This window comes from Gymnoscopelus microlampas (assembly GCF_963454915.1).
Source record: "Gymnoscopelus microlampas genome assembly, chromosome: 5".
NCBI classification, from domain to species: Eukaryota; Metazoa; Chordata; class Actinopteri; order Myctophiformes; family Myctophidae; genus Gymnoscopelus; species Gymnoscopelus microlampas.
This window is the reverse complement of record NC_139942.1, coordinates 47,928,171-48,072,349: the sequence shown is the minus strand read 5'-3', so window position 1 is coordinate 48,072,349 and position 144,179 is coordinate 47,928,171. Positions and strand designations below refer to the sequence as shown.

The 144,179-nt window shown below is 42.8% G+C and overlaps 6 protein-coding genes across 6 annotated transcripts in view; 3 read left to right on the top strand and 3 right to left on the bottom strand.

Moving 5' to 3' along the window:
• LOC311045143 (phospholipid scramblase family member 5) overlaps nucleotides 1-2,977 on the bottom strand; it is a gene marked incomplete at both ends in the record, with an annotated part of 5,758 nt that extends 2,781 nt beyond the window's left edge. Inside the window, 3 exons of the mRNA XM_084056953.1 lie at nucleotides 382-459; nucleotides 624-1,002; nucleotides 2,954-2,977. Coding sequence (XP_083913079.1) covers nucleotides 382-459; nucleotides 624-1,002; nucleotides 2,954-2,977 — 481 coding nt within the window. The remainder of the gene's footprint in view (nucleotides 1-381; nucleotides 460-623; nucleotides 1,003-2,953) is intronic.
• A 3,151-nt stretch (nucleotides 2,978-6,128) lies between these two features.
• Nucleotides 6,129-15,577, bottom strand: chrng (cholinergic receptor, nicotinic, gamma; the record flags this gene model as incomplete). Its single annotated transcript, XM_084056952.1, has 12 exons — nucleotides 6,129-6,418; nucleotides 6,524-6,657; nucleotides 7,599-7,875; nucleotides 8,091-8,205; nucleotides 8,334-8,448; nucleotides 9,046-9,246; nucleotides 9,784-9,881; nucleotides 10,778-10,933; nucleotides 11,559-11,683; nucleotides 12,384-12,428; nucleotides 14,334-14,470; nucleotides 15,565-15,577. The coding sequence occupies 12 exons, from the start codon at nucleotides 15,575-15,577 to the stop codon at nucleotides 6,197-6,199; spliced, it is 1,638 nt and encodes a 545-aa protein (XP_083913078.1). The 3' UTR covers nucleotides 6,129-6,196.
• An 18,378-nt stretch (nucleotides 15,578-33,955) lies between these two features.
• Nucleotides 33,956-69,685, top strand: LOC311045400 (serotransferrin-like). The gene is made up of 20 exons (XM_084057248.1): nucleotides 33,956-34,065; nucleotides 34,910-35,187; nucleotides 35,753-35,921; nucleotides 54,841-55,034; nucleotides 55,576-55,733; nucleotides 56,263-56,365; nucleotides 56,724-56,921; nucleotides 58,035-58,191; nucleotides 59,186-59,241; nucleotides 59,853-60,022; nucleotides 60,619-60,763; nucleotides 60,908-61,074; nucleotides 61,463-61,559; nucleotides 63,953-63,976; nucleotides 64,701-64,865; nucleotides 65,831-65,972; nucleotides 66,420-66,487; nucleotides 66,870-67,060; nucleotides 68,128-68,311; nucleotides 69,509-69,685. The coding sequence occupies exons 4-20, from the start codon at nucleotides 54,998-55,000 to the stop codon at nucleotides 69,553-69,555; spliced, it is 2,109 nt and encodes a 702-aa protein (XP_083913374.1). The 5' UTR covers nucleotides 33,956-34,065; nucleotides 34,910-35,187; nucleotides 35,753-35,921; nucleotides 54,841-54,997; the 3' UTR covers nucleotides 69,556-69,685.
• Nucleotides 69,686-79,174: 9,489 nt separating this feature from the next.
• Nucleotides 79,175-94,424, top strand: LOC311045401 (serotransferrin-like). Its single transcript, XM_084057249.1, has 16 exons — nucleotides 79,175-79,258; nucleotides 79,740-79,842; nucleotides 80,644-80,841; nucleotides 82,181-82,337; nucleotides 83,420-83,475; nucleotides 83,607-83,776; nucleotides 84,684-84,837; nucleotides 86,036-86,202; nucleotides 87,192-87,288; nucleotides 88,161-88,184; nucleotides 89,236-89,400; nucleotides 91,219-91,363; nucleotides 91,633-91,700; nucleotides 92,055-92,239; nucleotides 92,925-93,108; nucleotides 94,084-94,424. The coding sequence occupies exons 2-16, from the start codon at nucleotides 79,794-79,796 to the stop codon at nucleotides 94,128-94,130; spliced, it is 1,866 nt and encodes a 621-aa protein (XP_083913375.1). The 5' UTR covers nucleotides 79,175-79,258; nucleotides 79,740-79,793; the 3' UTR covers nucleotides 94,131-94,424.
• A 5,963-nt stretch (nucleotides 94,425-100,387) lies between these two features.
• LOC311045141 (inorganic pyrophosphatase-like) lies at nucleotides 100,388-101,269 on the bottom strand (the record flags this gene model as incomplete). Its single annotated transcript, XM_084056951.1, has 1 exon — nucleotides 100,388-101,269. The coding sequence occupies one exon, from the start codon at nucleotides 101,267-101,269 to the stop codon at nucleotides 100,388-100,390; it is 882 nt and encodes a 293-aa protein (XP_083913077.1).
• A 21,771-nt stretch (nucleotides 101,270-123,040) lies between these two features.
• LOC311046499 (chymotrypsin B-like) lies at nucleotides 123,041-128,071 on the top strand. The gene is made up of 8 exons (XM_084058843.1): nucleotides 123,041-123,168; nucleotides 123,819-123,896; nucleotides 124,400-124,515; nucleotides 125,265-125,347; nucleotides 125,562-125,637; nucleotides 126,307-126,487; nucleotides 127,006-127,139; nucleotides 127,463-128,071. The coding sequence occupies exons 1-8, from the start codon at nucleotides 123,126-123,128 to the stop codon at nucleotides 127,625-127,627; spliced, it is 876 nt and encodes a 291-aa protein (XP_083914969.1). The 5' UTR covers nucleotides 123,041-123,125; the 3' UTR covers nucleotides 127,628-128,071.
• Nucleotides 128,072-144,179: the final 16,108 nt, after the last annotated feature.

Here is a 144,179-nt window from a genome sequence, read left to right as displayed (position 1 = left end):
CATCCCTCCCCCACCTTCTGAGAGCCTCTGAATGACACGTCCCTGAACGACACAGGATGAACCACTGATTTACACAGAGATTTACACACTGATTTACACAGAGATTTACACACTGATTTACACAGAGATTTACACACTGATGTACACACTGATTTACACAGAGATTTACACACTGATGTACACACTGATTTACACAGAGATTTACACACTGATTTACACAGAGATTTACACACTGATTTACACAGAGATTTACACACTGATGTACACACTGATTTACACAGAGATTTACACACTGATGTACACACTGATTTACACAGAGATTTACACACTGATGTACACACTGATTTACACAGAGATTTAGACACTGATAGGGAACAATACCTTCCACGGCCACAAATAGCTGCTCTCTGCTGCCCCCTGTGGCGATGCTGTAGATCCTCCTGGGAACACACTGTAGACCTGCAACAGGTGAAAGGAAACTAAAGGAACATTCGATTTCACCTCCAAAATGATCATTTGTTTCGGTCTGACTTGTTTGTTTTTTGTTGCATTGCTTCACGGCGAATGACGATTCCCAAAACAAAGCACTTACTCGATTGCACTGACATTACTGTATTACTAACCTTGTAAGTCTGTCCTCGCTGTGATGTGAAGCTGGCTGACTGTGTCCAGCATTGCAACGGAGTCACTAACACCCCCCCCACCCCCACCACCACCAGACGGTGACCACTGCTCCCCCATCCCTGACCGGCTCGTCTGTCCCAGAGGAGGCTGCCCACCATGACCGTTCTCCAGCGTACTCCTCCCGAGGAGGTCCAGGTGTGATTCCTGATGGCCAGGCCCTCCTCCTCGGTGGGGCTGGGGGTCTTCAGGTGAGTCCTGGTGGTCACAGGTAGTAGCAGGCCCACCTGGGCGGCGGAAAGCTCTGAAGAGCATCTGGATGTGTTTCTCTCTCTCCAGTCGACCGAAGGGCAGCGGTTGACTGGTCACCGCTGACCTGGGCTAAGATTAATAAAACAAAAACATGAGTTTTTTTTCTTTTTTACGACATAGTATGGCTTTGGTTTTCATTATTAGACAATATACCTGTGTAGCCGACCACTTTTTTTTTAAATGATATAATATTGAGCATAGCTTTTGTTTACCGGCTATGGTTCCACAGATAGAAAGCCCATTCATTCAGCCCATAGAGATTTACGAAAATATCTACATGAATCATTTTAAGCCTGGAACCAAGCCACCCAGGCTCCTGGTGAATCATGACCTTAAAACATTTGCAAAAAATAACTTTTTTTGCGGTCCCATAGATCCATATTACGATGATACATATGGTGATCGCTCAGCTTGTTCAATAGACTATTTGCTGGAACTATCTGACATGCTTACCGTACTGTGCGTTCTCTTGTATTTAGCTTTGTCCTGCACTATGCAATATTTGAAAAACGCTAAAAAGTTACAACTTGTAACTTTGCCTTTTTTTTGCCGTTTTCAAGACCCATGTTACGATGATACATATGATCGCTCGGCTTGTTCAATAGTCTAATTGTTTGGAACTATCTGACATGCTTACTGTGTGTTCTCTTGTGTTTTCCTTTGTCTTGCACTTAGCAAGCACTGCTGAGGGTGTGTAGTCAGGGACGTGCACAGATAGACTCTAGGTGTTGCTCGAGCGCCTGCCCTTTGCCCTCTTGACCAGAAGTGCCCTTTTTTTCAGTTTACAGCAGGGGTCTTCAACAGGGGGTCCTCAGAGTTACTACAGGGGGTCCGCCAAATCTTTATGTGATATGATTTTTCTTTTTACCATAACCACTCGAAACCTAGCATCCATTTTCTGAGGAGAACTTTAGCCAAAAATAGCAGATCTACAAGCTCACAACGCCTCGCGCTGCGAGGCGTTGTGGGCTTGTAGATCGGCTATTCTTGGTAAAGAGGTATAGGTGTAGAGGGAAAAAAGAGCAGACCAAGTAAACAAAAAAAAGTATAATTTACTTGAGCAGCTTGACCTGACCCCCAAAATGTCTGTGCACGCCACTGTGTAGTGTTGTACATTGTTTAATTTGTCCATTTCTGATGGTGTTGCTTTGAGCGTGACGTCTTGCCCTGTAATCTGTATCTTAACTGCTGTGCTGCCTTTGGTGACTGAATTTACCCCTACTGTATAGTGAGAACAACACAGTAGTATATTATCATGTCATACATTTTATAGTATGATTTTCTTTTTATAACATAGTATTACTTTTCTTTTCTTGTCTTTTGAGAGGCTGTGCTGTTCCTTACAACCAACCCAAGTCATACACAAATGTCAACAAATAGAATTTAAAAAAGCAATACTAGCCTATACTGTTATCGAACATTTCATGTGTCAAAATATGTCATCCTATACTACTTTATCCAATCAAACAAAAGGCATTCTCTACTACAGTGGTTCTCAAACGTTTTATCTTTGAATAGCCAAAGTATAAAATATGGTTAAAGTGGTTAAAATGATTGTGACGCTATATTTACTAATTTTGCCGGGGACCCCCTGGTACCCCCCCAAGGACCCCTGGGGGTCCCCGGACCCTACTTTGAGAACCAATGCTCTACTATGACGGTCGAGGATCACTGTAGATAACACTAATGGCCATGGAGTGGAGCACAAGTGACTGAACCCTGAGTGAAAGTCACAGTGTTGACGTTCCTGAAAACAAATGCAGTGCAATTTTACAAAACACATGCCATACTCTTATAATAAAGTTTATATTATATTACCAAAACAACATATCATGCTATACTGTTCTACATAACATTTTTATGTATTACATTACAAAAGTCATACTATTACACTAATGACATTTTAGACAATTTTACAAAAGAAAAGTCACTATACAGTACACATTTTCTTAAAGATTATATTTCTGGCCAATGAATAGAACAGCCAAAAAGCCAAAGGACAATGAAACTAGTCTCATACCATCTGCGGTCCACTTCCAGGCATCTACCAGAATGTGAGAACACAACCCTGAAGGAGTCAGTGAGAGAGGGGCACCGGGGCGAGCGACTGCAAAGTCTTGGTGATCCGGAGGGGTTAAGCATGCGCTTCTCTTGCTGTCTCTCTCTCCATGTGTTTGTGTTTGTGTGTGTGTGTGAGAGGCTTGGAGTGGCAATGTTTGGCTTGGTGTGCGTACGTCGTGTGTACAGACGGACCCCTTTGTGCAGTGGCGTGTTTGTCTGGAGACCCTCACACTCACTCACTCACTCACTCCCACCCTGTGGAGTACTTACTTGTACTCAAGTAAGTACTGTACTTGAGTACACTTTTGAGGATTTTTTACTTTACTGGAGTGTTTCCAATTTTCAATGCTTTTACTTCTACCTCACTACATCTCAGATCGAGGCAAATATCGTACTTTTACTACAATACAATTATTTGACAACTTTAGTTACTAGTTACTTTATAGATTTTGATTATCATTACAAAACATACATTAACCACTTTTGCCCTATATACGTTTCGGCCATTTGAAAATAGCCGATCTACAAGCTCACACATTGTGAGCTTGTAGATCTGCTATTTTCAAAAGATTTTTATACAGTTTGAAAACTATGAAATGGGACCTTCTGCATAATTTTGAATTCCGGACTTTTACTCGTAACATAGTATTTCTACATTGCAGTATTGAGACTTTTACTTGAGTAAAAAAAAAATGAGTACTTTTTCCACCACTCACTCCCACCCCAGATCTCTCCCCGACTCTGTCTCAGTTTCCATCCCAACCAGCCCGGATCTGCCTTTTGTTGGCAGCAGAAAAGCACCATTCAGCCATGTAATTGAAATCCTGTTTCTATTCCAGAGATGGGGTGGGGGCTAGAGTGAGGGTGAGGGGGGGTAGTTATGTGTTTTTTTGGGGGGTGGGGGTGTAGGGTCTCCATCCATGTGCCCACCAGAAGATGGGAAGCAGACGCGGCACTATTGAGTTTTCCACATGTCACACATAGTCACTATCAATGGTACAGAAAAGAATGTGGACAAAATGTACATTTTATTCATGAAAAGCAGAACTTTAGGAACGTTACAGTAAATCTGCCCTCTGTCATCTAAGATGTTTCTTATTGGCTTACTCATTGCTTTGCTTTGGTCAGACAGACAACCAGGACCAAGCAGATAGCCCTACAGGTTCAGAACTTTTTGAGCACTATCCTTGATCGTTATTTTTGCTATAAATTCCAAGATGTTATGTGTTTAACCCCTTAACTCATTGAGTGCCCAAATTATTATTATCTATTTCTGGCCATTACAATTTTTTTTTTCTTTTTTTTTTTTCAAAGTAAAAAAAAATGCTTAGGAAGCGAGATACAGCCTTTTTAAGTTATAAGTTAAACAAGGAGTGGATGGAGCTGCAAATCTTCAGATGATGATATCTTGGGTTCTTTGGGTTTATTATTATTATTTTTTTCTATTTTTTTCAAAAACACGTGAAACACGTTAACGGCACTCAACACCACAGCGCTAAAATACGTGAAACACGTTAATGGCACTCAATGAGTTAAGCCCTATACGCTTTGCTGTAGGACGAATAGCGAAAATAGCTGACAACGCAACACATTGTGAGCTTGTAGATTGGCTATTTTTGCTATTTTCTTTGAAAATGTTTATAATGTTTTGTATTTTCTTTTTGATTATTATAATTTTTGGGTATTTTTCTTTTCTTTTTCTTTGCCAAAATTTAGGGACGCCAGGGTCCATGTTTAAATAAGTTGAAAGAAAGAAAGAAAGAGAAGTTATCAAATAATCAAACCTTATAGCAAAAAAAGTCATGTATAGTTCTGGAAAACACTGCACTGAATGAGAGGGTAGATATACCTGCTCACTGATAGAAAGGAAGGTGTGTTTGTCCTTTTGTCCTTTTGTTACACAGACTTGTGTAAACACAGTCATATACTGTACCATCAAGACCACTATCCAGCATTATGAACTGTCAATGCTGTCTACAGGACGTCCTTTATCATGATAGTCCACACATCCACATGTCCAATGTAGCCACCCGTGAGTAAAACTTCAGTGAGCAAAACACCAGACAATCCTGGTCCTCAGGGTAGGGGGGGGGCGGGGGGGGGCAGCATTCCTTCACCAGGCATCCGTCAGCCCGCCGTAGACAAATCGTCATTGCTCACGGGGTGGCATGACACTATTGATGTGTTGGTATACAGCAGGGGTGATGCAACTTTGATGATGGAGAGGGACACTATATTTACACACTCACTCCAGAGGGCCACAGTGGCGTGCACAGACATTTTGAGGGGCAGGTGCTCAAGTAAATTATACTTTTTTTTGTTTACTTGTTCTGCTCTTTTTTCCCTCTACACCTATACCTCTTTGCCAAAAATAGCCGATCTACAAGCCTCGCGCTGCGAGGCGTTGTGGGCTTGTAGATCTGCTATTTTTGGCTAAAGTTCTCCTCAGAAAAGGGATGCTAGGTTTCGAGTGGTTATGGTAAAAAGAAAAATCATATCACATAAAGATTTGGCCGACCCCCTGTTGTAACTCTGAGGACCCCCTGTTGAAGACCCCTGCTGTAAACTGATTTTTTTTTCCTTTTTTTTTTCTTCAAAAGGACACTTCTGGTCAAGAGGGCAAAGGGCAGGTGCTCCAGCACCACCTAGAGTCTATCTGTGCACGTCCCTGGAGGGCCACATTGCATATACTGTAGGGCCATTCTATGTCACACAAAAGTAGCAAAAATAGCAGATCAAAAATATTTTTTTTAATTGGAATCCTGAAAAGTAACATATGTATTTAATTTCAAATGCATTTAGGTATACTTATGTTAACTTTATGAACACAATACAAATATATTGGACATAAAAAAGACAATAGAATTTTAACACTAGTCATTAAGCTACTACTAATATAGTAGTAGTATTTAAAGCGGGTCATGTTTGCAATTGTAACAGCTGAAATCAATAATATATCAGTATTCCGATATTAACTTGCGGGCCGCATTAAGTGAAGGTGGGGGCCGCATGTGGCCTCCGGGCCGCCAGTTGCCCATGTATGGTATACAGTATGTACGGTACTCCATATGCAGTATTTCCAGCATCTTGTGTTCTCTCCTCTGTCTCTCTCTCTCAGGACGCCAGCTGTCACTGTGAGCCTCATCAAGGGAGGTCCTGAGATGTCCAGGGGACAGAAGAACCCTTTTTTTAACTTGCCGGCTCAGCCCAGTCGGGTGAAATTCTGAGCCAGGTCGCCGAGATCGGTGACATTGTCCAGGGGGGGCAGGTATAACCTGGGGTCCCCGTAGAAGGGCGTGGACGGGGCCTGGTTGAAGTGGCCCATCAGGAAGATCCCGGTGGTCCCGAAGAAGTACACGGTGGCCATGACGATGAAGCACACCCTGTCGATGACCCGGGCGACCAGGAACCACTCTTCATTCTCCTGCAGAGGTGAGGGGAAAGTAGGTCAGCAGTGATGGTGTTACGATAGTTAAATGAAACACTCATGGTAAAAAAAAGATAGAGTTTTATAAATGTGTTTTCTTACACTCTGGAAGTTGTTCTGTTTTCTGGCGGTCTCTGCGATGTGTTTGCAGGAATCGACGCATTGTCTCACTTCTGGAGAAACCTCTGCCAGGCTGGCTTCAAGCTTCTGGGCTGAACCGTTTTCTAGGCCGTTATCTGGGGGGGGGGGGGGGGGATACAAAATACATTGTATTTTCAGATATAAGGCCAATTCATGCTCGGTTTCACACCGACAGTGTCATGCGGCGAAAATAACCAACATACAAGCTCACCACGCACCACAGATTAGACGCATCGTGCTCGCCATCGTGTAACAGAACATAAATTAGGCGGTACAGTGACTTAACACTTACCAACACTATACATTCTCACTTCCAACATGTAATACAGTGAAGAGTTGGGCAAAATTTTGCGTAAGACGTTTTATCATGATAGGGCTTCCCTGTCGTGCTGCTTTTCAACATTCCCGGTTGTACCGCTTCACGTGACAATGGAATGCTGACATGCGCTCTCACTTTCAACTCGCAATAGGTTGATGCCAGTAAAAACATTGAAAACAAGGAGCCGTGCCCTCAGAAGCGGACTTGAGCCCTGTGTGAGGCACGCCTGAGCCAGGCGCTAGCCGAGCGAGTGTCCGCACCGATCGGTGCGATGCCCGCTTCCGCCGACTCAGCGCCGTTCGAGTTGCATACCGATAGGCTTGGAATCATAAATCGCGCCGTCCTCGTCAACAGGCGACAACATGCGTCAAGCGTCTGCCCCTTGGTCAGACGTTGCCCAGCTTATCGCTGTAGGACGACCTGGGTGTGAGAATGCGTTGACCGACAACAACAAACACAAGTAGGACTGCAACTATTTATTGTTTTCTTAGCGATTATTGTATGGAATCCTTTTGTGATTCATCGAATAATTGAGAAGCCCGTTTTTAAAATATATATATTTTATATCAACTAATCGATTAACCACGTTTCACGTCGCACGAACGTGATTATTATATGAAATTATCGATTATCGAAGATTTCTTTTCATATGATTAAATCGATTAATTGTTGAACCCCTTGAACGCAAGCGCACGCAAAGTCACTCAAAATACTTACGTATCTTGTCCAACACCGACTTCATGAGTCCGTCTCTCTCTCGGAGTCTGGCGAACATGAGTTCGGTGCGGGCGGTCTTCATCACGTACTCCTCTGCCTTGACGATGAGCCCCAGGGAGGTGCGTCTCCTGCAGGGGTAGAGCGTGGCCTCGTTGGTCAGAGCCTCGCCGTCTCCCGTCCCTGAGCTGCTGCTGCCCGCCTCTGAGCCGCGGTCGTCGCTTGGCTTCCAGGGCTGCATCTCCATCCGCAGCAGTCGAGGCACAACGTTTAGAAGGAGCTGGTGGGACAGCGTTGGGAGTCCAAGGGTTAATCCACTGTACACGTTTTTGCTCTCGCAGGAGGATTAGAACAGTGGTTCTCAAACTTGTTCATGTCAAGGACCCCCAAATTGATATACATTTTGTGCCAGGGACCGCCAGAAGAGAAGATTTGTGTAAATTATTCAAAAATGTTCAATACTTTCAAGATCTTTAATTCCAATTTCCGTCTCACCCTTCGTATTCTATTGGTCATCTTGTGGGTGTTGGGGGTCCTTAGGGACACGTTGAGCACTATGACACAGTTCATGACCACCATGGTGGTCGCCGTCATCACAAACATCAGATATCTGAAGACGGGAAGAAAGGAGAATGCTTTTAAAAGGGATGAACAGAATGAAGTACTATACTTATGTTGAGCGACATATCACATCATCAACGCATATATCAGGCTTCAGAGTGATGCATGTGGTCTTACTTTCCAATGAGAGGCACAGCCCTGGACGTCTCTGGAACCTTCTTGGCAAACAGGAAGAGGAACACAGTCTGTCCCAGCAGAGTAGCGACGGACATGGTGCACTTCTGACCACCGGCTGACATGCCAAAAACACACACAATTTCATCAATAATGATGTATTATTAGGATACTGAAACACATTAAACCTGGCGTCACCCTATTCTGGGCATGTTGTTATTGTAAAAAATTCTCATTCGCCTAGTAGACCTTTGTGTTTGATTTATACACAATTATGCCGGTGTCGCACATCGAGAATAGAATATTCTCATCATATGACGTGTCAGGCTTAACCTGAAGCCGATTCTACATGTCTCCTAAATCTCAACAGTATTCTGAAAAACGTATGTTTCTATATCAGTGGTGCTCAATCTTTTTCATGTCAAGGACCCCCAAAATGATTTGTATTTGGCCGCGGACCCCCATCAAAATATTTTGTTCCAGGGACCCCCCAGAAGCAAAGATTTGAGTTAAAATGTTCGCTTTAAAAATCTATATATTCAAAGATTTGCACACATTTTCACGATTTTTGAATAGCCCAAAGTGTAAAATAATGCTTTTTAGCTCAAGTCTAAAAATGACACAGTTCCAGGTCTTAATGGGTTAAGTGGATTTTATTGGAAGTGGAAGAATTAAGGGGGGGAGGGGAGGGGAGGGGGGTAAAAGAGTAACATACCTTTGGCGGGCAGGAAGTAGACGAGCAGGCCGAGCGAGGAGAAGAGCACGCAGGGAGCGATGATGTTGATGATGTAGAAGAGAGGTTTCCTCTGGATGATGAGGTAGAACACCAGCTCCTGGTACTCCAGGTCGTCTTTGGTGTACTCGTGGTTGATCACCTTCTTGGCTGGTCTGTGTTTAATGGCCCACTCTCCGTTTTCTACATGAAACAACATGATTTTTTTTATTAACCCTGTAAGGCCCTTAAACTCACACAATAACACCCTTTTGTCCCTTTTTTGTGAGTTGAGTTCTCCGTTCTTCTCATGTTCAACCATAAGTCCAAACAACAAGACATTCGCAGGACAGGTCCATGGGATACGCATGGAAAAAGCTTGAGGAAATCCAAGAAATTGGTAATAAATTTGCCAAATTATTAGAATATCACTTATATTATCAATTATTTTGTTAAACACTTTAATTTCTCCACCAAAGGCCTCCTACAACAGCAGGTATTTTATGAGTATTTTATGTTGTTGCATACACAGTCAAATTCATTTACCGTTAACTCCAAGAGTGTACAAAAGTGTACATTTGTATACTCTTGGAGTTACAACGGGGTACATTTACATTGAGGATCTTACTGTGTACTAAATAGATTTTAAAACTCCTTTTTAAAAGGTCACACAACGATCACACAGTTTGTGAGCAGTCTGACTTGGCTTCACGGCTCTATTATAGTCCATCATCACTGTACCTGTGAAGGCCTCGGGGTCGATGTCCACCCACTCCCAGGTCAGGTTGTCCTCTTCTTTGAGGACCAGTTCGATCTCATTGGCGCTATAACTCTGGGAACTACACACACACACACACACGGAGAACACAGCCATCGCTTATTATCCACAACACCATGGTCTGCCTCAACTTCCACGAATACAAACCGTCCATTACGTTTTACAAGACAACTGGCTGAAAAGGGTGATTTTTATGTGAGCGGAGTATTGTCCCTGAACCTGGCTGGAGGGGACAGATTGTAGTCTTGGTAGAATACATTTAAATACTTAACATTGACTCTTACCCCCCAATATGTCTGCAGCAACTATACCACGCCCCCCACCCCCCGTGGTGACGACTCGTTGCCAAGCACTATAAGACGAATAGAGAAAATAGCCAATCTACAAGCTCACAATGCGTCACATCGCTGTTTGTCCTAAAATGACATGCCCGAAGGGTGAAATGATGATGCTAATGTTTGAAGTGAGCCTCAGGTGGTTAAAGTAGCAACATGATACAATATGCATACTATAGCGAATGAAGCAATGGAGATTATGTTCATGTCTATGAAGATATTGATTGGTCAATACTCAAATGGCCTGGCATCCTTCAATCTCACTTTGGACACAAACAATTCTGTTCTCAGCAGAAAAGTGGGGTCCTGGGACCCTCAGGGTTCCTTGAGGGGGTTCCAAATGGACCCTTACGGGTCTTTAACTCTGAGAGTGTACAAATGATTCCATTTGTACACTTTCAGAGTAAAATTGGAAATACTCCAGTAAAGTAAAAGTACCTCAAAATTGTACTTAAGTAAATGTACTTTGTTACTTTCCACCACTGCATACATACATTTTCCTTTCCCATCTATAATAGCCTGAGAGAATCCCAAATAGGTCTCACCGATTTGAAGAGGGAGTATTTCTTCACCTCTCTTCATGTAAATTCTAAGTACCAGCATTATCCATAATTCTACCCACCGGAAATTCATGGTGCAGTTCTGCCAGTCAAAGGGGAAGTAGTTGACCTTCATGGGACAGGCACTGCGGTAGATGGCAGGAGGCAGCCAGTACACACAGCCGTCAGAGGACACCAGCGCGTTGCAGTACAGCGCCACCTCAAACTGGCCATCCACACTGCTCACAGGACACAAGATAGATAGATAGACCTTATTTATCCCATGGGAGAAATGCAATTGGGCGACACCTGTCAGCAGGGAGTGTTGGGTGGGAGGAGTAGGACGAAGGCTCCACGTACTCCTCCCTGGCAGGTGAGTCAGTAGGAGGGAACAGCTGTGACAACACACAGAAATGTGTGTGGGGAGGAATTAATTGGCATATCAACTGACTTGGGAGAAAAGAGGGTAAAAAGCTATTTTTTTTTAAAAGATAGAGAGAGGGATAGCTACCAGGTCTCTGCAAATGTTGTTTAGTCGCAAGCTGATAAAGCAGTGTTTTTGACAGGTCGGTGAAGCAGATGCCATCAATCTGGATGGAGGCGACATCTACACAGCTGGAGTGTACAACTACAACCTGCACCCCATTATCACTGAGGTCTATGTTCCGGGTAAGATTGTATTTGTAACTGTTCATAAAAGATCACTTTAACCACTTTTCCCTACAGTATATATATTTGTCGTAGGGTGAACCCCAACAGTGGAAATAGTCACTCTACAAGCTCCTAACGTGTCAAGCCGGGGGTCAAACTGGGGGTCCTGGTTGAGAAGCATAGCTGTATTTTATTAAATAGTGATTGACTGACTTGTTCTCCAGGATGACATCAGGCAGCCAGATGCTCTTGGAGGGGATGCGGAGCTGGGAGGTGATGTTCCCATACAGCTCTGAACGGGGGGGCTGGTCCCATCGCAACCTGTAGTCACACCATTGCTGCATACACACACACGTAGGATCCAAAATATGAGAACATATTTTTCCAGTAAATATATTTCTGTGATGTTACAGGAATTTAGGCTATCAAATGTTTATCTGAATAACTGAATAACTAAATCAGTGGTTCTCAAACTTTTTCGTGCCAAGGACCCCCAAATAGACACTTATTAGACCGCAGACCCCCATTTGAAAAGATATGCCAGGGACCCCCCATAATAGAAGATGTTTACGGCTCTCTAGCAGTGATTTCAACCATTTTAGTTACAAGGACCCCCCAGTTTGACATTCATTAGCCTACGGACCCCCATTTAATGGCATGTATGTCTCTGGGACCCCAATTCATATTGTAAAATCAATGTTAATTTAACTCTGAGAGTGTACAAATGGAACCAAATGGACCCGTTAGGGTCCATTTGGTTCCATTTGTACACTCTCAGAGTTACAGACCCATAAGGGTCCATTTGGTCCCTGTCCATCATTTAGCTGGGGACCGCCTGGAACCCCCTCAAGTACCCCTGGGGGTCCTCGGACCCCACTTTGAGAACCAATGAACTAAATAATTACAAATATAATAGCAAAAACAATAATACTGTTCATCATCACCATTGCAAGCGGCCAGTTACACACTGTAAGGAATAAAATAATGGTTTTAACATTGAAGAACATCAGAATAAGCATGCGTTTGGTGTAACATTACCATTTCTATCCACACATTGGTTGTCAGGGCTTCCTCCTTTTCATTCTGAAAACAAATGGGGATTTTTTTTTCTCAGTACATTTATATGAAAACAATTCTTACTCATACACTCTAACACTAAGACAAACATATACATTCAGAGTGTCAGACACATACACTCTAAACCCTTAAAGGGCAAGACCACTTTGGTAGAGGTTTGGGTTGTGTAGTTACCTTGCCATGATGTAACTCCAATGGTGGGCAAGAATTCAAAAATAATTGCTCCATTGATTAGATATTGATAATTCAAAATATGCTCCTCATTGACTTACATTGTACGGTAAAACAGCTCTCAAAGTCACTCTTTTAGCACATAAACGAACGCAAACAAAGTTGATTCAGACAATATAGAACATCATCAAACCCAGTACTGTTTGTTTTTTTATATAAAAATGTCAACTTCCTGTTGATTTAGCCATTTTTAATAAGTAGAAAACCTGGACTGGATCCGCGGATCCAGATCTTAAATAGTAAAATCAACAGGAAGTTGACATTTTTATTAAAAAAACAAACAGTACTGGGTTTGGTGAGGCTCTATATTGTCTGAATCAGCTATGTTTGGGTTCATTTATGGGCTAAAAGAGTGACTTTGAGAGCTGTTTTACCGTACAATGTAAGTCAATGAGGAGCATATTTTGAATTATCAATTTCTAATCAATGGAGCAATTATTTTTGATTTCTTGTCCACCTTTGGAGTTACATCATGGCAAGGTAACTACACAACCCAAACCTCTACCAAAGTGGTCTTACCCTTTAACGTATGCTCTGTTGTATGACAGTGTCGCAAGCCATCAAATTAAGGTAATTTCAGAAAAACCTAGATGGTGGCAAAAAAGTGACCACTTAAAAATAGCAAACATAGCAGATCTACCTGCTCACAATGCATCCCAATGGGACCCTTTGTGAGCTTGTACATCTGCTATTTTAAAAATACAAAATGCATTTTTGTAAACTTTTTAGTTTGCCTATAATGACATGGTTGTCACAAGCCACAACGGGTCCAAGCCACAAGCTCAACGCGTCGTTTCAAGCTTGTAGATCTGTAGACTGAAAGAACGAGCCCAATCGATGGTCTTGAAGGGCGGAGCCAAACCCAGGCGCTGGATTCCAGCGCCTGGGTTTGGAGCACTCTGATTGGTTAGGAGATAACAAGGTCCTAAGACCAGCGTTCCTGCAAGGTTCTCCCAGGCTTTTTTTCTTTTGAAACAAAAAAAAAGGCATGGGTTTCCGAGGCTAGTAGATCTGCTACTTTTGATGCTTTTGTGTGACTCTGTAGTATGATCAAACAAGGAGTTACGGAAAGTACGAAAAAAAAACAGATATACATATGGAGATAAGAGGTTTCTGCCCGACAGCGACGATATGTCTCATGTAAATGTACGGTGTGGATTCAGCAGCGATCTAGTGTCAGATTAATTAAAAAAAAACAAAAAACAGAAGTGCAGAAAATGTAGAAAAAATAACTAATACTGAGGTTCAATGTGAATGCTAGGTGGGGCAATTGCCATCACTGGGACCCCAAATGCGACGCCCCCTACCACCAATTCACAATTACAATTTCAAGCATTTTTTAAAAGAATTTCATAAATCAAAGAAATCAAAGAAATTCCTTTAATAAGGAAAAACTACTGTAAGAAATAGTGAGAATAGCAGATCTACAAGCTCACAACGTGTCGCGATGCGACGCGTTGTGAGCTTGTACATTTTCACTAGTTTGGGTCTCATGGAGACACCAAATTTCTCTTTTGGGTTTTGAGCTAAAGCATTTGGGAACCACTGGTCTAACCCACAGTCAGACAGCATGTTTAGTTTTTGTGTTTAGATAGACCGTCCGACAGGCTATCACCATGCATTTACTGTGCAATGTGTGCACGGCACGGCATGCTGTCTCTCACACGTGTCTTCTCTCACCAGGGAGATGAGGTTGGTGAGGGTCATCTTGATCTGCACATGTGTGATGTCTCCACTCTTCTCCACCGGCCTCACCTTCTTGTTGTAGCCCTTCATCAGGTCTTTGAAGAGCTCTCCCTCCAGGTTCAATGCACACGCTACACACACACACACACACACACAACACACAACACACACCACACACCACACACCACACACCCGCACGCACGCACGCACGCACACAACACAAGGAAAGGAAGAATTACTATCTCCAAAAGAAAGCCCTTTATGAGAGCTGATGTCTAAAGGGAACATCATCTAATATTTCTGAAATATTCCCACAAATCAAATGTTTCCTAAACATTTAGCATTTGAACGCAACTTCATAATTCATGTTATCTAAAGTCATTCTCTCTCTCTTTCTCTCTCTAATGTGAAGTGGTTAATGTTAGACTAAACCAGTGGTTCTCAAACATTTTCATGTCAAGAACCCCCAAATTGACATGTATTTGGCTGCGAATTTTCAAAAATAGCAGATCTACAAGCTCATAGCGTGGCACTCGGTGCCGCGCTATGAACTTGTATATCTGCTATTTTTGAATAGCCAAAGTATAAAATATGGTTAAAGTGGTTAAAATGATTGTGAAGCTATATTAACAAATTTTGCTGGGGACCCCCTGGTATCCCCCCAAGGACCCCTGGGGGTCCCCGGACCCCACTTTGAGAACCAATGGACTAAACAATGTCCTACCCAGGCACACAGAAGACAGTTCAGAGACTAGAATAGAATTTGCTTCATATGATTGGTCCAACAGTAGAAAATGACTGGACCATGATTCAACAGGGCATCGTTCCATTACAAGAGTTATTAAGCCAAACATCATGGCATTCCCCACGCTACAGACTGGCTTGGTTTGAACAAACACAATGTGTCATTAGGCTACATGCTGTTTTGATGGGGCCATATTGGATTCCTACATTCACTCTACCACGTTGAATCCGTCAAAAAACACTTTCAACCCTGGTGTCCCTATTTCTGGCCACGTCAGCATAGATGGAAATGTTCCAGAAGAAGTGTAAAATAGCACATCTACAAGCTCACAGTGCGTCGCATAGAGACACGTTGTCAGCTTGTAGATCTGCTGTTTTCACTGCATGACAACATTAGTTACAACAAAGTATAATCCAGGCTTACGCGGGTTAACATTTCGCCCCAAACACAGCAGTGGATAGAATAGATAGTCACTCCTACCTGTAGCAGACATCATGGCAATAAGTACCAAGAGAGAGAGAGATCCACAATCCATCTTTAGATGAGACTAAACTAATCCGGTTTAACACTGTATGTATGTGTACACTGTGTCTGTGTCTCTAGATGAGACTAAACTAATCTGGTTTAACACTGTAGGTACACTGGGAGTTAAGGGGCTTCCTGGCATGGGGCCTGTGTGTGTGTGTGTGTGTGTGTGTGTGTGTGTGTGTGTGTGTGTGTGTGTGTGTGTGTGTGTGTGTGTGTGTGTGTGTGTGTGTGTGTGTGTGTGTGTGTGTGTGTGTGTGTGTGTGTGTGTGTGTGTGTGTGTGTTTCTGGGTAGTGGTATGGGGTCAGGGGTTGGGCTGAGAGGGAGGAGGGGATAGATGCGTGTGTGTGTTGGGGGGCTGGGGGTAGGGGGGGTTAATAGACGGACGGATGGATGGATGGATGGATAGATGGAAGTAATGGAAGGCTGTGGTTGGAGAGTGAGTGATGATTGTTAACTGAGAGATGGAGAGAACCTCCCACTCTCCCACTTTCCCGTCCCTAGCTCTCGCATAGTCAGCTGTCACAACAATGCCCCCCCACACACACACACACACACACACACACACACATGTAGTTGGAGAGAAAACACGATACACAAGTTTAGTATTTAGGTACAACATTGGCAAAGTGATAAGATACATGAGGACCGCGAGGGATCAATAAAGCTGGCAGTACAGCAGTTAAGATGCAGTTTACAGGGCAAGGAAAGTACCGTAGATACAGGTACAGGTAATCAAGACATCACCCAAAAAAGAAGCACTATAATTAATGAGTACAAATATTATATATAATATAAACAGTATACTATACACACAACAGTATACATCCTCAACAATCTTGCGTTATGCTGGAACAAAATAAATAATAAGAACACACACAGTATTAAACATGACAGATCCTTACTGCCTTTACTGTTATAATGAGCTGTTAATGAGCTTAGCTAATTAGTCTACTGAACGAGCCGAGCAGCCATCGTGGGCCTCCATATCAATCTTCATGGCTATCGGCACAAAAGACAGTCTTAAGGTGAACTACTCCTTTAAGTCTTATCGTATTTCCCCTTTGGGGGGGGGGGGGTAGATGGAATCTATCGTTTCCCCTCCTGCTCAAACAAACCCCACAATCTCCATGTGGAGAAAGTGCACGTAGTTCATTAACTCTCTCCGGGGCTGTAAAAAGCTATTGTCCCGCGAGCATTCCAGGCGCACTCAACAAAACCAAAAATACCTCTGGCGGGTCGGGGGGGGATTTTAAGAGGGCAAACTTAGCACGTCTGTGACTCATAATATAATTTCCAACAGCGGTCCCCTTGGGGGCCCACCGCAAGCTGCACTGTTCTCCTTTATCTGTAGGATAACTGGATAGGATCTACAAGCTCAGGATCCATCCCGTTTGCCATGCGTCCTGAGCTTGTAGATTGGCTATTTCCGCTGCGTGATGCCGAAGGATCATTGGGCTCTGTATAGAGCAGTGGTTCTCAAAGTGGGGTCTAAGGACCCCGGGGGTCCTTGAGGTGGTTCCAGGGGGTCCCCAGCCAAATGATTGATAGTTGGGAAACCAAATGAACCCTTAAATGGGGGTTCGTGGTCTAATGCATATCACAACTGGGGGTCCTTGAAATTAAAATAGTTGAGAATCACTTATATAGCTGTAAAAAAAAAAAGACGGGACGCCTGGGGGACAGAGAGAGAGAGAGAAGGAGGGGGAGAGAGAGAGAGGGAGAGTGAGGGAGGTGAGGTGAGGGAGAGCGAGTGCATTTAGCGGCGACGCCGCGGCTGCTGCCGCTGCCGGAGAATGCACTCGCTCCTTCTGGGTGAGGTACAGTAGGTCTGCTGCTGCAAATGTGAGGCAGGACAACAGGTGAGGGCAATCAGACCAAAGTGTACCCCTCCCCTATAGCCTCTTTGATGGTTGATGCAAGCCTGGTCAGATTGAATGACATGCGTGTCACACTGTGTGTGGTGGGGTGTGGTGGGGTGTGGGGGGGGGGGGGGGGGTGGGGGGGTCATGGCAGAAACTCATCACAGAAATACTTTGTGTTCCCGTCAGAGTCGACCACAATGCTTGGCCCGCCTCACCTCGACTCACCCTTATAGTCCCTGTGTGTGTGTGTGTGTGTGTGTGTGTGTGTGTGTGTGTGTGTGTGTGTGTGTGTGTGTGTGTGTGTGTGTGTGTGTGTGTGTGTGTGTGTGTGTGTGTGTGTGTGTGTGTGTGTGTGTGTGTGTGTGTGTGTGTGTGTGCGCGCGCGCCACACACAGAAGTTCTAATTTTAAGTACTTTTTTAAGTAAAAGTATCAATATCACAATGTAGAAATACTCTGTTACAAGTCAAAGTCCGGTATTAAAAATGTACTTGAATAAAGGTACAAAAGTATGTAAATATACATACTTACATTATACTTATAATGCTTATGTACTAAATGTCCTATTTCACAAGTTCAAAATATATAAATATATTTTGAAAACAGCCAAATTATATAAATGGCTGAAGATGCTAATGTATGTTTTGTAATAATAATCTAAATCTACAAAGTAACCACTAACTAAAGTTCTCAAATAATTGTAGTGGAGTAAAATGTAGGCTACAATATTTGCCTCTGAGATGTAGTGGAGTAGAAGTAAAAGTATGAAAAATGTGAAATACTCCAGAAAAGTAAAAATACCTCAAAACTGTACTCGCAAGAAACAAGCAACCAGTACAGTACTCAAGTAAATGTATTTAGTTACTGTCCGCGTGTGTGTGTGTGTGTGTGTGTGTGTGTGTGTGTGTGGTCAGCTGTCGTGCTCTTTTATCCCATGGATATCTGTGATTCGGGGCCAGTAGGGTTGGGCAGCAACAGGCTATGTGTGTTTTGTCCACAGAGATTTAGAGGGCATTCTGGGATTGTGATCCCCTGTTTGCATTGGTCGGGCCAGGGTCAGTCTGCCCTGCCAGCCTCCACTACGCTCACTACACCAGTGTGAACCACACTGTTGCCATGTCCGCTTATTATAAGCCAGCGGTTCTCAAACTTTGTCATATCAAGGACCCCCAAATTGAGATAGCTTCTTTTGGGCTTGTTTTCATAGACCTGGTTGCTTCTCTTGCGAAATCTGGCAACGCCGGTGCGAACTCACAGGGAACTGGCAGTGTTGCCAGATTTTGCGAGTGAAACAAGCGACCAGGTCTATGAAAACAAGCCCAAAAGAAGTGGCCAGTTTTACCACTGAGTCCTATTACATCAGCTATTTGAAAATAGCAGATATATGCTTTTTTCAAAAAGAATCTTGAAAGACATTTTAAAATGTTGTGAATATTTTAACAACGCCAATCTTGTATGGGGATCCATCCCTGGCACAACATGTTTTCAGATGGGGGGGGGGGGGGGGGTCCACGGACAAATGTATTCACAAATACATATTGATTTCTTTAGGTGGTCCTGGATATGAACATTTTTAAGAAGCACTGGTTTAAACAACATTAGGAAACAAGCCCAAATAAGCAACTACACTTTAGAAACAAGCCCAAGAAAATGCAACCCTCAACTAACTGCCAATATTTACAAGCTACAGAAAAACAGCCCAAAGTCGCTTATAATAAGCAGACTTGGCAACTGGGAACTGGTCTACAGCCAGTACTGCTGAGCAGGACTTGTACTGTTTACAGTAATAGAGTGACGCACACAGGGCACCATGTGGGGGGAAAGGGGGGAGGGGCGTGGGGGGATATTTTCTTAACCACTTAAAAGGTACGGCAACAGATGAAGATGTTTACAGTAGTTCAGTGGTTCTCAAAGTGGGGTTCAGAGACTGCCCCTGGGTCCTTGAGGGAGTTCCAGGGGGTCCTCAGCTTAATGTATTAAAATAGCATCAAAATCAGCCACAAGCTATATATACGGTACACATTGGCTATTTGAAAATGCCGATGTACAAGCTCACAATGCATTGTCATGGGACACATTGTGAGCTTGTAGATCTGCTATTTTCAAAGAAACTTTGAAAAAAATTGGGATCGGCATCAGACCCAAAAATCGGGCACCGGTCGGCCTCTATGCTAGAGTGACGCCCCCTGGAGGGCCCAGTGATAGCAGCAGTTGTTTGCATGTAAAGCAGTGGTTCTCAAACGTTTCAAGGTGCGACCTCCCAAAAATAATCATATTTGAACTGGGGACCCCCAAAATAATAATATTTGAACTGGGGACCCCCCAAAATAATCATATTTGAACTGGGGACCCCCCAAAATAATCATATTTGAACTCCACCCTGAAAAGCACTTGTAATTGTAGGAGTTGAGGCAATACATTTTGTTTGACTTGGTTGCACAGATAGATCTACATGCTCACACTCGTCTATTTTCGAAAATTTTGCCTCTTTTTTTATGTAATATTTGACATTTTTGATATTATAGTTTGTTGAATACTTTTGACACAGTCATTATTTTGTATTTATTTTTCATTTTAAAATGGTCTTAAAAGTCCTTAAACTGTCACTTTAGAAATGTGCAGATACCCTGTAATACACTTATACTGTATGTTGGTCTGTTTACAGTTGAGTGAGAAAACTATGTTGCACAATGCAAATTAAGCTAATCATCTGGGGACCCGACCCACAGTTTGAGAACCACTGATGTACAGTACAGACCCATAGAGAGAGAGAGTTACGACACACTTTGATCCCGCCGCAAAGCGGGCCGCTGTGGGCTTATTGGGACTATAGTTCCAAACATTGGAACTTCCTCATTGAGATTTCCACATTCCATTCTTACAATGGGAGTCAACGCTAGTGTCGTCACTCTCATATTAGACCACGCTGGTACAGTACAATGGTCTTGAGTCACAATGGCCTTTGACGCACCGGTCCGGCGGTATGTAAAGGTCGAGCCAGATTGGACTCCGATTACAGTTTCCCATCCAGTAATAAGGAGGAGGGAGTGCGAGAAGAAGGCGGTCCTCAGCGGCCGCCGTGCGCCAGAACAGCTGCAGTGGCTGATGGGAACGCTAATGGGCCTGGATCTGTCAGCGTAGACAGCAGGGTCGACCTGGGTTCACGGAATCAGTGCTAGGAGAAGTACTCAGATTTTTAAAATCTATTTTACAAGCTCACAATGCGTTGCAATACCATGCCTTGTGGGGGGTCGGGACTCCCGGGGTGGGGGGGGGGGGCAAATTATTTGCTTACGGTGTAACCAACGTACAGTAGGCTATAGGTGTATACAGGCTATCTTCACATTTCTAAAGTGACAATTTAAAGACTTTTAAGACCTTTTCAATGCCTCTAAAATAAAAAATGATATCAAATATAAGACCATTGCTGTGTCAAAGACTCAAACTAAATGTAATGACTCAACTCCCACAATTCCAAGTGCTTGTCAGGGTGGGAGGTCCCCACTTCAATTATGATTATTTTGGGGGGTTGCAGACTGAAAAGTTTGGGAACACCTGCTATAGAAGAAGTACTCTGAATTCAACGTGATGAATTTTGTGAGCTTGTAGATCTGCTATTTTCGAACAGCCAAAGTAAAATTGTAAGTACACTACTTGAGTAAATGTAGGCTACTTATTTACTTTCCACCACTGCGTGCAACCTGACCAGTGAGAAATCAAACTTGATGAGAGCAGAAAATGCACTGCTTGGCAAAGACACCACATGCTGTAGACAGGCAGCAATGCACTATGGGATTAGCAGCATTATATCTGTCGGCTTGATCTTGTGATGTTAAAAGTTGAACTCCGGGCCCGGACGGTTGGCGTAACCGTCTGGGCACCTAGGCAATCCAGCCTAACAGTGTGTTGCGGGTTCGACCCCCCGTCGATCCCGACGACCTTTGCTGCGTGTCAGTAGGCCTAGTCGTCCAACTGCCTCCAAACGTGGCACAAATATAGCTCACGTGTCTGGGCTTTGAACTGGCAACCTTTTTCTCCGTTCATTTTGCATATAATTTGTATACTTTTCATACATATACACCACCCAGACCTTCCCTTGTCATGTAAGCCCTGCCCTGTTTAGTCAATCCTTTCCGTGTCCGGGCCGGGTGAGCTTCCCCGTGTTGAGTCAAATTAAGCTGCAGGCTCCACTCCTGCTGGTGCCCTTTCGTCAATTCCCTGTTTTGCCCTATTGAGACTGCTGTCCTCCCCCCTTGAGCTCCTCACTCCTTCCTCTCTCCTCTGTGGACAGTGATTGAGATCATCTGGGATTCCCACCCAGCTATGATCTGCTCATTCAGCTATGAATTGAGTCCTTAGATAAGTTCCCTCTGCCCTATGTTCCCTCAAAACACTAACCCTAACCCCAAGCCTACTCCTAAACTGAGGGAACATAGGGCGGCTGAGGGAACATAGGCATAACCCCGTTGAGAGTTTGTGTTTGCTTGTTTGTTATGTCTGCCTTTGTCCTGAGAGTTTGTTCCTACGTTCGTGTGGAGAACTTTGGTTACCTTTAATGCCCTGTGAGGTGTACCTCTGTTGTGAGTTTTATTAGTATGTCTATGTTTACAATGACTCTTTGGTTCCTGAGTGTTTCTGGAAGCGGGTCCTACAGGCTCCTGAGCCTTGTCGCGACACAAATATATGTGTTGTTTTCTATGATTTTTCTTTTCTTCCACCTTCTCCTTTCTAATTGGCCCCCATGGCAGCCCCCACTTTGAAAACCACTGCGTTAGTGAATGAATGCAGTTGTGTTCTTGCCACATTTAAATTCAACGCCACTGACAAACATCCGATAAAGTTTATTCCAATTTTATTCTTTCCCGCCCTTTTTCATTTTCATTTTTTTTTTACAAAAATACAAATAATTCTCTATACAAATAAATATTGTAATAAAGATGGCAATTCAGGTAATTATGTACAGTCTGTGCGCTTCACAAGAGGCTCAACCTTTGCAAAAAAACAACAAAAAAACAAGAAACCAGACATGATATGAATAACTTATACTTCTTTTTGTACACATGCTCATAAGTTAAGAACAGACTGGTGTGTTTAACTCAGTCACACTCCCTCCAGCCACAAACAAAACACACACTCTGTGGCTTTCATGGGTGGTCTGTCATCTGTCGTCTTGATACATTCATGCTTGTGTGTTCTTTCGCTGTGAGACAAAAGTCAGGCTCTCACATGAAGTGTCTCGCATATAAATGTGTTCCTTCCACGAGGGGGCGCCAGCCATAAAAGTCTAGTCAGAGCGTCTCCCTTCTGAAACCACTTGTGACTCCAGGAGGGTACAAATTACGAGTCCATTTGGTTGTCTCTCTGAGTCTGACCACAGTGCGTCTCCCACCCGAAAGCACTAGTAACTCTGAGAGGGCACAAATGTAACCACATGGATTATATACACGGCCATTTGCTTACGCTTGCACCCTCTCAGAGTTAAATTAACAAGCGTACAATCCCAAAACACGGAAGTTCCACCGCCTTCCTCTGACCGCTCTCTCTCTCTCTCTTGCTCGCGCTGTCTCCCGTTATCGCAAACCACCGGACGTCATGGTCGAAGGCTTTCCTCTGCGGTGTTTTCGCTCTCTGCGTTGATTCTGGTGGGGAGGGGGCGGAAGTTACGTTTTGAGCCCGTCCAGCGCCAGCGCGATGATGCGCGGCATGCTGCGGTAGAAGGACTCGTTCTCCAGGCCCACCAGGCTGTAGAAGGTCAAAGGTCGTCCCCCCACCGTGGCCCGGACGCGCGCCTCGTACAGACCGCGGTCGTTCTTGGAGCTGAGATCCACCAGCACCTGTTAGCAGCACAGAGGGAGAGGACATGACTACATGACTCAGCATCTTTGCTCGTTTTCCCTACATTTCATACTGTACTAGATTTCTTACATGATTTGTTTCAAAACATAAAAAAAATTACTTAAAAAATTGATTTCAAAATTTATTTCTGATCCTGGGAAATCCATTTTCTTTTTCAAATCTCTTTCATTACTTTTGCGCCGAAATTAACAGACTTTTTTGTTGTTTTCTTATAGATTTTAGTGATTTTCTAATACAAATAACTAAGAAACTCTCAAAACCCTTTAAGGAGGTACATTTTCTTAAATATATGAAATATGGAAACCTCATATTGTACAAGACTGTTACTTTTCAGGATTCAAATAAAAAAAATAGCAAAAGTACCAAGTAAATTAAGTAGCAAAAGTAACAAGCTCAAAACACGTCACTTCGCGCCGGGTTTCGAGCTTGTAGATCTGGTACTTTGATACTTTTGTGCTGTAGTGTGATCAAGTTAATTTACAAAAAAAAAACACAAAAAGTTAGAATATGGAGATAAGAGGTTTCTGCCCGACAGCGACGATATCTTGTTTCATTCATTGGAAAGCCCAGTTAAACTCTCATCCTCTCTGTCTTCATAATATTTGTAAGGATTTCGTACCTCTTGGAAGGTCATATGAAGGTTCTTCGTCGGGATGCCCAGGACCCAGCGGTACGAGTCTCGGACCTGGCTGACGCGCTGTGAGGACTCCGTCACGACGGCACAAACTACAACAACAAGGAAGAGAATGCACTTCAGTGAGTAAGATCGTCTACCTTAGATTGACTGGTGAAGGGGGCATGAAACTGGCCTTGGACAATTTTTCTTTTCCGGTGCAGGTTAAAAACTACAGAAGGGTAAAAAAGCAAAGATTTGAGTTACAAATGTTTGCTTAAAAATATATATTCAAAGGTTTGCACAAATGCTCACGATTTTACAAAAATAGCAGATATACAAGCTATGAGCTTGTATATCTGCTATTTTTGAAGTATAAAAGGTTAAAACTAGAAAAAGTGCTCCTCGGAGCACAAGTCTCCGCCAGGTCAGCTAGGTTATTATGGCCTCCTGGTGGCGCTATAATAGGCCAATGTGAAAAGGGTGCCATTTATTCTTAGGCCTTGCACGGCAATAGGACACTGCATTCATGAGTTGAGGCATTTTGTTCCAAAAATGTGGTTTGCTAAATTAGACCAGCTGGTGGCGCTATAACAGGCCAATGTGAAAAGGGTGGCATTTCTTCCTCGGCCTAGTGGGAATGTGTGTGCAAAATTTCACAGAAATCGCACACTGTGTTCATGATTTGAGGAATTTTGTTCAAAACGGACCTATCCTGCAAACTTTAGAAGCCAATGTTAGCCAAGTAGGATAGAACATGAAGTATCGGACACATCCATCTTGATCACATGACTATAGAGAGACTGTGTACCGATTTGTGTGATTTTTGAACAGAATCTGAAGGAGTAAGAGCAAAAAAATTTGTTTTTCAAAACTCAGCCTCCTGGTGGCGCTCTAAAAGGCATATGTGAAAAATGCATGGCAAAGGTTTTTCCTTGGCCTCTAAGGAGTGTGCATGCAAAGTTGCACGCAGATCGGTGCAGTTATAGCTAAAAACGTGAATGGGCCTGTTATAGCGCCACCATGAGGCTGATTTGAAAGTTTTCAAGTGACAATTCGTCCTGGGCCAAGTGGGAATGTACGTGGAAAATTGCACGGAAAGTGCATGCTGCGTTCATGATTTGAGGCATTTTGTTCAAAATGAACCAATCCTGCTAACTTTGGAAGCCAATCTTAGCCAATCAGGATGGAATATGGAAAATCGGACAGATCCGTGTTGATCACATGGCTATAGAGATACTGTGTACCGATTTGTGTGTTATTTGGAGAAAATCTGTAGGAGTAACATTAAATAATGTGTTTTGCAAAAGTCGGCCTCATGGTGGCGCTATGACAGGCTGATCTGAAAAATGTGGGGCAGAGGTTCTGCTGTGGCATCCAGGGAGTGTGTGTGTGCAGTTTCACAGCGATCGGGCCAACGGTGGCGGAGATTAGCTGGTCGCAGACAGAAGGACGGACGGACGGACGGACGGACACACGGACGGACGGACGGACGGAGGGTAAAACATACTCTCTCGCCATGCCTATCGGCCTGGCGGAGACAATTATTGTGATGCTATATTAAAATATTTTCTGGGGACCCCCTGGAACCCTCCCAAGGACCGCTGGGGGTCCCCGGACCCCACTTTGAGAACCAATGGCATAGACAGTAGTCAACAACATTGACAATGCTTGCACATTGGCGTGCCTATAAATCGAACAGACACATTCAGTCACAACAGTCACTTTTTCATTAGCTGCAGCTGCATGCTTACAGGCCAACCTGCCATGTTTTTTACACTGCTGTAGTTTGAAGGCCACCAGTCCACTATTGAAAGTGGTCAATTGACAATTGTCATCTGATGAGTGCTGGGTGTAGCTCATATTCCGTACCTTTCCCATTGGATCCAGGTATCTGCCTCTTGCGAAGAAGAGGACTCCTCCTGCGTCTCTTGTGCAGCTTGAAGGCCGGGCGAGGGAACAACAGACCCAGTGCGGGCGTAGGGGTGGAGGAGGTCATAAGGCGGTCACCTGCCGGGCCTTCTGGCTCTGGCTGAACGACGCCTGCGGACGCCGGGACGGGGATCGACGGGGAAGGATCCTCTGACACCGAGGGTGTTCCGCCCAAAGGCCCGTTCCCTTCGGACGACGTTTCACTTTTCCGCGTCTCATCGTCAGCATCGCCTGCTGAAGTTCCTTCCTGTTTGTTCATTTTCTGTATTTCACCGATGAGGATGGTCAGGAACGAGTTGGGAGCGTGGAATTCCTCGAAGGAGGCAAAGGAGGACGAATCGGTGGGGTTTGGTGTTCCCGAGGCGGTTGGAGGGTCCTGCAGGAAGGAGAGGGTGTCCAGGTGCAGCATGGGAGGAGCAGGTTTGGATTCCAGTTTGGAGCGTAGTGATGAAATAGCAGACTGGTACTGTCCCTCCAGCTGGTGTAAGGAGGGCTCTGCTGCCTGCAGAGGAGACACACACAGGTTGAGGGTTTTAGACATCAGTGCGGAACCAGTGGTGGAAGAAGTACTCCGATTTAGGACTCAAGTAACGGTAGCGATACCACAATGTACATTAAAATGTATTAATTAAGTCAAAGTACAAAAGTATTGGCATCAAAATATACTTAAAGGAGTAGTACAATTTCTTATTTTCTATCAATTACACACCCCATGAAGCCTTGAATTTATGGAGATTTTTTAGTTTTTATCGCATTCCTGAGACAATAATTTGATCACTGGCGGAGACTCAAAGAGTCTCCTACTGACCGATGACCCGGTCAACAAATTATTGGCTCAGGAATGCGAAAAAAAACTAAACAATGTCCATGAATTCAAGGCTTCATGGCATGTGTAATTGATATAAAATAAGTACTTTTTTGGGTGAGCTACTCCTTTAAGTTAAAAGTAACAATAGTTAGTAGGCTACTCATTGTGCAAAATGCTACAATTCACAAGTTTTTTCAAAGGTTTTCAAAATTTCTTTGCAAACTTTTGATAATAGCAGATCTACAAGCTCACAGCGGGTTGCATCGTGACCCGTTGTGACCTTGTAGATCTGTTATTTTAGAATAGACAAAGCATAAGATAGGCCCTAATTGCTTAATGTAATACTGTATCTTGCCTATATGTACAGTAGGCCTATTTGTATGTTTTGTGATAATAATCTAACTAACTAAAGTTATCAAATAGTTGTAGTGGACTAAAAAATATTTGACTTCAATCAAGTAGAGTAGAGTAGAAGTATAAAGTACTGAAAGAAGGACATCCACAAGTATAGTAAAAGTACCTCAAAATTGTACTTAAGTGCTGTACTTGAGTGCTTCGTGCATTTCCAGGACGGCCACCTACCTGTATAAAGAGGTTTTCCTCTTGTTTGAGTGGTGTGGGAGTGGGGGTGCTGTGTGCTGGTTGTTGGTCCAGGTTGTCAGCCAGGCCTGTCAGGTACTTCTCCCAGTCCTCCACCAGGGGGCCCACCTCTTTGAACAGGGCGGGTAGAGCTGGAGGAGGCCTCCGCTCCTCTGACCCAGCAGTGCCGCCAAGCTGTTCTGCAGGGAATAACACCACTTTACAATGACGGTGGACCACAACATCACACATAAGCTCTGTGCATAACTGTAGTCCACTGTTTCCTCCAGGAAAAAATCCTATCAGTACAGGACTGCACAACGTGGAATAATCTCCCATTGGCCATAAGAAATTGTCCTTCTTTCCCATCCTTCAAGTACAATCTAAATCCATGGTTCTCAAAGTGGGGTCCGGGGACCCCCAGGGGTCCTTGAGGGAGTACCAGGGGGTCCCCAGCTAAATGATGGATAGTTAGGAACCAAATGGACCCTTATGGGTCTGTAACTCCATTTGTACACTCTCAGAGTTAAATTAACATAGATTTTACAATAGAAATTGGGTTCCCAGAGATATAAATGCCATTAAATGGGGGTCCGTGGCCCTAATGCATGTCAAACTGGGGGTCCTTGAAATTAAAACGGTTGAGAATCGAGCCATAAAACTCTTCTTTCAAATGGGGGTCCGCGGGCTAATAAGTGTCAAGTTGGGGGGTCCTTGACATGAAAAAGTTTGAGAACCACTGATCTAAAGAAATGGTTGCTTGATAACCAGACTTGCAACCATTATTAAACAACACTGCACTTTAGTTAGGCTTTGCCACTTGTGGTAGGTGTGCTTGTACATCCTTTAATTTTTTTTAGCTTGAAACTGTGTTTTGTAATGTATTGTATTATTTATGAAGTGTTACTGTAACTTTAACTGGATACAATTGGCTTTAAAATGTACTTTCTGTTTACTAAGGCGCTTTAGAGACGGGGGAGACCCCTGTTACTGAACAAACTCTCTCTATATATACAGTAGCAATTCTATCAGAATGGCTGGTGTACCTGCTGTGTGTGTGTGGCCCAGGCCCCCCAGGTCCCTGCGGTCTCGGGTGTGGGCGAAGGCGGTGCTGTAGATGTGTTCCACCAGCTGGGGGAGGGTCTGCGTGAAGAAGGTCAGGTCCACCTTGTCCCTGATGTAGTCCTCAGCCCTCTGCAGCAGGTCCAACAAGGTCTGCAGGAAGGAACGCAGCTCTGGAGCACAGAGGAGAAAGACCCACGTTAGAAACGTTTGTGAAGGAGGTATGTTCCTTAATGAGTACAATTAATGCTGCAATCCTGAACTAATTTTAATGAATAAAACATAATAAATCTGTATGATAGATTATGTAGAATACACTATATACTAGTTCAAAAGGATCTTGTGGGGTTACTGAACAAACACACTATAGCAGGGGTCTTCAACCCTTTTCAGGCCAAGGACCCCCTAGCTGAGAGAGAGATGAAGCAGCGACCCCCTCTGTATTGTATAAAATTGTGTTTCAGATTCATCTTTTTTTTTTTTTACTTGGTCTGCTCTTTTTTCCCTCTACACCTATACCTCTTTGCCAGAAATACGCCTTGCAGTGCGAGGCCTTGTGAGCTTGTAGATCTGCATTTTTTGGCTGAAGTTCTCCTCAGAAAAGGGATGCTAGGGTTCAAGTGGTTAATGTAAAAAAGAAAAATCCTATCACACAAAGATTTGGAGGCCCCCCTGTAGTAACTCTGAGGACCCCCTAGCGGTCCCGGAACCCCTGTTGAAGACCGCTGCTCTATATAGGTTAAAGATGGATTACTATCTTTAACCTTTAAACAAAACTTATCACTTGAACCCCCTTTCAGTCAGGTTGTGCCAAATTCCAGTCAAGCTATGACTGTCCATCTGATCAAAATGACACATGTAATGGGTGCTGGGTAATGTAATGGGTAGTGTAATGGGTATTGTAATGGGTACGGGGTAATGTAATGGTACGTACGGCACTTCTTGAAGCGGGTGAGGCACTTCTCCTCGGCCATGTGGTTGCAGGAAGAGACGGACTGGCCTGGCGGGCAGGTCACCGCGTAGAAACGACAGAGGGAGCTGAACTCTGACCTCTGATCCTCCTCCGACATCTCTGTCGTCTTGAGCAGCTCCGAACACGTTGGCTCTCGACTCCCGAAAGACTCTGGAAAGGTGGCGTTTTGTTATTAACAAAACCGCTTTCAATCTGGCCTCTGTATTTATTTGGGGATGCCGTTATAGACTTTTTCCCCTCTTATTTTGTATTAATTTATTAGTTTATTCTTGCAGACTACATGATCGTTGCCTATGCTGCCTTGTAGAGGTAACTGGGAAATGTTCGTCATTTAGTGGCTGAATGTTGTCTTGTTCAGTGCTTCTCAAACATTTTCATGCCAGGGACCCCCAAATTGATATATATTTGGCCAGGGACCCCCATCTGAAAATATGTTGTGCCAGGGACCCCCCAGAAGCAAAGATTTGTATTAAAATGTTCGCTTTAAAATAAATATATTCAAAGATTTGCACAAATCTTCAAGATTTTTCAAAAATAGCAGATCTACAAGCTCATAGCGCGGCACTCGGTGCCGCGCTATGAGCTTGTATATCTGCTATTTTTGAATAGCCAAAGTATAAAAGGTTCAAACTATTGTATGCTATTTTCACACATTTTGCTGGGAACCCCCTGGAACCCCCTCAAGGACCCCTGGGGGTCCCCGGACCCCACTAATGGTCTTGTTCCCCTTTACGTGGTTAACTGTATGCAGCCGGTCAAGATTGTATTCAGCATTTTACTACGGCAGTTATTTTCTTCACAAGACATTTTAAAGTACAACGTACTCTGTATCTCAGCCTGGATCCAGTCGGAGAAAGCAGTGACCCGGGTATAAACGCCAGGCTTGCCCTTCTCTCCACATCCGTCTCCCCAGGAGGTGATGCCGTAGAGCTGGAACCGGCCTGACGTGCGGTCTTGGAAGATCAGCGGGCCTCCCGAATCTCCCTGCAGTAAACATGAAAATGTAATTTAATAATAATAAGGCCTTAATATGCTAAATGCTGAAGCTGTTTATCTCAAGATCAAGGGTTCCCAAACTTTTCAGGCCGCTACACATACCACCCAAAATAATCCTATTTGAACTGGGGACCCCCCAACCTGACAAGCACTTGGAATTATGGGCATTACATTTAGTTTGACTCGGTTCCACATATAAATATTGTGATAATAGGTGAACTACAAGCTCACCACGCCTGGCAGTGTGAAGCGTTGTGAGCTTCGGCTATTTTCACAATGTTTGCCTCTTTCTCACGTAATATTTGACAATTTGGCCAATTTGGTATTAAAAAAGTTATTAAATTGTATCTTTAGAAATATGCAGATATCCATACACTTGTTATACATACAGTACTGCTGCATGTTGGTTTGTTCACTGTTGAGTGAGAAAACAATGTTGCTCATTAAGCTAATCATCTTGGGACCCCCCCAAAAATTATTCGGGAACCACTGCTCTAGACCAGTGGTTCTCAATCTTTTCAGCCTGTGACACCCCAAAATAATCATATTTGAACTGGGGATCCCCCACCCTGATAAGCACTTCGAATGTAGGAGTTGAGGCATTCAATTTAGATGTCTCAACAGATAGATATTGTGAAAATAGCAGATCTACAAGTTCACAACGCCTTGCGTTGCGAGGCGTTGTGAACTTGTAGATCTGCTATTTTCAAAATGTTTGCCTCATATATTATTTGACAATTTGATAAAGGTTTGACCAGTTTTTATAGTATAGTTTGTTGATTACTTTTGATGCCATAATCTGGGGACCCCCCCAAAAATCATGTGGGGACCCGACCCACAGTTTGAGAACCACGGCTCTACTGTAGATCATCCATAATCCCTCCTGAAGACAGTTGTGTTGGGTGTGGTGTTAGTTGGACCCACCTGGCAGGAGTCGATGCCCCCAGAGAGGTATCCTGCACACAGCATGGTGTTGGTCACCATGTCTTTGCCCAGGGTGCTCTTACAGGTGCTCTGAGGCAGCAGGGGCACCTTGGCCTCCATCACTACATCAGCTGATGGACCGTCTGGAGGGAAGATCAATATATATATATATATATAATTATGTTATATATACATTTATTTTAAACCAATTCAAATACAAATTGGTAGACAGTTCTCAAAAGTGAAACGCCAAACCTCCCAGAAGCATTTCAGATCAAAGGATCAACTATAATAGTAGTGGTTCTCAAAGTGGGGTTCTTTAGGGGGTTCCAGGGAGTCCCCAGCTAAATATGTACATCACAGCATCACAATCATTTTAACCCCTAACCCCTTCATCCATATTTTATACTTGGCTATTCAAAAATAGCAGATCCACAAGATCCACAAGCGTGTACGTCTGCTTTTTTTTTTTTTTTAAGTGTTTGAAAAACACAAATCTTCTTTTCTGGGGGTCCCTGGAACAAATCCTTTTCAGATGGGGGTCCACGGCCAAATATATATATATATCAATTTGGGGGTCTTTGGGACGAAAAGATTTGAGAACCACTGATTTTTAACACATGAATGATGTTAATCTTTACCTTCATAAAGGGAGCCCCAGCCGGCCACCAGACAGGGGCTGCCGGTGGGGGGGTCGATGTCGGAGGGGAGACACACGGGGGTGACGCGCTCTGACAGGACCACCGGAGACGTCAGCTCCACCAGGGCAATGTCGTTGTTGAATGTCTTTGGGTTGAACTGCAGAGAGAGAGAGAGAGGACAGAGGGAATATATGGGATTCATTTAGTTCAATGGTTTTCAACCTTTTTTGCGTCAAGGACCCCCAAATTGACACACATTAGCCCAGGGACCCCCATTTGAAAAGATATGCCAGGGACCCCCCAATAGATTTTTACGGCTCTAGCAGTGATAATCAACCATTTTAATTTCAAGGACCCCCCAGTTTGATGTGCATTAGGGCTACAGACCCCCATTTAATGGCATTTCTATCTCTGGGACCCCAATTTATATTGTAAAATCAATGTTAATGTAACTCTGAGAGTGTACAAATGGAACCAAATGGACCCGTTAGGGTCCATTTGGTTCCATTTGTACACTCTCAGAGTTACAGACCCATAAGGGTCCATTTTGTTCCTATCTATCATTTAGCTGGGGACCCCCTGGAACTCCCTCAATGATCACTGGTGGTCCCCGGACCACTGGTTGAAAACCCCTGATTTAGGTGGCTGATATTCTTTATTTTAGCTCTAGCTGTTCGTTATTTTGAATGAGGGGTCACTGAACTTGTTCTGAACATGTGACCCTCCTGGTGACGTCAGTATATTTTAACTGACCCTCCCCCAATTGAAACTTTTTAAGAGACTTTAAGAGAGTGATTGTGGACTGGCATGTCTGACCTTCCCCTCCCCTGGGCTCAAATTAAAAACAGTATTCCCTCCCTTGGACAAAGATGTGTCAACTTGATCCCCCCCTGTTTTCATCCTGTGGAGCCCTCCCACAAATATTAAACGGTTCATAATGGGCAGTAATCTTTTCTCTTTCAGAGTTTGAAAAGGGAAACAGAAAAGGGAAGACACACAGGTTCTGGAGAGAAGCATTTTAACCCCAACCTCTGACAGGCAGACAGTGAGGCCACCTGATTGATTGATTCCCTAAACCCTAAAACAAGCTGATAGGAGTTAGGGGCTCATCGTACTGGCTTACGGTGTTTTGAATAAAAGCAACTGACCTTGGGATGAGGGATGATGCGGTTGACCTTGAGAACCTGCTCACCAGGGTCGGTCTTGGTGATGTCGAACTCCCCCATCACTGCCGTCCAGTAGCTCTCACTGCGGCTTCTATATGTTGAGACAGAGGCGGTCAGTGGCACTGGTCACTTTAAAGGACCATACAATATTTTTTTAACATACTGTAGGTGGGTCCTTTTAATAATTTTATTTCTCAAAACCATGCTATTCATGATTGTTACTGAAGTCTGATGCCTCTCAAAACATATCAGATGTCACAAAACTTAAACAAAATAAGTAATTTAGCTTGATTGTGCCATCATGTATGTATGTGCATGGGGCTGGGAGGGGTGAGCACAATGCACTTAAATTACAAAAATATGATGGCACCAACATCAGAATTGCATTTTGATCAAGTGTGGTACGTTTTGAGTAATCTCTCAAGAGCAGATTCAGAGCTACGCTCAAATGCAAAAGTTAAAAACGCTGGGGCCGCTGTTTTTCCTTTTTATTTGACGATGGGTTCCCAGATTGCATTTTGAGTGATTTCGAGGCCTCACTGTCAAAAAGGCTGGTATATGCCCCCCCTTGAGACAACAAAGGGACCTTACTGCAGGGTATGTATTTAATAATACATCACAGCATTCTCTAAATAAAAAAGTAGATCAATATGTATATGACTGCTTGCATTAACTGATGAAAAATGTGCCATGTTGTGCAGTAATACAGAGAAGTGAAGTTGCATTGAGATTCATCGGAATGCATCGTTGAATCGAATCGTTAAGAGGAAAATCATAATCGAATGGAATCGTGTGGCCAGTGCCGATGCACACGTCTACATGGACTCACCCTGCAAAGCAGTGTGCCGCGGTGACCACCCAGGAGCTGTCCACCAGCACCCCTCCACACATCAGCCCTCCGTCCAGCTGCAGGTTGACCAGCCAGGGCCAGCTGCCCGGCGTGGCGGGGGAGCCCCCTACGATCCTGGAGCGGGGCTGGGTGACGTTCTGCACCCAGGACGACCGCTGACCACACACCGCTGCATGGGGACAATTAATGTGGTCAGACATTTGTGTGTTTTTTCGTAAATGAACGCCCTAGTTGATCATAGTAACAGCGTCACACAAAAGCATCAAAAGTAACATATCCGCAAGCTTTTGATCTTGCGGATATGCTACTTTTGATGCTTTTGAATTTGAATCCTGAAAAGTAACAGTTTTGGACGTATGAGGTTTCCACCCGACAGAGACCATAAACACATTGCCTAAAACCACAAAATTAGTCAAAATTAGCTCATACTTATTTGACCAGTTAAGCCTTATTCTTTACTTAAGAGTTTAGGAAAATTAAAAAACATTTTGAAAATGTTTGACTATAATGACATGGCCAAAAGAGGGACTTGTAGTTAAATTTGTAGTTACATTTCTCCCTTTCTTCCATTGAGACATGGAACTGTCTCATTTTTAGATTTGAGCTAAAAAGCATTATTTTACACTTTGGGCTATTCAAAAATAGCAGATATACAAGCTCGTAGCGCGGCACCAAGTGCCGCGCTACGAGCTTGTAGATCTGCTATTTTTGAAAAATCGTGAAAATGTGTGCAAATCTTTGAATATATATATATTTTTAAAGCAAACATTTTTAACTCAAATCTTTGCTTCTGGGGGTCCCTGGAACAACATATTTTGATGGGGGTCCGCGGCCAAATACATATAATTGTGGGGGTCCTTGACATGAAAAAGATTGAGCACCACTGATATAGAAACATACGTTTTTCAGAAAACTGTTGAGATTTAAGAGACATGTAGAATCGGCTTCAGGTAAAAAAAAAATGGTGTTGCAACGTCAGCTTGTTATTATTCTCCCATAATGTATATACTGGTATATATATCCGTGCATTATTAGGTCACCTTGTGTGCGTGTCTGCGTGGCTGGCTCCAGGTTCTGCATGGTGTTCAGTAAGCTGCACTGGAGCACGCGGGCGCTGCAGCTCTCTCCCATCACCCTGATGCAGCTCTCTCTGTCCAGCTCGCCCGCCTGGCAGCGCCGCTGGTAGAAGCCACAGGCCTGGCTCAGGGCCCAGCTCCGCTCACCCTCCTCCGGGATCTTCTGGGCCTTGCTGATCACGTCACAGCTGGGCTCGGACGAGGCGCGAGCAGGAGAGGCTGGTGGGGTGGAAAAAGGTGAGATTTTTAGACAAAGTGTTGGACAAGTCAGTGTTCTGCTGAAGTCAAGTATTCAAGTATTCGAAAGTACAAATTTAGCATTTTCTTTTAACCCATTAAGACCGGGAAAGTCATTTTAGATTTTAACCACTTTAACGGTTGCCGTGAGTGGCGCGCTACAAGCTTGTAGATCTGCTATTTTTGAAAAGCTTGAATGTTTTTAATTCAAATCTTTGCTTCTGGGGGTTCCCTTAAACAACATATTTTGATCGGGATCGGTGGCCAAAAACATATAATTTTGGGGGTCTTTGACAAGAAAAAGTTTGAGCACCACTGATATAGCAACAATAGTTTTCCAGAAAAATTAAGACATCTGTTGGAGACATTTGACAGTTACAAATGTTCACTTAAAAAGATAGATATTCAAAGATTTGCACAAAATGTTCAAGATTTTTCAAAAATAGCAGATCTACAAGCTCATAGCGCGAAATCTTAAAATGACAGAGATGCGTTCCCGGATTGAACGGGTTAAGAACCGCTGCATAAATAGAGTAATTGTGTTTTTATTATGATCCCCTTACAGCAGGAAGTGGAGCGCTGTCCGCAGTCCTGAAACAGACACGGGACGCAGTCCCTGCAGCCGGTCTCGGCCCGACTCCTCTCGGACGAGGCGCGCTCCAGGGTGGACAGGGCGCTGGTCAGCGCCGCCTCCAGGACCACCGTGCCGCGGTCGGACAGGGCTGCAGACAGAGGTAAAGGAGGGGGAAGATATGGTCACAGAGAGGTAAAGGAGGGGGAAGATATGGTCACAGAGTGGTAAAGGAGGGGGAAGATATGGTCACAGAGAGGTAAAGGAGGGGGAAGATATGGTCACAAAGGGACAACAACAATGAGGGAGAAACAAGAGAAGGAGAGGTAGGAGAAAGAGTGAGAGAAGAGCACAGACAGATGTTTAATTTACGCTGCTTGTAGCCACAGCGCCCAAGTTTTTATCTATAGCACAGTGGTTCTCAATCATTTTCATTTCAAGGACCCCCGTAATGCAACCAAATGGACCTGTAAGGGTCCCCCTCATAAGGAACCCTGAGGTTCCCTTTGGACCCCACTGATCTAGCAACAGTCAGACTGCTGAACAAACCCTAAGCTTGTCTGTCGCCTTTGCCTTCATTGATTTTGTGTTATATCGAATGCTCTTTTTTTTACACTTTTATCTAGGACCGTTGTGAGCTTGTAGATCAGCTATTTTCGTATAAATCATGGCTAGACTAGACAAGGGCGGAGGAAGTGCTGAACCCCAAACAACACGGTACTACATCTGTTACAGCTGCCGCATTCGCGCTGCAGTGAAAAGGCCGCCTTCGCTCGTTGGGAAATTCATCCTATGACCATGCAGTCCAACGTGTCGACGCTGATGCATGCGGACAGTCTGCCCGTTTAAAAACACGTTGAAACACTTTTTTTTTCTTTAAAGGAACGATTTGGCAACAGGTCAAAAGAAAATAACTTCTAGGTCATTTCACAGAAGAGACCGTCCTTGGCTGTGGGAACACATCTATGTGTGTGTACAGTATGTGTTCTTGTATGAGCTGCTACGGCTTTCTGGTGTGAGTGTGTGTGTGTGTGTGTGTGTGTGTGTGTGTGTGTGTGTGTGTGTGCGTGTAGCCGCTCTTTTCTCTCATGCTGCTCTTTGAGCTCATTGCCAGAGTGTTAGGGGGAGTGAGCTCACGCTCAGCGCGCTGTTGAGCCTTCCACAGACGCACTTCAATGAGACCGCCGACCTCGCACCCCCCCGTCCCCCGTCCCCGTCCCCCCACCCCACCCCTCCACGACCGCGCCACATCACAGGGACGGGGCCGCTAACGACGACTATAACGGCGCCGATTGAAAACTTAATTAGAAAGGCCAGGGCTGAGCGGGCAGAGAGGCTGGCCGGGTATAGGGGACAGGCCCCGGGGTGCTGGGGGACACAGGCTGGCATATTTGCCAGCCTGTGTCCACGGGGGCCACGGACCCCGTGGCCCTTGTTGTAGTAAAACGCTCCGACGCACACGCACACACACACAGACACACACACATCGAGCTGTGCAGCGGCAGGGTTCTGCTGTACTTGGCATGTCATGTCAGTCATGATCAGAGAGTTTGCTCTCGAATTATGCAATGTATCTCCATAACCCATTGAGACCTGAAGCCGATTCTACATGTCTCCTAAATCTCAACAGTATTCTGAAAAACGTATGTTTCTATATCAGTGGTGCTCAATCTTTTTCATGTCAAGGACCCCCAAAATGATATGTATTTGGCCGCCGACCCCCATCAAAATATTTTGTTCCAGGGACCCCCAGAAGCAAAGATTTTAGTTAAAAATGTTCGCTTTAAAAATGTATATATTCAAAGATTTGCACACATTTTCACGATTTTTCAAAAATAGCAGATCTACAAGCTCGTAGCGCGGCACTCGGTGCCGCGCTATGAGCTTGTAGATCTGCTATTTTTGAATAGCCCAAAGTGTAAAATAATGCTTTTTAGCTCAAATCTAAAAATGACACAGTTCCAGGTCTCAATGGGATAAGAGAGGCCCAGTGTGGGATGATGAGCCTATACTGTTGCTGTGTGGGAAAGGCCCAGAGCTGTGAAAGAAGACAACTTAATGCGCTCGATGACAGCTGCCCCCCCCCAACTCTAGTTTCAGTTCATTGAAATGAATGGTGAAACAGTCAGTATAGTCTTTCTTTGGGGGGTTTTAAATCACTATTCTGCATGGGGCTATAGCCACCTGTTGCTCATCACCAACCATCTCCAACTGACTTAGTCCCAACATGAGCCTGAACTGATCAAATACATAATCCTGCAATAGATGGAAGTATGATACTCAACATGGCATATAGTGCAAAGAATCTGACTCCGCCTCCGTATAGTGTCTGTGAACACATTTCTCATTTTGACGTTTTTGAATAAGCGATGCATTTGAACACTGCCTCTTCTATGATCTGATTCTCCAACTCACCTCCAGCAGCTGTCAGCTCCCACATGGTGGCCATTGCGCCAACATGCTGAGTTTACCCAATACTGAGGTTAAGATGCTGAAGAGCCAACAGAAACCCTATAGTTGACGAGGGTCCGCCAATATTTTCCTCTACACCGAAAATAGCAGATCTACTAAAGCTATTCTGCCCCGGAACAGGGACACGCTATTATAGTGGCTAGACATGGAGCGGTCACATTGTAAAGGGCAAAAGGTTGCAGCAAAACGCAACAATGGCGGTTTCGAACCAGCGAGCGGAGCTGTTACCTCTGAGTGCATTCTGTGGCATCCTGTACACCTCTCTCCCCGCGGGGGCTCCATGCACCACCTCACAGTGGCGGGACAGTCCCATCAGCAGCAGCAGCAGCAACAACGGCGAGATCACCAGCATCATCCTCTCACACCATTAGAGACCAGTCCAGTCTGCTTGGTACAAAAACACACACGTGGAGGGGGTGGTGGAGTGGTGGGGTTGGTAAACTGGATGAAGATGCAGATAAGAGGGAGACTTGAGCCCGTGGCTGTAATAATGTCCAGGGGTCCCACCGTGGTGGTGGTCTGGCTGGCGGTGGCTCTTAACGCTGTCACAAACCGTCCGCCTCCGCCTGACTCGCTGTCTCCGGCACTGGCTGTGCGGGGGCATCTGTGTCTGTAGGTTCTATGTAGAGGGAACAATGGGGTTGCCCCGGAGTGGTCCCTGGGTATATATAGAGAGTCCCCCCCCCCCCCCATGCAAGGGGAACACCAAAGTGGGGGGAGGGAAGGAGAGAGAGAGGAGGGGGGGGGATGCTCCCATGACCAATGCACAAACAGACGAATTCATTAAGACTTGTGACAAGCGAATCGGGCGCAACTTGCCAAGGCTGTTTATTACAAAAGGGGTTTGGTTCTGTTGAAAGGAGAGAGAGAGAGAGGGGAGGGAGACGGTGAGAGATGAAGAGAGAGAGAGGGAGGGAGGGAGGGAGGGGATGGTGGTGTGATTGGACGGGAGGGCAAGGAGGGGGAGGAGGAGGAGAGGGGGGGGTGTTTGAATGTATTAACATAAAAATAATATGGAAGAAAGTTGTGCAGTTAAGGGCATCGCCTGTTGTGACATGTGGTGGCATGCAGAGAGAGAGAGAGAGAGAGAGAGAGAGAGAGAGAGACACACACACAGAGAGAGAGAGAGAGAGAGAGAGTTTTGGGGGAGGGACAGTATGTGAGAGAGGACGGGACAGAGCGAGCGAGCGAGGAGAGAGAGAAGCGTCTGCCATTCTCCGTGCCCCTCAAAGGGGGCATTGTCCTTTGCATCCCTCTGAGGATGCCCACATCAAAGCCGTACCCCGGGCATCACTTGGTCGCCGCGCCGATTGATCACTTACAGCGCTTTATCCCCCCCATTAAAATATTGTCAGTTCACATCACTTTTGTCTTTCTCAGCTGAACTCGCGTTTTTTATGTTACGTAAAGACGGCGTGTGTTTTTAACAGTGATGGACCCAGTTGTTTTTATTTAAGAAAAAGACCAGTGGTGGAAAAAGTGCCAAAAATGTTTACCTAAGTAATGAAGTATCAATGTTGCAATGTAGTAATAAACTCTGTTACAAGTAAAAGTCCGGAATTCAAAAGTTACTTGAGTAAAAGTACAAAAGTATTGGCATCAAAATGTACTTAAAGTACCCAAATTTAAAAGTACTCATTATGCAGAATGTCCCATTTCACAAGTGTTAAAATGTGTAGAAATCTTACTTAATAGCAGATGTACAAGCTCACAACGCGTTGCGAGCTTGTAGATCGGCTATTTTCAAATAGCCAAAGTATATACGTAGGGATGAAGTGGTTAATGCATGTTTTGTAATAATAATAAAAAACGACAAAGTAACTAGTAACTGAAGTTTTCAAATAATTGTAGTGGAGCAAAAGTACAATATTTGTCTCTGAGATGTAGTGGAGTAGAAGTAAAAGTACAGGAAATTGGAAGTACTCCAGTAAAGTAAAAGTAAAAAAATGTAACCTTTGGACAGCCCATTTGAAAAATCATATTATTGGATTAATGTATTCATCACTTTAATGTTGCGTTTTATAATGGTGGGACTGATTTTAATTATTTGATGTGCTGCTGGCTGGGGTAGCTTAACCTACCATAATGCACCATCATGTAGGCCTATACCAGGGGTGGGCAACTTTGATGATGGAGAGGGCCACTATATTTCCACACTCACTCCAGAGGGCCACGTTGCATATAACTGTCGGGCCATTCTATGTCACACAAAAGTAGCAAAAATAGCAGATCTACATGCTCAAAAAGTTTTTTTAAACCCATTTTTGAATTGGAATCCTGAATTTTGTTTTATTGTCTCCGCCAGGCCGAAAGGCATGGCGAGAGAGTATGGTTATCACCAGTCTCACAGAACTTGGTCCTAAGTTTGGCAATGGTACCAGGGCTAACACCAAATAATGCTGTCACTCTGCATAACGGAACAACAGCTTCACTTGCCCTGTTGCACGGGCCTTATCCTGACAAAAGTGTCATCTTTCCATGGGGGCAGTGTTGCTGCTTGGAGCATACACAAACTCAACAAAGTTGCAGAACCCATGTTCAGGTGCCAGTCACTCACCTGTGAGGCAGTCACACACCTGTGACTGGCACACACCTGAAGCCCATGTGTCACGACATTGAATGTCAGCAGAAAAGTCTAACAGGCCATTTTGGCACATTTTTGCTCGTCGCTACCCAGACGTTTGCCTGTGTTGCTCATTCCATGAATGACCGATGCTTACAAGCTGTACCTCGTTGTGAAGGTGACTAATCACCGATAAAGAATATATACAACACTTTACTGATTGGTATTAGTAAAGGGGAGATATAATGGCCCAAATTCAAGTTTCCTTACATTTTGTGAGCAGTTTATAATATCCTGTTATACTGCAACATAGAATTTAATTCTAAGTGTAACTGTAGAAATTGACCCATTACATCCTCATACTTAACTCTCGGGATCTTGGCAGTAAACGTTTAAACCACTAAAACGGGAAAATAGTCGCTCTACAAGCTTACTATTATTCTGCCATTTTTCATATTTTGTTGAATTGTTTTCACTATTTTCATCTATGGCATGCTCAACATATAGGGACACCAGGTTGCAAGTGGTTACAGTGTCAAATAATGACGTTGATTGATTTAATGATTGAATGCTTTATTAACAGTTTGCAAAAAAGGTACCGTGGTACAGATTTATAAAACAAATGCTAAAAGGATATAATAGCCCAGGGCTTATTTCCATTATGGTCCTGTGTATTCAATTCCTCGAGACATTTAAAGACAAACAATAATATGCAAAACGTCATAGGAGTAGTAATAAAGAAAAATATGTACAGTAAACATTTGGGGGATGGGGGGGGGGTTCATTTCTGGTGATAAGCTTAGACTTTTTACAGGGTCCAGTTACAAATTGCAGACACCTGTAGGCGTTCTTTTAGAGCGGTTTTGAACGAGGGTAAGGAGTCACACTTTTTTATGACCATAGGACATTCCACATTTTGGTGGCATAGCAGTAGAACGAATTTAACCTGTGGTTTTAGCCAAATCTGGGTTGAACGTGATTGGTGGAGCTCCCTCTGGTGTTGTGCTTGTGTGTGTGCGTCTTTAACGTTATTGAAGTAGTTTGACAGGTACATGGGTGTCTCTGTGGTGTAGTCAAAGTGACATCGGATGAGTGCTCCAGCTAGAGTCTTCAGTGTATTCCTACTGACCAACGAGGAGATCCTGTACAAAAACCCTGTTCTTTGGTTGACTTTTTTGATTACTTTAGTTGCCATTTTTTCACTGAAAAGATTTGCCTCTAAAATACAACCCAGGTAGGTAATTTCTTCTTTCCCTGTGATAACATTGTCACCCACTTTGACTGTGAAGTCATTGGCCTTGCAGAGGTTTATTCTGCACCCAAAGAGAATGGATTCAGTTTTACCCAGGTGTAATGATAGTTGTTATCAGCGAGACAGGTGCAGATTTTACCGAGTTCAGAGCTAAGGGCTTTTTCAAACTGCGATTTGTCCTTGCCCGAGACTAGGAGTGCAGAGTCATCCGCGAACAAGAACAAATTGCAGTCACATGCTGATGTCATGTCGTTCACATATATTAGGAGCAGTAAATTCCCTTGTAGGATTGCATCCAGTTCACTGATGTGCTATGAAAACCAATTGCTTTCAGCTTATCAATCAATATAGAGTGGTTTACGGTGTCAAATGGCTTTTGGTGGTCCAGCATGACCGTGCCGCAGTATTTGCCCGCGTCCACCTCATGTTTGATGTGGTCGGTCAAATAGAGAAGGCATGTGTCAGTGGAACGAGATGTTCTGAAGCCAGATTGGAATTCGTACATTCGTTCTTTTTCAGCAAGATACTTTTCAACCTGCTCAAGGCCTGAATGAAATGTCCCTATGCACACCTAATACAAAGACTAACACATCAAATATGTCGGCACACTAATAAAACCCTAATAACACAGTAATAAACACATCAGTGCAGATGCACGTAGACTAATGACAGTGATGTCTGCAGCAGACGGTGACAGACGGCGCTACAGACACAATGTTCTGTACATTTGTAAAGGAGCGCGGAAGAGAGGGACACGGTCACTCTAGTTGATGAGTCTGTGCTGACCGACCGGTAAAGCACCAAAGGAAGGGCGACACAAATTGGAGTCATCTTCGAGCCAACTTAACTGGCCGAGGGGATGAAAAGGGCCGTCAGAAGGGTCCGGCCTCTGGCGGGGCGATATCAAAAAGGCCCGGCCTCTGGCGGGGCGAGGGCCGGCCTCTGGCGGAGCAATATCAAAAGGGCCGGCCTCTGGCGGGGCGGGTATCAAAGCCCCCGCGGGCCGCCGTCCCTCCCCGGCCCCATGCGAGCGGCCAACGCTGACGGCACGGCTCACACTGCCAACGGCGGTATGTGTGAGAGAGAGTGTGCAACTGTGTGTTTACGCTCCAGACCAAAGCTTTCTGTGCGCGGCCGCCTCAGGCTTCCATGTCACAAGGTCAGGCTTTGAAGTCATCGGGGTGTGTTGGGGGGGGGGGCAGCGAGTGACAACTTCATGTGTACAAGGATGTACGAGGGAAAAAGAAAAACGGAAATAAAGAGAAACAGGCCGTGCACTCGTAGGAGGGAGACGTGGAAAAATATCGAGTCTTGCCTATTTTAACTCGGCTTTCTGACACCTGTGTGTGTCTGTGTGTGTGTGTGTGTGTGTGTGTGTGTGTGTGTGTGTGTGTGTGTGTGTGTGTGTGTGTGCTTTTGAGAGCAACAAGTCCCCACAAGTATAGTAGGATTTGAGAAATCGAGATTGTGAGGACCGTCGGAATTATGCCTGATCTCTACTTAGTTGCGCGACCAGTGTAGTGCACCAAAAAAATAGCAGATCTACAAGTTCACAATGCGTCTGTGAACTTGTAGATCTGCTATTTTCGGCTTTAGGGTTAGGGTTAAAAATGGCACACACAAGAGAAAACGGCATTCCTTAAAGTCTAAAACTTTGTTGTCCTCACATGTATAGTAATACAAAGTAACTTGTGTGTGTGTGTGTGTGTTGTTGTGTCCCCGCGGGGCACAATAGGCCCAGAGATCAGAGTGCCGGTCCGAGCCGAGCGGAGTGGGGAGAGACAAGGCCCAAGCGGCGGCTCCCTTTCATCCCTGCCCAGTCCTAACATCCATTTGCCTTTGATGTCCTTTGATTAACCCATTAAGATCGGGAACGCATCATCTGTGTCATTTTTTTTAAATTTCTTTGGGCTATTCAAAAAAAGCAGATATACAAGCTCATAGCGCGGCACCGAGTGCCGCGCTATGAGCTTGTAGATCTGCCATTTTTTTCTTTTAAAGGAGTAGTTGACCCATTAAAAATCTTATGTTCTATCAATTACACACCCCATGAAGCATTGAATTAATAGAGATTTTTTTGTTTTTGTCGCATTCCTGAGCCAATAATTTCATTACCGGTGTAAAGATGCTAATGTATCCGGTAGGAGACACAAAGGTGACTCTTTGTGTCTCCTACCGGAGAGACCACTGGTCATAAAAGTATTGGCTTAGGAATGTGACAAAACCAAAAAAACTCCATGAATGCAATGCTTCATGGGGTGTGTAATTGATAGAAAATAAGTCATTTTCTGGGTGAACTACTCCTTTAAACATATGTGCAAATCTTTTATATATATATTTTTAAAGCGAACGTTTGTAAAATGTTTTGTTCCAAGGACCTCCAGAAGCAATTATTGGAGTTACAAATGTTCACTTTAAAGAACATATATTCAAAGATTTGTGCAAATGTTCACGATTTTTCAAAAATGGCAGATCTATACAAGCTCATAGTTATATGAGCTTGTATATCTGCTATTAATTATTAATATTATTAATCTAAAATGACAGAGATGCGTTCCAGGTTTTAATGTGTTAATCTGCCTTCTGCCTTCCTCCCTTCCTCCCTCTATCTACTGGGCATAGTGCACTGTTAGCCTCCCTAGGCTAGTCTTTAATCTCTCCGCCTCTGTGTCAAGGTGCTTGTTATAGTTTCGACATTTTCATTCGTTTCGTTTCTTTATTTAGTTTCGACTTTTGGTTTTTACTGACTTGGCGAGCCTTCCTGTTTGGCAGCTGGCTCTTTGAGTTCCTGACAACTCCATTTAACTGTTATTCTGCTTTTTTTTTATTAGGTCCTCAAAGTTTTTAATTCCAAGCGCTGCTTGACATCCTATGATCAATCTAAGTGGACAAGTAGTCAAAAGCACTGGATGTTCTTTTTTGTGAATTCAATCCAATTTGGCTTTTATCTCTGCTGTGCTGAATCAGCCTAACAAAGACCCAGAGACCCGGGTTTCCCGGTGCAAGCAAATGAGCCGGCATAGTTTGCCACCTGGAGAAGCCAGCTAATGTCATGCCACCGAGAACCCTGAGGAGCAGGCATGTGCACACATAGACATCAAAGGGGGCTCAAGACCCTGCCCTTTTACCTGTCTGCAAAAAGTGTCCTCTCTCCATACCATGGTCTGCAGCATTTACTCTGGTGAAAGAAATGTAAATGCCCACTTTCCATGCGATACCCGAAGGCAGCATTCAAAAGAATTGCCTTTTCCAAACTCTCCTGAACTTGAATGCTGCGTTAATGAAATAAATGCCCTCTGAGTAGAAATCCCTGCCGTATGTCGCATCTCTGACTTAATAACTGCAACTGTTACGTCCCTAATGGTGTTCACTCTCCATTCCGACATCTCACCACTCCGACTAGTGGCTTCCGCGTGCGGTTAGGGTTAGGGTTAGGGTTAGGTATAGGGTTCGTCAACGTCGGAAAGGCGACATGTCGGAAAGGAGAAATGCACCCGTCCCTAATAGGTGGTCTAGGGGATAAGGGACAATAACAAATACCCAATGACAGATTTGAACAGAAACGGATGGATGAGTGAATTCAGTGTTTTACTTTGAAGTGGATAGAGCTGAAATAATGCCAAATAGAGCCAACTTAACAAACACAGGGAAAAGGAACTACCTAAATAAAGTAAAGAGTTAACCTCATCAAAAACCTCCCTACTCTAACAACAAACATAAATTACAATGGGTGGCACACCTCTATACTGGTCAGAATAAACAGAAACGTACCAACGTGCAGTAATGTACAGGTTACCCCGGAACTAAAGCTACCCTTCCCTGTACCAACAAAAGGCTTAAATGACACAATTTAAAAGGATTAACTTGAACCAAGACTGCAACAGGTCTGTCTCAGAGACTCAGAGGAGGTACGGCGCGGGAGAAACATGGCTGCACACAGGTGAATTATGGCTAGAAGTGATTGGTGGAACGATGACTGGAGGACCAACCGGTGTTGAGAGGCGGAGTTGAATGCTGATTGAATGATGAATGACGAGTGCATGGACTGGACCTGGGAATGAATGATAGACAAGAGGACAAAAACAGGGAGAAGAAAACAGAAAACAGCAGTACACGTAACAATAAACCTAGTGTTAATTTAAAATGAGACATTCCTCCATATCTGGCTAGGAATGTCAAAATAATTTTGCCGGCGACCTAAGACGCCACACTGATGTGCCCTTTTGGACATTTCAGCTCCTACCCCTCTAATTATCTCTGCACGTCCCTGCTGGCCCAGGCGTGTGAAATGCCTGAGCAGTACAAAACTCTTTTAGAACAACAGGAGAACATTTTCAAATCCTGGGTTGACCCCTCAAACAAAAGAGTTGGGGCGCTGCTGGGCCTTGGCCTCAGGGTTAGTCTGGAATTCACTCAAAAGGAATTTCAAGATTTTAAAGACTATTGTAAGATGTAGGGCAATACCTCCAAATAGATGGACATGGAATCAGTCCGTAAAAGTCTTATCTGAGCCAACTATAAACTTGATTATATTGAAGGCCAGTCCATAAGAAACAATGTCATTATTGATGGCATTAATGAGTCAGAGGGTGAAAAATGGTCTGACTCTGAGGACAAAGTGATGAAGCTGCTGTCAGAGAAGCTACAGCTTTACCACCACAACATTGAGCTGGAGCGGGCCCACAGGTCTGGAAGACCTTCTCCATCCTCCACCAGGCCCAGGCCCATTGTTGTCACATTTCTGCTCTATAAGGAAGGACAAACTGTAGGTTTTCAGCAAAGCCAAAGCCCTGAAAGGCACTGACATCTACATACAGTGCCTTGCAAAAGTATTCACCCCCCTTGGCTGTTTACCTATTTTGTTACATTACAACCTGTAATTTAAATGTTTTTTAATCAGAATTTTATTTGATGAATCTGCACGAAATAGTCTTAGTTTTGAAATGAAATGAGAAATATATATATAAAAAAATGATTTTAAAAAATAAAGAACTGATAATTGGCATGTGCTTATGTATTCACCCCCTTTGTTACGAAGCCCCTAAAAAGTTCTGGTGCAACCAATTACCTTCAGAAGTCACATAATTAGTGAAATGAGTCAGGGTTGGGTTATAAAAAAAATATCCAAATCTTTGATGATCCCCAGGAGCACCATCAAATCCATCATAATCAAATGAAAAGAACATGGCACCACAACAAACCTGCCAAGAGAGGGCCGCACACCAAAACTCACGGACCGGGCAAGGAGGGCATTAATCAGGGAGGCAGGACAGAGACCAAAGGTAACCCTGGATGAGCTGCAGAGTTCCACAGCAGAGACTGGAGTATCTGTCCATAGGACCACAATTAGCCGTACACTCCATAGAGCTGGGCTTTATGGAAGAGTGGCCAGAAGAAAGCCATTACTTTCAGTTAAAAATAAGAAGGCACGTTTTGAGTTTGCAAAAAGGCTTGTCGGAGGCTCCCAAAATGTATGGAGGAAGGTGCTCTGGTCAGATGAGACTAAAATTGAACTTTTTGGCCATCATGGAAAACGCTATGTCTGGCGCACACTCAACACATCCCATCCCCCCAAGAACACCATCCCCACAGGGAAACATGGTGGCCAAAAAGTTCAATTTTAGTCTCATCTGACCAGAGCACCTTCCTCTCTGATTAATGCCCTCCTTGCCCGGTCCGTGAGTTTTGGTGGGCGGCCCTCTCTTGGCAGGTTTGTTGTGGTGCCATGTTCTTTTCATTCGATTATGATGGATTTGATGGTGCTCCTGGGGATCATCAAAGATTTGGATATTTTTTTAATAACCCAACTGTGACTCATTTCACTAATTATATGACTTCTGAAGGTAATTGGTTGCACCAGAACTTTTTAGGGGCCTCATAATATGCACATGCCAATTATCAGTTCTTTATTTTTTTAAATCCTTTTTTTATATATATATTTCTCATTTCATTTCAAAACTAAGACTATTTCGTGCAGATTCATCAAATAAAATTCTGATTAAAAAAACATTTAAATTACAGGTTGTAATGTAACAAAATAGGTGAACAGTCAAGGGGGGTGAATACTTTTGCAAGGCACTGTAAATGAAGATTTTCTTGCAGCTGTTCGACTGAAGTGAAAATAACTCCTTCCAGCCATGAGGGATTGCCAGGGAGAAGGGGGAGATTGCCTACCTGTGGTGGTGTGACCAACTCCTTGTCCACTCACCAGCCCAGACACCTGCACTGAGGCCTACTAATGAACTGCCAATACCTTCAGCTTTAACATTAGACATGATGCAGGCACGCATGCACGCACTCTCTCCCTTTTAATATTACAACTTGTATTTGGCATTAGTAAATAACAACAATACATGTTTACAGAGTGATACGGCTATTTTGGATGGATAAGACTACAGGTGTGCCTTGAGATTTTAACATGCCTTTTGGTGTGCCTCGGGCACAAAAAGTTAGAAAGCCACTGGTCTACTTTATGTGACGTGTATCACTATTTTAATGGATTAAAATAGCATGCAGGTCCATTCATGTCAGCCCAGTGCAAGTGGGCCACTTCTGATGTTTGTTTAATGCTTCAGGGCTGAGTGATCTTCCTAAGTGGAAGTGTGGGAATGTCTGTGTTACCAACTATGAAGACATACTGTACAATAACACCTTGTAATGAGGACCTGAGGTCTTGTTGTCACAAGCATTGTCGGGTTTGTTTATTTATGTCCGCCCCAGACATATATCTGGGAAGATAATAATCTGATTACACAGTTCTGATTACAGGCGTCTAGTGTTTCATATCCTCTTTGCCCTGATGTGCGTGCAGACTCATCGCTGGCACGATACAGTAGCACGAGGAGGTTACACGAAGACAAGAAGGAATAAAGGGTGCGTTCGGATCAGTGTTGATTTTGACAGCAAATTTTGATGTAGTTTTAGTAGTCTTTTGAATACAATTCCATTTAGTTTAAGTCCTATTTTAGTCATCTGAAATGTTTTACCTTTAGTCTAATTTCGTCGACTAAATATCATAAGATTATAGTCGACTAAAATGTATTTTGGCGGTGCATTGATGGTGTCGTAATGGCTGATTTTACAATTGGTTGCATGCTGAAAATAGCCGATCTACAAGCTCACAACGCGACGCGTTGTGAGCTTGTAGATCTGCTATTTTCAGAGCGTAACACCCGAGCGCAACCAAACATAAAATGACTCGTCTTTTAGTTCTACTGGATCTCTTCTCCACTAGTCCCTCACAAACATTTTAGTCTAGTTTTTATTTGTTGACAAAATTGCCAATATATTTAGTCTTAGTTTTAGTCATCGTAGCTTATTTTTATTTAGTTTTTGTTTAGTTTTCGTCAGTGAAAAAAGGTAGACGACGAACATTTTTTGTCATACTTTTAGTCGACGAAATCAACACTGGTTCGGATATAAGGCACTGAGTGCACTGGTCCAATACAAACCAATACGTGAGTGCGCTCCCGGTGCGCATATCCGAACGCACCCAAAGTCTGCACACTGATAATGCTGCAAAAGCTCCGCTGTATTTTGTATTGCCCGTCGTTTTTTATATACGTCGTGTAAGTCCTGATGAAGATCACTTCGAGTGATCGAAAAGTACTGTCTCCTACTTAAGTGCAATTTTGAGGTATTTTTTACTTTACTGGAGTATTTCCAATTTTCTGTACTTTTACTTCTAGTCCACTACATCTCAGAGACAAATATTATACTTTTACTGCACTATAGTTATTTGAAAACTTTAGTTACCAGTTACTTTGTAGATTTTTATTATTTTTACGAAACATACTTTAACCACTTCAGCCCTATATACATTTCGGCCAATTTGAAAATAGACGCTCTACAAGCTCACATTGTGAGCTTGTAGATCGGCTATTTTCAAAAATATTTTTTATACATTTTGAAGTTGTGAAATGGGCCCTTCTGCATAATGAGTACTTTTACTTTTGTTACTTTAGTCAAAATATCGGTCAAAATAACATCACTAGGACTCTCCAAAAATATCAGGATGGGCATCGGACCCAAAGATCTGGCATCAGGCAGGCTCCACTCAACAACAATCGTGTAGAATAACACGCAGGTATTGTTGCCATTATGAAACCATTTCTCCCATTGTTTCACACAGAAAACAATTGAAAATGTAGGTCAGTAGGGTAACGCATGCCTTCCCCACATTTCAACACAGGATGGCCTGACAATAGTCACACAGAAACAACTTGTATTGTGTTGCATGCTTGTATCGGCTCATTGTTAGGCATTATTAATTAATTTGTTAGGCGTTATTAATTCGATCTCGTTATGTTACGTCATGTCATGTTGACTAATGCCGTTAAATGCAACTTCACCCTGGGTAATGTTGAAATAATAACATTGAATTGATCATTTCAGTAACAATTAACAGGTCGGAAAATATTTGCCAGAAAAAAAAGAAAAAAAAATCTCAGCTCTAATAAAACTTTATAGTAATTTTTTTCCAGTAACTATTAAAAATGGGCTCGATTTAGAGAAAGGCGATATTGTAATCAAGTCAAAATAATCCATTCCATACAAGTTTAGGTACAAAGCAACAACATCTTCCAAAAAATACAAGTAAATATAAATGTAAAGTGCTTATGTTCCCTTCATGGGTCACCATTTATGAACTCGGATGAATTATGCAAAACAGGAAAGGTCCTCTGTGTCTCAGGCCCAGCCCCCCCATGCAAAGCCCTGGGGGGTGCAGGGGGGTGGAGTTGGTGGTGATCAGTGATTTATTCAGAGACATGTTGATAATTAGGGAATTAGACTATTTTTTATTTGGGGCGGTCGTAGCTTGGTGCCTTGGTTCTCAAAGTGCGGTCCGGGGACCCCCAGGGGTCCTTGAGTGGGTTCTGCAGTGGGTACCCAGCAATGTCAGGATCTGCATTTCTGTGCCTTATTTTGAAGTGTATTTTCAAGTAAAAGTACAGAAAATTGGAAATACTCCAGTAAAGTAAAAATACCTCAAAATTCTACTTAAGTACAGTACTTGAGTAAATGTGCTTAGTTACTTTACACCACTGATTCCTGTCATACTGTTTCCTCACCATTACACAACTTGCACAACCACCCATCCACTCATCTGGAGAAACAATACCTGCCTTCATCAAATGTCCAGGAAACAGCCACACTTACGGTCAAGTGTCACTTCGGTATGTCCTTTGTGACATTGTGTGCTTTGCAAGTGATTAGATAATTACGCTGTGGAAAATAGATTACAGTGAAACTAGTTGTTCATTTAAACTAGCTGGCACCAGTTGCTGAAACGGGAACAGATACCTTCTTTAACTTGTGAGCCACAATGGGCTCTGTATTCAGTGGTGGACAAAGTACTACATTTGTTTGTACTTAAGTAAAAGTATCAATACTGCAATGTAGACATACTCTGTTGCAAGTAGAAGTCCGGAATTCAAAATGTACTTGAGTAAAAGTACGAAACTATTATCAAAATGTACTTAAAGTACCAAAAGTAGAAAGTACTCATTATGCAGAATGTCCCATTTCACTAAGTTTTCAAATGTATAAAATGTATTAAAATCTTTTTAAAATAGCAAAATAGATCTACAAGCTCACAATGCGTCGCATCGCGACGCATTGTGAGCTTGTAGATCGGCTATTTTTAAATGGCCGAAATGTATATAGGGCTGAAGTGGTTTTGTAATAATCATCAAAATCTACAAAGTAACTACTTACTAAAGTTTTCAAATAATTGTAGTGGAGTAAAGGTACAATATTTGCCTCTGAGATGTAGTGGAGTAGAAGTAAAAGTACTGGAAATACTCCAGTAAAGTAAAAAATACCTCCAAATTGTACAAAGTACTGTATGTGAGTACCTGTACTTAGTTACTTTCCTGCTGAGTGTTGGTTGAAAATGGTCATATTTTAAAGACAGATAATCAAAAGTGTCAAGCTTCCTTGACTGATTATAATCTAATAACACCTTTTCCAAATGTAATCTGGGCTCAGTATGCCAGTAGATGCTTTTACATTTTTCATAATCTGAATACATAATCCGGATTACATATAGTTAGTTACTACCTAACTTTTGCTTTTGGCCTCATATGCCCTTTTCCTCTCTCCTCACAGTTCCAAATAAATTCAAGAAACAAAAGGAATCTAAGCCTCACAGAGAGCGACAATGGAAGAAGTGATAAGGATGCAGGTCCTTTATTGCGCTGTCAAGGCAAGGGTGAATGTTATTTCATACTTTGGGCACTTCCAGTTTGTACAGTATCACGTGACTTCATGGACATTCTGTAAGACCCTGACCCTTCCTTGTTGTGTGAGGAGACAAAACGTGTACATTCATCATTGATGCCCTGGTATTAATAACCCTGCAGATGAAGGATTGCAGAGGGTAGGTTGAAAAGATTGAATATCATCCATTGTGAAAGTAGTGGGCATGGTGTCTCAATATTCAGAACATCAGGTGGGCAAGCCTTCATGATAATATTGTATTATAATATTTTGTCCTGTTTAGTTGTTGGGGGCATTTGCTACTGTACCTTTGCACTTAAAAGGATAGTTCACCCCCAAAATGACTTTTTTTCTCTTTCGATTACTCACCCCATGGAGACTTGAATTCATGGATATTTTTTTAGTTTTTGTCGCATTCCTAAGCCAATCATTTGATGAGGGTTCCCGTAGGAGACACAAAGGAGACTCTTTGTGTCTCCAGTAGACACAAAGGGAAAACATGAGTAAACTTCTGAATTTAGAATTTACCCATCCTAACTATTGGGATCAGTGACGGGGAGCACGTTTAGGGTTTAAGTGTCTTGCTCAGGGACAGGGACACATTGACACATTAAACCGGCAACCTTCTGATTGCCAGATGACCTCTCAGTAAGGTTTGACCACTTGAACCCCAGCATCCATATCCTCGGGGCAACAACACTTTTTATCCAAAGCGCTTTAAATAGATTGTGCATTACATTCACCCATTCACACACCGATGGCGGAGGCACCAACCTGCTCATCGGGAGCAAGGGGTTCAGTGTCTTGCTCAAGGACACTTCGACACTAAAGTCTAGGAGAGCCTGGGATCGAACTGGGAACCTCACGGTTCCCATCCAGCCACTCTACCTCTGAGCCACTGCCACCCCGTAGCAGATCTATACTAAGCTTGTAGATCAGCTATTTGTGGCGAAGAGATTTGGTGTATAAGGGAAAAAAGCGGTACAGTTGCAACTCAGGTCCTTTTGATTAAGAATAGAGGGTTTAAGTGGTTAATTTAGTCATCAACATGTTCTTAAGCTCAACCGTTGACTCAGTAAATGTTGCATGTATGGAATTTGCTATGGTCAATGTGTCCACTGTAAAGACATTTGCACTGCCAGTGTTTATTTTGAATAACATATTGTTGCTGTCAGGCAGAAACCTCTTACTGTATCTCCATATTTTAACTTAGCGAAAGTAGCAGATCCACAAGTTTTGAGCATGTAGATCTCTTACTTTTGCTATTTTTGAATTTGAATCCTGAAAAGTAAGAGTTTTGGACATAATGAGGTTTCCATCCGACAGAGACGATATTCAGAATGACAGTATATTGCTCAATTGTTCCTTTATGTTTAATCACTTACAGCCTTAGTTGACCGGGGTCCCAGATGGTCTTTACTTGGTCTCCGCCATTATTGCCCCTCCACACCAAACCTCTCAGCTGGAAAGAGCCGACCTACATGGTGGTCACAAGTTCACAACACATCACAACATAATGCATTGTGACCTTGTAGATCGGTTATTTTCACTTAATGTTGCCATGTTCGCTATTATGACATACTCAGAATAGGGATGCATGTGTAGTTAAATCAATACTGACCTAAAAGAAAACACTGAATTTGAGATCAGCTACTGCTGCAAATCAGTATACAGTGTTATACTGCTTATTGTATAACAATATTGTAAATTGTATGACGTGCTAAATGAGCAGTGTTGTTAACTTTATTCAAATGATGGCAACATCTTAGTCATCCTGGCACTCTACACCAGTGGTTCTCAAAGTGGGGTCCGGGGACCCCCGGGGGTCCTTGGGGGGCGTTCGAGGTGAAATTTGTTAATACAGCATCACAATCATTTGAACCCCTTAATCCATAATTTATACGCTGGCTATTTAAAAATAGCTACAAGCTCACAGCGCGTCACTTTGAAAAATGATGATTTTTCTTTTTTTTTTAACACTTCTCTTCTGGGGGTCCCTGGCACAAAACATTTGCAGATGGGGGTCCGTGGCCAAATGCATATCAATTTAGGGGTCCTTATAGAATGCTTTTCATACTTTGCACCAGAATAGCTGCAAAAAGGCCTGTTTTTAAAATGTACCCAATAGATAATTGTTCTCCAGATATTATTCTCTGTGTCAGTTGTTCTCAAAGTGGGGTCCGGGGGGGAGTTTAACCACTTTAACTCTATATAAACCGGCTATTTTCAAAGAGCTGTTCTGTATGAGCTGCACCGCTTTGTGGGCTTTTAGAAAAAACTTGAAAAAATTGAATATTTTTGAAACATTTTAACAACACAAATCTTGTATGACGGTCCGCAGCCAAATACATATTAATTGTAGATATGTCTTTGACATGAAAAAGTTTGAGAACCACTGCTCTATGTTCTTTCTATATAGGATAACATTTTAGTTTTTAGTTTTCAAATGAAATCATTCCACTGCCAAGTGGAACCCGAGAAGGATTATTAATATTTTGACTGGAAATCTTAGCCTGTAACTTTCCACGATGAGGAAATATCATCAGTATTTTCTTCCTTGTCTTTCAACACTAGACTCCTCCCACATGGATGTTTCCCTATAAAAGCAGGAGGAGTCTCAACACCTGTACATCCATCCTGCACAACACCTGTCTGCTGTTCTAACAACACCTGTCTGCTGTTCTAACAACACCTGTCTGCTGTTCTAACCTGGAGACTCGCACTGTCCAACATGCTTCTCCTTCTGTCCTTGTTGCTGGGAAACGCAGGTAAACATGATTCCTTTTTATTGTCTCCGCCAGGCCGAAACGCATGGCGAGAGAGTATGTTTAATACTATCATTATTATTATATTGTTGCTATTATATTGTTGCTGTAGATTGTAGATCTGCCATTTCCACTACTTTTTAAAAATGTTTAAAAATGTTATGAAATGAAACGATTATCACGATTATGCGAAAAATAATTGCTATTATCTCAAATAATTGCGATTTATAGGCGATTATCTAGTGATTGTGACACAAATCATTTATACTTCGGCTATTCGAAAATAGCAGATGTACAATTTCACGCCGCGTCGCATCACGATGTGTTGTGAAGCGTATCCATGACAACAACATGCTCTAAACAGGGACAGCAGGGTTGACCGGAGTGCCCCAGGGCTCTATACTAGGGTCTTTTCTGTTTTCTGTTATTGTGGGGAAAGTAAATGGGGTGTGTAATTGATAGAAAATAAGTCATGTTTAGGGTGAACTACTCCTTTAATTATTATTACCTATGTACATTTTAACATTTTTATCCTTATCCGCAGCATTTACATCTGCTAATCCAACGCCTCAAACCACAAGCATCAGATGGTGCGTGAAATCCGACCAAGAATACTCGAAATGTACAAACCTAGCTGCTACAGACTCTACCTTCTCCTGTGTGCAAAAACAAGACACTCTTGAATGCATCCAGGCAATTAAGGTGAGAACGCTATAGTGTTAAAACTGTAATCCACAAGGGTTAGGCTTATTTTAATGATATGTTATTTTCAGGGTTCAAGGTTCATTTTATTTGTCATTTACATGCAATGCACATGAAACGAAAATCCTACTCAGGACCAGCAGTGTGCAAATGTTCTTCAGGAATTCCGGAAGGAGATCCGGCAGGATTGAAACGTTGATTATTAAGCAGCAATAAAACAAGTGGAGCTGAGATACTAGTGTTGCAGACTTTATCTTACTGTTGATCATTGTTTGTCCAGCACCTGGGTGAGATCGCCCAAATCCCGGGTTAGGACATACAATTTACAGATTGCAGTTTTAATCTCGATAGCTATCAAATAAATAACATATGCACAACTACTGACCAAGGCAAACAAGGAACAACAATGTTTGACCATTTAATTCCAAAACTACACTGGGAATGTTGGTGTCAAGAGAGAGCTACCAGGCCTCTGCAAATGTGCAAATGTTGTTTAGTAGCAAGATGATAAAGATGTGTTTTTTGACAGGACAATGAAGCAGATGCCATCACTCTGGATGGAGGAGACATCTACACAGCTGGAATGACTAACTACAACCTGCACCCCATCATCGCTGAGGACTATGGCCCAGGTTAGATGCATAATGTAACTTATGCAGCATCTATTTCTCCTAATTATGGCTAGATTTTGAAACGATTTTTTTGCATTAATTATCACTTAACCACTTAAAGGCACAATTTAATTTTAGTGAATAAAATGTAATTTTGTCCAATCTGTATGGTAGAGTATGTTAATACAATATAACTTAGATCAGAATTCAAGGCTTCATGGGGTGTGTACTTGAAAGAACATAAACATTATTTTGGGTGAACTACTTCTTTAACATGTCAAGTTGCAACGCATTGTGAGCTTGTATATAATGCTACTTTTGCTATTATTGAAAATTTGAAGAAAGTTAAATCCTGTGCCCTCTGTATTGGACCATGCAGACTCAGACACCTGTTACTATGCTCTGGCCGTGGTGAAGAAGAGCTCCAGCTTCAACATCAATGAGCTGAAAGGAAAGAGGTCCTGCCACACTGGACTGGGGAAGTCTGCCGGCTGGAACATTCCCATAGGAACTCTGCTTACCCTGGGAGCCAATGGGATCGTGTGGGCCGGCGTGGACAAGCAAGCCTTGGAACTGGGTGAGTTTTTTTATGTTTATTTGATTGATATGAAAGTTAACCATACAAAATGACAAGAGTACAAACTATCAAGGATAAAACACAACAATGTCCAGTCCAATACGAGACTATGTTTTCGCCCCTGTCCGTTCGTCCTTGTGCGTGTGTGTGCGTGTGTGTGTGTGTGTGTGTGTGTGTGTGTGTGTGTGTGAGTGTGTGTGTGTGTGTGTGTGTGTGTGTGTGTGTGTGTGTGTTCGTCCGTCTGACTGACTGTGCACAGCTAATCTCTGGCGCCGTTGGCCCTATCGGCGTGAAACTGTGCTCAAACACTCAAACCGATATAAATCGGTTTAGGACAACATATAAATGTGTGATATTACTCGTAGAGATTTTGTCCAAATCGGTACACAGTATCTCTATAGTCATGTGAACAAGACAAATCTGTCAAATTTTTGATTGGCTAAGAATGGCTTCCAAAGTTTGCAGGAGTGGCCCGTTTTGAACAAAATGCCTCAAATCATGAACGCAGCGTCCGATTGCCGTGAAACATTGCTGGCCCACGATAAGCTACCTGCCCTGGCGGAGATCTGTGCTCCGAGGAACACATTTTTCTAGTTTCCATTATGGACTTCACGGAAAACATGACTAATACAACAAAGTACGTTAAATAAACTGAATGCGTGAGTGGGTCCTTGTACTTGTTCTAGTAGTCCAGCGCTGTGGCTGTGAGGATATTACAAGTGGGAAATAGTCAAAATAGTTTTGCTGTTGTTTATCTTTCTATTCTTAGGCATGGGGGACACCCTATTTTCTTATTCGTGTTTTCTTTCATTTCTTTTAAATTCCTCATGCACCATAAAGTAATGCAACAAAAACTAAAACTCTCTATTTATTCAAAGCTTCACAGGGTGAGTGACTGATAGAAAAAAAGTCATTTTGGGGGTGAAATATTCCATTAAACAAGCCTATGAGCTACGTGCAATAGTTTTTTCTTTTCTGGGTTCCTCCAACCATATGGTGTAGTGGTCAATCCAAGGTTCCATTGGTATTAGAGGTATTAGAGATTAGCATGATTACACTGTGTTATCCATGTCAGTGTGTCATAAATGAAACATGACTATTCTGGCTTTCTAGCGGTGAGTCGTTTCTTCTCGGCCAGCTGTGCACCAGGAGCTGACCCTGACATGTTTCCCAAGCTGTGTCAGCAGTGTCCCAGCCAGGCCTCATCCGACGAGCGAAACTGTGATCGCTCACCGTCCAACCCTTACTACGGCTATTCAGGGGCATTCCAGTGAGTTTATCTCCCTCCTCATTGTAACATGTGCATCAACCTTTTGTGGATCAGGATCCACTTAAAAATCTCGAAGGCGTTCGCGGCTCACCCATCTGACCACTTAACTGTTTATTTGTTGAGCTTTTGAAAAAGGTTATCGAAAAAACACGGCCCCCTCGCGTATTGCGATGGCAGGGTGAGTCACCAGAACCAAGGAAGGGTGTTTTTGATGAATCTAACATGTTAAAAATGGAGTTTGAAGTTATAATGGGTTTATATAGGAAGGGGGTGTGTCTGATAAAATTAATATCAAATTTCTAAATACTGAATCAAGCAACTTAAAAACGGTCTGGGGGGCTCACAAAAGCCTAGACGATAAAATTACCCAAAGTTTTTTTCAAAGTGAAATATCCCTTTAAGTGGTCAGAAGTGGCCACCACTGCTAAGGTGAGCATCAGGATTCGGTTGACCCGAGTTATCTCATAAACAAGGTCAACTAAGGGAGTAAGGGAGAGTACAAAGCAGGCTTATTAGTCAATCTATTTTAGCAAAACATAACTTCACATTAGGAAAGCGCAGGCAGTTTGCTTTGCTCTAGTCATTTTCATAACATCATTATACAAAAGCATAACATCATTAGAGAATAAGTTTTTTTTCCCCATATCAGTGTCTGATTTGTTCATGCTTAGTTAAGGTCCTTACACACTGGGAGCGTAAACTATTAATTTGGTGATTCCTCATTAATACAGGTTGATGCTTTTATTCGTCTTTTATTCTAAAATCGACCTCTTTTTCTAAAATGAATTACATCACTTTATCCCAGCGTAATATCCGCGTTCTGTGTAGATGCACTCTTGACACAAACAGCAGTGTAAATGAATGTGAATTAATTGCATGAAAATATAAATAAATAAATAAATAAACATATTAAAATAAAGGCTCCAGGTGTGTAAGGACCTTCACTCTGCGTCTGCTAAATGCCTAAATTGTAAATTGTAATCGTCTCATACAGGTGCCTGGTGGACGGAAGTGGAGACGTGGCCTTTGTCAAACACACCACTGTTCCTGGTCAGTATTACAACATGTTCTACACTGATATGAAATCACGGCTGCGTTAATATTGATTTATATACACAAGGCTGTACTAGTCAAGTAGTCTAGTGGGTCGAGCTACAATAGTATGTATTTAAAGCTGCAATCTTTCCTGTCCTACCAGGGTTTACACTCTATAACATTCGAAGGATCAGACCCTTCATCCTCACCCAGGAGTCAGCCCAGCTCCTTATCTAGACATCAGTCATATCAAAACTTGACTACTGTAACTCTCCCCTCACTGGCCTCCTGGGATGTGCACTTAAGCCCCTCCAAATGATCCAGAATCAAGCGTGTTCAGCGGTTCTGTCAAAATAATGTTTTATTTCCCCCAAATGTTATGGATTGACGCTTCAGTTGTGTGTGCATGTGCGTGTGTGTGTGTGTGTGTGTGTGTGTGTGTGTGTGTGTGTGTGTGTGTGTGTGTGTGTGTGTGTGTGTGTGTGTGTGTGTGTGTGTGTGTGTGTGTGTGTGTGTGTGTGTGTGTGTGTGTGTGTGTGTGTGTGTGACATTAACTCCTTTTCACACATCTTATAAAATATCTTACATTTTCTTTCTAAATAACAAATGGGTGATGGTTTCTTCAGATGAAGTGAAGGACAGCTATGAGTTGCTGTGTAAGGACGGCAGCAGAGCCAGCGTCGACAGCTACAAGAGCTGTCATCTGGCCAAGGTGCCGGCCCACGCTGTGGTCACCCGCCCGGACGAGCCGGAGCTGACCGCCCTCATCTTCACTAAACTCACCTCAGCTGCCACCGTAAGACACAGCTGGCAAACACACATATAAATATCGTTGCTGTCGGGCAGAAACCTCTTATCTCCATATTTTAACATTTTGTGTGTTTTTTTTTCTCGTAAATTAACGCCCTACTTGATCATGCAGCATCATACAGATTATACAGCTTCATAGAAAAGTATCAAAAGTAGCAGATACAAAAAGCAGCACAAAACACAGCGCGAATTCAAGTGCAGCGTTTTGAGAATTTGAATCCTGAATCCTTTTTTTTTAAAACATATTGTAAAAAATCTTATTGTTTTGTCAATTATTTGGGGGCCCACTTGCAATATCCTCACTGCCCACCAGTGGGCCCCAGCCCACATGTTGGGAATTGCTGTGTTACTTGATGCAGATATTGCAGAATAAGACCGCTTGTAGATTTGCCTGCAATGTCTAATTTGGGCATGGCCTTATTATCTAAAAAAAAATCAGTTTTAGTTTTTTGTGTTTCTTCAAAAACAAATTATCTTTTTCAAAAATCTTAAGTGTTTTTTTTAAATAACCCAGTGACGCAAAAATATTTGTTTGACTTCATAATCTATAAAATAACTATTGAGTTGCTCTGTGCCTTGCAGGTGTTCGACCTGTTCTCCTCCTCCACAGGCAAGAATCTGATGTTCAAGGACTCCACACAGAGCCTGGTGCAGCTGCCAACTGACACTGATGCCTTCGTGTATCTGGGCGCTGAGTACATGAGCATCATCCGTTCCCTGAACAAAGGTAAGAATAGACGCGCACTCACGCACGCACGCACGCACGCACGTGTGTGTGTGTGTGTGTGTGTCCGCCCGCCCACGAGCGCCCGACAGACAGCGACAAATTATTTGATTGTTTTGTTTTTGTTGTTTTTTCTTTGCTATCCAGTGTCAACCGCTGTGTCTGCAACACGTGGCGCCATCAGGTGGTGTGCTGTGGGCCAGGGGCAGACTGACAACTGTAACCTGTGGAGCGCCGCCGACATGAGGAATGGCCTCACCTATATTAACTGTGAGAGTGCCTCCACGGTGGACGACTGTATGAAGAAGATACTGGTAAACACTTACAAGCTTGGCTTTTTTATATGTTATTGTTTTTATTGATTGAATGTTTTATTAGTCAGAAATGTGAACAACACGTGGTACAGTAAGACATTCAGGCTAAAAGGATAACACAATTGTGGTCCTATGTATTGGTTGATCAAAAGCAGTGTCATGGATTTCAAATCCAACCAACCCTACCTAAGAATCATTTGACTGATAAGAATGTGAAATTGTGCAGCTCATTAAACAAATTAAAAAAATCTTAAAAACTAGATGATAGATAATTATTAAAGAAACATAAAAGGAATGTAAATATTATGCTGCTAGTTACATAACTGACCGAAATAAACTAAACAAAACCCCCCCAAAAAACGAAAGCATTCTCCTGTCTGCTTCCCAGAGGAACGAGGCAGATGCCATGGCCCTGGACGGAGGACAAGTCTACACAGCTGGAAAATGTGGTCTTATCCCTGCCATGGTGGAGCAGTATGATGAAGGTAAAACACTGGTCTTATCCCTGTCATGGTAGAGCAGTATGATGCAGGTAAAACACTATCTTATCCCTGCCATGGTGGAGCAGTATGATGCAGGTAAAACATTATCTTATCCCTGCCATGGTGGAGCAGTATGATGCAGGTAAAACATTATCTTATCCCTGCCATGGTGGAGCAGTATGATGCAGGTAAAACATTATGTACTGTAGAACAGTGCTTCTCAAACTGTTTTTGTGCCAAGGACCCCCAAAATTGATATGTATTTGGCCGCAGACCCCCACCTGAAAATAGGTTGTGCCAGGGACCCCCATAAGCAAATATTTGAGTTGCAATGTTCGCTTTAAAACATTTATATTCAAAGTTTTGCACAAATGTTCAAGATTTAAAAAAAATAGCAGATCTACAAGCTCATAGCGCGGCACTCAGTGCCGCGCTATGAGCTTGTATATCTGCTATTTTTGAATAGTCAAAGTATAAAAGGTTAAAGTGGTTAACATTTGGTGGTTAACACATTTGGCAGGGGACCCCCTGGAACCCCCCCAAGGACCCCTGGGGGTCCCCAGACCCCACTTTGAGAACCAATGCTGGAGAACAGTGCTTCTCAAACTTTAATGGTTCAGGGCACCCCTGCAAATAACTTTTTCATCCACGGCACCCCTGAATTACATTGTTACTGTGTAGCACCTTATATGTCATATTGTGGTGCATAAATATGTAAATCATACTGTATGTGACAAGGAAAAATATATAGAATATGCGTTTCCATTGGACAGATTAAAATTAACTATACTTGACGTTTAACCACTTGAACCCTATTCTGGGGGCAACCTTCACCAAAAATAGCCAATCTGCAAGCTCACAATGCAACGCATTGTGCTTAGACTCCCTTTCTGCGATGCATTGTGGGCTTGTAGATCTGCTATCTTTGCCGAAGAGATTTGGGTGAGATGGGAAAAAAACGCACCAAGCACAGTGCATGTGCTGAGGGTCTAAGTGGTTAAACTGAAGTGATGTTGATGAATTCCAAATATTATCAGAGTATTCTACGGCACCCCTGGACTTGTGTCATGGCACCCTATAGGGTGTCACTGGCACTGCACTCACTTTGAGAAACCCTGCTGTTCCCAACCTGTGAGCCAGGGCCCACTGATGTAATGATTTGGGACCCCAAATCATTGGCAAAATACTATGATTTTAATCTTAATATAACATTAATATAAAAAATAAATGTCCTGGTATTTTTCCTTTAACCCATTTATACCTGAGGCCGATTATAAAATAATAATAATAATTAAAAAAAAATCTAAATCCTGACTTAAGTTTTCTCAAAATATTTATTCAAAAATTACAACAAATGTATGTTGCAATATACTGTAAGGGGTTCCCGTCCGGAAAGGTATAGTTACTGTACAAATAGGGGTTCCCGCTCAAAATGGGTTAAAACCTTGAATATGAGTTTTCATTGTGATACTGATCTATGAATAAGAACTTGAAGTATACTACGTTGGTTTCATTGATCCAAGTCGGAAAAAAAATTATTGATTGGCTGCCATGTTCAGCAGTTAGATAGATGGGCTGTGGAGGCACTCGGGTGGCGCAGTGGTCAAGTGCCTGCCTACCACCACGAGGTTGTGGGTTCAAATGCACCGTGGTGCATCCGGCTTTGTCGGGGGTCTTAATTTGCGAACACAATTGGCCCGTGTTCGGGGAGGGAAGCCGGGTGGGGAGGGTGATATTGGTCATTGCATGTATGCCTGCAGGCTGGGAGCGGGACCTGTCAGCGGAAAGTGTTGGGTGGGGGGAGTAGGAGGAAGGCTCTACGTCCTTCCGGTGGGGATAACACAGAAATGTGTTTGGGGAGGAATCAATTGGCATAAGGACTAAATTGTGGAGAAAAAGGGGGTAAAAAATTACTGGTTACTCAAAATTTGGGAAGAAAAAAAAATTAAGTAAAAGATCGCGAACGCGTTGAACGATGTTCAACCTTTTTTATTTCAAGGACTCCCAGTTTGATATGCATTAGGTCATGGACCCCCATTTGATAGGATCCCCGACCCCCCCACAATCTACACTGTAAAATATTCAGTTAAAAACTACAAAAGTAGTGACAGTTTGTCTGTCAGGGTTCGTGTAATCTCTCACAAGATTCAGAGCTCTGCAGAAAGGAAAAAAAACAGCAGAGGGTGCTGTTTTTTCCTTTTTTTGACTATGGGTTCCCAGATTGGGGGTTTGTGTGATGATGGCTGTTAAAGGTGAAACTGAAGTCCAGGAAAACCAGTGTGACATTTCCACTTGCGCACATAACTGTATACTGTACTGTGTATAACTAATATGATTCTCTTCTATGTCTTCTATGTCAACAATAATATTGTTTACATCTCTGGCCCTCCTGACAGGACAATGCAGTGACCAGAATGGTGGTGAGTACTGTAGTGTAGACCTTTCTGTACTACTACTTTATTTATTTTGTAGTGAAGGTGCTAATGTCAGTCCACCCCCAATGTATAAGGAGGATGAACCCAACTGACTTTGGTGACCTCCAGAGGTGTAAAGTAACTAAGTACATTTACTCAAGTACTGTACTTAAGTGCAATTTTGAGGTACTTTTTTCTTTACTGGAGTATTTCCAATTGTCTATACTTTTACTTCTACTCCACTACATCTCAGAGGCAAATACTGTACTTTTACTCCACTACAATTATTTGAAAACTTTAGTTACTAGTGACTTTGCAGATATACATTATTGCATTATAAAATATACATTAACCACGTTGGCCCTATTGTATACCTAGGCTATTTGAAAATAGCCGATCTACATTGTGAGCTTGTAGATCTGCTATTTTCAAATATTTTGGTACTTTTACTTGTGGTACTTTAAGTACATTTTGATACCAATACTTTTGTACTTTTACCCAAGTACATTTTTAATTCTGGACTTTTACTTCTAACAGAGTACTTCTACATTGCAGATTGACACTTTTACGTAAAACATTTGAGTACTTTTTCCACCACTGGTGACCTCATGGCCTTTCCTCTAGCTAGCTGTGACCTTTAGGTCACAATGTCCAGTCTGTAATAACTATCAACATTTTGCACCACATGTTTCTTTGGCTATCATTAGTCTGTCTAATCCTTCACCCACAGCATCAGCCTCCTCTTACTACGCTGTAGCCGTGGTGAAGGCTACGTCTGGGGTGACCTGGGCCAACCTGCAGGGCAAGAGGTCCTGCCACACTGGCCGTGGCAAAACTGCCGGCTGGAACATCCCCATGGGCCACATCCATCAACGCGTTGGCAACTGTAACTTCAGTAAGCATGTTGTGGAATTGTCACCTACATGCTCTTGCTCTCTCTCTCTCTCATTTTAGTGCACAAATAAAAGATGACTGTAAGTTGTATAGCTTAGTGGCCTTGTGGCAAGCTACTTTCTGACACTGCAACTGATTGCATCCAGCAATAATAATACACTTGATGTTATTGATGCATTTGAATAGATAAATAAATACTTATGTTTTTCGTTAAAGGTAGGGTAAGTGATTTTCTTTGCTTTAAATAAGTGTTAAATAGCCCTATATTCTGATAGTACTCATTGCTATAGAGTGTTTTTTCTGTAACAGGAGTCTCCTTTATTAAACAGGAAATTCATTTTCACGTTGGGATACCTATTCTATCCAATCAGGATAGAAAACTCAGTCAGGATACAGATTAAACAAGTGAAATTGGATGTGATGACACAAAGATATGAGCAGACAAAATTGGAACTGGAACACTATAAAAATGAAGCTGATAAATGGGTACTCTCTCCCGATTGACCGAAATGTTGTCACCTACCTGACAATGTATTTTCTGTTTATTAAAGAGCTGGAGAGACAGGGAGACCCCCTGTTACTGAACATACTCTCTAGTAATGATTACTATCAGAATATAGTGCTTTAACCTTTTATTTAAACCAAAAAACATCACATACCCTATCTTTAAATGAATGTGTTACTTGCTTACTCAATTAATTAATTACTTAATTAATTAAACTCTTATGTTTAAGGTTAGCTAGAGATGCTGTTAATACGTTACCTGTATTCATGTGGTCATGTCATGTGTTTTTGTTTACAGGACCACTAGAGACTGATTCATGACAAATGCTTATCTGAATGTCTGAATACAAACTATACGCTTTACTTTTAATGAGTGTGCTAGAGCTTTCCTTTTAAAGTGTTTCATTGTGAGACAGTGATAGATCTCTCGGCCACAGACTGAGTGTCTTCTCCTCTCTTAAGCTGAGTTCTTCAGTAGCGGCTGTGCTCCTGGATCTCCTGAAGGCTCTCACCTGTGTCAGCAGTGTATTGGTAATGACACGGGACATGATAAATGCCTATTCAGCCCTGAAGAGCGCTACTACGGCTATGACGGGGCTTTCAGGTAGGGGGCGCCAGGGCAGTTTTTACCTGTATAAAGTATAAATGTTTTTTTTGTTACCCTTTCTTCCTGTAAAAACAAAACAAAATTCATCATTTGCTTACGTCAGCACAAACCAAAAGAATTACAACCGGTGATAACATGACTGACATCCATCCATCAATCGCTCTTCCACTTTTAGCTATAACTGTGCTGATTTTTTTTTTAATTGTATTACCACTGAGCTAATAGTGCCTACCTGCTTGCTCAGGGGAGAAATTGAATTTTGACCTTTGTGTCAAACCAGAAACAGGATTGTGTCAAAGGTCGTGTCCAACTTAGAGGAGCCGGGAGACCAAATACAACCAATTGAATAAGTTAAATTGTATTAACCATACAGATTGGACAAAAAAAAAAATCATCATATTAGAGCTTAAATATATTGTACTCTTTCTATTGTTAATGCCATAGATGTCTTGTTGAGGGTGCTGGAGATGTTGCCTTCATCAAACACACCACTGTCCCAGGACTCAGTGATGGTAAGTAGGCTACTCCCCACATTCTCCTCATGCAGGGCTTCTCCCAAACAGAAACTGTTCCATCCCAAATAGACATATAGCCTTGTAGATCTGCTATATATGTTGTTTTTTGATCGTTTTATTCTTTTCAACAATAATGACATGCACAATAATAGGGGATGTCAGGTTGAACATGGTTAAACTGGCACAATAAACTTAAATTCATAGATATCTGTGCGAATTATTATGATCATGGTGATTATTATACGTTTTTAAAATAAAGTCATTTTCTTCTCCGTACCAATTACAGCCCCCTCCAGAGATTGAACTGAATTCTTTCATGTGACCTAACCTATGATGTACAGTACCTTGAGTTTACTCTAAAAACATTTCTCTTCTCAAGGCACGTACGGTACGTACACATGGGCTCAGAATATCTTGTCTGAAGACTACAGGCTGATCTGTCCTGGGAGCGACACAGCCGTCCGCATCTCTGACTACGCCTCATGCAACCTGGCCAAGGTCCCCGCTCACGCTGTGGTGACCCGTCCAGAAACACGTGACAATGTGGTGCGCGTGCTCCAGTTCGAGCAGGTTGGTGGTAGCGCACCTGGCAGAGCTCGTCATCTTTGAGCTCACGCTGTTTGCATTTAGAACGGCTGTTTTTGAAATGTTTTGAAAATGTGTTTTATTGAATGTATGAATTTGTTTTATTATTTTGGCAATAATGACATGCCCAAAATATGGACACCAGGTGGACACCAAGTGGATAAATAGGCACAATAATCTTGTGAATTGATTTTGAATTGAATGATTGAAAGTGATTGAAAGTGATTTTATTTATACAGTATATTATATATAAGCCAAAACATTGAAAACCTGTACTTTAGGGCAGACATTGAATATGATCTTCATTGCATGGATTTTTCGGGCGTACCCGAGCAAAAGTTGCTATTTTCGGACACCAGCCTTATCCCTAAAACACCTGTATTACCTGTTACATTATGCATAGGTGTGGTTTTGGCGTTACAATAATAAAACCAATCACCATGCCAGATGCCATTGAAAACTGTGCAAGCCATTATCCCCAATGCGATCTTACGCTCTCTCCCTTTCTGCCCATTGAAGAGCAGCGTTGCCTTGGAATAAAATTATATTTCATACACAGAAGTATCACTCACACATTGCTGGTTATAGAGAACTTTAAATGACAGCAATCTGCTTGTGTGCTGGATTAATGAAAGGAAATGGTCTGGTATGGTTATAGCAAATGCAGATCAAATTTGATAAGCTTAACTCATTCTGTGCCAAGCAAATACAAAAATAATTGCTCATAGTGCAAGCAATTTTTATTTTTTAACCTCTGAATGTTGCGCCCAGCTCGACTCCCGACATGTCCATTTCAGGCGCGCTCTACCAAACGAATTTGGCATAGCGGGTGGTTTTAGAATTCGCTATGCACTTTCCCAAACGTGTGTGGGCAAGATGGGAAAGCGCAACAACACGCCCACTGGCACACCTCCAGGCCCGTACAGCGGCCGCAAGATACCATTTAGGGACAGTGCCAGCTCCCTTGTGCGTAATTCACGGGCAGCGGGTAATGCCAACGGGTAAGGCTTCGCCCAAGATAGGGCCCTAACAATCTTGTTTTTTCTGTTCAGGCCAGGTTTGGCATGAATGCCGCCAATGCCACGTTCAGAATGTTCGGGTCTGAAGGAGCTCTTTTCAAGAGGAGCACCAAGTGCCTCCAGGAGGTACCAACTGGTACAAGCTTTGAGGGATTCCTGGGACCTGACTACATGACTGCCATGAACTCCCTCAGGCAGTGTGCTGGCACAGCATCAGGTTGGTATTACAGTATGGATGAAGAAATGCCAGAGATTACTACATTTTTAAACTACACGTATTTTATAGACTTTTAATTCCCATACTGTATTTGGCCGCAGACCCCCATCTGAAAAGATGTTTTGCCAGGGACCCCCATAAGGGAAGATTTGTGTTGTTAAATGTTAAAACTAAATCGTATTCTACATTTTTTCACAATCTTTCAAAGCTCACAACATGGCGTGGCTATGTTCGAATAGCGAAGTATAAAATACGGTTAAAATGTTTAAAAAAATGTGATTCAAACTTCTCAACTCAAACGTTATTTATTAAGCACAAATAAAAACATTACACTACTGAAGTATAAAAGGAGGGCTAAAAACAGCATGTCAGAAGTATGCTATACAGTAAGGGCCAGGGTTTACAAGGTCAAACCGAGTTAACCCATTCAATCCGGGAACGCATCTGTGTCACTTTAGATTTCTTTAGCTATTCAAAAATAGCAGATATACAAGCTCAAAGCGTGGCACCGAGTGCCGGGCTATGAGCTTGTAGATCTGCTATGTTTGAAAAAATAATCGTGAAATATGTGCAAATCTTTGAATATGTATACATTTTTAACTCAAATCTTTGCTTTTGGGGTCCCTGGAACAACATATTTTGAGATGGGGGGGGGGGGTCTGCGGCCAAATACATATCATTTTGGGGGTCCTTGACATGAAAAAGTTTGAGAACCACTATAGCAGCATAATTTCTTTAAAAAGAAAACTGTTAGGATTTAGAAGACATTAGAATCCCCAGAAGCAAAGATTTGAGTTAAAAATGTTCGCTTTAAAAATATATATATTCAAAGATTTGCACACATTTTCATGATTTAAAAAAAAGCAAGCCAAAAGTATTAAAATTAAAAAATGTGTAAATATTTTAAATACCTCTAAAGAATGAGCAGAACTAATGTGTAGGTTCAAGATGTTCCAGAATCTACGGCCGGCCAAAGCTCACACTGTTTGCATTAGTAGTTTAGGGCAGTGGTTCCCAATCATCATCATCGTCGTTGCTGCCAGGTGGAAAACCTTGTATAGCGTTCCTTTTTTTAATTATTATTTTAAAATATATTTAAAAAATTAAAATAGTGAAAAAAGCTCATGCACAGACAAATGCACAATGATAGTCTAAATTCTATTTTCTCCTAAATTCTATTTTCTCCTTATCCACTAGATCTGGAGAGGTCATGCACCTTCCATTCCTGCCAGCAGAAAAACTAGTGCAGATCTCAGAAGAATCAGAAGAAAAAAAGAAAACCAGGCTCAACCTGACTACCTACACTGGACCCCAGTGTTTGTTTGTTTGTTTTAATGATTGGTTAAAAGAAATACACCTGTTGTCTATTTTAAATATATGGAACTTCCATTCTTTTTCTATACAACCATGCTATGCACTACTCCAACATCTACATATCGAGAGGGCTTGAGCGCAAATGCCATGATACTGACATGATACTCAGTGGTGGAAAAAGTATGTGTTTTACTTAAGTAAAAGTATAAATACTGCAATGTAGAAGTACTCTGTTACAAGTAAAAGTCCGGCATTCAAAATTTACTTGAGTAAAAGTACAAAAGTATTGGTATCAAAATGTACTTAAAGTACCAAAAGTAAAAGTACTAAATGTTTGAAAATAGAATGAATGAATGAATGAATGAATGAATGAATGAATGGTTTATTTCGGTCTTTTTCTTTCACAACAGATCTAAACAATTGTGTGGACTTTACAAAAAAAAAAAAAAAAACATAAACAAAACAAAACAAAACAAAAAATGAAAGTCAGCTCACACACAAAATCCAAAATCAATGACCGAAAAAGGAATAGGCTGAAGCAAAATGCTTATTCATTGCCTATCCTTTACAATACTTAAAAACAAAATATATTTTAATATTAAAACAATCTTAAAATATACTGCCAAAAAAAAATTAATAATGAATATGTTTTACTCAAAACTGTACTCCTGAATAATTTGACTTTTTAAGGCTTTTTTAAATTTCCCCTGAGATGTACACAACTTAAACCCATCACGAAGGCTATTCCATAGTTTAACTCCCAACATTGAAACACATCTAGCTTTAACATTAGTTCTTGCTTTTTTACGCGTTTTAAAAATACATAAACCTCTTAAATTATACTTTCCTTTTCTTGGTTCAAAAAGACATTGAATACAAACTGGTAGACTTTTACACTTAGCACGAAAAACAATTTCCAAGGTTTTTATATACACCATATCTACAAATTTTAATGTGCTGGATTTTATGAATAATGGATTTGTTGGTTCAAGGTAACTTGCTCTGTTTATTATTCTAATAGCTCTTTTCTGTATTTTAATAATAGAATCTATATTTGTTTTGTATACATTCCCCCAGACCTCAACACAGTATGACATATATGGCACTACGAGTGAGAAATACAATATATGCAAACATTTTTGATTCAACAGCTCCCTTGTTTTGTACAGAATGCCAACAGATTTGGCTAATTTACCTTTGATGTATTGAATATGTGGCTTCCAGCAGAGTTTGTGATCTATAATCACACCTAAGAATTTTGTTTCATATACTCTTTCAATTTCGGTTCCATTTAAATTAAGTTTAATTTCACAGTCAGTAGGAACACCACCAAATACCATAAATTTAGTTTTGTTTTCATTAAGTGACAACTTATTTCTGTCAAACCATTTCTTTAACTTTATCAGTTCCCTTTCTACTGTTTTCAATAAGTCTTTCATGTCCTCCCCTGAACAAAGTAAATTGGTATCATCAGCAAACGTAACAATTTTCAAAATATTTGATACTGTAAAAATGTCATTTAAATAAAGTATAAATAACTTGGGTCCTAAAACGGAACCCTGTGGAACGCCACATGTTACTCTCCTGAGATGTGATTCTGTGTTATTAATGTTTACATATTGAAATCTATTATTTAGATAACTTCTTAACCAATGGTGAGTGACACCTCTTATTCCATACCGTTCCATTTTTTGTAGAAGCAGGGAATGATCAATTGTGTCAAACGCTTTACGTAAGTCAATGAATACCCCTATTGAAGGTTTTTTTTCATCAATTGCTGTTGATATATTTTCCACAAAATCTATCACTGCTAAAGATGTTGATCTATTGCTCCTAAAACCATATTGATGGTCACTCATTAACCCATATTTCTCAATAAAGCCATCAAGTCTATTTACAAATAATTTTTCGAGTATTTTTGAAAATTGAGGTAGCAATGATATAGGTCTGTAATTTGATATAGTATGTATGTCACCACTTTTAAAAATTGGAATCACCTTGGCCATTTTCATTTCATCAGGAAAAATACCAGTTAAAAAGGATTTGTTACATATATAAGTGAATGGTTTGAGGACACAGTCAAAGACTTCTTTTATAGTTGACATGTCAATGGTATTACTATCAGTAGATTTTTTATTCTTAAACTTTCTAACCACTTCTAGCACATCACTCTCACAAACTCCACCAAGGAACATTGAGTTGCTGTTTGTAGGTGAATCAAAATAGTTTTCCTCCTCTGTAGGGAGGTCAATTTCCTTAGCCAAATTTGGGCCTACATTTACAAAATACTCATTAAACTCATTAACAGTTTCCTCTATATTTTGAGTAATTGAATTGTCATTTTTTTCAAAGTATGTTGGAAAGTCCTTTTTACCAGACTTTTTAATCATGTCATTAAGCACACCCCAGGTAGCCTTAATATTATTTTTATGCATTTGCAACATCTGATTATAGTAGTCTTTTTTTTGTGATCTCATAATACATGTCAATCTGTTTTTATAGTTTTTGTACTTGTCCTCCTTATCCTTTGTTCGATGTTTGATAAATTCCCTGTAGAGCCTATTTTTCTTAATGCAAGCCTTTTCCAAACCCTTGGTAAGCCATGGTTTCACCCTCTTTTTAGGATTTTGTCTGCACTCCTTCAATGGACAATGTCGGTCGTAATGTGACAAAAATGTACCCAAAAATGCATTGTATGCCTCATTGGTATCCTCTACATAAACCTCCTGCCAATCATGCCTCAAAAGGTCTGCCTTAAGTGCCAGTATTGCTTCTGGTGATTTTTTTCTAACCAAATTGTATGTATGCCTATTTGTTCTTAATTTTAATTTAATCTTCGTTTCTAGCACAGCAAAGACAGGCAAATGATCACTTACATCGGTCACTAATAATCCACTTTTCATCTTCTCCTCCATTATATTTGTAAAAATATTGTCAATTAGTGTTGCACTGTCCTTTGTTATTCTGCTAGGTTTTACAATTAAAGGATAGAAACTCAGACTAAACATATTATCAACAAATTCTTTGGTTTTTATATGTTCATTAGATTTCATCAAATCAATATTGAAGTCACCACAAACAAAAATCACCTTGTCCTTATTCATTTCATATAATTGAGAAATCTTCTTATTAAATTGATCAATACACGACCCTGGTGTTCAGTAAATGCAACTAATTAATATATTTTTGGATTTTTCAACATTGATTTCAATGGTTACACATTCCATCAAATTGTCAATAACTGTTGTCATATTTTCAATAACTTTACACTTAAAATCAGACTCCACAAACAAGGCAACACCCCCTGCCCTTTTGTTGAACCTGTTTTGTGAAAACATTTCATAGCCCTCTAATCCCCCTTGAAGTTCTTTGTCACTTCTCAACCAAGTCTCAGAAATTGCTACTACACTAAACTTATTTTTAAACTTTTGAAGGTACTTTTTAATTTTTGAGAAATTACTGTAGAGACTCCTACTATTGAAATGAATCACTGAAAACCCCTCCATTTTCACTTTTGAATTAAACTTATCTTCAGAATAATATTCACAATTCAAATCAATGTTCTGGTAGAAGTTGATCTCTGGATCAATGTCATCGTCTAACTCATAATGTATGTGGTCATGAAAGTCAAAAGACTTTAAATCTGTGTATTCACACATTGTCTCATGTCAGATTTTTCACTCACAAACATTTCACAACCCACCCAAAGTACAAAAGAAAACAAAAAGAACATTTGACCTTCCCTAGTCCACCACTTTGTCAAAGCATTTGTTATTTTCATTTATATTGATCAAGTTCTTTTATGTCTCTGATGGTTATTACTTTGGCCTGTTCATCATTCAGCCGTATCATTACTTTACAGTTCCTTGTCCAAGTGTCCTTGATTCGATTGGCCTTTCGCAGGATTCTAGCTTGTCTTGCAATTTCACCATTTCTCTTTGTGAGATGCTCATTTACATATACACCTGTATCCTTCAATTTTTTTCCCATCTGTAGCACCGCAACTTTATGTTTTCTACTCACAAATCTGATGATGATGTTTGGCCTGTTGTTTTGTCTTTGGGGTTGGTTAGAACTGTTGTTTTGTCTTTGGGGTAGGGTGTGACAAGCAGCTATGTTTCTGCTGTCCAAAGGGATGTCTTTGCTGTTGAAAAAATTAATGACTTGCTGTTCCAATGAATCCTGCTCTGGTCTTGGTGCATCCTCACCCAGGTTGTCCCCTGCTGTGACCCTTGCATAGGTGCGGTGGGTTGTCTCAAGTCCTGATATCACAATGTCATCAATCCTCGAGTACTGCTCCAGATCCTCCACTCTTCTTTCAAGTTCATCAATTTTCTGGTCTTTCGCCTGGATTACAGCCTTGAGTTGTCGCACTTCATCAATTAGGTCCACTAGGCCGGCCGTCTGTTTTGTTACCTTGGAAAGTTCCTCTGACATGAAGTTCAGAGACTTTTTCACCTCTTCCATTTCTTCGGCTAGTTTTTTGGTAGCCATTTCTTTGGTTTGTGATGAACACACACTGTGGCATGTATCATCAAAAATAGCACCAAAACTTCAAAAATAGCGGAAAATAGTCACCCAAGTTCGATCTCAATGTCCTTGTAAAGCTTTAAACTTCACTTGTATGCTTGGATGGCAAGCCGCTTTCAGGATTTTTGATGGATTGGCATTTGTTTGTTAGAGCCAAACACACAGTGCATCTGACCGGTGGCCATCTTGATTCTTGATACTCATTAGGTTCAAAGTTTTTGAAAAAAAAATAGCAGATCTACAAGCTCACGATGCGACGCGCTGTGAGCTTGTAGATCGGCTATTTTATGTATAAAATAGGGCTAAAGTGGTTAATGTATGTTTTATAATGTAATCATTTATATCTGCATAGTAACTAAAGTTTTTGAAAAATGGTAGTGGAGTAAAAGTACAATATTTGCTTCTGAGATGTAGTGGAGTAGAAGTAAAAGTATAGAAAATTCGAAATACTCCAGTAAAGTAAAAGTACCTCAAAATTGTACTTAAGTACAGAACTTAAGTAAATGTACTTAGTTACTTTACACCACTGAATACTGATCATGCCTTTTATTTTAAAAAGTAAAAATTATAATGACCATATTTTTGTATCCATCTGATAAAGCCCCGGACCCCACAAACACATGCAAGTACTTGGCTTCACCCTTCACAATTTCTTCTTCTTCTGATGTTCAACAATGTAGTTGAACATGTCTTCAACTTACAGCCTGCTATTGTGACTTTCTTAAAAGATTCATGAAATGAGAGATAAAATGAGGAGAAATAAAACAAACAGGAACAGATTCATGATGTTTTTATTGTCATTCATCCAACATGGTGGCGTGTCCCTTGTAAACCACAGGCAACTGCTCATTTAAATATTGGGTGACAAGCTGCTGTAGTAAAATGGTGTGAGAAGAGACAGAAACGGCTGTTGACTGGAGGTGACCCCAGTCGTCCTGTAAATGTTTCTAAGGTTACACAACACACCAACACCTAGACGGTTAATATCTGGAGAGGTCATGCTTGTGCACTAGTTTTTTCTGCTGGCAGGAATGGAAGGTGCTCAGTGATGGTATCTGCTCAGTGATACTGAGCAGATACTGACATGATACTGACCATGATACTGACCATTATACTGACATGATAATGTCATGATAATGACATGATAATGACATGATACTGACCATGATACTGAACTGTCATGATAATGACATGATACTGACTATGATACTGACCATGGTACTGACATGATACTGGCATGATACTGACCATGGTACTGACATGATACTGGCATGATACTGACCATGGTACTGACATGATACTGGCATGATACTGACCATGGTACTGACATGATACTGGCATGATACTGACCATGATATTGGCCATGATAATGGCATGATACATGACATGATACTGACCATGCCTTTATCTTAAAAAGTAAAAATTATAATGACCATATTTTTGTAACCATCTGATAGAGCTCATAGAGACCTTTAAAATGATATGCAAAATTCAGTTTAATCAAAAATGTCACATAAGTCCATTGTGCACCATTCCAACTTCTACATATGAACTCTAAAGGCAAATCCATGCTTTGTTGAATGACTGTGTCGTATGAAGTATAAAACTAGCCTAATAACCTGAGGTGATTAAAGGGTCATTGGGTCAAACCAGTGGTTCTCAAATGCTTTCCTTTCAAGGACCCCCAGTTTGATATTAATTAGGCCACGGACCCCCCATTTTCACTCAGGAGAAACCATGTAGAAGCCATTTCACTGTCTGTCTGTTTGTTTGTTTGTTTGTGTGTTTGTTGTTTGTTTGACTATTATTATGATATTTGGTATTATTAGTATAGTTTTAGTACTTATTGGTTTAGTTTACGGTTTGTGGGCATGCACGCCTCTCCAGGGCTAATCTGGGACAGGTGATTGGGGAAAGGTATGCACCTGGGTGGACAAAATGTTTTTTACCAGAGCCAAAGAATGTCGTTCATTTAACTAGTTGGCACCATTTGCTGAAACAGGAACAGATACCTTCTTTCACTTGTGGGCCACAAGGGGTCTGTATTGAGAAAAGGGACCCAGGCTGAATTCCTGCTGAGCTCTTGAGGGTGTTGGTTGAAAAATTGCCATATTTTAAAGACATAATCAAAAGTGTCAAGCTACCTTGACAAATTCTATGATCTAATTACACATTTTCTGAATGTGATCTGGTATAGATGGTACAGTATAGATGCTTATCTTTCATAATCTAATTACGTAATCCCGATTACAGTACATATATATAGTTAGTTACAACCTAACTTTTGCTGTTGGCTTCATCTGCCTTTTCTCTCTCCTCACACACAGTTCCAATGCAAGAGAGAAAAGGAATCTAAGCCTCACAGAGAGCGACAATGGAAGAAGTGATAAGGCCTTGTATTGCGCTGTCAAGGGTGAATGTTATTTCATACTTTCCTAGTTTTAAAGTATCACATGACTTCTTTTGTGAGGAGACAACGTGTATTCATCGATGTCCTAGGTACCCTGCATGTCGGTAAACGAGATAAAGAATTGCAGAGGGCGTGAAAGGATTGAATATCATCCATTGTGAAAGTGGACATGTTGTCTCAATATTCAGAACATCAGGTGGGCAAGTCTTCATGATTATAATATATTGTATTATAATATTTAGTCCTGTTAAGTTGTTTGGGCCATTTGCTACTGTACCTTTGCACTTAAAGGGATAGTTCACCCAAATTAGTCACCCCATGGAGACTTGAATTCATGGATATTTGTTTAGTTTTTCTCGCATTCCTAAGCCAATAATTTGATGACCAGTGGACCGGGAGGCAGCGGTTCTGGTAGGAGACACAAAGGAGACTCTTTGTGTCTCCTACCCGAACCGCGGCCGGTCATCACATTATTGGCTTAGGAATGCGACAAAAACAAAACAAATATCCATGAATTCAAGTTTCCATGGGGTGACTAATCGATAGGAAAAAAAGTAATTTTGGGAGTGAACTATGTAGAATTCGCGTTCTGCATTTACCCATCCTAACTTAATTGTAAATTAATGCCCTACTTAATCCTACTACAGTGTCACACAAATGTATCAAAAGTAGCAGATCCGCAAGCTCGAAATGCGTCTCCAAGCATTTTAAAATGTTGCTGTTAATTTGAATCCTGAAAAGTTTCAATTTTGGACATATGAGGTTTCCACCAAACAGAGATTTTAGATTTCAAATTAAATAATTCCTTTGCCGTTAAGTGGACCTGAGAAGGATTACTAATGTTTTGACTGTTCTTAGCCTGTAACTTTCCATGATGAGGAAACATCATCAGTATTTTCTGTCTTTCAACAGGCAGACTAGACTCCTCCCAGATGTTTCCCTATAAAAGCAGGAGGAGTCTCAACACCTGCTGTTCATCAATGCTGCACAACACCTGTCTGCTGCTCTAACCTGGAGACTCACACTGTCCAACATGCTTCTCCTTCTGGCCTTGTTGCTGGGAAACGCTGGTAAACAAGATTCCTTTTTAATACTAATATTATAATATCGTTGCTGTCGGGTGGGAACCTCTTGTCTCCATTTTCTAACTTGTTGTGTTTTTTTTGTAAATTAACGGCCTACTTGATCACGCTACAGCATCACACAAAAGCATCAAAAGTAGCCGATCCTCAAGCTCGAAACGCAGCGCACAGTGACGCGTTTTGAGCTTGTAGATCTGCTGCTTTTGATGCTTTCTTGAATTTGAATCAAAATTCAATTAGAGTAGAGGAGAGCAAACTGATTTTTGAATTTGAATCAGTTTTGGACATTTGAGGTTTCCACCCGACAGAGACGATAATATTATTGTTATAATTAACCACTTAAGCACTGCGCCCTGCCTGGCAATCCCGTACTTTTAAGTAATTTCCGCCTCTCACGACTTGGGCATGAGGTTAGAGTTTTGAGAGGCCACCATTTTATACTTATTGTCAGGATCATGAAATATTTTACCCAAATAATTGAAATAAATGATTTCATTATGTTTTTGGGCATTCAATATCTATCCATCCATCCATCTTCAACCGCTTAATATCCGGAATCGAGTGGCGGGGTAACAGTTCCAACAGAGATTTCCAGTCTTCCCTTTCTAGAGCAACATTAGCAACTTCCTCCTGGGGGATCCTGAGGTGTTCCGCGGCCAGTGTGGAGATATTATCCCCCCATCTGGTCCTCGGTCTGCCACGGGGTCTCTTCCCAGTGGGACTTGCAACGAGGATCTCCCTTGGAACATATAAATCGAAACTACATTTCTGTTCAGCTTTTAGGCTTCGTAAACAAAACATTGCACAGGGCAGATATATGAAAAATATATGAAATGTACAAAGAAACGACTTGACATGTTTAATAACTGTTAAACTTTTAGCTCACAACGTTTTGCGCCGTGATGTGTTGTGAGCTTGTAGATCTGCCATTTCCACTATTTTTGAAAATGTTTAAAAATATTCTGACATGGAAACGATTATGACGATTATGCAAACATATTTGCGATTATCTCAAATCATTGCGATTAGGTGATTATGTAATGATTGTGACAGGTCTATTTATACTTTGGCTATTCGAAAATAGCAAATGTACAAGTTCACAATAACACGTTGCATCACGATGTGTTGTGAGCGTGTCCGTGCCAAGTCTGCCAACATGCCCGAAACAGGGACAGCAGGGGTTAAAGTTGTTAACCACTTAAACCCTGCATGGTTTGTTGAACGGTGTCCCCCAGGGGTCTCAACGAAGCCTGCTCTTTTTTCCCCCTCCATTGACACCAAATCTCTTCGTCTCATAGATCGGCTGTACTCTCGGCGGATGTTTGCCCCAGAATGGGGACGCTAGCGTTAAAGTGGTTACGTTTCTTTCAATACAAATAATATAACTTATAATTATGTTTTTAACATTTTTATCCTTTATCCACAGCATTTACATCTGCGGCTGGATGCAAGGGTTACGTTCCCCGCGCTCGAACCACAGGTCCAAGCATCAGATGGTGTGTGAAATCCCACCAGGAATACTTGAAATGTACATTCCTAAATGTAGAAGACCACTTTACCGTCTCCTGTGTACAGAAAAACAACACTCTTGAATGCATCGAGGCAATTAAGGTGAGAACGCTATAGTGTTAAAACTGGATGTTGGATGTGGTTGATGTCACTGCTCATCCATTGAGACCCTGATGATGGGAAGGACACCTACTGGTTGACAAGTAGTACTGCCTGCCTGAAGCTCATAATCGCAATCTCCCCTGGCCAAGCCAGGTATTGTCTCTTGGATGAGTGATAGTCTAGATTGTTCTGGGAGTATAGGAGATGCAGGTTCGAATCCTGGGTAGGACATACAATTTGAATTACTTGAATTTAATTGAATTACTGCCAATAACATAATAAGGACACAATCAAGTTTTTTTGTGTGCACATTTCTACACATTTCTACATAACTGACCAAGGCAAACAAGGAACAACAATGTTTGACCATTTAATTCCAAAACTACACTGGGAATGTTGGTGTCAAGAGAGAGCTACCAGGCCTCTGCAAAATGTGCAAATGTTGTTTAGTAGCAAGATGATAAAGATGTGTTTTTGACAGAACAATGAAGCAGATGCCATCACTCTGGATGGAGGAGACATCTACACAGCTGGAATGACTAACTACAACCTGCACCCCATTATCGCTGAGGACTATGGCCCAGGTTAGATGCATATTGTAACTGATGCAGCATCTATTTCTCCTAATTATGGCTAGATTGTTGTTATTATCACTTTAACCTGTGGTTCAACCGGTGGTTCTCAAAACATTTTCATGTCAACGACCCCCAAATTGATATGTATTTGGCCACGGACCCCCCATTGTGTAGATCTTCAAAAATAGCAGATGTACAAGCTCGCAGAGAGGCACGAAGTGACGCGTTGTGAGTTTGTTGATCTGCTGTTTTTGAATAGCCAACGTATAAATGGATAAAGTGGTAAAAATGATTGTGATGCTATATTAACTACTTTTGCTGGAACACCCCCAAGGACCCCTGGGGGTCCCCGGACCACTTAAGCCCTTGTGTCATTGGGCGAACCCGAATAGAGCAAAAAGGCAAACTACAAGCTCTTAACATGTCAAGTTCCAACGCATCGTGAGCTTGTAGATATGCTAATTGTGCTATTATTGAAAATTGTGAAAATGTTTTATTTTTTAATATTTTGAATTCATTTCTGAATTGTTATTTTTGATTTCATACAATGTGTTGCCTATAATAACGTGCCCCAAAATAGGGACACCATTTTGGTTAAATGTTATTGATTGATTGATTTAATACTTAATCAGTCAAAATGGGAAAATTGCGTTTACCTCCCCTTGTGGTCTCCTTTCAGGCCTGTTTTGAAAGAAGCCAGTGATCCACATTTTTAAGGGATGGTGTCCACATTCCACATTTTGGTGGCAGAGTAGTAGAATGACAATTTTCCCTTTCTAAATCCTGTTCCCTCTGTATTGGACCATGCAGGCTCAGACACCTGTTACTATGCTCTGGCTGTGGTAAAGAAGAGCTCCAACTTCAGCATCAATGAGCTGAGAGGAAAGAGGTCCTGCCACACTGGACTGGGAAAGTCTGCCGGCTGGAACATTCCCATAGGAACTCTGCTCACCCTGGGAGACAATGGGATCCAGTGGGCCGGCGTGGACAAGAAACCTTTGGAAGAGGGTGAGTTTTTTTATGTTTATTTGATTGATTTGAAAGTCAACCACACAAAATGACAAGAGTACAAACTATCAAGGATAAAACACAACAATGACCAGTAGTTATAAGGATAAGGATAATTCCTTTTAACAGGTCGTTCATGAAAGTCCTTGCGGTCTTGTTTCCGGTATTGTCTCCGCCAGTCCAAAGGCGTGGCCGAGACTATGTTTTCGCCCCCCCCCTGTCCATCCGTCCTTGTGTGTTCGTCCGTCTGTCTGTGTACAGCTAGTCTCTGGCACCGCTGGCCCTAACTGTGTGACACTCTGCACACGCTCCTCCCTGGATGCCAGAGCAGAACCAAAGTTTTCACATCGGCCTGTTATAGCGCCACCAGGAGAGATTTTTGAAAAACTCTTAGGATTTAGAACAGTGGTTCTCAACAATAGCAGATGGAGGTCCAGGGCCAAATACATATCAATTTGGGGGTCGTTGGCACGAAAAAGTTTGAGAACAATGATGTAGAAGGCATTTGTAGAATCGGCCTCAGGTCCTAATGGGTTAAACAAGCCTATGAGCCCTACGTGCAGCTCATGTTTTTTTGGGGGGGGGTTCCTCCAAAAATAATGCTGTGGTGGTAAATCCAAGGTTCCATTGGTGTTACATACATTTATCAATGATTACCTAGACCATACATGGGCAACTGGCGGCCCAGGGGCCACATGCGGCCCCCACCTTCACTTAATGCGGCCCCGCAGGTTAACATCGGAACACTGATATGTTATTGATTTCAGCTGTTACAATTCCAAACATGCAAACCTGACCCGCTTTAATTACTTCAGTCTATATTAGTAGCTTAATGACTAGTATTAAAATTGTAGTCTTTTTCATGTCCAATATACTTGTTCATAAAGTTAACATAAGTATAACTAAATGCATTTGAAATTAAATAAAAATGTTACTTTTCAGGATTCTAATTCAAAAATAGCTGATCTACAAGCTCAAAACGCATCGCGCTGCGACGCATTTTGAGCTTGTAGATCTGTTATTTTTGCTACTTTTGTGTGACATGTGGATATAGAATAGAATGGGTGGAAACTAATGGAAATATGGCATTCATTTACGAAAAATGTTAAGATACAGTCTGCAATGTGGCCCTCTGGAGTGAGTGTGGAAATATAGTGGCCCTCTCCATCATTAATGTTGCCCACCCATGACCTAGACACTGTGTTAAAGAGATGCGTACATTATCAATGATTAAACACTGTGTTAAAGAGATGCGTACATTATCAATGATTAAGACACTGTATAGCAGTAATGTCAGTGTTTCATAAATTAAACATGACTGATTATTCTGGCTTTCTAGCGGTGAGTAATTTCTTCTCGGCCAGCTGTGCACCAGGAGCTGACCCTGTCACGTTTCCCAAGCTGTGTCAGCAGTGTCCCAGCCAGGCCTCATCCAACGAGCCAAACTGTGATCGCTCACCGTCCAACCCTTACTACGGCTATGCAGGGGCATTCCAGTGAGTTTATCTCCCTCCTCATTGTAACATGTGCATCAACCTTTTGTGGATGAAGAAAAATCTCAAATCTTGAAGGCGTTCGTGGCTCACCCATCTGACCACTTACTGTAGATGTTTTTGTTTTAGCTTTTCTGTCTTAATTCGGATAGTACAGTGAAGACTGACAGGAAACGGGGAGAGAGAGACAGGGAGTGACATGCAGCAAAGGCCGCTGGGTTCGGGGATCGAACCTGCGACCCACTGTCAGGCTGCATCAGAGCCTATAGACGAATCCACGGAGCGCTGCCCTGCGCGCAGCCATTGCTGCGGTGTCAACGCTCCGCGGACGCGACACCGCAGCAATGGCAGCCTACAGGCAGCGCGTCTGTGGATTCGTCTATACTTTGGTAGGCACCATGACCACTAGGCCATCGGCGCTCCACTGTTGAGTGGTCAGAAGTGGCCACCACTGCGAGGGTGAGTGTCAGGATTCAGTTGACCCGAGTTATCTCAGAAAGCCATAAACAAGGTCAAGGGAGTAAGGGAGAGCTCAAACCCTCCCTCTCTGGGGCCTTCAGTGGATAGCACGCACAAAGCAGGCTTATTAGTAAATCTATTCTAGCAAATCATTAGGAAAGCGCAGGTCAGTTTGCTCTTGTCATTTTCATAACATTCGAGTCCCGATCCCGACGACCTTTGCTGCGTGTCACTCCCCATTTCTCTCCCCATTTCCTGTCAGATCCTGTGTGATTGATTGTTCATGCTTACACACCTGGAAGCCTAACAAATAATAAACCAAAAATGTATCTGCCAATATTTCACATCAAACTATTAATTTGCAGATGCCTCATTCATTCGTGGTCTAAAATCAACCTCTTTTTCTAAAATAAATGATGTCACTTTATCGTTACACTTCACATTCTGTGTGGATGTACTCATGACACAGACAGCAGTTGTGTGAAATATTCGCAAAATAATAAACGCAGCCGATGTGTAAGGACGTTCACTCATGCTTATTCCGATCTCACACTAGTAATTAGCTCCGGATAAGAACGTCTGCTAAATGCCTAAAATAAATTGTAAATTGTAATCGTCTCATACAGGTGCCTGGTGGACGGAAGTGGAGACGTGGCCTTTGTCAAACACACCACTGTTCCTGGTGAGTATTACAACATGTTCTACACTGATATGAAATAACTGCAGCGTTAATATTGATTTATATACACAAGGCACACAAAAAAAACATCTCTATTTCTATTCTAAATAATGAATGGGTGATGATTTATTCAGATGAAGTGAAGGACAGCTATGAGTTGCTGTGTAAGGACGGCAGCAGAGCCAGCATTGACAGCTACAAGAGCTGTCATCTGGCCAGAGTGCCGGCCCATGCTGTGGTCACCCGCACGGACGACCCAGTGATGTCCGCCTTCATCTACACTGAACTCACCTCAGCTGCCAAAGTAAGACATAGCTGGCAAACACACATATAAATATTGTTTCGGTCGGGCAGCTAGTATGGGTGTGATATGGTTCTGTTTCTTTGTATTAGTAAGCAATATAGCAGCAGAGTTCTGTATCAGTTGCAGGCGGGATGTGACTTTCTTGCTAAGGCCGGAGTAGAGGGAGTTACAGTAGTCAAAGCGTGATGATATGAGGGCATGAATGACCTTTTCGAGGTTGGGGCTGACAGGAATGACTTGATTTTTGCAATGTTCCTCAGCTGAAAGTAACAGGATTGGACTGTTGTTACTTGTCTGTTAAAAGAGAGGTCGGAGTCAAAAATCACGCCCAGATTAAGGGCAGCAGGTGTGATATTTGCGGAAAGGGAACCAAGTTGTGAATGGAGGGAGAGGGTTGAGCTAGGGGGGGCAAATAAAATGATCTCTGATTTAGACTCAATTAGCTGAAGGAAATTTTGGGTCATCCAGTGTTTAATGTCGGAGAGACAGACCAGAAGGGGTGACATATTTCCTGAACCAGGTTTGAGAGGAATGTAAAGCTGTGTATCGTCAGCATAGCAGTGAAAGTTTATGTTGCGAATAATGTTACCAATGGGGAGCATATGGAGAACAGCAGTGGGCCTAGGATTGATCCCTGTGGGACCCCGCATGTGAAGGGGGCCCGAGAGGAGGAGGCCTCTCCGATTGTGACTGCAAAGATCCGGCCCGTAAGGTAAGAGCTAAGCCAGTCCAGTGCCACCTCCTTCATACCCACCCAGTGCTCTAATCTCTCAATTAATCAACTGTATCAAAAGCGGAGCTAAGATCCAGGAGGAATAACACTGAGCAGTCCCCAGTTTTGGGGGTCCTTGACATGGAAAAGTTTGAGAACCACTAAATAACTATTGAGTTGCTTTGTGCCTTGCAGGTGTTCGACCTGTTCTCCTCTAGTGCGTACGACTCAGGCAAGGACCTGATGTTCAAGGACTCCACACAGAGCCTGGTGAAGCTGCCAGCTGACACGGATGCCTTCGTGTATCTGGGCGCTGAGTACATGAGCATCATCCGTTCCCTGAACAAAAGTAAGTGTGATATTAGACGCACGCACGCACGCACGCACGCACGCACGCACGCACGCACGCACATAGAAACGTGTACGATCATCTATGTCAGGCTGAAGATCGGGGCCAGCGTGTTTTCACCCGTGCGTGCGTGGGTGCGTGGGTGCGTGCGTGCGTGCGTGCGTGCGTGCGAGCAGGTGTATGCTCCCCTGCATGGATTCCTCGGTTCATGATGCAACCAAAATTTTCCCCATTGCATTTTCTTAAAATTCTTGCTACTCTAGTCCATTGGTTCTCAAATTGGGGTACGGGGACCCCCAGGGGTACTTGAGGCGGTTCCAGGGGGTCCCCAGCTAAATGATGGATAGGAACCAAATGGACCCTTATAGTTGTGTAACTCTGAGAGTGTACAAATGGAACCAAAAGGACCCGTTAGGGTCCATTTGGTTCCATTTGTACACTCTCAGAGTTAAATTAACATTGATTTTATAATATAAATTCGGGTCCAAGAGGTATAAATGCCATTAAATGGGGGCCCGTAGCCTAATACATGTCAAACTGGGGGTCCTTGACATTAAAATGGTTGAGAATCACTGCTAGAAAGCCATATAAACCATCTCTTATTGGGGTCCCTGGCATATCTTTTCAAATGGGGGTCCGCGGGCTAATAAGAGTCAATTTCTTCTCCTCCACGGATTCCTCTGGTCTTGACGGCTGTAACCCACAACTTCGCCAACCACACTTTGCAATTTCTCAAAATTGTCTAGTTTGTATTACTTTCATAGACTGACTGATTAGCTGGTTCGCTTTGTCACTTTGGCTGCCTGCTCCACCTACTTGATTATATAATTATGTCAATGTGAACAAACATGGGGTCTGCTGTTGTCATTTATATTCATCACGATTATGCTATAGTTAATGTACCTCCATTTGCACTCCACTGAACGCCACTTCTAGTTGAAATTCGTCTCTGTCGAGTGGAAACCTCAAAACTGTTACTTTTCAGGATTCAGATTCAAAACCAGCAAAAGTAGCAGATCCACAAGCTTGAAACGCGTCGCTTCGCGCCGCGTTTCAAGCTTGTGGATCTGCTACTTTTGATGCTTTTGTGTGACGCTGTAGTGTGATCGAGTTAGATGTTAGAATATGGAGATCAGAGGTTTCTGCCAGACGGCGACAGATTATTTAATTGTTTCCTTTTTATTCCTTTGCTTTTCAGAGTCAACCGATGTCACTTCAAGACGTGGTGCCATCAGGTGGTGTGCCGTGGGGCAGGGGCAGAATGAAACATGCCACTCGTGGAGCGCCAGCGACCTGGTGCATGGCATCACCTTGATTAAATGTCAGAGCGCCCCCACGGTGGACGACTGTGTGAAGATGATACTGGTAAAACACTTACAAGCTTGGTCTTTTTTCGTTTTTTATTGATTGAATACTTTATTAGTCAGAAATGTAAACAACACATGCTAAATGGAAAACACAAAAAAAAAGTCCTGGGGACTTGTTTCCATTGTGGTCCTATGTATTCAATTCATCAGCATAACTTAACACATTTACACAATAATACATGTAATCAACAAATACAAACACTGTAGAAAGGAGAAAATGGAAAAACAACGGCGGTGAATTTCGAATTTACATTTACCTCCAGCAACTTCGCAATTGAGCATTTCCATTGAGCGTTCCAAAGCTTGGAGATGTAATCCCCCCATCTGGTCCTTGGTCTGCAACAGGGTGTGCAGCCCAGTGCAGCGAGGACCTCCCTAGGGAGACACTCGGGAGGCATCCGTACTAGATGCCCGAACCACCTAAGCTGGCTCCTTTCTTTTTTGTCTTTTTTTTGTCTTTCTTTTTTTAGAGTAGCCAATCATTTTGTTCCCCCCTTCTATCCCCAATGTATTTGTTTTGCCAATTAATTCCTCCCCACACACAGTTCTGTGTTTGTCACTGCCGTTGTATGCTACTGACACACCTGCCAGTGAGGAGCCCCCACCGGGAAGACGTAGGGCCTTCGTCCTACTCCTCCTGCCCAACACTCATGACCATTGGTGAGAGTAGGAACGAAGATTGCTCAGTAGACTGAGAGCTTTGCCCTCTGGCTCAGCTCTCTTTTTGTCACAACAGTGCGATACAGCGACTGCAATACCGCTCCTGCAGCTCCGATTCTCCGACTGATCTCCTGCTCTGTCCTCCCCTCACTCGTGAACAAGACCCCGAGATACTTAAACTCCATCACCTGGGGCAAAGGCTCATTCCCTACTTGGAGTGCACAATCCATCGGTTTCCTGCGGAGAACCATGGCCTCAGATCTGCTTCCTAGAGGAACATAAACACATAAAGAATCATGTGACTGCATTCTCCTGTCTGCTTCCTAGAGGAACGAGGCAGATGCCATGGCCATGGACGGAGGACATGTCTACACAGCTGGAAAATGTGGTCTTATCCCTGTCATGGTGGAGCAGTATGATGAAGGTAAAACACTGGTCTGATCCCTGTCATGGTAGAGCAGTATGATGCAGGTACCGCCCAGAAGAGAAGATTTATGTTTAAAAATAAATCTAAATTATTCAAAATATTCCAAACATTTTTGATATTTTTCAAATATTTTCAAAAAATAGTAGATGCACAAGCTCGCTAAGTGATTGTAGATCTTGTAGATCTGTTATTTTTTAATAGCCACATAATAAATGGATAAAGTGATTAAATGATTGTGATGCTACATTAACTACTTTTGTTGGGGACCCCCAAGAACCCCCCCCCCCCAGCACCACTAGGGGTCCCCGGTGACTACCCGAACCCCACTTTGAGAACCGATGCTGTAGAACAGAAACAATGAGGGTATTGCAAGTGGGACCCCAGATCATTGTCAACATACTATAATAATATAAAAGAAAACGTAAAAATAAATACATCTTTAAAACCTTGAAAATTAGTTTTCATTGTGAGTGATACCAATCTAAGAATAATAACTTTTTTTTGTTAAAATATGTGTTTAATAGCTCTATAGTCTCAGATACATTTCAAAACAACAGCTATAAATTTGAAGCTGATGAATACTCTCTCCTGAATTTTTCAACCCATCTGGAAAATGTATTTTGGAGAGACGGGGAGACCCCTGTTACTGTTGCACAAAGATCCAAGTAGTGACAGTTCGTCTGTCAGGGTTTGTGTGATGATGGCAGTTTAAGGTGAAACTGAAGTCCTTCAAGTCTAGGAAAACCAGTGTGACATTTCCACTTGCGCACATACTGTACTGTATACTGTACTGTGTATACTAATATGATTATCTTCTATGTCTTCTATGTCAACAATAATATTGTTTACATCTCTGGCCCTCCTGACAGGACAATGCAGTGACCACAATGGTGGTGAGTACTGTAGTGTAGACCTTTCTGTACTACTACTTTATTTATTTATTTTGTAGTGAAGGTGCTAATGTCAGTCCGTCCCCAAAAATATGTATAATTTGCTGTGCACCTTAATGCTCCCCAGAGGATGAACCCAACTGACTTTCAGTCAGCAACTGATGATGATGAATCTCATGAATGGATAAACATTTTTTTTATTGAATGTAAAATGAGCAATACATTTATTTTGGTTTGGCGATGAACTGGATCTGCTTTTAGGTACTCTGAGAAAGCACATTACATCTCCTGACCAATAGGGACTCCGAATCCCCCAGTGCATAAAAGATCCAAAACGACAGGTGGCACAGACAGACAGCAGTTGCCAGTAGCAAACGGCTAGCAAGGAATGAGCAATGCAACGTCCCCATTTAAATAGGATGCTCTATTATGAAGCGAGTATGTGATTGGTTGAGAACAGAAGCATGGAGCTGAGACCGACCAATGGTCGGCCAGCAGCAACTGCACTGAGTTCCCTGACAGAACGTGCTCTGCACATGTACAATGCGTCACGCTCATTTGGTGTCCTCTAGCTCAGTGGTTCTCAAACTTTTTCATGTCAAGGACCCCCAAAATGATATGTATTTGGCCGCGGACCCCCATCTAAAAATATGTTGTTCCAGGGACCCCCACAAGCAAAGATTTGAGTTACAAATGTTCTCTTTAAAAGATATATATTCAAAGATTTGCACAAATTTTCAAGATTTTTCAAAAATAGCAGATCTACAAGCTCATAGCGCGGCACTCGGTGCCGCGCTATGAGCTTGTATATCTGCTATTTTTGAATAGCCAAAGCATAAAAGGTCATAATTATTCTGATGCTATATTAACACATTTTGCTGGGTACCCCCTGGAACCCCCTCAAGTACCCCTGGGGGTCCACGTACCCCACTTTGAGAACCAACGCTCTAGCTAGCACAACCTTTAGGTCACAATGTCCAGTCTGTAACTAATCAACATTTTGCACCACACGTTTCTTTGGCTAACATTAGTCTGTCTAATCCTTCACCCACAGCATCAGCCTCCTCTTACTACGCTGTAGCCGTGGTGAAGGCTACGTCTGGGGTGACCTGGGCCAACCTGGAGGGCAAGAGGTCCTGCCACACTGGCCGTGGCAAAACTGCCGGCTGGAACATCCCCATGGGCCACATCCATCAACGCGTTGGCAACTGTAACTTCAGTAAGCATGTTGTGGAATTGTCATCTTACACCAGTGGTTCTCAAAGTTTTTTGTGTCAAGGACACCCAAATTGATATATATTTGGCCGCGGACCCACCCATCTGAAAACGTTTTGTGCCAGGTACCCCCCCAGAAGAGAAGATTTGTTTCAACATTTTCGATATTTTTCATACTACTACTTTTGCTGGAAAACTGTGAACATACACCACAATACACTGCAATGCTGTCTAGAGATAACTGTGAAAGCTACTTTCTGACACTGCCACTGATTGCACCCAGCAATAATACTACATCTGATGTTATTGATTAATTTGAATAAATAAATACACATTTTATTGTTAAAGGTAGGGAAAGTGATTTTCTTAGGTTAGGTAAGTAACCAAGTAAGCCTCGCCTCGTGGCTTTATTTTTTGTGTTGAAATCCCCATTTGGGAATCTTAGATCACGTCATATAAGAACTGTGTTCCAAACATAAACACACCACCCTGGCGTTTTTGTCAGGGGGGTGGCTCTGCATCGTTTATGATATTCATTCATATTTGATACAGCCTGTTTCTGGCGAAAATGGAATTAATTCTGCCTTAAAAGTCTTAAGAACTACTACTCCCGGGTCTGATATCACTGTCCCTACAGCAGGGAAATGTAGTCTTGGGTTGTTTGACTCGTTTCTAGTGTTTATATTGTGTTACTCTTTGGGTAAATGTGTACATATACACCTTTAGTCGATACTTCATATCCATACAGATGTGCCATTTCAAAACTTCAAATGTCCTGCCATCGCCAAGACAGTAAATTTTCAGGGGATTCCCAGGGCAATAAGAGGGACAAAGAAGGGCATTTAAAATGCTGAAATATTTTGATGATCACTGCTTTTATGATGCTAATTAATTTGAGCAACTGGTCAAGGACCTCTTCAAATCACCTTTCGCCTCATAATGAGTCTGACGCCTTCTGCAACACACATTCTTTTGTTCTCATGTATATGGATGTCTGTTGAAGGGAAAAACGGGGGTGTGTAGTGACAAAACAGTGCCTTTTTAAGGGCAGAACAGGGAGGAAAAAATGCATTTTCAGTGCCCTTTCAGGGAATGAACAGTAACGTGTGAAGTTTTGAAGTGGCACATCTGTATGAGTAAAATTTATTTTTGGAACACAGTTCTTATATGAAGCCATCTAAGATTCCCCAATGAGGACATCAACACAAAAAGTAAAGCTGTTTCTGTAGCGTGAGGCAGCTTGACAAGTACACCCCCTGGAAATGACGCAAGTGTTAAATAGCTCTATATGCTGATAGTACTCATTGCTATAGAACATAGCAATGCTCCTTTATTAAACAGGAAATTCATTCAAGTGATGACACAAGGAAATGAGCAGACAAAATTGGAACTGGAACACTATAAAATTTAAGCTGATAAAGTGCTACTCTCTCCGGATTGGCTGACATTTTGTCACCTACCTGACAATGTATTTTCTGATTATTAAAGAGCTGGAGAGATGGGGAGACCCCTGTTACTGAACATACACTCTGTAGCAATGATTACCATCAGAATATACTAGTGCTTTAACCTTTTAACAAAAAAAAACGTTTTGTTTCACTTACCTATACCCTTTTAATTCAATGTATTACTTGCTTACTCAATTAATTCATGAATGAAACTCTTATGGTTAGCTAAGGATGCCGTGTGCTAGAGCTTTACTTTTAAAGTGTTAAATTGTGAGACAGTGGTTGATCTCTCGGCCACTAAAAATAAAAAAAAATAAAAGCCTGGAGATCAAGATCTACTCGGCCACAGACTGAGTGACTTCTCCTCTCTTAAGCTAAGTTCTTCAGTAGCGGCTGTGCTCCTGGATCTGCTGAAGGCTCTCACCTGTGTCAGCAGTGTATTGGCAGTAATGCTGAGGGACATGCTAAATGCCAAGCCAGTCGTGAAGAGCGCTACTACGGCTATGACGGGGCTTTGAGGTAGGGGGCGCCAGGGCAGTTTTGACCTGTATAAAGTCAAACTGAAATTTTAAATGTTTTTTTTTTGTTACCAAAAACAAACAAACAAACACAATTTTACATTTGCTTACGTCAGCACAAACCAAAAAATGACAACAGGTGACCATATACAACCACCCCAATTGAATACGTTGTATTGTATTAACATACTCTTACGATACATATTGGACAAAATAAATGACATAATAGAGCTTAAATATATTGTACACTTTCTATTGTTAATGCCATAGATGTCTTGCTGAGGGTGCTGGAGATGTTGCCTTCATCAAACACACCACTGTCCCAGGACTCAGTGATGGTAAATACTCCCCACATTCATGCAGGGCTTCTCCCAAACATATCTGCTATATCTGCATATGTTATTTTTTTGAAAATGTTTGAAAATATTTGTTTTATTTCGAATGTTTTATTCTTTTCAACAATAATGACATGCACAATAATAGGGAAGGGCAGGTTAAACTGGCACAATAAACTTAAATACGTAAATAAATAAATACATTATTATGATCATGGTGATTATTATACATTTTTTAAATAAAATAATATTCTTCTCTTTGCCCCTCCAGAGATTGAACTGAATTCTTTCATGTGACCTAACCTATGATGTACAGTACCTTGAGTTTCCTTTAAAAAAAACATTTCTCTTCTCAAGGCAACCGTCCCACATGGGCTCAGAATATCTTGTCTGAAGACTACAGGCTGATCTGTCCTGGGAGCGACACAGCCGTCCGCATCTCTGACTACGCCTCTTGCAACCTGGCCAAGGTCCCCGCTCACGCCGTGGTGACCCGTCCAGAGACACGTGATGATGTGGTGCGCGTGCTCCTCTTCCAGCAGGTTGGTGGTGGTAGCACACCTGGTGTTTGCATTTAGAACGGCTGTTTTTTTAAACTAATTGAGACCGGGAACGCATCTGTGTAACCACTTTAACCATTATATTATACTTTGGCTGTTCAAAAATAGCAGATCTACAAGCTCATAGCGCGGCACTGAGTGCCACGCTATGAGCTTGTAGATCTGCTATTTTTGAAAGATCTTGAACATTTTGTTCAAATCTTTGTGCAAATCTTTGTAAACATTTGTAACTCAAATCTTATTTTTTCTGGGGATTCTACAAATGTCTTCTAAATCCTAAAAGTTTTTTTTTCTTATATTGTTATTTATCAGTGGTTCTTAAACTTTTTCATTTCAAGGACCCCCAAAATGATAGGAATTTGTCCGCGGTCCCCAAATCTAAAATGTTTTGTTCCAGGGACCCCCCAGAAGCAAAGACTCAAAATCTATATACATATTCAAAGATTTGAACACATTTTCACATTTTCTTTTTACAAAAAATTGCAGATCTACAAGCTCATAGCGCGGCACTCGGTGCCACGCTATGAGCTTGTAGATCTGCTATTTTTGAATAGCCCAAAGAAATCTTAAAATGACACACAGATGCGTTCCCGGATTGAATGGGTTAACTGTTTTGAAAATGTATGAAAATGTAGAAAAGACTAACAACCTTGTTGTTTCTGTTCAGGCCAAGTTTGGTACCAACGGCACCGATGCCTCGTTCAGAATGTTCCAGTCTGAAGGAGCTCTTTTCAAGAGCAGCACCAAGTGCCTCCAGCAGGTACCAACTGGTACAAGCTTTGAGGGATTCCTGGGACCTGACTACATGACTGCCATGAACTCCCTCAGGCAGTGTGCTGGCACTGCATCCGGTTGGTATTACAGTATAAGGATAAGGATAATTCCTTTAACAGGTCCGTTCATGAAAGTCCTTGCGGTCTTATTTCCAATGAGGGCCTGTGAGGGGTGAAGGGTTAAGAGTCTTGCTCAGGGACAAATTTAATTTCATAGACACATTTGCTGGCCTGGCCTGGAATTGTACCTGGGGCAACCAGGGCCTCTGGCTCCCTAGGCGGGCTCACTAACCACTCAGCTATGGCCGCCCCAAGTATGGATAAAGAAATGCCAGAGATTACTGCATTTTTTTTAACTACAAGTATTATACACTTTTAATTCCCATACTGTATTTGGCTGCAGACCCCCATCTGAAAAGATGTTTTGCCAGGGACCCCCATAAGAGAAGATTTGTGTTGTTAACCGTTAAAAACCCCGTATTCCACATTTTTTCACAATCTTTCAAAGCTAGAGTTGTGAGCTTGTACATTGGCTATGTTTGAATAGCCGAAGTATGAAATACAGTTAAAATGGTTATTGGTTAAACTTCTCAACTCAAACTTTATTTATTAAGCATCTACACTTACAACGACCAAGGTCGGCTAAAGCGCTGTACTGTACATGGTCAAATGAAAAACAACAACAAGAAAATAAATAAAAAACAAATAAAAACATTACACAATTGGAGTATAAAAGGAGGGCTAAAAACAGGCCAGGGAGAAAAACATTAGTAAAAACTTCCAAAGAATGTGACGAAAACAAATCCTAGGTCCAAGGTGTTCCAGAGTCTGTGGCCGGCCCGGCCGAAGCTCACACTGTTTGCATTAGTAGTTTAGGGCAGTGGTTCCCGTACGTCATCATCATCATCGTTGCTGTCAGGTGGAAAACTTTGTAGACCGTTCCTTTTTTAAATTATTCTAAAATAGTGGGAAAAAAACTCACGCACAGAAAAATGCACAATGATATTCTAAATTCTATTTTATCCTAAATTCTATTTTCTCCTTATCCACTAGATCTGGAGAGGTCATGCACCTTCCATTCCTGCCAGCAGAAAAACTAGTGCAGATCTCAGAAGAATCAGAAGAAAAAAAAGACAAAACCAGGCTCAACCTGACTACCTACACTGGACCCCAGTGTTTGTATGTTTGTTTGTTTGTTTGTTTTAATGATTGGTTCATAGAAATACACCCGTTTTTAATATATAGAACTTCCATTCTTTTTCTATAAAACCATGCTGTGCACTACTCCAAACCAACTTCTACATATCAAGAGGGCTTGGAGCGCAAAGGGCGCAAGTGACATGATACTGACGTGATACTGACCATGATGATATTCACATGATACTGACCATGATAATGACATGATACTGACCATGATACTGACGTGATACTGACCATGATGATATTCACATGATACTGACCATGATAATGACGTGATACTGACCATGATACTGACATGATGACATGATACTGACATGATACTGACCATAATGATATACACGTGATATTGACCATGATACTGACGTGATACTGATTATGATACTGACATGATACTGACATGATACTAACCATGATACTGACGTGATACTGACCATGATACTGACATGATAACGACATGATACTGGCCATGCCTTTATTTTAAAACGTAGAAATTATGATGACAATATTTTTTGTACCATCTGATAGAGCTCAGGTATGACAGTCATATTTCAGGGCTAGTCTATAGTGCTACTGACAGACAGGGAACTTTTGTTCAGAAAGTTTAATCACATCATGTTTTTCATTTTTAACCTTACATGAAATCAATTATGACGCAAAATATTTATTTATATCATGAAATTAGGAACTTAATGACCATTAATTTTCTGTATTTTAGCAATTTTAGTATTTTTATAGTTTTTATTTTAATAACGGCACTTACAGGGGGGTCCCCAGATGTCAGTGAAGTGACAATTTAAGGACTTAAAAGACCTTTTTAATACCTCCAAAAAAGTAAGAGAGGAAAGAAAAACACTATCACTGCATCAACAATAATCAACAAAGTAAAAAAAAAAACATTAATTGGCCAAATTGTCAAATGATATAAGAAAGAGGCAAACATTTTCAAAACAGCCGATCTTCAAGCTCACAACGCCTCAATATATATTTATAGATTTATAGAGTAGCGTAAACCTTTATTCTCACTGATCACTGATGTTGTAGTTTTAGTTGTGTGCCACTAGAGGGCAGCCTGTACCTATCTATCTACCACAGACAGGTGCGTTGCTTTACATTAGAATTGACTGTGATATAAAATGAGTCTGACTAACTTGTTTTTTTACTTGTTGGTGTTGTAATATGTACATGCTCGTTGCTGAGGAATACATTTTAAAAAAACAGACAGAGAGACGGACGGACAGACGGACGGATAGAGAGAGACAGACAGACAGACAGACAGACAGACAGACAGACAGAGTGATAGAGACCCAGAAAGTGCTCGCTATGATCAACATGGAAAGAACATTGAATTTTCAATCAATCCTGACAATGAATCAACCTTGATTCCACTATGATATGATCAACATTGAAAGAATGTAGAATTGCATCAACATTGTTTCAACTATACATTGCATATACATTGAAACAATGTTATTATTAAAGGACCATTTCAACACCTTTTCAACCTTCCTCTGTATGTTTTTAATATGCCTCATTAATAATGTAATTTCCTATAGTTTGTATAGTTTTAATGTACAGATCATTTCTTTTTTGATATTGCACTGTTTAGACTGATGCTAGGTTCTTTGTTGACCTATGATCCTATTACTGAGGCACTACACTGTCTCTATGCATTTGATATACGTGTTTACCGTGTTTATTGTAAATCACTCTGGATTTATTTTAGAGCATCTGCTAAATGCCTAAGTTGTAAATTGTAAAATTTAGGTCTGTTTCGCAAACCATACAGTATGGTACTGCACAGGCAACATATTTGTTCACTTTATGGGAGAAAACTGAAGACAAAAGATAAAAAAGAGAAGTATGACTAAGTTACAGAAGTGTTACATTTTATCACCAACAGACAGACAGACAAAGTGATAGACAGACAAAGTGATAGACACAGACAGACAAAGTGATAGACACAGACAGACAAAGTGATAGACACAGACAGACAAAGTGATAGACACAGACAGACAGACAAAAAAAGCAAAGTGCAATAATAGCACAATAATACATGGAAACGGAATAGATTGAAATTGAGACAAAGCAAATGATTCCAACTGCATATGTGTATGGAAGTTTCATGGTTCAACTTCAATCTTGGCGCATCGGCAAGGACTCGAGGGAGTGTGGCGCCTGCCATCGAGTTGTTCGGAACTTATCCGACCGATATGACCGTGTATGGCCATGCATATGTGTCATGGTACATTAAGTGTAATGCAGGTGTAAGACCTGTTGTGTTTGTATTATTTTGTGTTATAGTTATAACTGTTCCAAAATGCATAGATTTCTATGTATTTTAGGGGTTTGGAGGCTGGCTCCCCAATTTTCATTTTTAATAGATTTCATAGGGGGGGTTTTTACGGGGACAGAGCTCTGCTCTGTAACCGTATTGTTATTGGCAGTATTCTGTCACTTCTGCCACTTTTCGCAGTTCTGGCTGAACCGCGCTGTCGCTTTTTACGAAACTCGGCCATATGGTAGATGGTCATGAAAAACGATCAAAAAATAATTTTCACAATCTTTCGTCCAAAGGTGGCGCTATAGCACTCAATTGAAAATGCCAACTTTGACCAGGTACAACTCATGCCCTGTTTGACCTACAGCCATGAAACTTGGATACACATATGCGTCTCCTCATGCTGAACAACTTTCACACTCTGACTTTTGACCTCTGACCTTTAGATCTCCCACCATTTTGAATTATATGAAAAACAGTCATTGGCTCCTAACTTCTGCATTTTTTCACTTATGGAAAATCCGTTGGAATTTTTTGTAGGCAGTGGTCCAAGGTTCAAGTGCTAAACGTTTCGTGCAGATTGCTCAAAAATCCCAGGAGGAGATAGATTTTAACTATTACAGTTTAAAGAAAATTATTCATCTGTGCCTAAAACATACATGCAGACTCACATTTCTTTGAAACTTTGCAGAAATGTACAGGGTCATTCCAAATATCACTGAAACCAATCTTACTCCAATTGGCCAAAAGGGGGCGCTACAGCAATCTTTTGAAAAGGCAGACTTTAAACAGGCATAAGTCATGCCTCGTTTGGCCGAAAGTCGTGAAACTTGCTTACACATGTGCCTTGACTCATGAGGAACACACGTATCGATTTGACCATTAAGCTCCGCCCTTAGATTTTCCGCAATTTTGAGCAGTTTGAAAAATACTTGTTTTTGCCAGTTCTGGCTTAACCGTGCATACGCTTTTTACGAAACTCGGCCATATGGTAGATGCTCATGAAAAACTACCAAGAAATAATTCTCACACTCATTCGTCAAAGGGTGGCGCTATAGCACTCAATTGAAAGTGCCAACTTTGAACAGGTACAACTCATGCCCTGTTTGACCTACAACCATGAAACTTCGATACGCACATGCGTCTCTTCATGCCCGACAACTTTCATGGTCTGACTTTTGACCTTTGACGTTTAGATCGCCCACCATTTTGAATTATATGAAAAACAGTCATTGGCTCCTAACTTCTGCATTTTTTCACTTATGGAAAATCCGTTGGAATTTTTTGTAGGCAGTGGTCCAAAGTTCATGTGTAAAATGTTTCGTGCAGATTGCTCAAAAATCCCAGGAGGAGATAGATTTTAACTAATTTATTACAGTTTTATGAAAATTATTCATCTGTGCCTAAAACATACATGCAGACTCACATTTCTTTGAAACTTGGCAGAAATGTACAGGGTCATTCCAAATATCACTGAAACCAATCTCACTCCAATTGGCCAAAAGGGGGCGCTATAGCAATTTTTTGAAAAGGCAGACTTTAAACAGGCATAAGTCATGCCTCGTTTGGCCGAAAGTCGTGAAACTTGCTTACACATGTGCCTTGACTCATGAGGAACACATCTATCGCTTTGACCAGTAAGCTCCGCCCTTAGATTGTCCGCAATTTTGAGCAGTTTGAAAAACACTTAAACCCAGGATTTTTCAGCTATTTGCGTGAAACTGTATCATCTGTGTGATCTCCTTTTTCACAGTTACTTATCTGTTGGGCCAATGGCGTCTCCCTTAAATGAAGGCCTCACAATCTCAGGGTCGCCAGTTCAAGCCTCACTTGATGCAGACTTAATTTTACGGGGCCAGAGCTCTGCTCTGGAACTGTATTGTTATTGGCAGTATTCTGTCACTTCTGCCACTTTTCGCAGTTCTGGCTGAACCGCGCTGTCGCTTTTTACGAAACTCGGCCATATGGTAGATGGTCATGAAAAACGATCAAAAAATAATTCTCACAATCTTTCGTCCAAAGGTGGCGCTATAGCACTCAATTGAATATGCCAACTTTGACCAGGTACAACTCATGCCCTGTTTGACCTACAGCCATGAAACTTGGATACACATATGTGTCTCCTCATGCTGAACAACTTTCACACTCTGACTTTTGACCTCTGACCTTTAGATCTTCCACCATTTTGAATTATATGAAAAACAGTCATTGGCTCCTAACTTCTGCATTTTTTCACTTATGGAAAATCCGTTGGAAATTTTTGTAGGCAGAGGTCCAAAGTTCAAGTGTTAAACGTTTCGTGCAGATTGCTCAAAAATCCCAGGAGGAGATAGATTTTAACTATTACAGTTTTATGAAAATTATTCATCTGTGCCTAAAACATACATGCAGACTCACATTTCTTTGAAACTTTGCAGAAATGTACAGGGTCATTCCAAATATCACTGAAACCAATCTCACTCCAATTGGCCAAAAGGGGGCGCTATAGCAATTTTTTGAAAAGGCAGACTTTAAACAGGCAAAAGTCATGCCTCGCTTGGCCGAAAGTTGTGAAACTTGCTTACACTTGTGCCTTGACTCATGAGGAACACATCTATCGCTTTGACCAGTAAGCTCCGCCCTTAGATTGTCCGCAATTTTGAGCAGTTTGAAAAACACTTAAACCCAGGATTTTTCAGCTATTTGCGTGAAACTGTATCATCTGTGTGATCTCCTTTTTCACAATTACTTGTCTGTTGGGCCAATGGCGTCTCCCTTAAATGAATGCCTCACAATCTCAAGGTTGCCAGTTCAAGCCTCACTTGATGCAGACTTAATTTAAGTTGAATTGCAAACAACATGACTGTATCAATGAATTCATGTGCAAATGGTAAAGATAACCTGAAATGCTTATTTGAGAGTACGTTTTTTCAACGTATGACATACTTCATTCTGAAAATAGCCGATCTACAATCTCAAAACTTTTCAGATAGCAACGTGTTTCTGAGCTTGTAGATCGGCTGCTTTCACTGTTTTCGGTAGCGAGGAGACATACAATTTCTCTATTGGTAAATGGTTTGTGAACGAGTGATCTTAGTGTTGGCTTGGTTCATGACAGAAGGCAAGAGTTTATGATCTTCAACAGACAACATCAGCCTGGACAAAGCTATAGCACTATAGGTAGTGTTGCAGCCTACTAGCCTATCATGGGGCGGCCATAGCTGGGTGGTTAGTGAGCACGCCTAGGGAACCAGAGGCCCTGGTTGCCCCAGGTTCGATTCCAGGCCATCCCTGCATATGCATCGATGAAATTAAATTTGTCCTTGAGCAAGACTCTTAACCCCTAATTGCTCACAGGTTCTCATTGGAAACAAGACCACAAGGACTTTCATGAACGACCTGTTAATAGGAATTATCCTTATCCTAGTCCGAAGGTTGAGAGTTTGATTCCTGTTAATGGCAATAGGTTGAGATGTCCAATCTATCCATTCTGTTTCCATATCTCTCTCTCTCATCAATCTATTCCGTTTCCATGTCTCTCTTCAATCTATTCCGTTTCCATGGCTCTCTCTCTCTCTCTCTCTCTCTCTCTCTCTCTCTCTCTCTCCAGTTTCCATCTCTCTCTCTCTCTCTCTCTCTCTCTCTCTCTCTCTCTCTCTCTCCAGTTTCCATGTCTGTCTGTCTCTCTCTCACTGGCCCCGTATTATCGCTGCTTGCAGCAATATTATACTTTTGCTATTCGATGTTTTTTAAATAGCAGATCAGCGCCGCACTCTGAGCTTGTACATCTGCTATTTTTGAATAGCCAAAGCTAAGTGGTTAAAATGATTGTGACTATGTTAACTAATTTTCCTGGGGGACCCCCTGGAACCACTGATGTAAGGTACAGTAGCTCTTGTGTTACTTCTTCCTCTCATAGTAGAACCATTGGTGGACTGCTGAGGGGATGGGGTCTTCTGATCCACGAGGACTCGTCTCGTCAACAACGGCTTTGGCCTCGTCCTCTGAGCAGCAGAAAGGACTTTCACCAGATGACACACGTGTGTTCTTACAGCTCAACCCTCCAGCAGCATCGGTCCGTTGGGAGACGAGGGCTTCCCAAAACCTGTGAGTGTTCTTGATCGTCTCGACGGCAAAGTCCCTGTCTCTGAACTCTCCGTCGAAGGCAAACCGGTTCTCTGCTTTCCCATCTGGAACCTTGTACCTCGTGAACCAGTCGACCGTGGCCTCCAGGTAGCCGGGTTTCAGTCTCTGAACGTCGCTAATGCTGTTCAAGCTGCTGGCTTCAGGGTCTTCTACGTTGACGGCAATGACTTTCCAGTCGGTCTCGCCCTCATCGATCATGGCCAAAACACCAAGAACCTTCACCACGATGACCTCGCCACGGGAACACACCCTGGTCCCGATCTCACAGACATCGATCGGGTCGTTGTCGCCACAGCAGTCGGTGTCTCCGTCTTTGTGTCCGGGATCTTCCCACGTCTGTGGTATCGCTCCGTAGTTCCACATGTAGCCTTTGTGTGGGAACACGTTTGCGACGTAACACACTTTACCCTTCTTCACGTCTTGCTTTATTGGGTTCAGAGCTTCTTTTGTAGCGATCTCCATCTTGGCGTTGGTCCATCTTGGTATCTCGACCACCATGTTGAAGAGGTTCCGGCCCTCATCGGCGTACATCGGTATGTCATGGAATGGTGAGATGTACTTGCCGTCGGTGTCTCTGAAAAACAGACGGTAACTGGTGGTGTTGAGGTTTCCTCTCTGCTCGACTGTGAAGCTCATGTTTGAGTTCAGAGTTGTGTGTTCTGCCTTTACACACAGGAACTAAGCGAAACTACATGGAAAAAAAGCTTCATCCAAACACATGACTAACACGGCAGGTAGAAAGCCTTAGATATTCAGTGAGACAATGACATCACACTGACGTCACTGAATAACTCCATGTAGTATCAAACAGGCCCAGGACTTTCAGGTCTGTCTGTTACTCTGAGAAATAGGCTAATATCAAATGGGAGTCAAGTAACATAAATGCATACTGTATCAATGGAGGACCTTGACATTCCAAAGGTTGAGAATAACTCGTATAATTTGACATACATTGGCTGTTTGTATATCTTAGTAATTCTCCTCACAGACACTCCATAGACTATCATTCTGGGGCCCTTTATTTTGCATTTATTTGATAGAATCAGAATCAGCTGATTGATGTACTAAAAACAAAAAATGGACGGGCAAAACAATAACAAGTAACAATCAAAAAACAAATATATGCACATTCACACATAAGCTATAAAAAGGCAAAAACAACAATTCAATTAAAAATACACAAATTAAACTAACAGACACATTAGGCTTACAATACATAGTCAAGCAAAAAAAAAATTGAACATAACAAATGTAGCAACAATAATAAGCAGAAATGTACTGAACTGACAAAAAGCACCACACATGTGACAGTAATTCAAGCCAAATGGTCACTCAGCATCAAGGACAATAGGCTCTATGCACAGCACTTATGTTGGAAAGAACATGGGCCTCTTCCTTCAGGTCTTATTTCAAGGGTCCATTTGGTTCCATTTGTACACTCTCAGAGTTACAACAGGGGCCATTTTGAACCCCCTCAAGGAACCATGAGGGTCCCTGGACCACACTTTGAGACCCACTGGTGTAGCAGAGTGTTTCCAGTGACTCTGTTTGACCAGAATGGAACAGAGCCTTCATTAGTATCATATGTCCACTGGTGTAAAGTAACTAAGTACATTTACTCAAGTACTGAACTTAATGTTTTGGAGGTATCTTTTACTTTACTGGAATATTTCCAATTTTCAGTACTTTTACTTTTACTTCACTAGATCTCAGAGGCAAATATTGTAGGCCTACTTACACTCCACTACAATTATTTGAAAACTTTAGTTACTTTGCAGATATAAATTATATTATAAAACATACATTTACCACATTAACCCTATTTTATACCTAGGCTATTTGAAAATAGCAGATCTACAATCTCACAAGGCGTCGCATTGTGACACGTTGTGAGCTTGTAGATCTGCTATTTTCAAACATTTTAGTACTTTTACTTTTGGTATTTTTAAGTACATTTTGATACCAATACTTTTGTACTTTTACTCAAGCACATTTTTATTCCAGACTTTTACTTGTAACAGAGTTTTGCTTGCTACAATGTAGTATTTATTGATACTTGTACTGTGAGTACTTTTCCCACCACTGATCAATAGATAAAGTGCGTTTAAAATGATTACCGTTAAACCTCTAAGTAATGTCTAAGTAATGTCTACATGTTTAAAATGAGATATCTCGGCCGTGCAGTCGCGGATCGGCTCCATAGCTCAGTGGTTAGAGCACTGGTCTTGTAAACCAGGGGTCGAGAGTTCGATCCTCGCTGGGGCCTTACTTTACCCTGCTTTCAAAACTCTTTTCAAGAGACCACTAAATAAATGACTTACAGACGGTTATAAATGTGGTATTTTTCAATAACTAGTAGTGAATGCGTCACCGGCACGGTGCTAAAACATTATGGAAAACACCTTTAGTTATTTGTTTGTTTGTTTGTTTGTTTGTCTGAACCAGGCTGGACTGAAAGGAAAGCGCGAGACGTGGCTCGAGACTGTCATCTTGTGGTACACGACGGACTTGCACAAGATAGAGAATAACATTTCATTGCAGCGTCTCTAAAGCAAACATATTGCTTTTTTTTTTGCAATTAAACATTATCATTTATTTTAATTAAACTGCACCTCGAAGCCAGTGAAGCGGTTTAACGTTTTAAAGGTCTCTCAGAACGTTTAAAGTCTAAAGCACTGGTTTTCAACCAGTGGTCCGGGGACCACCAGTGGTCCTTGAGGGAGTAGTGTTTCAGGGGGTCCCCAGCGAAATGAGTTTACATAGCGTCACAATCGCTTTTAACCACTTAGCTTTGGCTATTCAAAAATATCAGATCTACAAGCTCATAGCGCGGCACCGAGTGCCGCGCTATGAGCTTGTAGATCTGATATTTTTGAATATCCTTGAAGAAGTGTGCATATCTTTGAATATTTATATGTTTTAAAGCGAAAATTAACTGATATCTTTGCTTCTGGGGGGTCCCTGGCACAAAACATTTTCAGATGGGGGTCCGCGGCCAAATGTATATCAATTTAGGGGTCCTTGGCATGAAAAAGGTTGAAAACCACTGATCTAAAGTAACATATGGGCTGTTGTGCATGTGGCTTCTTGGAATGGGTTTTCATATCTGCTCAGCAGTTGGTCCTCTTATGCAATGATGTAGCCTACAGTAACTAAGTACATTTACTCAACTACTGTACTTAAGTACAATTTGGAGGTGCCTTTATTTTACTGGAGTATTTCCAATTGTCTATATTTTTACTTCTACTCCACTACATCTCAGAGGCAAATATTGTACTTTTACTCCACTACAATTATTTGAAAACTTAAGTATCTAGTTACTTTGCAGATATAAATTATTACATTATAAAACATACTTTAACCACTTCAGACCTATTTCATATGTAGGTTTTTTTTCAAACATTTTGTAGTACTTTTACTTTTGGTACTTTAAGTAGGCTACATTTTGATAACAATACTTTTGTACTTTCACTCAAGTACATTTTGAATTCCGGACTTTTGTTTGTAACAAAGAAGTACGTTTACATTGCAGTATTGATACTTTTTACTTGGGTAAAACATTAGACTACTTTTTCCACCACTGATCCTTATGCCATGATGACAGCTCTGTCATTCTAAGCAGTCAGTCTTTGTTGTGGGGGGGGGGGGAGAGGGGGGAGAGGGGGGGTCATTGGTATGCCAGGCCTCACATGGACAGAGCTGATGCCAGGCTCCACACCAACAGCTTGCAAAATGTTGTCAGTGGTTACAGTTACGCAACTTTAAAGGTAATGTAAGTCAGTGGTTTTCAAACCTTTTTCCTGCCAAGCAAGGACCCCCAAACTGATATATATTTGGCCACGGACCCCCACACAGCACACAAGCACTGAAGGGGTTTTAACATGTTTATTTATTAACACGGTGGGAGGATGATAAAATATAACTCTCTCAACACCTACATTGCACTGGGTGAGACATAATCTATGAACTATAACCCTCAGGAATTGAATAATAAAATAATAAACCATGGGTTATTTTGGCCCTTTAAAGTTATTTCAATGGGTACGTTGATTGGGCTGTAATCTTTACATTTTACAGATATTTTAAAGCTAAGCCTGTTTTAAAACATAACTTTCTTTAACCTTCCCAAAGTAAAGTGATTTAAGGCAGGGTGAACCAGTTACAAGCTGTATGGTTTTAAGCCTGTTGCTGATTGTGTCCACCTGAGGGCGACAGAGATCATAGCTAGAATAAAAACGGAGGCATTCTGACTCAGGATGCGTCAAGAGACACGTGAGCAACCACGTGAGGACTTCCGCTTTTTCTTCAAAATAAAACTGTATATAGTGTCAAGCTTCACACTGAACGCCACGCGAGCGCTTCAGCTCTGCTTTTCAAAATAAAAGTGTTTTGATGTTTATTTTATGCTCTGTTTTACGACGGTGCGCCGAAAATAGCAGATCTACAAGCTAGCAATGCATCTCATTGTGAGCTTGTAGATTTTAATAGCTTATATTGTCTAAACTAGCGCCATATTGCGTCATCTCGTTTTTAATATTTCATTAAACTGAGTAAACACTGGATTTATTGACGACTCTTCCACTTCTGTCCACACGAGGGCGACAAAGGCCGTTGAATAAAAACAGAGCGACAAAGTCAGATCAGTGAACACAATATTACATTTATCTCTGTATTAGTTCAATGGATTTACATCAATATTGTGTTTTTTTTTTACCCCATTATGTATGCATGTTAGTTAGTTAGTTAGTTAGTTAGTTATAGTTGGTTAGTTAGTTGACCATAATACTGACATGATACTGACCATGATAATGACTGATAAAAAGCTTTGCACAGCTGCTTTTTGTATTGTGATTAAAAAGCAGAATGTTTTACCCACATAAACCCTAGTGTCCTTATTCTGGAGTGAAAACAGCCGATCTACAAGCTCAGAACACATTGCATTGAGACACATTAAGAGCTTGTCGATCAGCTATTTTTACAGAAGAAATTAGAGGATAAAGCGAGGGGCCTAGACCTCAGGGGTCTGTCTGTCTGTCTGTCTGTCTGTCTGTCTGTCTGTCTGTCCGTCTGTCAGACATCGCGGACGCACCTGTCAATCATTAGTGACTCTGTTTCACTGTGCCTGCAGAGGAGTTTGTCTCCCCCGCGACGGACTCTTTCTAGTATTATTATATACTCCTTTCTAATACTATATCCTTAACCTGTGTGCGTCACTGAACAACCGTGAGTTGTGCTTTATGTTTGATATATGTTTCACCATTATGGCTGGCATATTCTGTTTAAGTGTAACTTTGTGCCACTGTTTGTGCCATTTAATCTCTGTGGAATGACGCTATTTTGGTTGATTGTTACGTCTAATTCCTGTCATTATAGTTTATTTACATTTACTTGTAATCTTCCTACATGCATAATCTACCTGTATTTATGTGTTTGGACAAAGAGGGAGTTTGTAATGTGTCTCTATTTTAGCTCCATGCTTGGATGCTCTGTATTAGTGTTAATCACTCTGCTCACTTAATCACTTGTTGCCAACACCTGGCTGCAATGGCCTCGTTAAGGGCCCCCTTTGATGTTGCTGCTGTGGATGTGATTACCCTGTTTAGCTTATTGACCCATTGCCTGTGTTTTGTTTCATCATGTTTGTGACTGATGCCATGTTTAGTGCAGTATGCAGAACTGACTGTATGTACTCCTGATTTATGTCAGACCACACACACCCAATACCTGTCCTGTACCTGTGCGTATCTGTATGCTGCCCATACTAAGCCTTCAGTAAACAGCTTAAACTCCCAATTGCCGCCTCCTCGTGTTCTGACCGACACTCCAGAGCGAGTACTAACTTTACTATTGCCAGCACCTATCCCTTTCCTTCACACCCTGTCTGTCTGTCTGTCTGTCTGTCTGACCATATCATGTCTCACCACATCATGTCTGTGTCTGCTTCGCCATATCATGTCATGGCTCTGTCGAGGATGTTAAGCAGGGATCTTTTGAGAGACAGAGAGGGGGTGACTGATGGTGGGGTTATCAGAATCTGTATTTTCTAAATTTTTGGGGGTCAAAACCCCCCAAACCCCCCGAAATGCATAGAAAACTATGCATTATACCCGTAACAATACAAACACATTGGTCTTACGCCTGCATTAGGCTACTACATCACACTTACTGTAACATGGTTGTAACAAGTTCTATTCAGACCATAATCACAAGGAAATTCAATGCAATGCTTCAGCCATACGTCAGATATGTATTGTCTACGTATGTATGTTTTGCAGTTTGATATTGGCAGTTGTTTGCAAAATGTGAAAAAGTAAATAATAAAAGTATGCTTTGGAAAAGGGTATGAAATAAGTAGGCTATACATGATGATTTGAACCTCCAAAATGTACCCTTCACATTATTGTTTATGCCATAATGACATCCACAGGCTTTATAGCAATTGTTCAAATGAGGCCTTAAATGTGAAATGTTCAACAAGCATGTTCAAATCGGATACAGGATAGGTGGGCACTAGGGACATCTGGGCACCTTGATGTACAATTGGCTATTTTGTACAAAATGTTGAAAAAATACATGATGTGAACATGCACGGTACATCATAATAGACTTGATGTTATCCTTCACGGTACACACACACGCACGCACGCACGCACGCACGCACGCACGCACGCACGCACGCACGCACACACACACACACACACACACACACACACACACAGGGAGTGCAGCCTACCTGCTGCAGCAGCCGCAGGGGGAGGAGGAGAGGACACAGCTCATTCTTTCAGAATACCCACACAGTTTTGGGGCCATGAAGCACGTTGGCTGTTATGCTGTTGTAGCTCTCAGTCCGTGTCTAACTAACTATAAGCTAGTATGATATACTACCTCACATGCAGCAACTTATTTTCGGTAGAGCAATGTTAGATGCATGCACCTTTATCGTGTTTCGACGGCTGAGCATGTCTGTACTCTGTGCCGTCGGCATGTTATGAAACCTCCCTGTGACATACATTAGTCTGGTCCATAGTGTTAGAGTTATGTTATATCCCCATTTGGGAATCTTAGATCACGTCATCATATAAGAACTGCGTTCCAAACATAAACACACCACCCTGGCGTTTTTGTCAGGGGGGTGGCTGAGAAAGAAGTAAGGAAGGGGCCCAATTCGTTCCCAATATGGCTGCTGTGCATAGAGCCTATTATGGCTGCTGTGCATAGAGCCTATTGCAGTATTGATGTGTGTGTGTGTGTGTGTGTGTGTGTGTGTGTGTGTGTGTGTGTATGTGTGTGTGTGTGTGTGTGTGTGTGTGTGTGTGTGTGTATATATATATTTTTTTTTAGTATAGTAGAGTGAAAGAAGAGCGTACCAAATGCACTCTTTACAGGTCCATTTTATCAAGTATAGAGGGTTTAAGTGGTACTGGATTTGACGCTCAACAAAAGCGAATTAATCCTTGTGGATAGCGGAGGACAATTTCACAATAAATTAAAACTCTGCGATAACGATTATTGTGAGCGTTTTTAATGATGTGATGTGAACAAGTATCGCCCCATCCCTAGTTGTGACAGGATACAGTATACGTATTGCCTCACTTCCACTATATACATGTATATGTATATTGCATAAACTTGTGTTGCTGATTAAAGCTTTTCATAGATGTTGGTTTCATGTTAATGTGTATTTTCATGTTAATGTGTTAATGTGTAAGTAAACTTTCACTCTGTACTTAGTCTGCTCTTTTCCCCCCTCTCTTTGTCGAAAATAGCCGATCTACAAGCTCACAACGCCTCGCAGCGCACAACGGCGTTGTAGATCGGCTATTTTCGGCTAATGTTCCCCTCAGAATAGGGATGCTAGGGTTCAAGTGGTTAATGTAAAAATGAAAATCCTATCACACAAAGATTTGGCGGACCCCCTGTAGTAACTCCGAGGACCCCCTGTTGAAGACCTCTGCTCTAATGTGTTGTAACTATGCAATGCACATATGTGTCTGTGCGCCGATGGATGCCTGTTGATGCTGTGTTTGCCACAACCTTGTACGGCACTTTGCTCAGCTTCTGTTGTTTATTAAATGTGCTCTATAAATAAAGTTTGATTCCATATACTAGGCTGTGTATGTTGTGACAGGATACAATCTACGTATATATCTGGCTCTCGGTCACTTGAATTAATATTTGTTTCTTTCTTTCTTTCTCAGAGTGGAGACGGACTGTGCCGAGGTTGTTCTTGTGCCATAGATGCCCCGAAGACGGAGACTCTCACCTACAGTATAACACCCTCCCAGACACCAGGCTGACTGAGGTTCTCACCTACAATATAACACCCTCCCAGACACCAGAATGACTGAGGTTCTCACTGGTTCTTGCGCTTTGCGCATACAGTACAGTATGTGCCGCTACGCTGCGATCGGTCGGGTTCTTGCACGGTATTTTCGCATATCAGTACAGTATGTGCCGTTTCGCTGCCATCGGTCTGTCGGGTTCTTAAGCGGTATTGTCGCGCATATCAGTACAGTATGTGCCGACACACTGCGATCGGTCGGGGTCCTTGCTACGGTATTGTCGCGCATATCAGTACAGGATGTGCCGTCACGTTGCGATCGGTCGGGTCCTTGCTGCGGTATTGTCACGCATATCAGTACAGTATGTGCCGTCACGCTGCGATAGTCGTCGGTCAGGTCCTTGCTGGGTATTGTCGCACATATCAGTACAGTATGTGCCATCACGCTGCGATCGGTCGGGTCCTTGCTGTGGTATTTTCGCGCATATCAGTACAGTATGTGCGGTCGCGCTGCGATCGGTCGGGTCCGTGCTGCGGTGTTGTCACGCATATCAGTACAGTATGGGCCGTCGCGCTGCGATCGGTCGGTTCCTTGCTGCTGTATTGTCGCGCATATCAGTACAGTATGTGCCGTCGCGCTGCGATCGGCCGGGTCCTTGCTGCTGTATTGTTGCGCATATCAGTACAGTATGTGCCGTCACGCTGCGATTGTCGTCGGTCGGGTCCTTAATGCGGTATTGGTATTGCCGGTATTGTGGCGCATGTCAGTACAGTATGCGCCGTCACACTACGCTGCGATCGTCGTCGGTCGGGTCGTTTGCTGCCGTATTGTGGCGCATATCAGTACATTATGTGCCGTCACGCTATTGCGCCGTCGTCGTGGACGCGTCGACTACTTGTTTGGCGACGTGTCGACACTCGCGTCGACCACTTGTTTGGTGACGTGTGCTGTCCTGTGGCCGGGGCTGGGCGTACGGACGCGCAAACGACCCGACCGACGACGGCGCAATAGCGTGACGGCACATACTGTACTGATATGCGCCACAATCAGTATCAGTACAGTATGTGCCGTTGTCGGTCGGGTCGTTTGCTGCCGTATTGTGGCGCATATCAGTACATTATGTGCCGTCACGCTATTGCGCCGTCGTCCGTCGGGTCGTTTGCGCGTCCTTACGCCTAGCCCCGGTCATGGACGTGTCGACTACTTGTTTGGCGACGTGTCGACACTCGCGTTGACCACTTGTTTGGCAACGTGTGCTGTCCTGTGGCCGGGGCTGGGCGTACGGACGCGCAAACGACCCGACCGACGACGGCGCAATAGCGTGACGGCACATACTGTACTGATATGCGCCACAATCAGTATCAGTACAGTATGTGCCGTTGTCGGTCGGGTCGTTTGCTGCCGTATTGTGGCGCATATCAGTACATTATGTGCCGTCACGCTATTGCGCCGTCGTCGGTCGGGTCGTTTTCGCGTCCTTACGCCTAGCCCCGGTCATGGACGCGTCGACTACTTGTTTGGCGACGTGTCGACACTCGCGTTGACCACTTGTTTGGCAACGTGTGCTGTCCTGTGGCCGGAGCTGGGCGTACGGACGCGCAAACGACCCGACCGACGACGGCGCAATAGCGTGACGGCACATACTGTACTGATATGCGCCACAATCAGTATCAGTACAGTATGTGCCGTTGTCGGTCGGGTCGTTTGCTGCCGTATTGTGGCGCATATCAGTACATTATGTGCCGTCACGCTATTGCGCCGTTGTCGGTCGGGTCGTTTGCGCGTCCTTACGCCTAGCCCCGGTCATGGACGCGTCGACTACTTGTTTGGCGACGTGTCGACACTCGCGTCGACCACTTGTTTGGTGACGTGTGCTGTCCTGTGGCCGGAGCTGGGCGTACGGACGCGCAAACGACCCGACCGAAGACGGCGCAATAGCGTGACGGCACATACTGTACTGATATGCGCCACAATCAGTATCAGTACAGTATGTGCCGTTGTCGGTCGGGTCGTTTGCTGCCGTATTGTGGCGCATATCAGTACATTATGTGCCGTCACGCTATTGCGCCGTCGTCGGTCGGGTCGTTTGCGCGTCCTTACGCCTAGCCCCGGTCATGGACGCGTCGACTACTTGTTTGGCGACGTGTCGACACTCGCGTCGACCACTTGTTTGGTGACGTGTGCTGTCCTGTGGCCGGGGCTGGGCGTACGGACGCGCAAACGACCCGACAGACGACGGCGCAATAGCGTGACGGCACATACTGTACTGATATGCGCCACAATCAGTATCAGTACAGTATATGCCGTTGTCGGTCGGGTCGTTTGCTGCCGTATTGTGGCGCATATCAGTACATTATGTGCCATCACGCTATTGCGGCGTCGTCGGTCGGGTCGTTTGCGCGTCCTTACGCCTAGCCCCGGTCATGGACGCGTCGACTACTTGTTTGGCGACGTGTCGACACTCGCGTTGACCACTTGTTTGGCAACGTGTGCTGTCCTGTGGCCGGGGCTGGGCGTACGGACGCACAAACGACCCGACCGACGACGGCGCAATAGCGTGACGGCACATACTGTACTGATATGCGCCACAATCAGTATCAGTACAGTATGTGCCGTTGTCGGTCGGGTCGTTTGCTGCCGTATTGTGGCGCATATCAGTACATTATGTGCCGTCACGCTATTGCGCGATCGTCGACGGTCGGTTGGATCCTTGCGCCGGTATTGTGGCGCTTGTCAGTACAGTATGCGCCGTCACGCTACGCTGCGATTGTCCTCGGTCGGTTGTATCCTTGCGCCGGTATTGTGCCGCATGTCAGTACAGTATGCGCCGCTACGCTGCAATCGTCGTCGGTCGGGTCCTTGCGCCAGTATTGTGGCGCATGTCAGTACAGTACGCGCCGTCACGCTACGCTGCGATCGTCATCGGTCGGGTCCTTGCGCCGGTATTGTGGCGCATGTCAGTACAGCATGCGCCGTCACGCTACGCTGAGGTTGGATCCTTGCGCCGGTATTGTGGCGCATGTCAGTACAGTATACGCCGTCACGCTACGCTGCGATCGTCGTCGGTCGGGTCCTTGCGCCGGTATTGTGGCCCATGTCAGTACAGTATGCGTCGTCACGCTACGCTGCGATCGTCATAGGTCGGGTGGATCCTTGCGCCGGTATTGTGGCGCATGTCAGTACAATATGCGCCGTCACGCTACGCTGCGATCCTTGCGCGATTCTTGCGCCGGTATTGTGGTGCATGTCATTACAGTACGCGCCGTCACGCTACGCTGCGATCGTCGTCGGTAGGTTGGATCCTTGCGCCGGTATTGTGGCGCATGTCAGTACAGTATGCGCCGTCACGCTACGCTGCGATTGTCCTCGGTCGGTTGTATCCTTGCGCCGGTATTGTGGCGCATGTCAGTACAGTATGCGCCGCTATGCTGAGATCGTCGTCGGTCGGGTCCTTGCGCCAGTATTGTGACGCATGTCAGTACAGTATGCGCCGTCACGCTAAGCTGTGATCGTCATCGGTCGACCGTCACGCTACGCTGCGATCGTCATCGGTCGGGTCCTTGCGCCAGTATTGTGGCGCATGTCAGTACAGTATGCGCCGTCACGCTACGCTGCGATCGTCGTCGGACGGTTGGATCCTTGCGCCGGTATTGTGGCGTATGTCAGTACAGTATGCGCCGCTACGCTGCGATCGCCGTCGGTCGGGTCCTTGCACCGGTATTGTGGCGCATGTCAGTACAGTATGCGCCGTCACGCTACGCTGCGATCGTCATCGGTCGTCACGCTACGCTGCGATCGTCGTCGGTCGGTTGGATCCTTGCGCCGGTATTGTGGCGTATGTCAGTACAGTATGCATCGTCACGCTACGCTGCGATCGTCATCGGTCGGGTCCTTGCACCGGTATTGTGGCGCATGTCAGTACAGTATGCGCCGTCACGCTACGCTGTGATCGTCGTCGGTCGGGTCCTTGTGCACGCTACGCTGCGATCGTCGGCGGGCGGTTGGATCCTTGTGCCGGTATTGTCGTGCATATCAGTACAGTATGCGCCGTCACGCTACGCTGCGATCGTCGTCGGTCGTGTTCTTGCGCCGGTATTGTCGCGCATATCAGTACAGTATGCGCCGTCACGCTACGCTGCGATCGTCGTCGGTCGGGTTCTTGAGCCGGTATTATCGCGCATATCAGTACAGTATGTGCCGTCACGCTATTGCGCCGTCGTCGGTCGGGTCGTTTGCTGCGGTATTGTGGCGCATATCAGTACAGTATGTGCCTACGCTACGCTGCGATCGTCGTCGGTCGGGTGCTTGCGCTGGTATTGTCGCGCATATCAGTACAGTATGTGCCGTCACACTGCGATCGGTCGGGTCCTTGCTGCGGTATTGCCTCGCATATCAGTACAGTATGTGCCGTCACGCTGCGATCGGTCGGGTCCTTACTCCAGTCCACAGACATGGTTGTGTGGTGCCACTAACATTGCTTCTTCCAGTCCACAGACATGGCTGCGTGGTGCTACTAACATTGCTTCCTCCAGTCCACAGACATTACAGCGTGGTGCTACTAACATTGCTTCCTCCAGTCCACAGACATTACTGCGTGGTGCTACTAACATTGCTTCCTCCAGTCCACAGACATGGTTGCGTGGTGCTACTAACATTGCTTCTTCCAGTCCACAGACATGGTTGCGTGGTGCTACTAACATTGCTTCCTCCAGTCCACAGACATGGTTGCGTGGTGCCACTAACATTGCTTCCTCCAGTCCACAGACATGGTTGCGTGGTGCCACTAACATTGCTTCCTCCAGTCCACAGACATGGTTGCGTGGTGCCACTAACATTGCTTCTTCCAGTCCACAGACATGGTTGCGTGGTGCTACTAACATTGCTTCTTCCAGTCCACAGACATGGTTGCGTGGTGCTACTAACATTGCTTCCCCCAGTCCACAGACATGGTTGCGTGGTGCCACTAACATTGCTTCCCCCAGTCCACAGACTTGGTTGCGTGGTGCCACTAACATTGCTTCCTCCAGTCCACAGACTTGGTTGCGTGGTGCCACTAACATTGCTTCCTCCAGTCCACAGACATTGCTGCGTGGTGCCACTAACATTGCTTCCTCCAGTCCACAGACATGGTTGCGTGGTGCCACTAACATTGCTTCCTCCAGTCCACAGACATTGCTGCGTGGTGCTACTAACATTGCTTCCTCCAGTCCACAGACATTGCTGCGTGGTGCTACTAACATTGCTTCCTCCAGTCCACAGACATTGCTGCGTGGTGCCACTAACATTGCTTCTTCCAGTCCACAGACATTACAGCGTGGTGCTACTAACATTGCTTCCTCCAGTCCACAGACATTACTGCGTGGTGCTACTAACATTGCTTCCTCCAGTCCACAGACATGGTTGCGTGGTGCTACTAACATTGCTTCTTCCAGTCCACAGACATGGTCGGGTCCTTGCACCGGTATTGTGGCGCATGTCAGTACAGTATGCGCCGTCACGCTACGCTGTGATCGTCGTCGGTCGGGTCCTTGTGCACGCTACGCTGCGATCGTCGGCGGGCGGTTGGATCCTTGTGCCGGTATTGTCGTGCATATCAGTACAGTATGCGCCGTCACGCTACGCTGCGATCGTCGTCGGTCGTGTTCTTGCGCCGGTATTGTCGCGCATATCAGTACAGTATGCGCCGTCACGCTACGCTGCGATCGTCGTCGGTCGGGTTCTTGAGCCGGTATTATCGCGCATATCAGTACAGTATGTGCCGTCACGCTATTGCGCCGTCGTCGGTCGGGTCGTTTGCTGCGGTATTGTGGCGCATATCAGTACAGTATGTGCCTACGCTACGCTGCGATCGTCGTCGGTCGGGTGCTTGCGCTGGTATTGTCGCGCATATCAGTACAGTATGTGCCGTCACACTGCGATCGGTCGGGTCCTTGCTGCGGTATTGCCTCGCATATCAGTACAGTATGTGCTGTCACGCTGCGATCGGTCGGGTCCTTACTCCAGTCCACAGACATGGTTGTGTGGTGCCACTAACATTGCTTCTTCCAGTCCACAGACATGGCTGCGTGGTGCTACTAACATTGCTTCCTCCAGTCCACAGACATTACAGCGTGGTGCTACTAACATTGCTTCCTCCAGTCCACAGACATGGTTGCGTGGTGCCACTAACATTGCTTCCTCCAGTCCACAGACATGGTTGCGTGGTGCCACTAACATTGCTTCTTCCAGTCCACAGACATGGTTGCGTGGTGCTACTAACATTGCTTCTTCCAGTCCACAGACATGGTTGCGTGGTGCTACTAACATTGCTTCCCCCAGTCCACAGACATGGTTGCGTGGTGCCACTAACATTGCTTCCCCCAGTCCACAGACTTGGTTGCGTGGTGCCACTAACATTGCTTCCTCCAGTCCACAGACTTGGTTGCGTGGTGCCACTAACATTGCTTCCTCCAGTCCACAGACATTGCTGCGTGGTGCCACTAACATTGCTTCCTCCAGTCCACAGACATGGTTGCGTGGTGCCACTAACATTGCTTCCTCCAGTCCACAGACATTGCTGCGTGGTGCTACTAACATTGCTTCCTCCAGTCCACAGACATTGCTGCGTGGTGCTACTAACATTGCTTCCTCCAGTCCACAGACATTGCTGCGTGGTGCCACTAACATTGCTTCTTCCAGTCCACAGACATTACAGCGTGGTGCTACTAACATTGCTTCCTCCAGTCCACAGACATTACTGCGTGGTGCTACTAACATTGCTTCCTCCAGTCCACAGACATGGTTGCGTGGTGCTACTAACATTGCTTCTTCCAGTCCACAGACATGGTTGCGTGGTGCTACTAACATTGCTTCCTCCAGTCCACAGACATGGTTGCGTGGAGCCACTATCATTGCTTCCTCCAGTCCACAGACATGGTTGCGTGGTGCCACTAACATTGCTTCCTCCAGTCCACAGACATGGTTGCGTGGTGCCACTAACATTGCTTCTTCCAGTCCACAGACATGGTTGCGTGGTGCTACTAACATTGCTTCTTCCAGTCCACAGACATGGTTGCGTGGTGCCACTAACATTGCTTCCCCCAGTCCACAGACATGGTTGCGTGGTGCCACTAACATTGCTTCCTCCAGTCCACAGACATGGTTGCGTGGTGCCACTAACATTGCTTCCTCCAGTCCACAGACATTGCTGCGTGGTGCCACTAACATTGCTTCCTCCAGTCCACAGACATGGTTGCGTGGTGCCACTAACATCGCTTCCTCCAGTCCACAGACATGGTTGCGTGGTGCCACTAACATTGCTTCCTCCAGTCCACAGACATTGCTGCGTGGTGCTACTAACATTGCTTCCTCCAGTCCACAGACATTGCTGCGTGGTGCTACTAACATTGCTTCCTCCAGTCCACAGACATTGCTGCGTGGTGCTACTAACATTGCTTCCTCCAGTCCACAGACATTGCTGCGTGGTGCTACTAACATTGCTTTCTCCAGTCCACAGACATTGCTGCGTGGTGCCACTAACATTGCTTCTTCCAGTCCACAGACATGGTTGCGTGGTGCCACTAACATTGCTTCCTCCAGTCCACAGACATGGTTGCGTGTAGCCACTAACATTGCTTCCTCCAGTCCACAGACATGGTTGCGTGGTGCTACTAACATTGCTTCCTCCAGTCCACAGACATGGTTGCGTGGTGCTACTAACATTGCTTCCTCCAGTCCACAGACATTGCTGCGTGGTGCTACTAACATTGCTTCCTCCAGTCCACAGACATGGTTGCGTGGTGCCACTAACATTGCTTCTTCCAGTCCACAGACATTGCTGCGTGGTGCTACTAACATTGCTTCTTCCAGTCCACAGACATTGCTGCGTGGTGCCACTAACATTGCTTCTTCCAGTCCACAGACATGGGTGCGTGGTGCCACTAACATTGCTTCCTCCAGTCCACAGACATTGCTGCGTGGTGCTACTAACATTGCTTCTTCCAGTCCACAGACATGGTTGCGTGGCGCTACTAACATTGCTTCCTCCAGTCCACAGACATGGCTGCGTGGTGCTACTAACATTGCTTCCTCCAGTCCACAGACATTACTGCGTGGTGCTACTAACACTGCTTCCTCCAGTCCACAGACATGGCTGCGTGGTGCTACTAACATTGCTTCCTCCAGTCCACAGACATGGCTGCGTGGTGCTACTAACATTGCTTCCTCCAGTCCACAGACATGGTTGCGTGGTGCCACTAACATTGCTTCTTCCAGTCCACAGACATGGTTGCGTGGCGCTACTAACATTGCTTCCTCCAGTCCACAGACATGGCTGCGTGGTGCTACTAACATTGCTTCCTCCAGTCCACAGACATTACTGCGTGGTGCTACTAACATTGCTTCCTTCAGTCCACAGACATTGCTGCGTGGTGCTACTAACATTGCTTCCTTCAGTCCACAGACATTGCTGCGTGGTGCTACTAACATTGCTTCCTTCAGTCCACAGACATTGCTGCGTGGTGCTACTAACATTGCTTCCTTCAGTCCACAGACATTGCTGCGTGGTGCCACTAACATTGCTTCCTCCAGTCCACAGACATTGCTGCGTGGTGCCACTAACATTGCTTCCTTCAGTCCACAGACATTGCTGCGTGGTGCCACTAACATTGCTTCCTCCAGTCCACAGACATTGCTGCGTGGTGCTACTAACATTGCTTCCTCCAGTCCACAGATATGGTTGCGTGGTGCTACTAACATTGCTTCCTCCAGTCCACAGACATTGCTGCGTGGTGCTACTAACATTGCTTCCTCCAGTCCACAGACATGGTTGCGTGGTGCCACTAACATTGCTTCCTCCAGTCCACAGACATGGTTGCGTGGTGCCACTAACATTGCTTCTTCCAGTCCACAGACATGGTTGCGTGGTGCTACTAACATTGCTTCCTCCAGTCCACAGACATGGTTGCGTGGTGCTACTAACATTGCTTCCTCCAGTCCACAGACATGGTTGCGTGGTGCTACTAACATTGCTTCCTCCAGTCCACAGACATGGTTGCGTGGTGCTACTAACATTGCTTCCTCCAGTCCACAGACATGGTTGCGTGGTGCCACTAACATTGCTTCCTCCAGTCCACAGACATTGCTGCGTGGTGCTACTAACATTGCTTCCTCCAGTCCACAGACATTGCTGCGTGGTGCTACTAACATTGCTTCCTCCAGTCCACAGACATTGCTGCGTGGTGCCACTAACATTGCTTCTTCCAGTCCACAGACATTACAGCGTGGTGCTACTAACATTGCTTCCTCCAGTCCACAGACATTACTGCGTGGTGCTACTAACATTGCTTCCTCCAGTCCACAGACATGGTTGCGTGGTGCTACTAACATTGCTTCTTCCAGTCCACAGACATGGTTGCGTGGTGCTACTAACATTGCTTCCTCCAGTCCACAGACATGGTTGCGTGGAGCCACTATCATTGCTTCCTCCAGTCCACAGACATGGTTGCGTGGTGCCACTAACATTGCTTCCTCCAGTCCACAGACATGGTTGCGTGGTGCCACTAACATTGCTTCTTCCAGTCCACAGACATGGTTGCGTGGTGCTACTAACATTGCTTCTTCCAGTCCACAGACATGGTTGCGTGGTGCCACTAACATTGCTTCCCCCAGTCCACAGACATGGTTGCGTGGTGCCACTAACATTGCTTCCTCCAGTCCACAGACATGGTTGCGTGGTGCCACTAACATTGCTTCCTCCAGTCCACAGACATTGCTGCGTGGTGCCACTAACATTGCTTCCTCCAGTCCACAGACATTGCTGCGTGGTGCTACTAACATTGCTTCCTCCAGTCCACAGACATGGTTGCGTGGTGCCACTAACATTGCTTCCTCCAGTCCACAGGCATGGTTGCGTGGTGCCACTAACATTGCTTCCTCCAGTCCACAGACATTGCTGCGTGGTGCTACTAACATTGCTTCCTCCAGTCCACAGACATTGCTGCGTGGTGCTACTAACATTGCTTCCTCCAGTCCACAGACATTGCTGCGTGGTGCCACTAACATTGCTTCTTCCAGTCCACAGACATGGTTGCGTGGTGCCACTAACATTGCTTCCTCCAGTCCACAGACATGGTTGCGTGGTGCCACTAACATTGCTTCCTCCAGTCCACAGACATGGTTGCGTGGTGCTACTAACATTGCTTCCTCCAGTCCACAGACATGGTTGCGTGGTGCTACTAACATTGCTTCCTCCAGTCCACAGACATTGCTGCGTGGTGCTACTAACATTGCTTCCTCCAGTCCACAGACATGGTTGCGTGGTGCCACTAACATTGCTTCTTCCAGTCCACAGACATTGCTGCGTGGTGCTACTAACATTGCTTCTTCCAGTCCACAGACATTGCTGCGTGGTGCCACTAACATTGCTTCTTCCAGTCCACAGACATGGGTGCGTGGTGCCACTAACATTGCTTCCTCCAGTCCACAGACATGGTTGCGTGGTGCTACTAACATTGCTTCTTCCAGTCCACAGACATGGTTGCGTGGCGCTACTAACATTGCTTCCTCCAGTCCACAGACATGGCTGCGTGGTGCTACTAACACTGCTTCCTCCAGTCCACAGACATGGCTGCGTGGTGCTACTAACACTGCTTCCTCCAGTCCACAGACATGGCTGCGTGGTGCTACTAACATTGCTTCCTCCAGTCCACAGACATGGTTGCGTGGTGCCACTAACATTGCTTCTTCCAGTCCACAGACATGGTTGCGTGGCGCTACTAACATTGCTTCCTCCAGTCCACAGACATGGCTGCGTGGTGCTACTAACATTGCTTCCTCCAGTCCACAGACATTACTGCGTGGTGCTACTAACATTGCTTCCTTCAGTCCACAGACATTGCTGCGTGGTGCTACTAACATTGCTTCCTTCAGTCCACAGACATTGCTGCGTGGTGCTACTAACATTGCTTCCTTCAGTCCACAGACATTGCTGCGTGGTGCTACTAACATTGCTTCCTTCAGTCCACAGACATTGCTGCGTGGTGCCACTAACATTGCTTCCTCCAGTCCACAGACATTGCTGCGTGGTGCCACTAACATTGCTTCCTTCAGTCCACAGACATTGCTGCGTGGTGCCACTAACATTGCTTCCTCCAGTCCACAGACATTGCTGCGTGGTGCTACTAACATTGCTTCCTCCAGTCCACAGATATGGTTGCGTGGTGCTACTAACATTGCTTCCTCCAGTCCACAGACATTGCTGCGTGGTGCTACTAACATTGCTTCCTCCAGTCCACAGACATGGTTGCGTGGTGCCACTAACATTGCTTCCTCCAGTCCACAGACATGGTTGCGTGGTGCCACTAACATTGCTTCTTCCAGTCCACAGACATGGTTGCGTGGTGCTACTAACATTGCTTCCTCCAGTCCACAGACATGGTTGCGTGGTGCTACTAACATTGCTTCCTCCAGTCCACAGACATGGTTGCGTGGTGCTACTAACATTGCTTCCTCCAGTCCACAGACATTACTGCGTGGTGCTACTAACATTGCTTCCTCCAGTCCACAGACATTGCTGCGTGGTGCAACTAACATTGCTTCCTCCAGTCCACAGACATTGCTGCGTGGTGCTACTAACATTGCTTCCTCCAGTCCACAGACATTACTGCGTGGTGCCACTAACATTGCTTCCTCCAGTCCACAGACATTACTGCGTGGTGCCACTAACATTGCTTCCTCCAGTCCACAGACATTGCTGCGTGGTGCTACTAACATTGCTTCCTCCAGTCCACAGACATGGTTGCGTGGTGCTACTAACATTGCTTCCTCCAGTCCACAGACATGTTTGCGTGGTGCTACTAACATTGCTTCCTCCAGTCCACAGACATTGCTGCGTGGTGCTACTAACATTGCTTCCTCCAGTCCACAGACATTGCTGCGTGGTGCTACTAACATTGCTTCCTCCAGTCCACAGACATGGTTGCGTGGTGCTACTAACATTGCTTCCTCCAGTCCACAGACATGGTTGCGTGGTGCCACTAACATTGCTTCCTCCAGTCCACAGACATTGCTGCGTGGTGCTACTAACATTGCTTCCTCCAGTCCACAGACATTACTGCGTGGTGCTACTAACATTGCTTCTTCCAGTCCACAGACATGGTTGCGTGGTGCCACTAACATTGCTTCCTCCAGTCCACAGACATTGCTGCGTGGTGCTACTAACATTGCTTCCTCCAGTCCACAGACATTACAGCGTGGTGCCACTAACATTGCTTCCTCCAGTCCACAGACATTACTGTGTGGTGCTACTAACATTGCTTCTTCCAGTCCACAGACATGGTTGCGTGGTGCCACTAACATTGCTTCCTCCAGTCCACAGACATTGCTGTGTGGTGCTACTAACATTGCTTCCTCCAGTCCACAGACATTGCTGCGTGGTGCCACTAACATTGCTTCCTCCAGTCCAATGACATGGTTGCGTGGTGCTACTAACATTGCTTCTTCCAGTCCACAGACATTGCTGCGTGGTGCCACTAACATTGCTTCCTCCAGTCCAATGACATGGTTGCGTGGTGCTACTAACATTGCTTCTTCCAGTCCACAGACATTGCTGCGTGGTGCCACTAACATTGCTTCCTCCAGTCCACAGACATTGCTGCGTGGTGCCACTAACATTGCTTCCTCCAGTCCACAGACATTGCTGCGTGGTGCTACTAACATTGCTTCCTCCAGTCCACAGACATTGCTGCGTGGTGCTACTAACATTGCTTCCTCCAGTCCACAGACATTGCTGCGTAGTCCAATGACATGGTTGCGTGGTGCTACTAACATTGCTTCTTCCAGTCCACAGACATTGCTGCGTGGTGCCACTAACATTGCTTCTTCCAGTCCACAGACATTGTTGCGTGGTGCTACTAACATTGCTTCCTCCAGTCCACAGACAGAGGCTTGGTTCATCAGGGTCGGAAAGAGTTATATATATCAACAGACGCTGACAGGGTTACCATATGTCTAGCTCAATGAGAAGAAAGGCAGCCTGTGAGTCTGGAGGTCACCGGTTCGATCCTCGTCCCAGATGATGTGTTGAGGTGATCATGATTTGGCATTCGTAGGCTTACGCGTAGTATTTCTTGAGGTTAAGGGTAGGCATAGTTTTACTGAGGTTAGGGTTAGTGAGGGTTTAAAATGCTCATTTGTTAATTGCATGGTCCTCTTTCTCTCAAGTTCAGTCTTCTATGTTTTTATGGCTTATTGTGCATATTACTTATCATTGCTTCTTTCTTTCTTCTCTCTGCAATCGCTGGCCTCGTATTATCGCTGCTTGCAGCTATATTTTATGTTTTAAATTTCATAGATTTCAGGGCTTTGGGGGGCTTCCCCCCCAAAAAAAAAGAAATTTGAGGATGCGTGGGAATAAGAAGTGTCCCTTATTTCAATTTCTGAAAGGTAGTAAGGAGTAAGATTGTTAAAGGCTAGGTAAAGGAGTAAGAGTATTAAAGGCTAAAGATGCTAGGTAAAGGAGTAAGAGTGGTAAAGGCTGTAAAATTCAGGGGCGGCCTTAAGGATCTGGGGGACCGTTTCAAGGTTGGTTTGTTTGGGAAACAAACCCACTATTTGTTTCCCAAACAGTGGGTCAGGACCCATGTTTGGGTCACGGACCAATTTGTATGGGTCTCAAGTAAATATTCCCTTTTTGTGTCTTCCATAAAATAAAATACAATATTTCAAAAATAAATAAATAAAAGCAAAAACGTTTGGGAACCACTGCTCAACATAATCCCTGCTCACCCATTACTGTGTGGCCAGAAACAGCTCAAACACCATCGTCCAGTTTGCTGATGACATGGCAGTGGTGGTTTAAATGTTGTCGTCACAGGGCAGGGCTTCCCGAACATCGACAAGACCTAGAGCTGATTGTAATCTTCTGTAATGTGTGAAGAAGCAACACATTCTGGTGGTTCACACCTTGACTTCCCTTTTTAGTTGTGTGTGTGTGTGTGTGTGTGTGTGTGTGTGTGTGTGTGTGTGTGTGTGTGTGTGTGTGTGCGCGATGTCAGCTTCGACTCCATCATTAACAAAATAAACCACTCCCTGATGAATACATAATGAGTAGAGCTGACATGTCAAAACTACAGAGATATAAGACAGTACGTGTTGTTCAGTGAAGGTCCAGTTCAGACTAACTAGATCTGAGCGTCATATCACTGTATCTGTATTGACAGCTACAGACAGATATGAATCAAGTAACCTTTGTGCTCCTTCTGCTCTGGACCGCAGGTAAAGTACGACTCTGTTTTAACGATCCTGGTTGTTTACTAAATCAACCAGGCTGCAGCATATACACCCCACACTATACATTAGGTTGAATCGATTTCAAACAGCAGCAATTTGAAGTTTTTTTGTTGTTGTAATGTATACCTACAACATCAATACTAAACCCGAACCAAACCCGCACCCTAACCCTAACCGCACGCGGATGCCACATAGTCGGAGAAAAGGTCTGTCGGATTATCGCATGCCTCCCCGTGTGTATACATGTTCCTGCTATCAAACCATTAGCTTATTGTAAGTTACTTACAATAAGCAAGGCAAAGAGCAGTGGTTGAAAGTAATTGAGAATGGTGTACAGTACTGTACTTAATACGTGCAATTTTGTTCTTGATAAGTACAGTTTGGAGGAACTTGTACTTCAGCATTTCTATTTTCCGTATACTTTATACTTCCAACTCCGACATATTTCAAAGGCAAATATGATGACAAGGACATACAGTATGATAGCTTTTCATGGGCTCAAAGTAGTAAATTGTGGCCTCAACAGCCTTTATTTTTTATTCAATATAGTGTAAGCTTCACAACATCAAATGTCATCATTTGGTCCAGAATACGATGAAGTCATTTTTAACTGGTACTCTCCATCTTTTCAACAGGCATAAATCCAGCATCAACAGTCCACCTGCATTCCCCTGAAGATGTGACTACTGTCCACAATGATACCACAGGCAGATGTGAGTACATCAGCCAAAAACTGCACTCAAGTGTTTGATAATTTATTATTTTGATGTTGTTTTATTTTTATAATCATGTCAGGTCTAAAATATAAAATTATAAATGCTTGTGAGCAAATTATAAAATAGCCATGTATTCAAAGATGGCCTAAACAATATCACCTTAAATAAAACGATACACAATAATACATAAAATCTTAACAAAATAACACAAATAAAGGTACATGTAAGGCAATAAAAGTACAGCATTTTGCTATTTTCACAAATTTTGTATGACTCTTTCATGACAAAGAATAAAATAGGGCTTAAGTGGTGTTAATGCTCCGTAATATTGTAATTTGTTTACCAAATATGTGTTCAATCAGGCTGCAGCATATACAACACACACTACAGTATACATTAGGTTGAATCGATTTAAAACAGCAGCAATTTGAAGGTTTATTTTTCTTTTTTATGTGTGTACCTACAACATACATGTGTGCGTGTGTATACATGTTCTTCAGACTGTGGTGTTCCTGCCATCAAACCAAAAGTCCCTGAATGTCCCCGTGATGGATTTGGTATCGTCAACGGTGAGGAGGCTGAACCTCACTCCTGGCCCTGGCAGGTGGCCTTTCAGGTACATATACAACACTTTGTTTATATTTAACATTTCATTCACTATTAAGAGACCACACCTCTACTTAAGTTTAACAATTTATTGAAACGTAATGAGATGAATGTGAATGGTATGAGGAACCCAAGGTAGGGCGAGACTCAGGGTGGGGGCGTAACCTCAGGAGCTACGGCCATCGTAGCTCAACTCCGTCACTGTCCCCCTGGATTCCTAGTAAAATAGAGACAGAACGAAGAAGGGCGAGAATCGAGGTGGAAGGAGGAGGTTGGGTTGGAGGGGGACGTGAAGCAGAACAAACAAGTCAATTGAGATATTGCAGGTGTATTTATACTGTGGTGATTGCAACAAGGATTGGCTGAGGTGAGTGGAGGCAGGTGTAGTGGATACGGGTGATTGTGAATGGGGAGTGGCTAATGAGTGAAGGCAGGTATGGTAGATCAAGGAAAGTTTCGAAAGGAAAAGACGTTCCGTCCATCCGTTCTCTAGATGACACTCATGGGTGGCAAACCTCACACCGGAAGTTTGATCAAATACATTGCAGTGGATAGAGACTGCTGGACCAGCTCATGAACAAACATTATTTCTGAACGCTTGCGACCTTTTCATTTAATCGGTTCAGGAATATAAAAGAAGACATATCACAGTTGGTGGATGAAAGAGAAGGTGAAAGGGAAGGTGTTTCCCATTTCATAATAGCTGAACAGTAAGTTAGATAAATCCTACAATTGCTAATGAAACCAATATGAATTCAGGAATACAGCCGCCAGCATTGGTGTGGTGGATCACTGATCAACGAGAACTGGGTTGTGACTGCTGCCCACTGCCAGATCGACAAGTACAAACACTTTCGCCCTCTGAACTAATTAGTTTGTGTGTGTGTGTGTGTGTGTGTGTGTGTGTGTGTGTGTGTGTGTGTGTGTGTGTGTGTGTGTGTGTGTGTGTGTGTGTGCGTGCGTGCGTGCGTGCGTGCGTGCGTGCGTGCGTGCGTGCGTGCGTGCGCACACACACTTTGAGTTCAGCTACTCACTTTAATTTCTAACAATTTTCAGTAATACTCACCGTCTGATCCTCGGCCTGCACAACCGCAAAAACACAAACAATGTCCAGAACATGATGATTGGAAAGGTAGGTGCTCTGTTTTATAAAATCTGATAGGGACACAACATTATTTTATAAGATCTCATAGGGACACATTATTGTATTGTTTTGTTCATTCACATGACAATCTGGGTAAAACTGAATCCATTCTCTTTTGATGCAGAATTTACCTCTGCAAGGCCAAATACTTCACAGTCAAAGTGGGCGACAATGTTATCACAAGGAAAGAAGAAATTACCTAGCTGGGTTGTATCTTAGAGGAAAATCTTTCCAGTGAAAAAATGGCAACCAACGTACCGTAATCAAATAAGTCAACCAAAGAACAAGAGTAGGTGCTCTGAGTCTTTGATTAGACAGTGGTCTGTTATTGAGTTCAGCGGTCATTATTCAGAAATAACACACAGCTGAATTCAGTGACTGACCAACCAAAATCAAGCATTCAACCAAGCTGTGTAATAAAGTTTTATAAGATCTGATAGGGACATTATGTTGTTAGATGTTATCAGGGTCCTCTCCATTAACCTGCTAATCATTTTGGCCTTTTCTGTTTAATTCTTGGGCATTTTTAATGTTCCTGGCTCCAGATTGTAAAACATGGTTGAAGCCAGACATTCTATCAACAAGCATCAGCAGCAACAACTATTTGTTTGCACATCTCTCCTAACAGCTAAGATGAATGTGTAATTTCCCTGATAGGTCTTCAATCACCCTGACTACAGAAGAGCAACTCTTGACTATGACATCGCACTGATCAAGCTGCAAAGCCCTGCCCAGATGACCAAGCACGTGTCCCCTGTGTGTGTGGCTGAGACTAGTGACATCTTCTATGCTGGCATGAATTGCGTGGCCACTGGCTGGGGATGGACCCGCTTTGAAAGTGAGGGAATGACAGGAAACACACTTCGCTTCCATCAACCACAGTGACTGGACTGTTTTACCACTTAGTTTAATGATTTAGCATAGAGTAGCATGTAACCTACAAGTGGCAGATACTGTAGGTTACTGTAGAGCAAACTAATAGAGCAGATTCACTTTCAAATGAGTCATTTTGACACTTCTTGTCCAGAATATAGCTGTAAAAACGGCAAAGCTTCAAGACGATTTAAACCATTTAGACCAATTTTAAAAACATCTTCTAAATACTGACCTAAGTTAAAAAGCCCAAACTAAAATGAGATGCTTTGCCGGATTTAAAGTATAACAACGTATAGGCATTTCCAGGTCTAAATGAGTTAATGAAAAATTACATCGAATTGTTCCAACAAACAAATGTATTTTCTTCTCAAAAAGGATAAGATTAAGACCTCCACTACTACTTAACAACAATGAGTCATTCTCTGTGTCCAAGAGCTCAAAGCTCAAACCTAACCATTGAATTGTGTGTATGTCTTTCAGCTCGTGAGGTACCTCTCAAGCTCCAGCAAGTTTGTCTGCCCCTCATCGGCTACGATCGGTGCAAGAACAATTTTGGCAGTTTCCTCACCAGTCGGATGTGCTGTGCTGGAGCTGCTGGATCTGGAACCTGCCACGTGAGTGACATGACCCTAACACAGACTTCAATCAAAAAAACAAGAGGAAAACATCAAGATGCTATAGAGCTCAACAGCAAAATGCTGGAAGTAAAAATCCCATTCATTTTCTGCAGAGGATTTTATCATTGGCTATAATGTCGTAACTATCCAAGGCAGACTTCCAACCACGAGGGACGAATAATGAATAATAATAATACTAATAATAATACTACTACTACTAATACTACTATTAACAACAACAGCAGCAGCAACAACAGCAACAACAATAATAATAATTTTGACATGAAAGACATTAAAAACACAAGTGCTTGTTGTTACAGGGTGACTCCGGTGGCCCCCTGGTGTGTGAGAAGGAGCCTGGAGTCTGGACCCTGGTTGGTGTGACTTCCTGGGGCAAGCAAGGCTGCATCACCACTGTACCTGCTGGGTTCGCCCGCATCACAGCGCTGCGTGCCTGGATGGACCGGACCATGGCTAACAACTAAACTGTAAACTGCTGTTACTCTAGACTAGTTGTCATCTTCATCAGTGATTCTCAACCTTTTATGAGCCATGGACCACTAGCATATTTCAAACAATCAAACGTGTGCGACAATGAAATCAAGCCCCTAACAGTTAATATTTCATTTCAAGCTTCTTTTTTTGTACCTACACATTATGCCTATGCCCTCAAAATGTACTTGTGCAATATTATTTTAACTAATTTTTTAAACATTTAACAAAGGTACAAACATTTTTTTAAACATTTGAAAACATTTGAAACAAATTATGCCGTTGACCACTAGCGCTCCGTGGACAACTGGTTGAGAAACAGTGATCTGCATAATTAATAATACAATCATTGCAAATGCTTGGTGTATGTGTCCTTGAGGTGCACATTGTTTGCAGTGATAAATGCATATTGCTTATTGCTTGAATACATCTTTGAATTGCAGTTGATTACCAGTGGTCTCAATCATTTTACCTGGAGATAAAATACATGTGAGAAAAGTTCATAATATGAAATTTTCAGAATATACAGAATACAGAATATTATTCTGTATTTATGTGAGTGGATCAGCCCCATTAGTGACCTTCCCCTTCACGACACCATGCATTTATGGTGTCCTATGGTGACCTATTTACCAACATCGTATCAAAAATATAAAGCTAGTCCAAAGTTCCTACAGATGTCGACAGTGTGATACAATTACATTCCACTGTGAAGCAACTGTTTAAATAAGCGTTTAACAGTCACAGCCTGTGTCTGTGATCGGTAACACACTTCCATGTTACATTTTGCACAGGCTGTAAAAATACAATGTTCTGTGACAGGTCAAAAGCTACAGGGAAGGGGGAGCTTGGGGCTAAGAGTGGATATGTACTGTTACTGTATGATAGTGAGATAGGTAAAGGAGTAAGGAGGAACCTATAGTATTCCTTTATAGATAAAGAACATAAATATCAACTTTCTTTTGTAGATTTGTTTTGCAAAGACACTTGATAGAAATGTATTCAAATGACCCACCCTGGAAAAAGCATACAGTAGGGGAGTGGCTGACATAAACACTTTTGTACTTGTACTTCACTCAAAATCCATCCTTTTTGTACAGAAAATGTACTGTATAATATCTGAAATTGGCGGCATTTATCAGTCTATTGTGACTTTGACTTGAGCGTAAGGCCCGCTCAAATCTCACTTCTGGTCTCAGGTCGTGTAGACTACAGGCTATACCTGTTTGTTCCATCGTAGAAATGCAGAGCACATTTTAACATTATGCAGCAGCCAATATTCACTTAAAATGACGTAACTGAACAGCTTAAGTAGCTAAGTAAGTATCCCTAGTTGTTGTAATTACGGGGTTAACAGGTGACATAATTACAATCATTTAAAAGCGAGGTATTCTTAATCAGTCACCCATTTAACAGTTATTCAGATGTCTCCACATTTGGATTTATTAAGACCTACAGCATACGGGTTTGCGAAGGGATTTTTATTTTGCAAACAGCAACGCACATCCTTCTCCAGGGCCCCGCTATAATTGGTGCTGGTTGAAATTACATTCAAAACGTATTCCCACCCTAACATAGCCTACATTTTGGTGTGATGGGCTATATGATAATCCCACTCACAAACAATGTGGGACTAGGAGTGCATGTTCCACAGTATGCCAAAAATACGCATGGCCGGGCCACGGTGGAATGTGTTCGGGCTTCAAATGGATCAAGGGGGAACTCGACTGTCCGTAGGTACGCTGCCATGCCAGGTAAAGTGTCAGACATACAGTATGTGTGGGGTTGTCCACGATATTGCTTTAATATTATTGCTGTGACATGAAATGGACTGTTATGGGCCTGTTATCTGAGGACTACAGATGGACATTTGCATTCTTGCTAAATCCGTTTTTATTTTTATTTACATCACATCATGTATATTATAATGTATATTATATATCTTATATGAGACGATTCTATGATGAGCCAATGTTATTCTCCATAGAGAAATTACTTTACGACCCAGGGGATATGGACGAGTGACGTCAGGACTTCTGTACTCTATTGGTCCAGTGGTGCCTGAGATTGGACGGACATATGGATTATCTCTGGCCTTCAGGCAATGGGAGATTTGTCTCTCCGAAGGTACTGTTAAAAAACGTACATTTCAGTGAACGAACGATTTCGTTCACGTTCACGGCAATGATTTGTTCAAATGATTTGTTCACGTTCTCGTTCAGTAGCGCTATTTACTAGTGAAAACTACTTTAAAGGATAAGAACTGCAATTTGAGTTACAGCCGTTGCATGAACAGTGCCATGTTTTTCACATTAGGTTTACAATAACATGAATTAATCATCAAGGGAGTAGAAAATAAATGTCCGCAGTTGGTTACTGTGGACGTGTTTTTTTCTCAGCTTTTCTAAGTAAAGCGAGCAGCTTCTGGAAACTAAGCTGACCACAATGTCAGGGTACATAGACTCACTTTGGTCCCTTGGCTTGGTCTCTTCTACAGTATGTAGGCCTACACAGAAGTGTTAAAACCACACTGCTCAAGTTAAGCACCCGCCTTTCACACATACACATCATGTCAACATGTTTACAGCAAACAGCTAACTTTCCAACCACAAATGCAATTTACAATTTAGGCATTTAGCAGACACTCTTAATCCAGAGCGATTTAGGCAAGGTAACCACAAGGCAATACATCAAATGCATAGAAATAGCCATCTGAGATAATAGGCAAACAAAGAACCTATCATCAGTACTCTAAACATTATAATATCAACAAAAACAAATCTGTACATTGAAACTGTACAATGCATGTGTTGATGTTAAAATCCTCTGTGTCAATACTATATTTAACTAGACGCGTCGCAATTCCGGGGAAATTGCAGAGTGTGGTTGCGCCGACGCCGGTCGCGGGTCGCGGCCGCCGGGACTCGAGGAATAGGCCGGGAGGAATAACGTCGGAGGCTGCGCCAATTACATTGTCACGTCTCTCATGAGATCGCTTGCGTTTCATTTTGAAAGGATCGATCCACCCCGAAATAATGTTTTTGCATCAAACGGTTACATTTTGCGCATTTGTGGCGCCCCCTATGGGTCAAAGTGGAAATGCTTTTGGGAATTTGTTGAGTAAACCACCCTCGACATGTGATTTGAATTTGGGATTGACCGGACGTTTCGTTCGTGATTTCTGGCATTTTTGGTAAAACGGGCCCCTCCCGCTAACTTTGGAAGCCATTTACGGACGAACGGTAAGGTCTATGAAAATGCCGTTTGGATATGTTTACCGCATGGGCTCAGAGATCATGTGTACCGATTTGTGTGAGATTTGGAAAAAAATTGTAGGAAAAGGAGCAAAAAGTGTGTTTTGAAGAAAATTCAAAATGGCGGAAAATCTGTCCTGACGCAAATGGGCGTGGCCTATATGGGGAGATGCGTAATGACCCAAGGAATCCAGGGAAAAAGAAATTTTGATTTTACGACCTACGGTTCAAGAGTTATAGGCCAAAAGGTAAAGGGGGCTGTTATAGCGCCACCATGTGGCCGACTGGTGTGATTATTTTCTTAATAATTTTTCAAAAAACTATTAACCTCCCCTCCAAATCTTGTAACTGTAGCCCTTACGGTTTCCGAGAAAAGAATACTTGAATGGGAGTTTTTGCAATTCCCATTAAAGTGGATGGGGAAATTTAATGCAGAAATAAATCAATATCAAAAAATCTATCCTGACGCAAATGGGCGTGGCCTATATGGGGAGATGCGTAGTGACCCAAGGAATCCAGGTGAAAAGAAATTTTGATTTTCGGACCTACGGTTCAAGAGTTACGGGCCAAAACGTAAAGGGGGCTGTTATAGCGCCACCATGAGGCCGAATGGTGTGATATTTTTTCCAATAATTTCGGACAATATTATGAATTATCCCTCCAAATCTGATAACTCTAGCTCTTACGGTTTCTGAGAAAAAAATACTTGAATTTGAGTTTTTGCACTTTTCCATTAAAGCGGATGGGGACATTTAATGGCACTAATAAATTAATATCAATTAAACTATTCAACCAATCTCTTAGCCCTATACAAGCGCACGATTCCCGATTTAGACGGTCATTTTGATATATGGCACAACATTGGGGGATAAAAACTGTGGGAGGAGATGCGTCTGAAAAAAAGTTTATCTATAAATAAATAAACTAGACGCGTCGCAATTCCGGGGAAATTGCAGAGTGTGGTTGCGCCGACGCCGGTCGGACTATCATAATGTCGTTTGGACAGGTTTTTCGCAGGGGTCCATAGATCACGTGTACCGATTTGTGTGAGATTTGGAAAAAAAATGTAGGAAAAGGAGCAAAAAGTGTGTTTTGAAGAAAATTCAAAATGGCGGAAAATCTATCCTGACGCAAATGGGCGTGGCCTATATGGGGAGCTGCGTAATGACCCAAGGAATCTAGGGAAAAAGACATTTTGATTTTACGACCTACGGTTCAAGAGTTATAGGCCAAAAGGTAAAGTGGGCTGTTATAGCGCCACCATGTGGCCGACTGGTGTGATTCTTTTCATAATAATTTCGCAAAAAACTATTAACCTCCCCTCCAAATCTTGTAACTGTAGCCCTTACGGTTTCCGAGAAAAAAATACTTGAATGGGAGTTTTTGCAATTCCCATTAAAGTGGATGGGGAAATTTAATGCAGAAATAAATCAATATCAAAAAATCTATCCTGACGCAAATGGGCGTGGCCTATATGGGGAGATGCGTAATGACCCAAGGAATCTAGGGAAAAGGACATTTTGATTTTACGACCTACGGTTCAAGAGTTATAGGCCAAAAGGTAAAGGGGGCTGTTATAGCGCCACCATGTGGCCGACTGGTGTGATTATTTTCTTAATAATTTTTCAAAAAACTATTAACCTCCCCTCCAAATCTTGTAACTGTAGCCCTTACGGTTTCCGAGAAAAAAATACTTGAATGGGAGTTTTTGCAATTCCCATTAAAGTGGATGGGGAAATTTAATGCAGAAATAAATCAATATCAAAAAATCTATCCTGACGCAAATGGGCGTGGCCTATATGGGGAGATGCGTAGTGACCCAAGGAATCCAGGTGAAAAGAAATTTTGATTTTCGGACCTACGGTTCAAGAGTTACAGGCCAAAACGTAAAGGGGGCTGTTATAGCGCCACCATGAGGCCGAATGGTGTGATTCTTTTCATAATAATTTCGCAAAAAACTATTAACCTCCCCTCCAAATCTTGTAACTGTAGCCCTTACGGTTTCCGAGAAAAAAATACTTGAATGGGAGTTTTTGCAATTCCCATTAAAGTGGATGGGGAAATTTAATGCAGAAATAAATCAATATCAAAAAATCTATCCTGACGCAAATGGGCGTGGCCTATATGGGGAGATGCGTAGTGACCCAAGGAATCCAGGTGAAAAGAAATTTTGATTTTCGGACCTACGGTTCAAGAGTTACAGGCCAAAACGTAAAGGGGGCTGTTATAGCGCCACCATGAGGTCGAATGGTGTGATATTTTTTTCAATAATTTCGGACAATATTATGAATTATCCCTCCAAATCTGATAACTCTAGCTCTTACGGTTTTTGAGAAAAAAATACTTGAATTTGAATTTTTTCACTTTTCCATTAAAGCGGATGGGGACATTTAATGGCACTAATAAATTAATATCAATTAAACTTTTCAACCAATCTCTTAGCCCTATACAAGCGCACGATTCCCGATTTAGACGGTCATTTTGATATATGGCACAACATTAGGGGATAAAAACTGTGGGAGGAGATGCGTCTGAAAAAAAGTTTATCTATAAATAAATAAAGAGTATAGAGTACTATAGTCTGGTTGCCCTGTTGGGCAACCACACTAACTAGACGCGTCGCAATTGGCAATTGCAAAGTGTGGTTGCGCCGACGCGGTCGGGACTCCAGTAATACGCCGGGAGGAATACCGTCGGAGACTGCGCCAATTACATCGTCACGTCACTCCTGAGATCGCCTGCGTTTCATTTTGAGAGGATTGATCCCCCAAAAATATTTTTTTTGCATGAAACGGTTACATTTCGAGCATTCGTGGCGCCCCCTATGGATCAAAGTAGAAATGCTTTTGGGGATTGGTTTAGTATACCACCCTCGACATGTGATTCAAATTTGGGATTGACCGGACGTTTCGTTCGTGATTTATGGCATTTTGGTCAAACGGGCCCCTCCCGCTAACTTTGGAAGCCATTTACGGACGGACGGTACGGACTATCAAAATTCCGCTTGGATAGGTTTATCGCATGGGTCCATAGATCACGTGTACCGATTTGTGTGAGATTTGGAAAAAAAATTGAAGGAAAAGGAGCAAAAAGTGTGTTTTGAAGAAAATTCAAAATGGCGGAAAATCTATCCTGACGCAAATGGGCGTGGCCTATATGGGAAGATGCGTCGTGACCCAAGGAATCCAGGGAAAAAGAAATTTTGATTTTACGACGTACGGTTCAAGAGTTATAGGCCAAAAGGTAAAGGGGGCTGTTATAGCGCCACCATGTGGCCGACTGGTGTGATTATTTTCTTAATAATTTTTCAAAAAACTATTAACCTCCCCTCCAAGTTTTGTAACTGTAGCCTTTACGGTTTCCGAGAAAAAAATACTTGAATGGGAGTTTTTGCAATTCCCATTAAAGTGGATGGGGAAATTTAATGCACTAATAAATCAATATCAAAAAATCTATCCTGACGCAAATGGGCGTGGCCTATATGGGGAGATGCGTAGTGACCCAAGGAATCCAGGTGAAAAGAAATTTTGATTTTCGGACCTACGGTTCAAGAGTTACAGGCCAAAACGTAAAGGGGGCTGTTATAGCGCCACCATGAGGCCGAATGGTATGATATTTTTTTCAATAATTTCGGACAATATTATGAATTTTCCCTCCAAATCTGATAACTCTAGCTCTTAAGGTTTCTGAGAAAAAAATACCTGAATTTGAGTTTTTTCACTTTTACATTAAAGTGGAAGGGGGGAATTTAATGCACTAATAAATCAATATCAATTAAACTATTTAACCAATCTCTTAGCAAAATACAAGCGCACGATTCCCGATTTAGACGGTCATTTTGATATATGGCACAACATTAGGGGATAAAAACTGTGGGAGGAGATGCGTCTGAAAGTATTGTTTATCTAAGTTTATCAATAACAATAGTCTGGTTGCCCTGTTGGGCAACCACACTAACTAGACGCGTCGCAATTCCGGGGAAATTGCAGAGTGTGGTTGCGCCGACGCCGGTCGCGGGTCGCGGCCGCCGGGACTCGAGGAATAGGCCGGGAGGAATAACGTCGGAGGCTGCGCCAATTACATTGTCACGTCTCTCATGAGATCGCTTGCGTTTCATTTTGAAAGGATCGATCCACCCCGAAATAATGTTTTTGCATCAAACGGTTACATTTTGCGCATTTGTGGCGCCCCGTCAAAGTGGAAATGCTTTTGGGAATTTGTTGAGTAAACCACCCTCGACATGTGATTTGAATTTGGGATTGACCGGACGTTTCGTTCGTGATTTCTGGCATTTTTGGTAAAACGGGCCCCTCCCGCTAACTTTGGAAGCCATTTACGGACGAACGGTAAGGTCTATGAAAATGCCGTTTGGATATGTTTACCGCATGGGCTCAGAGATCATGTGTACCGATTTGTGTGAGATTTGGAAAAAAAATTGAAGGAAAAGGAGCAAAAAGTGTGTTTTGAAGAAAATTCAAAATGGCGGAAAATCCATCCTGACGCAAATGGGCGTGGCCTATATGTGGAGATGCGTAATGACCCAAGGAATCCAGGGGAAAAGAAATTTTGATTTTACGACCTACAGTTCAAGAGTTATAGGCCAAAAGGTAAAGTGGGCTGTTATAGCGCCACCATGTGGCCGACTGGTGTGATTATTTTCATAATAATTTCGCAAAAAACTATTAACCTCCCCTCCAAATCTTGTAACTGTAGCCCTTACGGTTTCCGAGAAAAAAATACTTGAATGGGAGTTTTTGCAATTCCCATTAAAGTGGATGGGGAAATTTAATGCAGAAATAAATCAATATCAAAAAATCTATCCTGACGCAAATGGGCGTGGCCTATATGGGGAGATGCGTAGTGACCCAAGGAATCCAGGTGAAAAGAAATTTTGATTTTCGGACCTACGGTTCAAGAGTTACAGGCCAAAACGTAAAGGGGGTTGTTATAGCGCCACCATGAGGCCGAATGGTGTGATATTTTTTTCAATAATTTCGGACAATATTATGAATTATCCCTCCAAATCTGATAACTCTAGCTCTTACGGTTTCTGAGAAAAAAATACTTGAATTTGAGTTTTTTCACTTTTCCATTAAAGCGGATGGGGACATTTAATGGCACTAATAAATTAATATCAATTAAACTATTCAACCAATCTCTTAGCCCTATACAAGCGCACGATTCCCGTTCAAGACGGTCATTTTGATATATGGCACAACATTAGGGGATAAAAACTGTGGGAGGAGATGCGTCTGAAAAAAAGTTTATCTATAAATAAATAAATAAACTAGACGCGTCGCAATTCCGGGGAAATTGCAGAGTGTGGTTGCGCCGACGCCGGTCGCAGGTCGCGGCCGCCGGGACTCGAGGAATACGCCGGGAGGAATAACGTCGGAGGCTGCGCCAATTACATTGTGTCGTCACTCCTGAGATCGCTTGCGTTTCATTTTGAGAGGATCGATCCCCCCAAAATAAGGTTTTTAAATCAAACGGTTACATTTTGAGCATTCGTGGCGCCCCCTATGGATCAAAGTAGAAATGCTTTTGGGGATTGGTTTAGTATACCACCCTCGACATGTGATTCAAATTTGGGATTGACCGGACGTTTCGTTCGTGATTTATGGCATTTTTGGTCAAACGGGCCCCTCCCGCTAACTTTGGAAGCCATTTACGGACGAACGGTAAGGACAATCAAAATGCCGTTTGGATATCTTTACCGCATGGGTCCATAGATCATGTGTACCGATTTTTGTGAGATTAGGACAACATTTGAAGGAAAAGGAGCAAAAAGTGTGTTTTGAAGGAAATTCAAAATGGCGGAAAATCTATCCTGACGCAAATGGGCGTGGCCTATATGGGGAGATGCGTAATGACCCAAGGAATCCAGGGAAAAAGAAATTTTGATTTTACGACCTACGGTTCAAGAGTTATAGGCCAAAAGGTAAAGTGGGCTGTTATAGCGCCACCATGTGGCCGACTGGTGTGATTATTTTCATAATAATTTCGCAAAAAACTATTAACCTCCCCTCCAAATCTTGTAACTGTAGCCCTTACGGTTTCCGAGAAAAAAATACTTGAATGGGAGTTTTTGCAATTCCCATTAAAGTGGATGGGGAAATTTAATGCAGAAATAAATCAATATCAAAAAATCTATCCTGACGCAAATGAGCGTGGCCTATATGGGGAGATGCGTAGTGACCCAAGGAATCCAGGTGAAAAGAAATTTTGATTTTCGGACCTACGGTTCAAGAGTTACAGGCCAAAACGTAAAGGGGGCTGTTATAGCGCCACCATGAGGCCGAATGGTGTGATATTTTTTTCAATAATTTCGGACAATATTATGAATTATCCCTCCAAATCTGATAACTCTAGCTCTTACGGTTTCTGAGAAAAAAATACTTGAATTTGAGTTTTTTCACTTTTCCATTAAAGTGGATGGGGACATTTAATGGCACTAATAAATTAATATCAATTAAACTATTCAACCAATCTCTTAGCCCTATACAAGCGCACGATTCCCGTTCAAGACGGTCATTTTGATATATGGCACAACATTAGGGGATAAAAACTGTGGGAGGAGATGCGTCTGAAAAAAAGTTTATCTATAAATAAAGAAATAAAGAGTATAGAGTACTATAGTCTGGTTGCCCTGTTGGGCAACCACACTAACTAGACGCGTCGCAATTCCGGGGAAATTGCAGAGTGTGGTTGCGCCGACGCGGGTCGCGGCCGCCGGGACTCGAGGAATACGCCGGGAGGAATAACGTCGGAGGCTGCGCCAATTACATTGTGTCGTCACTCCTGAGATCGCTTGCGTTTCATTTTGAGAGGATCGATCCCCCCAAAAGAAGGTTTTTGCATCAAACGGTTACATTTTGAGCATTCGTGGCGCCCCCTATGGATCAAAGTAGAAATGCTTTTGGGGATTGGTTTAGTATACCACCCTCGACATGTGATTCAAATTTGGGATTGACCGGACGTTTCGTTCGTGATTTATGGCATTTTTGGTCAAACGGGCCCCTCCCGCTAACTTTGGAAGCCATTTACGGACGGACGGTACGGACTATCAAAATTCCGCTTGGATAGATTTATCGCATGGGTCCATACATCACGTGTACCGATTTGTGTGAGATTTGGGAAAAAATTGAAGGAAAAGGAGCAAAAAGTGTGTTTTGAAGAAAATTCAAAATGGCGGAAAATCTATCCTGACGCAAATGGGCGTGGCCTATATGGGAAGATGCGTCGTGACCCAAGGAATCCAGGGAAAAAGAAAGTTTGATTTTACGACCTACGGTTCAAGAGTTACAGGCCAAAAGGTAAAGGGGGCTGTTATAGCGCCACCATGTGGCCGACTGGTGTGATTCTTTTCATAATAATTTCGCAAAAAACTATTAACCTCCCCACCAAATCTTGTAACTGTAGCCCTTACGGTTTCCGAGAAAAAAATACTTGAATGGGAGTTTTTGCAATTCCCATTAAAGTGGATGGGGAAATTTAATGCAGAAATAAATCAATATCAAAAAATCTATCCTGACGCAAATGGGCGTGGCCTATATGGGGAGATGCGTAGTGACCCAAGGAATCCAGGTGAAAAGAAATTTTGATTTTCGGACCTACGGTTCAAGAGTTACGGGCCAAAACGTAAAGGGGGCTGTTATAGCGCCACCATGAGGCCGAATGGTGTGATATTTTTTTCAATAATTTCGGACAATATTATGAATTATCCCTCCAAATCTGATAACTCTAGCTCTTACGGTTTCTGAGAAAAAAATACTTGAATTTGAGTTTTTTCACTTTTCCATTAAAGCGGATGGGGACATTTAATGGCACTAATAAATTAATATCAATTAAACTATTCAACCAATCTCTTAGCCCTATACAAGCGCACGATTCCCGTTCAAGACGGTCATTTTGATATATGGCACAACATTAGGGGATAAAAACTGTGGGAGGAGATGCGTCTGAAAAAAAGTTTATCTATAAATAAATAAATAAATAAATAAATAAATAAAGAGTATAGAGTACTATAGTCTGGTTGCCCTGTTGGGCAACCACACTAACTAGACGCGTCGCAATTCCGGGGAAATTGCAGAGTGTGGTTGCGCCGACGCCGGTCGCGGGTCGCGGCCGACGGGACTCGAGGAATAGGCCGGGAGGAATAACGTCGGAGGCTGCGCCAATTACATTGTCACGTCTCTCATGAGATCGCTTGCGTTTCATTTTGAAAGGATCGATCCACCCCGAAATAATGTTTTTGCATCAAACGGTTACATTTTGCGCATTCGTGGCGCCCCCTATGGGTCAAAGTGGAAATGCTTTTGGGAATTTGTTGAGTAAACCACCCTCGACATGTGATTCAAATTTGGGATTGACCGGACGTTTCGTTCGTGATTTATGGCATTTTTGGTCAAACGGGCCCCTCCCGCTAACTTTGGAAGCCATTTACGGACGGACGGTACGGACTATCAAAATTCCGCTTGGATAGGTTTATCGCATGGGTCCATAGATCACGTGTACCGATTTTTGTGAGATTTGGAAAAAAATTAAGGAAAAGGAGCAAAAAGTGTGTTTTGAAGAAAATTCAAAATGGCGGAAAATCTATCCTGACGCAAATGGGCGTGGCCTATATGGGAAGATGCGTCGTGACCCAAGGAATCCAGGGAAAAAGAAATTTTGATTTTACGACCTACGGTTCAAGAGTTATAGGCCAAAAGGTAAAGGGGGCTGTTATAGCGCCACCATGTGGCCGACTGGTGTGATTATTTTCTTAATAATTTTTCAAAAAACTATTAACCTCCCCTCCAAATCTTGTAACTGTAGCTCTTACGGTTTCCGAGAAAAAAATACTTGAATGGGAGTTTTTGCAATTCCCATTAAAGTGGATGGGGAAATTTAATGCAGAAATAAATCAATATCAAAAAATCTATCCTGACGCAAATGGGCGTGGCCTATATGGGGAGATGCGTAGTGACCCAAGGAATCCAGGTGAAAAGAAATTTTGATTTTCGGACCTACGGTTCAAGAGTTACGGGCCAAAACGTAAAGGGGGCTGTTATAGCGCCACCATGAGGCCGAATGGTGTGATATTTTTTTCAATAATTTCGGACAATATTATGAATTATCCCTCCAAATCTGATAACTCTAGCTCTTACGGTTTCTGAGAAAAAAATACTTGAATTTGAGTTTTGTCACTTTTCCATTAAAGCGGATGGGGCAAATTTAATGCACTAATAAATCAATATCAATTAAACTATTCAAACAATCTCTTAGCCCTATACAAGCGCACGATTCCCGATTTAGACGGTCATTTTGATATATGGCACAACATTAGGGGATAAAAACTGTGGGAGGAGATGCGTCTGAAAAAAAGTTTATCTATAAATAAATAAAGAAATAAAGAGTATAGAGTACTATAGTCTGGTTGCCCTGTTGGGCAACCACACTAACTAGACGCGTCGCAATTCCGGGGAAATTGCAGAGTGTGGTTGCGCCGACGCGGTCGGGACTCCAGTAATACGCCGGGAGGAATACCGTTGGAGACTGCGCCAATTACATCGTCACGTCACTCCTGAGATCGCCTGCGTTTCATTTTGAGAGGATTGATCCCCCAAAAATCATGTTTTTGCATCAAACGGTTACATTTCGAGCATTCGTGGCGCCCCCTATGGATCAAAGTGGAAATGCTTTTGGGGATTGGTTTAGTATACCACCCTCGACATGTGATTCAAATTTGGGATTGACCGGACGTTTTGTTCGTGATTTATGGCATTTTTGGTCAAACGGGCCCCTCCCGCTAACTTTGGAAGCCATTTACGGACGGACGGTACGGACTATCAAAATTCCGCTTGGATAGGTTTATCGCATGGGTCCATAGATCACGTGTACCGATTTGTGTGAGATTTGGAAAAAAATTGAAGGAAAAGGAGCAAAAAGTGTGTTTTGAAGAAAATTCAAAATGGCGGAAAATCTATCCTGACGCAAATGGGCGTGGCCTATATGGGAAGATGCATCGTGACCCAAGGAATCCAGGGAAAAAGAAATTTTGATTTTACGACCTACGGTTCAAGAGTTATAGGCCAAAAGGTAAAGGGGGCTGTTATAGCGCCACCATGTGGCCGACTGGTGTGATTATTTTCTTAATAATTTTTCAAAAAACTATTAACCTCCCCTCCAAATCTTGTAACTGTAGCCCTTACGGTGTCCGAGAAAAAAATACTTGAATGGGAGTTTTTGCAATTCCCATTAAAGTGGATGGGGAAATTTAATGCAGAAATAAATCAATATCAAAAAATCTATCCTGACGCAAATGGGCGTGGCCTATATGGGGAGATGCGTAGTGACCCAAGGAATCCAGGTGAAAAGAAATTTTGATTTTCGGACCTACGGTTCAAGAGTTACAGGCCAAAACGTAAAGGGGGCTGTTATAGCGCCACCATGAGGCCGAATGGTGTGATATTTTTTTCAATAATTTCGGACAATATTATGAATTATCCCTCCAAATCTGATAACTCTAGCTCTTACGGTTTCTGAGAAAAAAATACTTGAATTTGAGTTTTTTCACTTTTCCATTAAAGCGGATGGGGACATTTAATGGCACTAATAAATTAATATCAATTAAACTATTCAACCAATCTCTTAGCCCTATACAAGCGCACGATTCCCGTTCAAGACGGTCATTTTGATATATGGCACAACATTAGGGGATAAAAACTGTGGGAGGAGATGCGTCTGAAAAAAAGTTTATCTATAAATAAATAAAGATATAAAGAGTATAGAGTACTATAGTCTGGTTGCCCTGTTGGGCAACCACACTAATAAATAAAGAGTATAGAGTACTATAGTCTGGTTGCCCTGTTGGGCAACCACACTAATAAACTAGACGCGTCGCAATTCCGGGGAAATTGCAGAGTGTGGTTGCGCCGACGCCGGTCGCGGGTCGCGGCCGCCGGGACTCGAGGAATAGGCCGGGAGGAATAACGTCGGAGGCTGCGCCAATTACATTGTCACGTCTCTCATGAGATCGCTTGCGTTTCATTTTGAAAGGATGGATCCACCCCGAAATAATGTTTTTGCATCAAACGGTTACATTTTGCGCATTTGTGGCGCCCCCTATGGGTCAAAGTGGAAATGCTTTTGGGAATTTGTTGAGTAAACCACCCTCGACATGTGATTTGAATTTGGGATTGACCGGACGTTTCGTTCGTGATTTCTGGCATTTTTGGTAAAACGGGCCCCTCCCGCTAACTTTGGAAGCCATTTACGGACGAACGGTAAGGTCTATGAAAATGCCGTTTGGATATGTTTACCGCATGGGCTCAGAGATCATGTGTACCGATTTGTGTGAGATTTGGAAAAAAATTGTAGGAAAAGGAGCAAAAAGTGTGTTTTGAAGAAAATTCAAAATGGCGGAAAATCTATCCTGACGCAAATGGGCGTGGCCTATATGGGGAGATGCGTAATGACCCAAGGAATCCAGGGAAAACGAAATTTTGATTTTACGACCTACGGTTCAAGAGTTATAGGCCAAAAGGTAAAGTGGGCTGTTATAGCGCCACCATGTGGCCGACTGGTGTGGTTATTTTCATAATAATTTCGCAAAAAACTATTAACCTCCCCTCCAAATCTTGTAACTGTAGCCCTTACGGTTTCCGAGAAAAAAATACTTGAATGGGAGTTTTTGCAATTCCCATTAAAGTGGATGGGGAAATTTAATGCAGAAATAAATCAATATCAAAAAATCTATCCTGACGCAAATGGGCGTGGCCTATATGGGGAGATGCGTAGTGACCCAAGGAATCCAGGTGAAAAGAAATTTTGATTTTCGGACCTACGGTTCAAGAGTTACAGGCCAAAACGTAAAGGGGGCTGTTATAGCGCCACCATGAGGCCGAATGGTGTGATATTTTTTTCAATAATTTCGGACAATATTATGAATTATCCCTCCAAATCTGATAACTCTAGCTCTTACGGTTTCTGAGAAAAAAATACTTGAATTTGAGTTTTTTCACTTTTCCATTAAAGTGGATGGGGACATTTAATGGCACTAATAAATTAATATCAATTAAACTATTCAACCAATCTCTTAGCCCTATACAAGCGCACGATTCCCGATTTAGACGGTCATTTTGATATATGGCACAACATTGGGGGATAAAAACTGTGGGAGGAGATGCGTCTGAAAAAAAGTTTATCTATAAATAAAGATATAAAGTGTATAGAGTACTATAGTCTGGTTGCCCTGTTGGGCAACCACACTAATAAATAAATAAATAAAGTGTATAGAGTACTATAGTCTGGTTGCCCTGTTGGGCAACCACACTAATAAATACCCTTTTTTGCGGTTTTCAAATATTTGGTGACCCACAATCAAATGTTTTATGGTCATGATTCACCAGGAGCCTGGATGGCTGAGTTCCAGGGTTAAAATATTTTATATTTAAATAGTTTCGGAAATCTCTATAGGAAGAATTAGTGGGTTTTCTAACTGTGGAACCACAAAATGGCAGCAACTGCTGTGCCCTATAGGCCTGTTATCTGAGGACTACAGATGGAAATTAGCATTCTTGATAAATCCAGTATATTTACATCACATCATGTATGTATTGGTCATTATCATTAATATGCACTGTCCTGTACTGTAATTAAGTACAATTTTGAGGTATTTTTTTTACTTTCTTCAGGAAAATATTGTACTTACTCCATTACAATTATATGAAAACTTTAGTTAGTAGGCTACAGTAGTTACTTTGCAGATTCTGATTACAAAACACACATTACCCACTTTAGCCCTACTGTATACATATTTCGGCCATTTGAAAATAGCCGATCCACAACTTAACAATGTGTCACGATGCAACGCACTGTGAGCTTGTAGATCTGCTATTTCGCTGGAAATGTACTGCTGTGTGGCTTTCATATAACTCCCACAGCCAGGGGAGGGGGTCCGTGCATGTAGTCAGTGGGAGGGGGGCCCGTGCATGTAGTCAGAGAATAGAATATACTTAATTTGCACAAATGCATAAGAAATATTGGAGCTCAGCTCCCAGGGTCAGCATTTAAAAAAGCCAGAATATACAGACAAGACAGAAAGAACATACATCCTACAATCCTAAAAAAAACTGTTAAAAAGCGTGTCCTCGGGTGCTCTCTGGCCTGTGGTGTCTCAGGTTGCCAAACACACACGCATGCACGCACGTGCGCGCAAGCGCGCGCACATGCACACATGTTACCCACATGAAGCAGCCCTGTGTCTTGTCAGTCATATAATTATATATAGTTTGTGGGTGTTAAC

Bases quoted from the DNA above. Each gene is read 5' to 3' on its own strand.
- LOC311045400 (XM_084057248.1), top strand. From the start codon at position 54,998: ATGCTTCTCCTTCTGTCCTTGTTGCTGGGAAACGCAG. The intron at 60,023-60,618 runs GTAAGACACAGC...TGTGCCTTGCAG, and splicing joins AACTCACCTCAGCTGCCACC to GTGTTCGACCTGTTCTCCTC. The intron at 61,075-61,462 runs GTAAACACTTAC...TCTGCTTCCCAG, and splicing joins ACTGTATGAAGAAGATACTG to AGGAACGAGGCAGATGCCAT.
- LOC311045401 (XM_084057249.1), top strand. From the start codon at position 79,794: ATGACTAACTACAACCTGCACCCCATTATCGCTGAGGACTATGGCCCA. The intron at 83,777-84,683 runs GTAAGACATAGC...TGTGCCTTGCAG, and splicing joins AACTCACCTCAGCTGCCAAA to GTGTTCGACCTGTTCTCCTC. The intron at 88,185-89,235 runs GTGAGTACTGTA...CTTCACCCACAG, and splicing joins ATGCAGTGACCACAATGGTG to CATCAGCCTCCTCTTACTAC.
- LOC311046499 (XM_084058843.1), top strand. From the start codon at position 123,126: ATGAATCAAGTAACCTTTGTGCTCCTTCTGCTCTGGACCGCAG. The intron at 123,169-123,818 runs GTAAAGTACGAC...TCTTTTCAACAG, and splicing joins CCTTCTGCTCTGGACCGCAG to GCATAAATCCAGCATCAACA. The intron at 124,516-125,264 runs GTACATATACAA...ATATGAATTCAG, and splicing joins CCTGGCAGGTGGCCTTTCAG to GAATACAGCCGCCAGCATTG.